Source organism: Saccostrea cucullata, unplaced genomic scaffold (genome assembly GCF_032062105.1).
Source record: "Saccostrea cucullata isolate Sc308-1 unplaced genomic scaffold, CSIRO_AGI_Scuc_v1 ctg3051, whole genome shotgun sequence".
Classification (NCBI taxonomy): Eukaryota; Metazoa; Mollusca; class Bivalvia; order Ostreida; family Ostreidae; genus Saccostrea; species Saccostrea cuccullata.
The window spans coordinates 57,516-201,694 of record NW_026922388.1 but is presented as its reverse complement, the minus strand read 5'-3'; the positions used below and the strand labels follow the sequence as shown (position 1 = coordinate 201,694).

The 144,179-nt window shown below is 33.8% G+C and overlaps 5 protein-coding genes, 1 long non-coding RNA gene and 2 pseudogenes across 6 annotated transcripts; 5 read left to right on the top strand and 3 right to left on the bottom strand.

Annotated features, from left to right (window-relative positions):
- Positions 1-33,180: 33,180 nt before the first annotated feature.
- On the bottom strand, positions 33,181-35,422 carry LOC134261717 (uncharacterized). Its single transcript, XM_062744118.1, has 3 exons — positions 34,736-35,422; positions 34,099-34,435; positions 33,181-33,968 (listed from the first exon to the last, which is right to left on the bottom strand). The coding sequence occupies exons 1-3, from the start codon at positions 35,372-35,374 to the stop codon at positions 33,181-33,183; spliced, it is 1,764 nt and encodes a 587-aa protein (XP_062600102.1). The 5' UTR covers positions 35,375-35,422.
- Positions 35,423-36,183: 761 nt separating this feature from the next.
- Positions 36,184-37,388, bottom strand: LOC134261710 (uncharacterized). The gene is made up of 3 exons (XM_062744111.1): positions 36,890-37,388; positions 36,482-36,662; positions 36,184-36,274 (listed from the first exon to the last, which is right to left on the bottom strand). The coding sequence occupies exons 1-3, from the start codon at positions 37,278-37,280 to the stop codon at positions 36,184-36,186; spliced, it is 663 nt and encodes a 220-aa protein (XP_062600095.1). The 5' UTR covers positions 37,281-37,388.
- A 703-nt stretch (positions 37,389-38,091) lies between these two features.
- LOC134261711 (G2/M phase-specific E3 ubiquitin-protein ligase-like) lies at positions 38,092-39,064 on the top strand. Its single transcript, XM_062744113.1, has 3 exons — positions 38,092-38,225; positions 38,405-38,619; positions 38,795-39,064. Exons 1-3 carry the CDS (start codon positions 38,092-38,094, stop codon positions 39,040-39,042), a joined length of 597 nt encoding a protein of 198 aa, XP_062600097.1. The 3' UTR covers positions 39,043-39,064.
- A 24,916-nt stretch (positions 39,065-63,980) lies between these two features.
- Positions 63,981-66,043, top strand: LOC134261709 (uncharacterized). The gene is made up of 3 exons (XR_009990872.1): positions 63,981-64,375; positions 65,745-65,770; positions 65,933-66,043. It is a non-coding gene; the product is annotated as an uncharacterized LOC134261709 (long non-coding RNA).
- Positions 66,044-66,298: 255 nt separating this feature from the next.
- On the top strand, positions 66,299-67,772 carry LOC134261716 (uncharacterized; annotated as a pseudogene).
- Positions 67,773-67,782: 10 nt separating this feature from the next.
- On the top strand, positions 67,783-68,571 carry LOC134261715 (uncharacterized). Its single transcript, XM_062744116.1, has 2 exons — positions 67,783-67,882; positions 68,167-68,571. Exons 1-2 carry the CDS (start codon positions 67,796-67,798, stop codon positions 68,569-68,571), a joined length of 492 nt encoding a protein of 163 aa, XP_062600100.1. The 5' UTR covers positions 67,783-67,795.
- A 1,572-nt stretch (positions 68,572-70,143) lies between these two features.
- On the bottom strand, positions 70,144-72,388 carry LOC134261714 (probable ATP-dependent DNA helicase RecS; annotated as a pseudogene).
- Positions 72,389-89,557: 17,169 nt separating this feature from the next.
- LOC134261713 (uncharacterized protein K02A2.6-like) lies at positions 89,558-92,701 on the top strand. Its single transcript, XM_062744115.1, has 2 exons — positions 89,558-91,688; positions 91,776-92,701. The coding sequence occupies exons 1-2, from the start codon at positions 89,558-89,560 to the stop codon at positions 92,699-92,701; spliced, it is 3,057 nt and encodes a 1,018-aa protein (XP_062600099.1).
- Positions 92,702-144,179: the final 51,478 nt, after the last annotated feature.

Genomic DNA, 144,179 nt, shown 5'->3' with positions numbered 1-144,179 from the left:
AAAATTAAGTAATAAGAATATGGAGAGGAAGGCTCAGACTAAAATCTTTTAGTGTTTTTTATAAAATTATGAACTTGGTCAAAGAATAACATATTTTCTCTAAGAGCTAGACAATCATAACCTGATAATACAATATTGACATCTCTTGGTATGTCATGGTCACTCATGTATGTAATTAAAATGTTCCTGGCAAAATCATAACATGGGCATTGAAAGAAAAAATGAACAGAGTCTTCAAAACAATATCCACATTTTAAGCATTTAGGTGAATCAACTAAATTATGATTAAACAAGTCTGCATTAAGATTACTAGAGAAGTTTCTCAACTGACAGTGGAGTATAATATTATTTAATTTTCTTTGTCCATAATTGTATAATTTGGATTTTGTTTTTTAAGCTATTTGGCAAATCATTCTTTAATTTAATTGTAGATGGTAAAAAACTATTGTAGTATGCAACTGTTCTAGTGATTGGTAAGTGATACGAATTATTGTGTAACGCGTAATTATGTGAAACAGGTAGGCATTGATTGACTATTTCCTGCAAATATTCAGGTGTATAATCATTAAGTATTTTGTACATAAGTGTAAGCGTATGTTTAGTTCTTCTTTCACTAAGCGTTTGCCATCCTAATTCATTATACAATTTTTGTTTCGAAGAATTGCGCCTTAACCCAGTAATGATACGCCCAGCCTCTACTTGCACACTCTCTAATAGATTACTCTGTTCCTGTGTGCAATTATCCCATACTACATTTCCATATTCTAAAATAGGCCTTATAAAAGCAATATAAATACTAATAAGGGAATCTTGGTTTAATTTGTATTTAAGGGTGCGAAGAACATTTAAACGTTGACATGCTTTATCATATATTTTGGATATATGTTCTGACCAACCACCATTGGATTGTAGTATAAGTCCAAGGTGGCAGTGACTTTGCTGTTGTTCTATGTAACTATTTACATAACCAAATGAGATTTGTGGATGAGCTTTATTTGACCGGGTGAAATTAACATTTACAGTTTTGCTAGGGTTAAAGTCTACCATCCATTGTCTGGACCACTGTTTAATTTTTTCCAAGTCATTAATTAAAGAGACACCAGGGGCTTGTGTATCAGAGTCTACAATTACAAACAAAGAAGTATCATCTGCAAATAACCTAATTTGATTTTCTAAATCTTCAGTTATGTCATTAATATATATCAAAAAGAGGAATGGTTAATACCGAACCTTGTGGGACGCCAGCATTTATACTTTCTCTAACTGAGGAGTACCCTTCTAATAAAACTTTTTGTTCACGATCAGTAAGATAGTTTTCAATCCAATCCAATATATTTCCGACAACACCATTCTGCTTAAGCTTAAATAATAACCCCTTATGCCAGACCTTATCAAATGCTTTTGACATATCACAGAAAACAAATCTTACATCTTTGCCTTGGTCTAAATTGCTTATAATAGTATGTATATTTCTAGAAGCTGATTTACGGTGGAGTCCCCAGGCTGGAATCCAGACTGATTCTTTAATAAAAGATTGTGATCCATCATATAGTTGTGGAGATGTTTGAAAATAATTTTTTCCATAATCTTACAGAGAATACTAGTTAAAGCAATAGGTCTGTAGTTTCCTGGTCCTTCGGGACTACATTTATTTTTATAAACTGGTGTAATATTTGATAGTTTCCATATATGGGGAAGCTGTTTGCTGGTTAATGATGCATTAAACAATTTTGCTAGGGGTGCAGTGATAGACGGAATTATATTTTTCAGTATATGTGGAGAAATATCATCTGGTCCTGGGGGTTTAGATGGGTTGATATTATGTAATTGATCCTCCACTTCTTGGGGTGTAATATGAATTGTGTTTATTGAATATGGTGGACCTGGCCCTTGAGGGGGTAGTTGGGATTCTGTGCTGACATCAATATGTGATATTTCTGCAAAGTGTTTATTAATTATATTAGCTTTTTCAATTGGGTGTATATAAATTCTTCCATTGGATTTTATTAGTGAGTGTTAAGTTTGGTTTTTTTTTTTTAGAAAATTTAGTAATAGACTTTACAATTCGCCACCATTTGCCAGGTGGTATTGTTCTATCTAATATTTGTGAGGTAATTTTTTCTTTATAGACTTGTTTTGATTTACGTACCATACTTATTACTTCATTCCTTAAATGACGGTATCTACTCCATTGATATTCATTATTATTTGCTTTTGCTTTATAATGTACTCTATTTCTTTGTCGCATCTTACATCTAATAGCACTTGTCATAAATGGTTTATCTGATGGTCTAATGGTCACTACTTTTTTAGGTATATTTTTGTCAACATAATGGTTATATATCTTCATAAAGTTATCATATATGTCATTGATATTGTGTGTATTAAATACCTCTCTATCCCAATCAACATTTGACAAATTTGTGCATAGTTGTGAGTAGTTAGCTTTTGTATAATTTCTTATGTATCTTTTATATGAGTGTTGCTTGAATGTTTTAAAATGTAGATCAACACCAACTGGACTATGAGTGCTACAAAAAGGTGTTAAAATATTTACAGTTTCTATTTTTTCAACAGCATTGGCAATAATAAGATCAATACATGTACCTTTTGATCTTGAAAAATTTGTTGGTTTTGTAACAACATTTGATAAAGAAAAATTTTGCAACATGTTTTTAAATGCATTGTTACCATCAGCTAACATATCAAAATTAAAATCGCCCAATAGAAATATTGGTAATTCAGCATTCAAAGCACTTTCTATAAATAGTGCAAGTTGGTTTACAAAGTCTGCTTTTGCACTAGGTGGTCTATATATTACACCAACTAAGAATTTGTGATTACCATTTTCAATCTCAATCCATATAATTTCAATATTTGAAGTAAGGATATCTTCACGTTTCTTGAAACTAAGGTTACTTTTAACATAGATCATAACACCACCTCCATAGCTGTTACGATCAAGTCTAACGGGTGCCTGAAATCCTTCAAGTTCAATATCATTGTCAGTTATAGATTGGTCTAAATGACTTTCAGTAATAGCAACAATATCATAATCACATAGTTCATTATATATAATGTCAATTTTAGGGAGAATGCTACACACATTATGTATAATTTTTATATTGGAGTTCAATGTAGGACCTGGATTGATTTCAATGCCTCCTATAATGAGTAAATAATAGATTACCAAGTAATAATATAAGGACATACCTTGAAAAATTCTATCCCTTACACATCGTTTTGCACATGGTTGTGGGAAATAATATATGTCATTCTTAGTCATTTGTATCAAAAATCAAGTTGGTATGATCAGAAAATGCCACAACCATTGTAAAATTGACAACTTTCACTTTGTAATAAAAGTAAACACTAAAAGTGCAGTCTACTGAGCCTTGAGAAGTGGTAAGAACCGAATTGAAAAAACTAAGTTGAAAAAGAAATGAACATAATAAGAAAAAGGTATACAACATAAATACATGTATATACAGTAAAAATGAGAACCATATCGATGTAATATATGGCAGATTAAATAACTAATCAGTTTGCTATATATATGGCCTGGTCATGTATCTCGTTGATTCGTCTGCCCCTCGTAAAGCGTACTGGTAATCGTGTCACAAGCGCTCGAGAAACCCTGAGTGTTTTTGCACGTGGAGAAGTGACAGATTTGCACCAAGTATGCGGCAAGGAAATAAAACGTTTACGGCCGTCGAATTAAATTCAGATCGGCAAGAGTCCATACGTAAAACGTCTAGTCCCTATAGGCAGCATTAGCAGGAGTTGAGGTAAGTGGTGCAAACTCTTGATGCAGTTCAGGAGATAGGGGATCACTTGGTGACTCAAGGAAAGTATGCAGTTTGTGGAGGCCCTCCTCGGTCTCTATGGTGATTTTTTCTTCCTAGTGTCTTAACAATTATCTTCACATCATACGTCCATGCATTTTCCAACTGATCATTGCTCTTTACAAGTTTTCTAACCTCGAATAGGAGATGGGCTCTCTTTTTTGTAAGTGCCTCATTGATGAAAATCCTTTATCTGTTGGATGGATACTGGTTAAAGCTCATCAGATTTCTTTTGTTCCCAAAAACTCGTGCTCTGTCACGGTAACTAGCAAACTGAACAATAATATCCTTTGAAACGCCATCATCCCTGGGTGGGCCAACTCTGTGTGATCTGCTGATTTGGTGAATTTCCAATGGTTTGTCTGAGGGAAGGATAAACTGATTTGAGACTTTTAAAATAATATTGTCTGTGTGTTCACCTTGTTCCTCAGGTATTCCTGAAAATTTTAGACATGTGCGTCTAGAATACTGTTCCATGCTGTCCACCCTGTTCTTCAGTTCCCTAATTTCATTGTGAATGTGTAATTTCTGACATAAAATGTTCACTGATGCATGACTTGATTGTCGGCTTTCCAAGAATGATGTTGATTACTTTCTTGGTGCTCTCCTCATCCTTGGTAAGGTGATCAAGAAGGGAATTTAGTTGGGATAGATCCTGGTTAGTGTCATCAATTGATGTGATGTTTCCCGAGGATGTCCCTGACTCACTCCCTTCCCTGAATCTCTTATTGCTAGGCTGTTTTGTTTGTCCACTGGAGGATACAGCAGACCACCCTTTCTAGTACCTGAACCCTGGCCCATGCTTTTGCTTGAGGAAAAGTTTTTGTTCTTAGGCTTTCCAGTGTTGAGAGACATTTTGATAATCCCAAATATTGTATTTTAAAAAGTTTTGAAGATTCAATAGAAGCAGATTCCTGTTTTAATTATGGAGGGGATGTCTAGAATGTTTTCAATTTTCAGTATGATTCAATGGTAAAGCCAAGCTGAGTAGATATCAATATGGAGGATCAATATGGAAGTTCATAGACTAGCTTGGAAAACACAAAGAAAACTTTTTAACTCACATTGTATGTCACTTTGTACTTGTGAAATAGCATCCAGAAATCACTTATCCAGTTACAGGATCACAAATCCCCTCCTCTTTATCATCCAATTAACCAAAAACCATAATAATTGCACTGGAGTTGGAAAGTGCCTACTCCATGTTTTGAACCATAAATAGATTTCTGCATAGATCTATCTTGAAACGATTTTATATGGAACATGATGAATGGTAACTAAAATAATAGCCATTTTTGAAAATATCATTGAAATAGGTTTGTAATGGGTTATGGTTATATTATAATTGCTGAAATACTTCCGACCTTTAAATGTTTCACCCCCCCACCCCCCCCCCCCCCCCAGTTTAGACTCATTGAGAGTCATTGTATTATATGTTGTATATCATATTGTCATTTTGTAAACTGATGGGCTGTAATACCCAAAGTTATATCCTGTATAAGCTTATTTTATGAAACTACCTTCTCGTGTGCTCCTTATACAAAGGAGGGAATTCCATAACTGAACGGAACTGTAGCACCTTTCTTTTTGACTTATTAATTTGCGCTGAGGTGATTGTGGACTAATTCAAGCATTAAGTATTAAACCAATATCTCAATAAAATGAATATAAATGAGACTACATTGATTTAAAAGTACGTGAATTAATCCTTTCAGCAGACTGCAAAAGTTCAGCCACTTCGGACTTCTTTCCTGTTCTTGCATCACAGTTGCATCAATGCATTTACCGAATGTGAATTTTTACTAAAAACAAAGCGTAACGGAGATGTAGATCGGAACAGTGTATTGGGTGTATTCGTCTCGACTATGTGGATTCACTCCGGACGTTTCGTTCCCGTCTAAATAAAGTTTTCTATAACGACTATATATTTTTACTTTAAATGAATGTTGAAATATTTTTAATCATGGTACCGTTTTCACTTGGAGAGCGTTATCAAATAAAAGTACTCAGCCAAGTGAATTTGCATGAAATAAAAGGCAAAAACTTGTAGTCTACTCAGGTTTCACAGATGAATTTTAGGGGTCAAATAAATATAGATTTTATATTAATGCAGGTATCTGACTTTAAAAACATAATTTCTGTTTTTGAAAAGTAACTATGACTGTATTTATAAGGCAGATAAAGCTCCCCCTTTTCAAATAATTTATTGAAATTTTAAAAACATAGAAAAAAGTCTCCCATTGCCATTGGTCATTTTCTTATTGTTTCAAAAAATATACACAAATTCATTTATTAGGTTTGATTAACTGTGTGAATGCTATAACAAAAAAATCTAACTGTATTCCAAACTGGCTAATAATAAACTTCAATGAAAAGTACAAAAAGTTATGGTAATCAATTACGTGAACACTCCAATTCCTATTGACAGAGTATACCATGATGTTGGATTCTCCCTATGAAAATTTTAGTCCTCTTAGAATTTATCATTTTACAATTAGAAAGTACATGCTATTGCAAGCAAAATAATACCAACTTGTCAAAATTTCATTGTGAAATAAAAAAGTTATGGTCATTCAAGAGAACATACCTGAGTAAAATTTTAGTCCTCTTAGAATTTATCATTTTACATTTAGAAAGTACATGCTATTGCAAGCAAAATAATACCAACTTGGCAAAATTTCATTGAGAAATAAAAAAGTTATGGTCATTCAAGAGAACACACCAAACTAGTATGATTAACAGAGTTATAAATATGACATGATGATGGATTCTCCCTATGAAAATTTTAGTCTTCATACAATTTCTCACTTGACATTTAGAAAGAACTTGCTATTGTAAGCAAAATAATACCAAATTGGCAAAATTTCATTGAGAAATAAAAAAAGTTATGGTCATTCAAGAGAACATACCTAAGTACGATTGACGGCGTATAACATAATGATGGATTCTCCCTATGAAAATTTTAGTCCTCTTAGAATTTATCATTTTACATTTAGAAAGTACATGCAAGCAAAATAATACCAACTTGGCAAAATTTCATTGAGAAATAAAAAAGTTATGTTCATTCAAGAGAACACACCTGAGTACGATTGACGGAGTATAATACAATGATGGATTCTCCCTATGAAAATTTTAGTCCTCTTAGAATTTATCATTTTACATTTAGAAAGTACATGCTATTGCAAGCAAAATAATACCAACTTGGCAAATTTTCATTGAGAAATAAAAAAAGTTGTGGTCATTCAAGAGAACACACCTGAGTATGATGGACAGAGTATAACATAATGATGGATTCTCCCTATGAAAATTTTAGTCTTCTTAGAATTTATCATTTTACATTTAGAAAGTACATGCTTTTGCAAGCAAAATAATACCAAATTGGAAAAATTTCATTGAGAAATAACAAAGTTATGGTCATTCAAGAGAACACACCAGTTTGATTAAGTGACTTACGATGAGGCCAAGATTAAAATATTATTTGTTTGCAGTTGCCGACCCTTTATAGACTGGGTAGGTAGGTAGGTAGGTAGGCATTCTTCTATTTTTTTTGAGAAAAATTGTTTTTAATTTTTCTTACTAGATAACAAATAAAAGAGTTTTTAATAGGCCTACTAAACATGAATAAGTTCCACTCTTGTTATAAACCACTGATTAATAGAAACATCAAAAATTGAAATTGAAACAGTTTCAACATCCTGAAAAATTGGGGGGAAAAAATTAATATTACAAAATTGCTAAAAAAAAATTGGGGTCGGTGCATTTTTAGTGGTTCGGCCGGCGAAATATGGCACAGTTAGATGTTCTTCATTTAATTTATACACTTACTATTATCATTTCATTTCCCAAACAATAAGTTATTAAATGAAAAACTCAATTTCTAGTTAATTGAGTCTTCATTCTAAATGATTGTAATCTGCACCATAAAAGACAGTACTGAATGCATTGTAATAGTAAAGGTCATTTTATTTTATGTGTAAATTGGTAAAATTAAAATGAAATGTTAGAAGAGTATATTTTATGAATATAAATTTTTAATCTGTTAAATAAGAAAAAAATAATAAGATGTTGAATAAATGATTGTTTTTGATTATCAAAATGAGCTGCAACAGATCTTTGAATGAGCAAACCATGAAGCCTCACATGTACATTCAAATACATGTACGAGTATTTTGAAATTTTCTTTGAAACAGATACCAATTACTGTTTTTATGTGATAATAGCACTAACGATGTAATTAGTCCAACTTAATTAGTTACCTACACTTAATGAACAGCTAGACGAGGTTTACTAATTGTTAGCCATCGTCATCTTCATGATCATTGTCTTGCAGTAAAAAAAAAAAAGAGAAAAAAACCTATCTACACAAATTTTTGTATGTCCATTAATCAACACTTTAAAATGTTGTTGTTTTTTTTTTTCTTGGAAAATGTTTTAAAATATTTTTTTAGAGAAGTTACTCCAAAACAAAGTATATACACAAATTGATAATAAACAGGAAATGGCTCGTGTCATCATCAGTCGGTGTGGAGATGAATTGTTGAATATATGTGTATATCATCGTTTACATTGAAGTTCTGAAAAAAGGTGTGAGAATATTCCTTCAGGCTAAATTTTACAATATATTTTCAAAGGTGTGAAATCGGAATCCATTCAATGATTTCAATCTGATCACTCTTTTACAACTTTCCAGAATCAATAAATTACTCTAGAACTCTTGAAAATTCTTCAGCAAATCAAATCAAAGATTCAGAAATACAATCAGGCTTTTGGAAGCATTTTTTTGAGATGGGGTAGGGTACATGTAAGGAGGTGGGTTCAACTGATGAAGAATTTTTAGAAGCATACAACTTTTATAATTTTGTTTCATAATACTCGTAGCGAAAAGAGAAAAGTGCATATTGGGGCAACATTGAATCTGCTTGATATTTAAGATTGTTTTAATTTTATTTTTTGTTTTACTGAATAAGGATAAAATGTGTGAATCTTTAAGCTTTCCGCTCTTACTCTGAATGGGTGTTGATGTGCAGTGCTAAGTTTGTACAATCTCATTAGATTTTAAATACAAGAAAACATGAAAACAAAGCTTAAAGAGACTTGAGACTAAATAGTGACCTGCAGTATGCCTGCAATTAGCCCTTTGTTTTATTTCACAAGTTTTGAATCTATCTGAAATGAACTGTTTGTACACTTTGAATACAAGATTACTAATTATTTTTCACACGGAATTTTCAATTGGTATATCATTAACTTTCCATAACATATCTTTATGTTTTTATTTCTCCTGTTTACAAATTTTTAATCAATATGCTCTTCCACGAAAGATATTATTAAGTGAAATGTGATCTACACGACAACATTAAAACAAGGTAATAGAACATATGCAATTTAAACAATACCGTATCTTCTTTATATACCAACAATTCTACGGGGACCTCTTTGATTATTTATTATAATTTAAATCAAGGATCAATAAATTGTCATTTTTCTTTAATAAACTTTCAAAAAATTCCTTTTCGTCCAATGTTCCTTAAAATAAAAGTTACATTGGATATTATTGTTAAGATGAAAAAAATAAATCAGGTAAACGTAAAGACCATAAGAATTTTAAATCTATCACTTACATTCTAGAAAGGGACATAACTCTTTAAACAGTATCGTATAATGCTATCGGGTCCTATATCGGGCATAGGTATTATTTAAGCTATAATTTTTAGCTCTACTGGTCAGAGACCAGAAGAGCTTATGCGATAGTAATGCGTCCGGCGTCCATCCGTCTGTCTGTCTGTCTGTCCGTCTGTCTGTAAACAATTTTTCAAAACGCTACTCCTCCTACAATTTTAGTCTGATTTCAATATAACTTGGCACACAAGTAGACTACACTAAGATACATAAAATAGTGCATAGGTTATTGATTTCGATGAACGGTGATGCCATGGTTACTAAAAATAGAATTTTCGGTGAAATTCCTTTAAAACGCTACTCCTTCTACAGTTTTGGTCTGATTTCAATATTACTTGGCACACAAGTAGACTACACTAAGATACATAAAATAGTGCATCGGTTTTTGATTTCGATGAACGGTGATGCCATGGTTACTAAAAATAGAATTTTCTGAGAAATTCCTTTAAAACGCTACTCCTTCTACAGTTGTGGTCTGATTTCAATATTAGTTGGCACACAAGTAGACTACACAAAGATACATAAAATAGTGCATCGGTTTTTGATTTCAATGAACGATGTTGCCATGGTTACTAAAAATAGAATTTTCTGTGAAATTCCTTTAAAACGCTACTCCTTCTACAGTTTTGGTCTGATTTCAATATTACTTGGCACACAAGTAGACTACACTAAGATACATAAAATAGTGCATCGGTTTTTGATTTCGATGAACGGTGATGCCATGGTTACTAAAAATAGAATTTTCTGAGAAATTCCTTTAAAACGCTACTCCTTCTACAGTTGTGGTCTGATTTCAATATTACTTGGCACACAAGTAGACTACACTAAGATACATAGAATAGTGCATCGGTTTTTGATTTCAATGAACGATGTTGCCATGGTTACTAAAAATAGAATTTTCTGTGAAATTCCTTTAAAACGCTACTCCTTCTACAGTTTTGGTCTGATTTCAATATTACTTGGCACACAAGTAGACTACACTAAGATACATAAAATAGTGCATCGGTTTTTGATTTCAATGAACGGTGATGCAATGGTTACTAAAAATAGAATTTTCTGAGAAATTCCTTTAAAACGCTACTCCTTCTACAGTTTTGGTCTGATTTCAATATTACTTGGCACACAAGTAGATTACACTAAGATACATAAAATAGTGCATCGCTTTTTGATTTCGATGTACAATGTTGACATGGTTACTAAAAATAGAATTTTCTGTGAAACTCCGTCAAAAACGCTACTCCACCTATAGTTTTGGTCTGATTTCAATATAACTTGGCACACAAGTAGACTACAATAAGATACATAAAATAGTGCATCGGTTTTTGATTTCGATGAATGATGTTGCCATGGTTACTAAAAATAGAATTTTCTCTGAAATTCCTTTAAAACACTACTCCTTCTACAGTTTTAGTCTCATTTCAATATCACATGGCACACAAGTAGACTACACTTAAGATACATAAAATAGTGCATCGGTTTTTAATTTCGATGAGCGATGTTGCCATGGTTACTAAAAATAGAATTTTCTTTGAAATTCCTGTAAAACGCTACTCCTTCTACAGTTTTGGTCTCATTTCAATATCACTTGGCACACAAGTAGACTACACTAAAATGCATAAAATAGTGCATCGGTTTTTGATTTCGATGAGCGGTGTTGCCATGGTTACTAAAAATAGAATTTTCTGAGAAATTCCTTTAAAACGGTACTCCTTCTACAGTTTTGGTCTGATTTCAATATTACTTGGCACACAAGTAGACTACACTAAGATACATAAAATAGTGCATTGGTTTTTGATTTCGATGAATGATGTTGCCATGGTTACTAAAAATAGAATTTTCTCTGAAATTCCTTTAAAACACTACTCCTTCTACAGTTTTAGTCTCATTTCAATATCACATGGCACACAAGTAGACTACACTAAGATACATAAAATAGTGCATCGGTTTTTGATTTCGATGAGCGATGTTGCCATGGCTACTAAAAATAGAATTTTCTTTGAAATTCCTGTAAAACGCTACTCCTTCTACAGTTTTAGTCTCATTTCAATATCACTTGGCACACAAGTAGACTACACTAAAATGCATAAAATAGTGCATCGGTTTTTGATTTCAATGAGCAATGTTGCAATGGTTACTAAAAATAGAATTTTCTGAGAAATTCCTTTAAAACGCTACTCCTCCTACAGTTTTAGTCTCATTTCAATATTACATGGCACACAAGTAGACTACACTAAGATACATAAAATAGTGCATCGGTTTTTGATTTCGATGAACGATGTTGCCATGGTTACTAAAAATAGAATTTTCTGTGAAATTCCTTTAAAACGCTACTCCTTCTACAGTTTTAGTCTCATTTCAATATCACTTGGCACACAAGTAGACTACACTAAGATACATAAAATAGTGCATCGGTTTTTGATTTCGATGAGCGGTGTTGCAATGGTTAATAAAAATAGAATTTTCTGAGAAATTCCTTTAAAACGCTACTCCTTCTACAGTTTTGGTCTGATTTCAATATAACTTATCACACAAGTAGACTACACTAAGATACATAATTTTGTGCATCGGTTTTTGATCAGTACAAACCAGTAGAGCGACAGTCTCGACAGAGACTTCTGGTTTTTAATGATTTAATTTTATTTTATCGATGAAAAACAATGATAGGAAATATTCATCAACGTGTCACAAGACTCCACTTCGAGATATTGACTCTGTTGACTTCTAAACGCTTTAGCTTTTGGACGGGACTATATTTTTGGACGGGGGTGTCGATCCTAAGTTAAGCTCAAGGTGATATATATATATTTGTCATCTGAGTTTGATTTCACAGAAAAAGTATCAACTTCTGTAGTATTTTACCTGTTTTTCTTACTCTTGCAGTAATGTTTGAATACTAATAAAGCAACTCAAGTCTGCTGTTAAACCCTAACACCCCTCCCCTTGCTAACTTCCGAGAGACCAATATCTTTACCCCAGATCTCGATGGGGTATGATACCTAGAGGCAGTTAAGAGTCTTTTGTTTCCCCAGGTAGCAAAACTGTCACAATTTGCTTGGAACTAACAAAACATACACAAGGGATATTAACACACAGCAAGTCGATTTAACAACTGAATCTACAAAAGAACTTGTACTGAATATATCCCGCTGACCATGCAAATAAAATTGACTTTTCAAGGGAAACATTAATTTTTATTTTAGAGATACAGAGAGACTACCCACCCCTTCCACTACCCCTCCTTTTTCTTATAATGTTCTCAATGATCATGATGATGTCCCATTTATATAGAATGTTAATAGTTTTGGTATTGGACACGTATTTGAATTACCATTATTACCCATGGCAGTATTTACAACAACAACAACAACAACAACAACAAAACAAAAATGAAAAATTGGCCTGATTTCATTTCTTTGCTTTCTCGTGAACTGTGCATTGTTTAAATTAAAAGAAATAAGATAAACCAATAAATAAAAAGAAGCCGCAATGGATTCACTTCTTAAAAATTCTGTGCAGAAGGATGCATTACTCCTAGAATTACCCAATACCATCCGAAGAAAAAAAACGAGGAATTTCCACATGATGTTTGTAAACAGAACCTGCTCTATTTTTCGTAAGTAGATCTAGAATTATGGAATTTGTTATTTATTTCATTAAAATCATGTTAATACATGGCTTATAGATTCTATTTTTTTTGTTAAAGTCTTAAGATAGATCATCCTGATTCCTCGTTCACTGATTAATACAATATGTCTTCAGATGTTATGAATTTTTGTCACTGTAAACATGATCAAGTGTTTGCAGAGCTAGCAGTCGATGGGGATATTCAGTAGTATCTTATACAAGTTAACAAAGTAAATAATCGTCAGAAAATTATGCACATCGTAATAATTATTCTTTCATTCGAATTTCCTCAATATGTACACTATAACTGATGATTGTACTTAAAAAAATATATTGTCATGTCTAAATTTGTCTGTACAGAAGTATCTTGATCACAGTCATCAGCATTACTGATTAGAAAATTAACTAGATACGATCTCGTTGCGAGCAACGAGAGGTCTTCCGTCAGATTCAGGAAAAAAAAAACTTGTAAAATCGAACTAAAAAGTGATTAAAAATTTTAATCACAAGGAGGAGTGAATCCAGGTCGCCAACGTGAATGCGCATTTTTTTCTCTTTTCTCCCCAACGCGCGAACCATTTAGCTATTGGGAATACTGCTTTAAATATACTTGTGTATACTTTTGCAACAGTACACCTGTCTAAGAATCATTAAAAGGCGGGACACTATTCATAATTTCGTGTCAAACGCCACGCATAAATATTCGCACCTTTTCTTTGTACTGATCTATTAAAGAGGTGCAATAGCTTCAATGAAATTAATTAAATAAAACATTCTTATCACCTTTATTTTATTTCGAGCGTTAGGAAAGTATATTTAACACACTGTACACATTACATGTCGTATCTAGCCCAGTAACACTAAAGAAGTGAGACGTAAATTAAGTTTTTTAAGATTGACACTGAATTGCAACATTCTACTACGTGAGAGTCCAAGTAGTTTTTTGCATTTCATGTATCCTTATGTCAGAATGGTTTAATCAAACGCTCAGCTGCCTCCATAAGCCCCTACTCGCGAAATGTCGGAGTTGACAGAGACAGCCGCCATCTTGGGCCCGCTTCAGATTTTCAAATATTAATATCTAGAGTTCAGATTAACCAATATTAAAACAACTTATATAGTAAGCATCAATAGAAGTGTCTCTATTAATATTTCAAAAATAAATGAAAAATATTGAAAAACAGAGAAAGTTGAAAATTTGGACTTTTTGAATTGTCTTCCGGTAGCGACAGGAAATACTGACGACGAACGAAAAGTTGCGTCCTGGAAAGTATTGATCATCATCTATAAACTCTGAAAGTTTCACATTGATATCTTTTACCGTTTTTGAGTTTAATCGTAGACAAAATGTCATTTTAAAATCAGGAAAATGGTCCAAAACTTGGCACCAGGTTAGAGGAATTTCCAAAAACTCTCTTGGAACTTTCAAGAGTATCTTACAACACATCTTTCCTGAAAATTTCATGTAATTCTATCCAGTAGTTGTCGAGATATCGTGTCAGAAAAATAATAATAATAATAATAATAAGAAACAGAGCAATAACTATAAGGTCTTCCGTGAAGACGGAAGACCTTAATTATTATCTTCTCTCAGACATGGTATCCTGCTACTGTAGTGTACTAGGGATTAACAAACATTGCATGTGTTGAAAGTATTTTTTTTTTGCTCTCAAGATAATTTTTGAGATATGGGGGTTAGTGCTTATAGAACATGTCATGATGGAACTAATAACCCCCAAAACTCTTACTTATATTGTTTCGAAGTATCCAAATATCAAATTACTAAATCTCTATTAGAAAATTGATTGATCCTCTGAAGTTTACATAGGACATGTACCCACATGATTATTGATGTATTCAATGTTGTTTTTTTTTAATTAATATTAAATATCTGAAAAACAGTCTTAAAACTTTGAGTGAAAAATCAATCTTTATACTGCTAAACTCATTTTTTATGCCATGAATACATCCCCGGTACTTAGTAATATCATTATTAAGTTATGTTCATGTTCTTTTGAGGGGAAAAAATATACATCATATATTAGAAGCTTATGTGTAAGTAAATCATAGAGACAAAAAAAAAAACAAGAAACTAGGACCTTTTCTTTTTTACATATTTATTTGTGAAAATATTCTTTCTATTATATATTGGAAATGAAATTTAAAAAAGTTCTAGCTTTATTACTAATAATGTGACTTTCTATTAGAATTGATAGGATATTGGATGTTTTTAAAAGAAATAAAGACTGAGTTTTCGTGAATGTTGCAGGATAACCTGCAATGTTAATGTAGACATAGATTTAAATTACACTTTAAGGACTCCCATGTCAATTTCAATAGTCCTCGCCCACTGACGTCAAACACAAAGGTAGCCGCACGAGATTTTCATGCATATTTGGCCTCCTTAGCGTCAGCCACAGAGACAGGTGCACACGAGATTTTCATGCATATTAGGCCTTCTTAGCTCCTGACCTTTTGACCTGCCTAATTTACATTCTGGTAGAATTATCAAGAAATCAACTCAGTTTACTTTCAAAGAGTTACCACAGATAAAAAAAAAACAGAAATGGAAATATGGCGTCATCTGACTTCATGAAAAACTCTCAAGGGCACAAAACTGCTATAATACAGATACCAGTAAATGTATGCAGAACATGCGCAAAGTTTCATTTATGGTATACTGATCATTGTTGATAGATGAAAATAAATTATACTTTTATACTTCGACCTCTGTAGGGGTAAATTACCCGGTATAGTGTCAGTCATTTTGGCTGGAATGAGAAATTTAAGTGATCGATATTCAATTCATTTTTAGCTCACCTCAACGAAGTTGGGGGAGCTTATGTAATAATGTGTCGGCGTCGGTGTCGGCGTCGGCGTCCCGGGTTAAGGTTAATTTTTTTGGAGCAGTTTTCTTTTTAAGTACTTCTATGTCCTATATTGATTAGACATGCATGGAAGATGTTTCTAGTGTGTTTCATTGTACCAGTCAAAGTTTCAGATGCTGCAATTTCAGCAAAGGAATAACCAGGTTGATGTTTTTGGAGCAGGTTAACATTTTTGGTGCAGTTTTGGGTGTAAGTCTCATTTCCGAGTAACTATGTTGACCAAACTTGCATGGATTGTACATCTTAGGATGCACACTACCAGGCTTGCTTCGGATGCTGAATCTGACCTACATTTTCCGCATGAGTGAACAGGTTTATGTTTTTGGTGGAGGACTCATTTCCAAGTAACTACATGTATGAGCACTATAGTGACCAAACTTGCATGGATGTTAAATCTAAGGATGCATACTACCAGACTTGCTTCGGATGCTGAATCTGACCTACATTTTCTGGTTGAGTGAACAGGTTAAAGTTTTGGGTGCAGGTTTCATTTCCAAGTTTACTATGAGCCCTATAATGACCAAACTTGCATGGATGGTACATCTTAGGATGCATAGTACCAGACTTGCTTCGGATGCTGAATCTGACCTACATTTTCCGCATGAGTGAACAGGTTTATATTTTTGGTGCAGGTCTCATTTCCAATAACTATGAGCACTATAGTGACCAAACTTGCATGGATGATACATCTAAGGATGCATACTACCAGACTTGCTTCGGATGCTGAATCTGACCTACATTTTCTGGTTGAGTGAACAGGCAAAAGTTTTGGGTGCAGGTCTCATTTCCAAGTTACTATGAGCCCTATAATGACCAAACTTGCATGGATGGTACATCTTAGGATGCATACTACAAGACTTGCTTCGGATGCTGAATCTGACCTACATCTTCCGGTTGAGTGAACAGGTTAAAGGTTTTGGTGCAGGTTTCATTTCCAAGTTACTATGAGCCCTATAATGACCAAACTTGCATGGATGGTACATCTTAGGATGCACACTAATGGACTTGCTTCAGATGCTGAATTCGACATACATTTTCCAGATAATGGACACCTCGTAAAAGTTATGGATGCAGGTCTATTACCAAGAAACTATAAGGCTTATATAAACCAAACTTGCACAAATGATGCATCAAGGGATGAAAATTCTCAAATTTGCTTCAGATGCTGGATTTTAATTACGTTTTCATGATGGAGAACTAGTTTGAAGTTTTTATATAGGTCTATTCCAAAAGTATCAAATCAAAATTGCATAAATTTTGCATTTTTAGATGTACACTTTTTGTTGGTTAATTGTGTGACTGCCTTACTTAAAGACAACATTCGTTGAGGTGAGCTCTGTAATCTCTGATTACCTATGTTCTAATTTAATGAAAATTTAATCCATCCATCTTTGTTATTATACATGTAATCATGGTAATTGGTATTGTTTGATTTATTATATTTTTTTTCTTTAATAGAACATGAAGGTATAGTAGCTGACATATAGTGTACATGTACCACTTGAAGATTTGTCCCCCTTGTAAAAACAAGAAATGCAAAGGTAATTCTTTGTGAAAATAGAGAGAATGAATAATAAGATTTTTCAAACCATACAACAAAAACTACTTTGAATAATTAGTATGCAACCAACCATTTACAATTGAATTTCGCAGGTTTATTTCTTTAACATTGAAAAAAAAATCAAATTTGATATTCTTTTTAGCTCTACTGTCAGAGACAAGAAGAGCTTATGCAGTAAGAAGGTGTCCCCGTCCATCCGTCTAGCTGTCTGTCTGTCTGTAATATTATAAAAACACTACTCCTCCTACAGTTTTATTCTGATTTCAATATAACTAGGCACACAAGTAGACTGCACTAAGGTACATAGTGCATCAGATTTTTTTTTAATTTCAATGAATGGTGCTGCCATTTTTACTAAACTAGAAATTTCTGTAAAATTCCTTTAAACCGCTACTCCACCTACAATTTCGGTATGATTTCAATGTGATGTGGAACACAAGTAGACTACACTTAGATACATAATTCTATTTATTGCTGCCTGTTGCAAACATGTGCAAAGTTTCAAATCCAAGTGCTACTTTTTCTTTGTTATACATATACAGACCAGTAGAGCTACCGTCTAATCAGAGACTTCAGGTTTATCCTTTTCATCACACAGCAACTTTCTTTTTTTCAGTATATGCAGATACATACACATAAAATGAGATATCATCTCATGATCTGTGGATCCAAAACTTTAAGGACAAAACTTTTGATCATTCATGTAAAGAATGTTGACTCGAATATTGAATATCTAATGAATGGAACCAAGAGAATTAATTTAATAAGTATTTTATTGTATATTACTCTTTTTATTTATCTGTCAAATTTCTTAATTAAAAATTAAATTTAAATGCTTAAATAAGGATTTTTTTCATTATTTTGATTAGAACAAGTCCTTTAATTTATTTTTCTCTTATATAAACAGGCATTTAAGGTCATACACAACGTAGTTTGCACTTTATTGGGTTCTTCCCTGGAGTTGAAGAGCTCCACTAAATGAAGGACCTGTGTGCAATATTTTTATTGTCCATACATGGATTTGTAAATCTCTTCTAAAACAATTTTGATGAAAAAAAATCTGGAATTTTATATGTTTTGTAATTTTTGTACATTTTTCTTTGAATAATGCAAAAAATTTCAAATCTGTTCAAAATCCATGGAAATGCATGCTGATTTTTTGTCTAAAAATATGTAATATGGTAGACCGTACATATATAATAAGTTTAAAGGATGATGTGACATAACTGCTATCTGGTGCCCCTTTTTTCACGACGAATTATATTTAATCTACAACGATGTTGGTAGTTTCCAAACATGAGTGAATAAATACAACGCCTTTTGAATAGTTTCAATGGTTCAGACTCATTTTAATTATAAGGAATACTGCATTATCTTTGATTTTTAGACCCTATCACAGCTAAATTCGGCCAGGTTTGTGCGAATATTTTCTTTTATGGCAAGAGAATGGGCGGGTCTTAGTACAATAGAGGGATATGCGTGATCGAGAAGACCTTATATGGCGATTGTTATTATTTCGCAAATAGTCATTGTCCAATCCGATGACAGAAGAACAAAACATGCTATTTTATTACGTTTACATTTTATCACGGACACATGGTTTAGGTCAATTTACCTGTTCTACATTTCAAACTTTTATAATGGTCAGCCAAGGCTGTTTATACATTATAATACGCATGGATTTTCAGCATTTACGGATTTTAGGACAAGAAATGCACATGAAACTTGTATTCACCGATACTCGGGAATACGTGTAGACCTAGCGAATTGCTCACCAAACACGCTTCAAAACTTTAAACTAATGTATATCATGTACATCCTATCAATTGTGTGCAACTGTATATAAATTTTACTGTGATCTCGGAAATTGTAGGTCCGTGTCTAATTACCGGCCACCAGGAGGCGGTCGGTTATATGATATGAAAGTTTTAAGTGGCCGTGCGTTTCTGCGGAGTTAGAACAATTTGAATAAAAAAATTTTAACATTCATGTAATAGAATATTAAGAAATATTTTTTAAATGTTAAACAAAAACGCACAATATTCATAAAATTAAAATTTTATAAAGTTTCATCCAATCCTGATTGACAAACTAAGCACACATGTTGGGCATAGTCTAAAGCAAGGGCCGCGTTATATACATGTATAAACAAATTTGCTTTCTCTACTTCAACAGGATTTGTTGTATATATAATTTAAAATGACGTGTAAATATAAATATACAATGTACTTTTAAGTTTTCAAAAATATGACTTAACCTTAGTTTATTATCAGACAGAATATTAGGAGATTTTTATCCAACAGACAAGGACAAAGCGCGTTTTACAATATGCCAAGCCTTTTCCCGCCACATCTCACACCAAAACAAGTTAGAGAAAAAATGTAGTGGCGGATCTAGAGGGAATTTGGGGGTTTCAACATCCTCTGAGCGAGCGAGGAGCCCCACATATAGTTGTTACGTTTTATTTAAAGTTAAACTATCTCTGTAGTTAGATAAGTTTAAACGTTAGTTTTGATGGTTAAGTGTTAAAACTACTTAAACATCAAACTTCCGCCAGATTGAGTTCGTTTGTACAAATGAAACTGAGTGCGGGGACGCAGAGTACTATGAGTAAGTTGCTTAAATACATTGTACATGTAGCAATGTACAGGTATTATGTACTGAAGAAAACCCTGGAATGTTGCATTCAAATGTTTAATGTCAAAGGGATATATATTAACAGATAAATATAAGAATTTAGTTTCTAATTATTATGAAAGAATTAATTAATTGGTTTGCGGCCGATTTTTGACGCTTGCGTCAATATGTTTCTTGTCTGTGACTCAAATGCATAAAAAATATCGGAAAGAAGTAAAATTCCAAGCATGTTTCCATAGTATTTTTGTGGCACTCAATCGTAACGAATTTCATTTAGCTGATTGGTCAGTTAGAAAGTGTCGCCTGTGCCTCGATTAGCATATGAATTAATTCTTACGTCAGAAAATCTAGTTCCGTCGATCTGTTTATAATGGGGAAGGCCAGCTAGATTTTACAATTTTTTAAAAAGTAACATGTGAGCGCAGTTAGGTACAATTTTCTACTTTCACATATAGGTTGATTTGAATAAAATACAATGACCAGCCAAAGGAGAAAATTGTACCTAACTGCGCTCGTATACTTTAAGGGCTTCAAAGAGTGGGGCGGGGTTAAAATGCAATGGGAATTGAATGTAAACATGATACCCCTACTCCAAAAAAAATCTTTATCTTTCAAATCACGTTTCTATTTTTATTAGAAATAGTATTCTATAAAGGTATACATATCAGTGATTAGTTACATACAAAAATTTGAGTAAAATTTAGACATTTAATTTTTTGTCAATTTACCGGGGGCCGCAAGTCACCTCATCCTTTAGAATATCTTGAAAAATTATCAGTAGGTAAGGTACCTTGCGTATGTCCTTAAATGTAAAATGAAGAGACGTGTACCTCTATTCAATGAACTAGGGAACTCATGAAGCTGAAACTTATGTGGAAGCATAACGGGGTAGTGAAGATTCTAAATTGTTCAAATCATGACCCCTGGGGGTAGGGCGGGGCCACAATGGGGAATCAAAGTTTTAGTTAGAAATATATGAGAAAAATCTTTGAAAATCTTCTACTCAAGAACCACTGGGCCAGAAAAGTTGAAACTTATGTAGAAGTATCCCGGGGTAGTGTAGATTCTAAATTATGCAAATCATGACCCCCGGGGTTGGGCAGGGCGACAATGGGGAATCAAAGTTTTACATAGAAATATATATGAAAAATCTTTGAAAATCTTCTTCTCAACAATCACTTGGCCAGAAAAGCTGAAATTTATGTGGAAGCATCCTGGGGTAGTGTAGATTCTAAATTGCTCTAATCATGACCCCTGGGGGTAGGGTGGGGCCACAATGGGGAATCAAAGTTTTACAATGGGGAATCAAAGCATCATATGGTAGTGTAGATTTCAAATTGTCTAAATTATGATCAGTGAGGTAAGATGGGGTCACAATATGTATTACAAGCGGGAAATCTGGTAAGGAACGGAATGGTCATAGCTTCTCAGGTGAGCAATGTGGCCCATTGTTTTGCAATTGAGGTAAGAATTTCGAAGAATTAATTCAGAACCGAGCGTTTTTTTTTTTGCGTGCAATAAATATACATTATTTTCACTGGGTGGTACTGTAGCTCTCTGGTCTGTCAACATATATTTTTTCGGAGAGCTACAGTTCTGCAGCTACTTAAGTGTAAAATATTTGAATTTAAGTTCATATATTATAGTACATTGATATTTATAACGGCGTCTGTGGCGTAATCCGTAGTGCATCGGACTGACAATCGGAGTTCGCTCCCCCGTGTGGGTACAGTCAGTTTTTCTTCTGAAAATGAAGTCTTGCACTATATTTCGGCATAGCATGCTTATGACATTTAAATAAGTAGAACACAATGCAAGAATAGTAGGGTATGGGTATATATGTAGATCTAGACAAACTGACAGGAAGCGTAATAATTGACAATATGCATTTATGACAAGAAAATTGAAAATCTTCCTGAAAGAAGTTGAATAAATTTAAGCCACTGAAGTACCAATCTAATTAAAATAAGATGTTAAATCCGCTCGCATAGTCACTACTGTCAGTTTAGCGAGTATAAGTGCGGGTCTAACATCTTATTCAAATTACACGTAGATTGCTGAGGTAAAAGTTTAATACTCATTTTTTATATGATATCATTGTGCTATATTTGCATCTGCTTGGGTATTAACAGTGAGCATCAACTAAATGTGGTTTGGTCCTCTTCTTTTATGTGTTATGGGGTGTCCAAAATCAAGGTGCATGCTGACGTTAAACAAAGAAGAAACTTGCAAAGGCCTAAGGTCTTGGCTATTATCAGTTGAATCCAAAGTCGATGGTGCTTAGTTATTATATATACCAAAAAATAATAAGTAAAAGATCAGCAGAGTACATTTACTAAAGAAGTAACAGAATTAAGGAAAACTTGTTTTCTACTGAATGATATGAAACAATGAGTAGAGTACCACCGCAAATATTCTGGATCCATGCCCTTTCATCATGTTTATTTTTGAACGGGTTCAATAAACTGTCGAAAATTCTTGATATGTTTCTAAGGTGTAGGTAGAAAGTTTTGAAATTAGTGAAAAGGCTGTTAAATATTTTTAATGCAAACTACCAATAATGTGCATAATGATTGAAGATGGTTGAATTTTTTTCCCAACATTATTTTCTGTACATTTCTCAGATGGGGTTCGTTATGTGTAAAATAATTTCCAGCTGTCATTGGAACAAAACAAGGCATGATCAGGATCAAGAAAATTAAAAGTAAAAAATTAGGTAAATTATTACAGTTTGTGCATCTGAATAAGTTTTAGAACTCTCTAAGAATCTCAGAGTGACTGGTAAGACCCAAATTCATGTGATTTTTTAAACTGGAAACCTATCAGTTTAGTGCAACAAACAGGCAAAGATCTAACAACGTGATCATGTTGTAAAGCTTGACAAATGGCACATATGCAATAAATTAACCTAAATGATTAGGAGAAAAATAAACAAAAAAGATTTGTTCTTTCTTATTTTTATTTTTCCCATTCAAAGAAATAAAATAAGGTAATCTACATACAAGGGAAATTGTCTTTTTACTTACCAAAAAAAAAAAAAAAAAAAAAAAACCTGAAAAATTATAGAGATAAAACCACTGTTGATTTTAGTGCTATTTCATGTAAAATCTTTAATCATTGAAAAAATTAAACATTACCTCAAAATTGATTAATTTTAAGAAATGAAAAAAAAAATGGTTTAGGAAACACATAACTTTAAAAAGATAAATGAAAGTAAATAATTAATAGTAGTTAAACTGTTCAATAGTTTCTCTGTTTGGTTTAAAACTATTGTTTCTTTATCCCATGGGAGAATTTTTATCTATTTTGAAATGAATATGGGATAAATCCCACATTTTTAAAGAGATGGGAGATTATTTTCTGTAAACAAGTATATGGGAGATTTTGTCCCATTATAAAGCATTTATGGGATTTTTAAACTTCTATGGGAGAAAAAATCCCACAGAATACCATTTTCTCCCACAGAATAATGGTGGGATATTGGTTAGGAGAGAAAATCCCACCATTATCCCATGGGATTTCTTGATTTCAGGTGTAATATCTTTTTACCTAGAAGATAATCAGGTGTAAATTTTGGTTCATGTCTTAAGTTTTAAAAAATCCCATCAGATGACATAAATGATTTCCACATATCTTTGGAAAAGTGGTTGGCGAAACTGCGGACAAATGTCGTGTCCGGAGTTAAATGTCGCACTGTTAATAGTAGAAGGGGTTGTGTTCTTTGGAGAGGGGGAACGAATAGCAAGGATTATTGAGTCATGAAGGTCACATGCCCGGAGGAAGGCAAGAAGGTAGAGATGATGTATAGGGCTGCTCTTATGGTAGAGATGCGTCTGACAAAGTCACTGTTTCCAGTTGTGGATTGGAGGTCAGCTATCTCTACTGTAAGAAGTTGCGTATCAACCCGATGCACCTTACACTGGAACTGCATGCAGTGAACCAGGAGAAGATGCATTGTGAAAACCAGGTTTTTTTGCACTGAAGGCCACCATGTATTTCGTGAAGTAGACTTATATTAGTAAATAAATTTGATAACTATTAAAATTATACTAATCCCTCGATTTAAATTAGTTCTGTTCACCTTGGGTAAGAGATTCTACAAGCAAATTTCTTTTTAAATTCTTATGATTTGAATGTTTTTACAGTTAATAACCGTATATTGCATCATACCTATTTATCAATAAATTTTAAAAAAGGAAGATGGGAGGGAGTTGCATTTTTCCAAGTACATTTATAATTGCTTTGAACATATTTTGTTGTCTATATACTTTACAATATTGGGCAAAAGTTCTAAAACCTTAATACACCCTTTCCATACATATAAATTATACCAAACATATTTACAAACATGGGTTTTAGCTTAAAATGAATCAACAGAGAAAAGCATTAAATTTTATATATATACCATATAATCAGAGCAACACACATTTAATGGAATACATTCCTTATGTAATACACATGCTGAATAAAATTTGCAAGAAGTAATTATTGTTTTAGCCAAATCGTCCTGACTTTTTAATAAAAGATTGTTCAATAGAAAATAGGTATTCATTTTCAACATCATTTAACGTTTCATCTCCCCAAAGTAAAGCGTGAGTATCGACAGTATGTAATTGACCCATTTGCAAAAATTTGACAAAAAATTCTTTTCTAACTTCTGTATATTTTTGCATGAGAAGAAATAATAATGAGTATCCTCCACTTTTCCACAAGAAGATAGAGGACTCAAAATTACATTACATCGAAAAAGATCGCTACTAAGCACATAGTTTTGTCGAAGCCAATAACAAGGGGAATGGAAGTTGACTTATAAGCTTGCAATCTGCATTTGGGTATGTTGTAGTTATGTAGTTTCTCGTACTGTAACATGATGAATTACAGCGTAAGTTTGGGATGATATCAGTCAGATATTCAGGAACTTGGTTGTTATCACTTTTATACATCGTAGTTTATTTAGTCTTTTTCCTTCTTTCATGTAATGGTTCTCATCCAGTTTAAAAGTAAAGTGCATCTTTAGAGGATAACAGAGTGAAGCCTGAGACAATTCCAGCAGCACATAATTGTAATTTTTCTAATTTTTCGCTGTCACCTACATTACGTCCACCCCACACCAAGGAAGCGTATTCTAACTGTGGCCTAATAAAGGTTGTGTACATGAGTGAAAGAGTTTTCCCTTTGACTACAAGATTAAGTTTTTTTTAACAAGCCAAATTTCTTATACGCATGAGCTAGAATAGTATAGATATGTGTAGACCAACTAAGATCTTGTGAGAAAAAATCCCTAATATTAATGCAAAGAAGCAAAATCTAGCTGACTCTGCTGGACGAAAAGTTAAGGATAAATAACACTTTTTCTCGGGCTAAAAAATATTGCTTTGGTTTTAGAAGGATTGAATTTAAGAAGGAATTTTTTCGACAAGGCTTCTACTTTGTTAAGATCAGAATCCAGTTTGTTTTCGATAGTATTGTCATTTTTAGATTACTGTTGTAGGGAGTTATCATCTGCAAATAATCTACAAAAACGTATTTCTTCAGCAACATCATTCAAATATGTAAGAAATAATAAAGGTCATAACACTGAGCCTTGAGGGACACCTGTGTATATAGGTTTTTCGTCAGATAACAAGTTTCCGTATAATACTCGTTGTCATCTACCTTCTATGTAACTCTTTGACCAATGAAACACATTTCCCTCTATACGGAAGCCCATTAGTGCCAACCTCTATATATAAAGGAAAAGCAATATATATAAGCAAACCTCTATATATAAAGAAAATGCGATATATATAAAGAAAACCTCGATATATATAAAGGAAATGCGATATATATAAACAGAACCTCGATACATATAAAGGAAATGCGATATATATAAACAGAACCTCGATATATATAAAGGAAATGCGATATATATAAACAAAACCTCGATATATATAAAGTGAAATGCGATATATATAAACAAAAACTCGCTATATATAAAGAGAAAATTTTCCATGGCGTGACCTTTACTGACCTTTATTACATCAGTGATGCCCCCAGCATCCCACTGAGAGGCTCCTTGTCTTAATACATGGCATCACAATTCATGTTTGAATGCAAACTTACAAGATGAATAATTGTCAATCTTGTGGTGCAGATGATCAAAGGGATATCTTTTGCTCAATTTGTGGCGAAAAATTGGCTTCGGGAAGACAAGATGGTAAGTGTGTATTCCAATACGTTAATTTTTTGTACATTTTATTAATATTAAATTACTAGTTTACAGTTGTTATTAGTTTTACACGTTTTTGTATATGTTTTGCATAATTCCCGGAGAACTTTAATAGCGGGCTTGTATGATGGGACGATTCCTGTTTCTAATACATTTGAGTGTGTTTATATATATATTTTAAAAGTATTAACATCATTAATTATCACAACGTATACATAAGTTCTGTACACTCTGTTCACATCCTCTCACATACATAAAATACTTCATTTTATGAAGCGTTTAGTTACATAACATCAAATTGTCAAACTCTCGCACGACTCCCAAACGATACAATATCGTGTTATTCTCTCTCTCTCTCTTTCTCTCTCAGTTTAGCATCAAGATAGTCATATTACGGAAATCAGTGCCACAAAGTTTAACCCCATTCTTTAATTCCGTAATCACCCTGGTGTCCTGCAGAGAGGCCAGTTTCCCACTTTATTATCAATAAACAAGTGCAGCAGAAGATTGGTGTAAAATAGTAAACAAGTGAGCGAATTTCTAAAAGGTTTTGGTTTACTTAACAGCTAGTTTGACGTGAGCACAGTAATTATTGTGTATTGAAACAAGAAAACTTACATCAAATTATTGTCAAAGACAGAAAATGAAAATCGGACTTGAATTTTGAATTTGTTTCATTTCTTTTTAGAAAAGATTAATAAACATGATGTCTAGAATTGATATATATATATCATGTATATATTTTGATCTATTTGGTTGTGAATGATGGAAATATCAAAATTTTGGGGAGGGGTGGTCCTGTACATGTACCTACTGGAAGATTCTTATTTTCTGAAGCAAAGATATAGCCGTGCTTTAAAAATGTTACAAGAGCTATAAATGGTTAAGTATTTTTCAATGTTATCAATGGTATAAAATAAATTTGTTACTTTTCTATATTTCTTTAAAAATAAGTATAATTAACACGTGTTTATCCTAGCTACATTGTACTTTAGTTTGCGGGACATGAATAATGCATTTGAGAATGGATGTTAATCATGAAATATGCAGTATATATCTGGTGATAATATTGATATTATGATTATTTTCGTTTTTCGCACAATGCTCTTGTCCTGATTGGGTGTGAAACCCGTTTCCATTAATTACACTTTTATTTAATAATGCCAACTCGGTCAACAAACCTTGTTCCTGTTTGATAGGCCAAGAATTCAGTATTACATATTAAACTGTTTGTCAGTGATACAAGAAAGAAGTGTTTATCGCAAAAACAATTACAGTTTGAAAATATTTAATTACATCTATTACATCTATTACATCTACAGAACTAATGAATTAATATTTATGAAAAGTTAATCCATTTATTTGAAAAATTACTAAAACATGCTCGCCGAATTAGTCATGGTGTATTTTCTATTCTATAATTGTACTATTTGTCTATCCTCGAGCTCTTACTCGCGCATGCTATAACTGGTTTTCATCATTGTTTACATATCTCTGTATACAATTGTCATTGTGAAGAGATTAATAAATTTAGCTCGGACACCAGGTTGAGCATGTTGAGCATTGTCTACTATTGGCTCATACACTCACCTCTGTCGTTGGCTCGCGTATATCACAGTGATAAACACGAGAAATAGTGCGTGTGTTTTAACATTATAAATCACTTTCTATGCTTATGCCCGAGTTTTGAGATAATTTTTTACTAAATCAATCCATAACTATTAATTCAATTTGAAACAATCCTGCAAATATCATGTTTTATACGTTATGTCAAAAATCTTGACGTGAGCCCATTGCAGAGGTGTCTGAGCGAGGAACGAACGACAACTCTGCATGGGTGCAGGATGAGAGAAAGAAGAGAGAAAGGGGGCGGACGAAGTGCCTATAGTGAGACAGACATGAAGTAAAAAATCAAATATCAATTATATCCAAATTTTATTTGATATTTCATCTAATTTTAAATATATATTATATTTAAAAATCTCTACAATTTACAAAGAAGACTGTAATTATTTGTGTACTAAAAATACACATACTATCACAAATAAGATTTAAATGCCCCTATTTCTTTTGAATGATTATATGAGCTGTGTAGCGAAGTGGTTAGCGCTTTAGTCTCAAAGCAATATGATACTATCTTAAATATTTCAATAAAAGAATAATTTTTTCCATGATTTTTTTTTTCGGAAAAGTTTTATTTCTCATAATTTCATAAATTTTAATAATGCGAACTTAATTTTAATATTTAATTCACAAACTGAAAATGAATATGATTTCTTAATATCTTAAGCTATAGGCATTCTGCGCGCCTTGTTCCCCCATCTTCTTCAATGAATTTCGACGGGATGTCCAAATGATTTGTGTGTAATACAAATCCTCTTATTAATAATTATCACTACTTAAACAGTTCAACCCTTTTTAGATGCAAGTTTCTCTACAAGAGCTTTGCCTTCCTTCAGAGATTTCAAGAAATTTCGGCAAGGAAAGGAAACAGAGAGGAGACAGACATTTACCTTTCGAAAGAGCAAGAAACCAACTCGAGTTAAAGTAAAATATTAACATTTCTATAATGTAATTGTTAAAACCTTGAAGATTTTTCTGAAATAATTATTTTTACAAACGCCCATGGTAAAAATTAATGATAAATTATGTTGTTTATTTGAATTATTAAATAACTTTGAATTATTATCCATTTTTTCATCAGCCAATATAATTTTGTAGTTTTCTTGAGAACACTTTCAATGTCTTTGTTAAGGGGGGGGTGATGTAGAGGAATCATCTTTAAAACCCAAATCAGATTAAATATTGCAATTTAAGCTCATCAAGCTCTGTATAAATGCTATGTTTCTCAAACAACAAGATTTTATTTTACTTTGAACCAATTTCTTTCCCTAGAAAATAATCCTGGATCCACCACTTCATTAAGCGTTCAAATGTACACGTATATGCAAAAATAATTTGAAAATTTAGGAATAAAAAATCCTTTTAGGAGCAAAATGCAAATCATTACAATACCAATGACTTTATACATGTACATCTACACATCACTTCAATCATAACTTTTTTTCTGACCGATGATCTAAAAAAGAACTATAATTAGGCATATACATGTACATGTAGCAAGGGGGTTATAATGGGGGATCCTTGCCTCTTTTCCGGAGCATCATTTTTTATGTTTATTGAAAGCCACCCCTCCCCCACTTTTCGTTGTGTGTAGTCAAATAAGGGTAAGTGGAATTCTATGGATAAAATTTGACTCTGAAAAGAAGTTGGAACCTAACCCAACCTCCACCCCCTTGGCGCACGAAATGAGATTTCTGAGTTTGGAAATTTTTCATTTTTTACTTTTGCTTGTCAACTATTTTAGGTATAAGATGATATTTTTTTTCTCTGGTTGCCACCCCCCCCCCCCCCCCCCCAAATTTCAAAACGACGAGCAGGAGCGGCGCTACGTCCATGATATTCTTTTTTTTTGTAAGCTCACTAATCAGTTGATTGGGTTTATTTATAATTTTATTGAAATCCATTGGGCACATTTTTAAAAAGTCGAATTCTTAAATTATATTTCATAGATAAATGTCGGAGTGATGAGACTCACCATTGGCACACTGAAATATCAACGGGGAACATTATTGCCAATAGAAGTCTTCCCTAGCAATACAGAAACGGATGTCCTAAAGGTGGCAACAGACAAGCATCATAAAAACAATAAGATGCTCCCAACAGAGGAATACATTCTGTTATAAGATGGATCCAGGGCTAGTAGTATACCGGGAACAACAAATGTTTTTACTGTCAGAGGGTATAAAGATTTTCTTGGAAAGCCATTCCAGAATATGCAATTGTACATATGCCCGAAAACAGAATTTGAATCAAGTAAGTTATTTCGAGTTAGTTCGGGGATGGTCTATATTTTCATCCAGAGTCACTTTTTTCCTGTTATATAATAATAAATATCATTAAATGCATTATCATATTCTCCAGATGTATCGAACAGCAGCGATTCTGATGACCTCCCAGATCCAAAACTGAATAACAAAAATGAGGTAAGAACTACAGTATATTACACTTATACAGAGGCTGACAAATAGATTTTTAAGGCACTTGCCCAAGGGCAAGTACATGGTCAAAATTAACTTGCCCTACCTGAATTTATGCCTGCCCTACCATTAGCTTATAAATACTGTATTTATAAATATTTCAAAAAAGAGAAAGACAAATACTGAGTAAAATATTGGCATACATATTGATTTTATTTTTGATAATTGATTAAGTCACTTACCCACGGGCAAATGGTTGCTAAAATTTTACTTGGCCAATCCTAAAATTCACTAGCCCCGGGCGTCGGGCAATGGGATTTGTCATCCCCTGATCTTATAGGTCTATTTTTATTTTGTTTATATTTTTATACATATGTACATGTATATGTATACTTTCGATTGAAGGTAGGTGATGATTCATGGGAGGAGCTCGGAACACCAGAAATACTAAAACGTAAAAGGCCAGCTACAAAATCAAGGAATCGTGCACCTGAAAGAGAGACCCAAAATATAGATTCTGTAAATCCAGCACCAAAACCAGAGAATCGAGTACTTGATGCAGAAACGAGAGTAATAAAACAAGAAAACGACAGAATGGAGCAACCCTCAACCTACAGGTCTTTATACACAACTAATACCTTACAGTAACATAAAATTAGTGGGGGGAGGGCATATGTAGGTGGGGCTTAGTGGGTCTCAGTATTCCAAATGAGTAGATTTTTAGCGAAGGATTTGGCTGTGCTGCAATAAAATTACATAGCAATTTCTAGGCATATTTAAAACTACAAAAGAAACTCAATCTATAAGAAAAAAAATGATTATGATACTAAGTCCTGTTTAAATGACAATTTAGTTAAAAGAACTTACAGTGAATAAATAATGTGATTTTTTTTTTTTACATTTTAGCGAGTATATCACAATTATATCAGATGGTTCAGATGAGGAAGAAGATCTTAATCCACCAAGTCCTTCTGAGGCAAAAAATACGCAAACAGCGGATATGGCTTGCAGGTGGAGTATTCTCATATTTCATTCAATAATTTGAAACTAAGAAACCGAGAAAGTACACTTTGATAAAGCTTGGAATATCATGAATTTAAAACTAAAGGGTCTTATTTTTTCAGTTCTCAACCCCCGCGATCAACTGTGGAAATTCTCCAGGAACTTTCTCTGCAAATTCAATCAAATGACATCTCTCGATTTAACATAAACAGGAGAAATGTGTGGGACGGGGCTTGTAGGGGCTTTAGAAGGTCCACATTTGCACCAAACAACATCTTGCTCGTTAAATTTACTGATGATACTGGATTGTCAGAGGAGGCGGTAGACCAAGGCGGACCACGAGGCGAGTTTCTCCGTCTTCTAATGGATGCACTACAGAACAGCACTTTGTTTGAAGGTCCCACGACGTCCAGGATTCTTACCTTGAATAGCCATGGTAAGAAAGATTATGATAATATTCACAGAGCAATTTAATGACATAAAAGTAATGTCCATGTACTAACATTAATATAATATCTTTTCACTAGCTATACAACGGGACGAATACTATCTGGCTGGTGTTATGGTTGCCGTTGATCTAGTACATGGAGGTCCACCTCCAATGTTTTTCGATATGTTAGTGTTTGGTCCGGAAAATGTACATCCTACGATTGACGATATCCCCGAATCTGAATTCAAACAATCACTCAACTCGGTATAGTATAAAATTTAGTTTCGTACAATTTAATGCATTTAAAATTTCATAGTAAAATAATACCTTTAATTTTTTATATATATAAAATGTTTAATACTATTTTAACAAGCTAAATTATTTACCCATTCATTTATCACGATTCTTCAGATACTGCAAGCAGATACGCTGAACAATTTAACGTAGGTCGCGGGGTTACTGACCTTTTAAAATCGCTCGAAAACATACCCTGAAAATTTGTTACATGAATCCCCTGATTTCATTTTATAGTTTCTGAAAATTTGATAAAAATTGTCTGCATCGTTTTCATGCAATTCACTCCCGAACATGCCATTGTTGACGCAAGCTTTTCAGCGTTATTCTATTGAATTATATAGAGAAAACGTATTTTTTAAACCCTTTTTCTGATAATACTTTTTATTAAAAAATATTAATATCTCTTAAATGGTGCAGACGAAATTATTGATTTTTTGCCCAAATCACATCGAGATTATTTGAATTAAATACATGTAAAAACATCATATGTATTCGGGCTCGTTTTTTCACAAATTAAATGTACATAGTAACTTTTGAATGGCGAAAAAAGACATTTTTAATGAATTACGCTACTAGCGCCCACGACGTCATGCTTGACGTCGCGTATATTTTCTGATTTACACTGCGTCAAAAGGAAACAAGAAATAAAATAAAGTGAATAAAGAAAGAATCTTATGTATTAATATATGTTAATAAGGTGTATATAGGTATAAAATATATTTGATAGGGATTAAGGTGGGGGGGGGGGGGTTAACATTTAGGCAGTTTACAAACTATTATCTGAATACGAAAGAAGTTTTGTTTGATAATGTCATAAAAATACATGTAACCATCATACAGCTTGAAATATCGTTTAAGCATTTTATCAAATTCCAAATCCAAAAATGAAAAACGTCATGCTAATCCCATTAATAGGATTCATATCCTCGTATCTACCAGTACATTACATTGATATTAACTCACTCTAAATTAGGATGTTGCTTGTGAAAAGTGTCGAGCTAGTTTTTCAGCAGCAATACTTATTTTTTTAATTTTCCCTTTCAGTACGTCCTTAAGCCCATCTACCCCTGCTCTATTAAATGTAAGTTGCACGTGTTTCACGGACAGTCCATGCGATGCTAAGCTTGAACACTGGGTCTTCGTCAAAACATTTTGGCTTATCAACTGGTCATAGCCGTCTAAATTTTTTTGTTTGTTTTGCGCCTTTTTGATCTGGAGTGAGACATGCTCGACAGAAAAAGCAGATTGTCGGAGAGAATCTGAGGCGCTGGGTATTTTCAGCAACATGTGGCGGAGTACCAGAACATCGTTAACAGCATTGTGGGCTTGGACCGGTGGCAGGTCTGTACCAAATTGTTGAACCAAATGCTGCAGCTTGTAAGATGATTGACTGGGGAATGCCTTTTTGAAAACTTTAATGGAGTCTGAAAAACCAACAATACTTTTAAGATGATCGGTGATTCCGTGCCTGTTGAATGCAGATATTAAGATCCGAGCATCAAAACATGCATTGTGAGCCACGATTAGAACGGAGTCATACTTTCTCATCCACTCCACAAACTTTAACAGTGCCTCCTTTTCTCCCATGGATCGGACCGGTACCATGTCGGAGAACATGGTCAAACCATGCAGTTCGATGCCTGTCAGTTTTGAAACCGTTTTAGGGATATAACCATTTTGAGGACGTATAAAACTGGAGAAGGTGTCCTCCGTACAATAGCTACTAGCAGCTATTTGGATGATGGAACTATCTGTCGCTGAAAGAAAAAAAACACTACTTTTTACCAAATTTATAGTAATTAAAGCTGGTAAAAAAGTTTACGTTAATCATGCAAACAAAATAGTTGCCTGCCCTGATAGTTTTAAATATTTATATATATTAATTACCTAAACCAGTGGTTTCCAGATCAGCTACAATGATACTAGATGTTTCAGGAGATAGAGGTGAAATTTTCGATGGTTTTCTTTCAGACATGGGAATTTCCGTGATAAGATCCTCTAACTCATCATTTGTCGCTGACAATTCTATATCTGTAGCGTATGTAGTGCCTTCGCAGAGTTCCATTGTTGTCTCCGATGTTTGCCTCTGTTCCCGAAGTTTAAGACGTTCTACCTTGGCTTTGTAGGTACCTTGGAATTGGTGCTTTGTGGACCTTTTTTTATCCAGAAGGTTTTGTCTTTTTTCAGTTTGTTTCCCAGGAGACAAGTTGCATGCTGAATTAACCTTTTGAAGAAAAAGAAATAATGCAAAATCTTCCCCCAGCTTAAGATATTCATTTATATTTTAGATTTCATGTCTGCTGTAATATGGATTATTTCTTTTTGATTTAAAAAAAATGATTGTTAAATTTTTACACTCAAAATATATTTTGTCATGAATAATTACATACGGGTATACATAGGTGTTTTTACTCTTTGATTAATTTGATCGTTACAAAAAGGTCAGCCACCCTCTTCATTCATGAAACGGGAAAATGATCCGCCCATTGCAATACATTTTATTAAAACATTAAAACAGCTTTACCTGCAAAATGTACTTGTGACCTTCGTTTTTTTGGGCAACAGCAGCGGCAACTCTGTAAGAAAGGCTCTCTGATCCTGAGTAGTGTTGAGCTTTAGGGGCCTTCTTTGCTATCATCTGATTTAAATTTTCGTTTGCGTTTGATGATCCAAGATCTATGTACTTTTCAGCTTTTTCAGCATGCTTCTGGAAAACATCCTGCAGGGCTTCTCTTAGTTTTTCTCCAACAAGATCTTTTCCCGAGGGCAGTGATTTATGTCTGTAAGTGCTTGGATCTTTAAGGAATCCACACCAACTGGAGTTACATTGACTGTGATCTCCGAATGCATGCGGAACTGTTGCATACAGGTTTTTTCGGATCCCCTCTACGTCATTTTTGTTTTGTTGAATTGTATACGCAAAACATTTCTTGAAGTATTTTATGGTTTTCACAGAAAGACCTCCATGGGTTTCTTTGACCTTATATAATGCGTTGGACAAATTCCGGACTACGTGGTTTTTATCGCTACTTTTTGTAATGTTTGGTACTGCCTTTTTAGTTCTCAAAAATGTAGTGCTGTCGTCATCCATGATAAGTTTTCGTACATCCAGGCCTTTTTCTTTCAAAGACTTGATGCACTTCACGGTTAGGAAAGGTTCCATGCCTTTAGCTGAACCGCTCCAGTTTTTTCTACAGCTGTGAGATTTACATAAACCTCTTCCTCTTTTTCGATACTGGCATTTTCTACAAGACTTGCACGCCACACCATAAGAAAGGCACTTTTTTGTACTCTTCCCAACAACCGTTACATGTCCTTCAAAAAAAGTTATATCAAGCATTTAAATATGTTCGTGTGAGTTTATTGAAAAGGTATATAAAAACAGTTTAAATGATGTGATTAAATGTTCCTTATATCTTTTCTTATATTTTAGGCAAATAAATAAAACATAAATATATTAATAAAATATAATGTTTCACTTTGAAATTGGTAAAAAATTAAGCATTAATATTTAAGATTTTTGTCGTTTTCAACACACAAAAAGCTTTGGTAGGAATTTGTTAAATAATAGTCCATATAAACTGTAAAAAGTAATCTTTGTGTCACAAGGGGGGGGGGGGGGTGTTAAAATATTTTCCGTTTTTCGTTTATTTCTATAGTCTGAAAAATACAAGTTTTACCATGTTTAGAGTTATCTCTCTTTGTATTAACAAGAGAAGTAGCAGACAAAAGATGGGTACCCTAAAGCATAACGGACAGACGAGGGACGGACACCCCCATCACTATAAACCGATGTTTATTATGTGTTAAAATTGACATATTGAAAGGTACTCTCTATGGTCTATGACAAGAAAATTCATACAAGTACATGTATTTAGAAAGCAAGTGGGAGGGGGGGGGTGGTTGTATTGCTAAACACCGCTTTTTGAATATCAAGTATTGACTTTAATTTCATATTTACCAGATAAACTATTATAATTGCGTCCTGTTCCTTTTTTTCTGCCAGCCACCGTCGCATGAAACCTCTGCACCCTCGCTGCAACTTAGATCTGGAGCGTCTCCGCTGATGAAGAATTTTTTTTTCGATTAACTTTTGAAAATACATGACATGATTACATGTATCATGGAGAATAAATTTTAGAAATTTAACCCCTTTTTACACATATATAATTAATATTATAAAAGAATTTCCCCAGTAGTGATTTTTGATTTTATGCATTTTTTTAAGGGGGGGGGGGTTAAGTATTTTGAATGTGTTAAGTAAATATACCTATTAGAACAAATGATTTCAGCCTGAATTGCAGCATTACAAGAATTCTCTGCGATATCCTCCATAACACATCCTATTTCTCTTTCCCGTTCTTTTAGAGTTTTGTGGTGAATAGAGGGAAGGTTAAGCTCTGCGAGGATATTGTTAACCTGCTGTTCACCAATACCAGCATGCAGCATTGCTATAATATCAAAATTAATCATCCCCCATTAACACCTGTCCAAAAAACTAATATTTTTCTTTTTTACCGGTATCTATATTAAATGGTTGACAATTTTTTTAAAACTGTTTTTTATTTATTTATTATTATTTTAGTCTTGTAAATACGTATTAAAAGTAAGTTTTAAATCTGTTGTAAACAGCATTATTAATACGCATTAAAGTCATATTGTTAGGGGGGAGGGTTACCTGCAGCAAGCTTTGTATTAACGTCAAAGCATCTAGGCGGTCCTTTCCCATCCACATTCGTTGTGTGTCTCTTACCGGTAGGCACTGAATTCAAGTTGTTGCATTTTACACATTTTACGTACAGAATAGACGCCAATCCATACTTTGTCTCGTCAACACAAGCATCTAATCTTAAGTTGTCTTTGCAGAAAACGCACTCCTTCAAACCTTGAGCCAATACGCTTAGCTCTACTATTCTTCTCCCCTCGGCCCAGGAATCATTTTTGTCTTTTTGTTCATCTGTGCCTTTTTGCTCTTTCTTTCCATCATTTACGGAAGCGTTTTCCTTTCGTTTTAAATTTTCCAAGCGATTTTGCTTTCGCACAGAAATAAATTTTCCCTTGTGCTTCATGGCACCGAGCCGTTTTTCATTTATGACGTTTACATATTTTAAAAATGACGTAGGCTTATAAAATTTGCGCCAAATCTTTTGATATATTTTGTTCGAAATTTCATTTTGTAAAAAACAAATACTCAGTAATGTTTACCTCTAATTTATTGTCATGATGAACATGTGTGAAGTTGTTAAATTTTATTTATGAATTCTATATTTGTGTTCAATCAAAAATTTTATTTCATCGAGACAATGAAAAAATAACGCCTCAATTCATCATGTGCACATTCTAACACAACCACTAATAGATCGACCGCTGTGACCGATAATAAGAATAACTGGAGAAAAAAATTATATATGTCGCTCGTATATAATATATATATTTGTAAATTTATAAATTGAAACGTCTCTCTCTCTCTTTCTCTCTCCCTGAAGGCAGAACAGTGAGGATCCAAGGGCTTACAGGCGAACATTAATATAGACTGATGCTTATAAACCAAAATAGGAATTTTTAATTGCAAAACACTAGCCCTTGTTGTTATGAGTTATCAACAATACTTTCGGTATAAATGTATATAAATATATTTTTTTCAATTAACTACGGTTGTATTGATTCGATAGCTGGAATTAAAAAAAAAAATTTTTCATTATAAAATAGATTTCTTAAATTTTAATTTATTTTGCATACTGAAAATCATTATTTAAAACTTTTGCTTCCTAAAATGTGACGTCATAATCAGATGTGCACAAGAAAGTCGCCCAAATCATATAAATTGCGTACCCAGTTTTAATGACGTCAGCAACCCCGCGACCTACGTTAAGAAGTTCAATGGAAGCCAACAGCAGCACTTTGACTTTAGCGGGATGTTTCCATCACGTACGATCGATCGAGGACAAAGTGCCACTAATCAGAGATATGATCAAATGGTACTGTCTTGAGAGGACACGTACGGCATTTGACAGGTATTCTTTTTTTTTTTTTACTTTTTTACTTTAACTTAAATCTATTATACTTATATATTAATTATAGTAACCCTGCAAAATAAAAAATCGAGGGATTAATCTACTAGTAATTATTTTTTTATGTTTCCGATTCATTTGCAGGTATCTAATAGTATAAAATTTATTTTTTTTCTGGTTAGATTTAAGTCTGGATTACAAACCCTGGGTGTGCTGGCCACCATTCAGTCATATCCAGAGAGTTTTAGAGATTGCCTAATGTTCACCAACATCAAACTGACGGCGATATCGATGGAGGATATTTTCCGTCCATGTGTCAGTCCCACCGGAAGTAACCGGAGAACAGTCGAGGACAGACTGGTTGGATATTGGCGGGACTTTTTACAAGATGCAGAGGGTACTGGGCATTGTTTAATTTTTCTATGAAAATAACTTTCTGTAGAGAGAAATTGTATACGTATTTAATGGTTATTTCCAATTATTCAATGAAAATTATATTGAAACTATTTTTTCCCAGTAAAAAAATATGAAAATGAAATTTTTTTAAATTTACATATAATTTGCTTTTACAGAGGGAGCCACTGTGGTGACTTTGGAGCACTTATTGATTTTTGCAACTGGAACAAACAGAGTGCCGCCACTCGGACTCAGTCCTTCTCCTGTTCTGTCGTTTCTACACGAAGAGGAGGGGGGAGGAAAGTTCCCCATTGCTAATACCTGTGGGAATGAATTGAAAATTCCAATTCATCCATCTTTTGAAATGTTCAAGGAAAATATGGAATTCGGAATTTTAAATGCCCCAAATTTTGGTCGGGCATAGTTTAATTGCATGGTCATTACATGAGAACAAACACGCCTAAATTTCAAATTAATTTTCCTGATAAAAAAAATTCTGAATCATTTTTTATGGGTATTTTTTTTTTTACATTAATCAAAATTACATTTTAAAACCATGTTTATTAGGTAAATCTACGCTTAATACAATTCTAATATCTGACTTAATCTGTCCTCATATTATGGTCTTTATTTGCTTGTGTACATCTATTATTAAGACCTACGTACATCTTTGCATAAATTTGATATGTAAATATATCATTTATAGTCTGTGTAAATTTTAGAAGCTCAATTAAACTGGGAAAAGTAGATTGCTCCATGAAATCTCTATATCAGTCAGCCACAAGAATGTAGAGGGAGAGGGTGCATTTCTACGTGTTTATGCCATTATCAAATACGTGTTACATGTATGACAAATAAAGCCATGTTAATTTGCATTCATTGATTTTATTTTCATTGTTTTATATGTCACTTCTTTAGACATTTATATTGCAAAAATGAAAACTTGAACAACATGTAGGTATTACTCGCCAGATATGTGCATTAACTCAAGGTAATTCTGTAATGCGCTTTCAACATCAGTCGCAGTTCTCCAATGAATTCTTGATTTTACTAGGTTAAGATATTCATAAACTTCAGAATCGTCACAGATAGACTTAGATTTCGTGTTTTGTCGGAGATGTTCGATTTCCTGTGCAGTGACGGGCCTTTTAAAGTCACATTTAGAATAAAGTTCTGGTAGGAAAAAAATTTCGTTTGGAATTCCAGCCGGACAAGACCCGGTATTTGGTCTTATTCTGTGACAATTCCATGCCATTGCAGTTTCATTCAACTGCCTTTGGATAAAGTCCATGAAACAGTATTGAAAACATGAACGTTGGAATTTATTATCTGGATTATAAATTCCAAAGTCATAGATGTCCGAAAAATAGTCCATCCACCACTGTGCTCTGTTCCTTTTAAAATAACTCCACCAAGCTTCTATTCTTTGATTTCTTACTGACGTCACGTAGGAATGACTAGAAGGATCATTGGTAAATATTGTCTGAATTGTAGCTAGAATACCATTTTCAGTGCCTGGGTCTGTTCGAAGATTTCTAGGACATCCTTGCAATTGTTCGACACAATCAAGAAAATATTCCCCAATTACGGCCGGGTCGCTGTTAGATGCAGCCACCTCTAACAAAAGAACTCGTCTTGAAAATCCGTCAATTGCACCGTGAATGGCAAACCCATATGGTTTTAACTTGTCAAAGCCATCAATATGCCATGTAAAATTGGGGCCATTACTTACATAGACACGTCTTTGAAGACGGCGTCTGATTCTTCTTACACTTCCCTCGGGATTCAATCTTTGTAATAGCCGCATTACCGTATTCTTAGAAACACACAACTGATACTTAAACTTCAACAATTTCCACATTTCTCTGTAACCCACATTTCCGCTGGGTCCACTCAACTCTAATCTAATTTTTTCTTCTACAGTTCCTATCGGACTTGGGTTTTTCCTCCGAAACAAGTTAAATGATTTAAGCCTTCTTTTAAGAGACCTTAAACTCCATTCAAAACCATGATACGTGGTCAGAAACGTCAGTATTATATCGTAAGAATATCCTTCTGACATATACGCACTGAGTAATTCCTCTTCAGTCTCATAATTTCTTAACTGTGGAGCCAAAGGTAAAACAGCAAAGTTTCTTTTTGTAAAGCATAGAACAAGGAAGGTCGTCAAAATAAAGCTCACCTAAAACATGAAAAATATATAAGCAGAAAAAACTTCATTAAATTATTCAATAGATTACATGTATGCGCTCTTTTGCAAAGTTATACAACTCATTGATACATTGTGTATGAACATGATGAAATATAGATAAAGAGTATTAAATAATACATACCATTATGCTGCTTCTGTAAAGTGAACGTAATTACAGGAGTGGTATTACTGGTTTCTCCCCTGCCTGGGGTTAATCTGTATATCATTCGATCGAGATCTGTGGGATACGGATCACGTGATGGAAAATTTTCCCTTTATATATATCGCATTTCTCTTTATATATATCGAGTTTTTGTTTATATATATCGCATTTCTCATTATATATATCGAGGTTCTGTTTATATATATCGCATTTTCTTTATATATATTGAGGTTCTGTTTATATATATTGCATTTTCTTTATATATATCGAGGTTCTGTTTATATATATCGCATTTTCTTTATATATATCGAGGTTTTGTTTATATATATCGCATTTTCTTTATATATAGAGGTTTGCTTATATATATTGCTTTTCCTTTATATATAGAGGTTGGCACTAATGGGCTTCCGTACCTCTATACCATAAGTTCTGAGTTTAAACAAGAGACCCTTATGCCACACACGATCAAATGCTTTAGAAAAATCACAGAATATTTTGCAACAATTTTCATCGTCGTCAATTAGCTTAACAATAGTATCATATGTTTCTATTAGTTGACATACAGTGGAATGACCTGGTAAAAAATCAAGATTGCAGTTTATAAAAAAGATTGTTATCACGGAAGTGATTATACAAGTGTTTGAATATGATTCGTTCCATTATTTTACCAATACAACTTTACAATGACACAGGTCTAGAATTAGACATAATGGAATGATCATCTTTCTTAAATAAAGAGAGAACATAGCAATTTTTCAATTACAGGAAAAATACGATCAACAAATCACCTGTTAAACATAATGGTTTTAGAATAGCATACATGGTGGATTTCAACATCTTGTGACTAATATTGTCTTGACCTATTGCTTTCTTAACAGAAAGAATTGAAACTAGTGCTAATTGTAACGGGAACCGTTACAGATGTTCCCCAAACGCTCCCCAACTCCCTTTTAGTTCCATATTCCCTGTAATATACTATTTGTGAAAGCATTCAGTCCAAAATTATTAAAAATCACTCATTCAAGTGTATTTCTAATTTCATTCGTTCCAAATGCACGCACGTGCGTGCACGTGCATGATGACCATACCTTCTTGTAGGAGTCCCTTATATTTATTTATGTTCTGAATCCCATCCTGTTTGGTTGAAAAACAAGGGAGTTATAGCCATTTCAAGTGTCAGCCAATCAGATTGCAGCACACGTGCATGCGCGTGATTTCATGATCATTTTTCTATATGGCATTGTAGGATATCCTAATGAATGATTATGTTTTAAATTTCAAAGCATTTCGTCAAAAAACAAAGGAGATATAGTCATTTAAAGTTTCAGCCAATCAGATCGCAGCACACGTGCATGCGCGTAATTTCTTGAAATTTTTTGTATATCATATTGCAGGGCATCCTAATGTATGACTATGTTTTAAATTTCAAAGCATTTCGTCAAAAAACAAAGGAGATATAGTCATTTAAAGTTTCAGCCAATCAGATCGCAGCACACGTGCATGCGCGTAATTTCTTGAAATTTTTTGTATATCATATTGCAGGGCATCCTAATGTATGACTATGTTTTAAATTTCAAAGCATTTCGACAAAAAACAAAGGCGATATAGTCAATTAAAGTGTCAGCCAATCAGATTGCAGCACACGTGCATGCGCGTGATTTCATGAAATTTTTTCTATATCATATTGTAGGATATCCTAATTCATGACTATATTTTGAATTTCAAAGCATTTCATCAAAAAACAGAGAAGATACTGAGATTTTTGTTTCAGCCAATCAGAGCGAAGCGCACGTGCATGCGCGTGAGTTCGTGCTAATTTGACAGTGTCACATTATCAATAGTATTAATATATCTTTATATAATGAGTTTCAAATCATTTCATCAAAAAATGTAAAAGTAATAGCTATTTAAAGTATATCAGTCAATTCACTCATTTCACGCGCACGCACGTGCGTGCGTATGCGCGCAAAATGACCTTCGTTCCGCACACCTACACTACACACCTATTAACCCTAAAAAGGTTTTAGCTCAGTTGGGTGAACAGTTTCTGAGAACACTCGCGGACAAAAAAAGTACAGGAGAAGAAATAAGAAAAAAAATAATAATAATAACTAGTGCTAATTGTAACGGGAACCGTTACAGATGTTCCCCAAACGCTCCCCAACTCCCTTCTCGTGCCATATTCCCTGTAATTTTCATTAAAGAAGGCAAAATCTATGCATTTAAGACGTAAATAACGTTTTCCCAAAAGTATACCAAGTATTTCAAATTTAAGCAATGCAGGCGTGCGCATGTGATTGCATGAGCGTAATGACGATATCATCTTGTCTACACTATTTTACTCATATGCACGTGCACGCATGTGCATGATGACCATACCTTCTTGTAGGAGTCCATTATGTCTGTCTATGTTCTGAATCCCATGCTGTTTGGTTGAAAAACAAGGGAGTTATAGCCATTTAAAGTTTAAGCCAATCAGATTGCAGCGCACGTGCATGCGCGTGTTTTCATGACAATTATTATATATCTTATTGTAGGACATCTTAAAGTATGCATATGTTTTAAATTTCAAAGCATTTTGTAAAAAAACAGAAAAGATATTGAGATTTTTGTTTCAGGCAATCAGAGCAAAGCGCACGTGCACGCACGTGCATGCATGTGAATGGTGACCAAACCATCTTGTAGGAGTCCTTTATGTCTATCTATGTTTTAAATCCCATGCTGTTTGGTTGAAAATCAAGGGAGTTATAGTCATTTAAAGTTTCAGCCAATCAGATTGCAGCGCACGTGCATGCGCGTGATTTCATGAAAAATTTTATATATCATATTGTAGTACATCCTAATACATGTCTATGTTATAAATTTCAAAGCATTTCATCATAAAACAAAAAAGATATTAAGATTTCTGTTTCAGCCAATCAGAGCAAAGCGCACGTGCATGCGCGTAAGTTCATGCAAATTTGACCATGTCATCTTATCTACACAACTTATATATGTTTATATAATGAGTTTCAAAACATTTTATCAAAAAATATAAAAGTTACAACCATATTAAATATATCAGTCAGTTTATTCATTGCACGCGCCCGCACGTGCATGCGAATGCGCGCAAAATGACCCTCGTTCGGCACATCTACACAACATGCCTACTAACCCTAAAATGGTTTTAACTTAGTTTGGTGAACAGTTTCTGAGAACACTTCCGGACAAAAAAGTACCGGAGAAGAAATAAGAAGAAAAAAGAATAATAATAATAATAATAATAACTAGAAAGTCTGCTATTGCAAGCAATAGCATATGTCGCCCCGTATTAGACAAGACTTTCATTTTTATCATCACTAAAACAAAAGTCCATAAGCTAAGTTTGAACAACCATTGAGTCCATTGGAAACGGAAGACCTTAATTCGGTACATCCCACTCATTATTTTTAGAATCGGTAGGAGAAGAAAGTAGTGCAGGAAAATTACAAGTTCCTCAATTTGCAGACTTGCATAAAAGAAATCTGGCAGATGTACTGAACTGAGCCTCATACTTGTTAATTGGCAGTATCTTTCCTATGATAAAAGCTTGGGAAATGTAATTTATGAAGAAGATCAGCCGAATTATTTTGTGAATTGTAACGCCAGTGAGAACTCTGAAATTTCCCTCTTTCACTTTCATTTTAGAGGTTCTACCGAAAAACGAATCTGACATGCCACCATCAATTCGAGCATTTCTGCATTGCAGAGAGCTGATGTGTGTTATGAGATAATAAATCATGTGTGAACTTTCTCAGTTTAGCGGAATCATGAACATTTTCGGCGAGATGAATGTTTTGTATACAGTGGTGATCAAGGCTTTGCGAACCATCAGGAGCGGATCAAAGAATTTATGAATGAATAAAAACTATGGAAATGACGTACCAATTTTTTAATTTATACTTGCACTATCTAATGAAATGAATAATATACAAGTGATAGATATACAAGAAAACGCGAAATGATAATAAATGCAGCTGACAATCGTTATTTTTTTTTTATATAGATAAAATAAAATATTTATAAATTCAAGAGACAAAACAGAAGGAGAATGAATGATGGCAAAATATCACATGACGGGAACTGAATTTTATGAATGAAGATTTTAAAAAGTTACTTGTAAGTTGTATATGTTATATCTGTGTATTCTACTTGGCTGTGTGCTTCATAAAAAGAGGGGGGGGGGGCGTCTTGAACATAGTAAATAGCCATAACGTTTGAACGGTAAGTACTAGGGCTTTCGTATTTCAAATATGTAATCCTTGTGAAAAGAACTTTTATTGGATACGACGAACTTTGACCCTTTGACCTAGACCTTGGAGAACACATGTGTACATCTGAATCTTTTTTCCTGTTTCGTTTCTATGGCAACCGTGAGCGACTCATTACAATTATTTTGAAAGTAGAAATCACTTTGACACATTGCAAGGAATAAACATTGAGAGTTTCAAAACGATTGCCTGAGTAGTTATTGAGAAAATCGAAATTAAAGAATTTTAACTTTCACCTGGTTTCCATGGCAATAATCGATTATATGAAAATTTTAAATACGAGTTGCAGAACTACAGATACTAATCATTAAAATAAGAAAAGTTTCATGACGAACGTTTAAGGGACCAGAGAGAACACTCTCGGACAAAATTTGTCGCTTTTTACAGGTTTCCATGGCAACGGTAGACATATTGGAACTGAACGACCTCACTGCACAACTACAACCAGTGATCGTCCTTGAAGGAAAGTTTCAGGAAGATTGTCCCAGCCATCTCCGAGAAACAGCCTGGATAAAAAAAACATGCGTACAATATCAATATGTCGTCCCCGACTTCGTTCGGGGCGACATAATAATAATAATAATAAGAAACAGAGTAAAAACAATATGTTCCCCAACTTCGTTTGGGGAACATAATAATAATAATAAGAAACAGAGTAAAAACAATATGTTCCCAAACTCCGTTTGGGGAAGATAATAATGTCTTTGATTTCTTGTTCTCAAACACAGACTGTATCAAATTTGCTATTGCACACAGAAAAGAAATTCGGTAACATAGGGTCGCTTTCGTCAATACAAGTAATAGAAGCAAAATACTCGTAATCAATTAAAACATCTATTTTCTCTTCATTTGAAAGCATAGGAGTTGGAAGCAAATTGAAAGGGGGGGATAAACCAACAAAAAAAGTAAACCCCAATTTTAAACGCCTATATTATGTCTTTGCAAAAAAGCGGGGAATTAAGTCCCCCTACCCCCCCCCCCCCCCCCAGTTCCGACGCCTATTGCAAATTGAACCAGAAGTCTCTGTCGAGACTGTAGCTCTACTGGTTTGTACTTATAACAAAGGAAAAGAAGCCATTGCTATCGGTCTAAATCTGTAGGAGGAGTAGCATTTTAAAGGAATTTCACAGAAATTTCTATTTTTAGTAAACATGGCAACACCGTTCATCAAAATCAAAAAACCGATGCTCTAAATATGTATCTTGGTGTGGTCTTTTTGTGTGCTAAGTTGTATTGAAATCAGACCAAAACTGTGAGAGGAATAGTGTTGTAAAGGTATTTCACAGAAATTTCTATTTTTAGTAATCGTTCATCCAAATCAAAAACCGATGCACTGAATTATGTATCTTAGTGTGGTCTACTTGTCTTACAAATGTTATTGAAATCATACCAAAACGGTAGGAGGAGTAGCGTTTTAAAGGAATTTTACAGAAATTTCTATTTTTAGTAACCATGGGAACGCCATTCATCTAAATCAAAAACCGATGCACTAAATTATGTATCTTAGTGTAGTCTACTTTTCTGACAAATTTTATTGAAATCAGACCAAATCTGTAGGGGGAGTAGCATTTTAAATGAATTTCACAGAAATTTCTATTTTTAGTAACCATGGCAACACCGTTTATCGAAATAAATAAACGATGCACTGAATTATGTATCTTAGTGTAGTCTACTTGTGTGCCAAGTTATATTGAAATCATACTAAAACTGTAACAGGAGTAGCATTTTGAAAAAATTACTAAAAATTTGAAAAACTAAAATAGAAATTTCTGTTAAATTCCTTTTAAACCCTATTCCTCCTACAGATTTGGTCTGATTCAATAGAGGACGCTAAATTGCGTAAGAAGTCGGATGGTAATGACTGAAGGACTGTATCGGATGATGAAGTGCAGATCTATGTGGCAATGCCGATTTCTGCACTTGGTTCAGATAGACTGTTTACCATGTTAACGGAAGTGAAGTTCTCGGTCTCGCGAGGCCTCGGTGATAATGTACAGCGTTGCGCCAGTGACTTGCTTTTGATCCGAAGATAATTCATTATTTTGTTTGTAAAAAGATATATTATATCTTATCACTTAGTAAACAATTAAACAAAACATCTTTTTTTTCTTCGGTGTATTTATACGCCACTCATATACATCTGACCTTTCAGGGGTGTTGCTAAAACGCGGAACGGAAAGCGGAACGGAACGGAAACGGAAAATATTATTTCGATTAAATCATTTAAAATACATAAATTTTCTGAGAAACGATGTATGTTATGCATATTTAATCACTCCTTAATAAATACAAGTTGATCTAGTAATGTCAAGTCTCTTAGGAAAACCGCTGACATAGTAGTGACGTAGCATCGCTTTTGAAAGGGGGGGGGGGGCAGAGAAAAAAGTCGAACTTGACAAGCGAAAAAAAGACAATTGAGGATAAATTCCAACTCCAATTTCGTTCAGTAGTACTTTTTACACCAACTTACTACATTAATTTAACAGACAGAAAGTGTTGGGAGTTTTAATGAACATTTCTATAGTAAAAAAGGTTATATTTGGTAAACAGTTGAGGGGGGGGGGGGGGGGCAATATTTGGTATGTAAATGAATAATGGTAATTGATAAGAAAAATAAAAAGTAAAAAAACTAGAGCCGAGCTCGTTGCAAAGCAACGAATAGGTCTTCCGTTGGAGCTACGGATAGGAAGACGTAACCTTGAGTCTAGGTCAAGCCACATTCTAAGTTATACAAGTAAGCAACCTAAAGACTTGTAAAGGAAGAAACTTACAATGTTAAATTTTCACCATGAAAAACACTGTAAAGGAATGTATGTGACCTTGAACTTTATAAATGACCTTGCGTCAAGCAATGTTTCGCCATGAAAAACACTGTAAAGGAATGTATATGACCTTGAACTTTCTAAATGACCTTGCGTCAAGCGATGACAAACTCTGTTATAAAAATCTAATACCGTATAATCCCTATTAACCGCCCCGGGTGCTTAGAAAATTTCGAAAAGGGGTCGGTTATTTTGGTATTCTCTTCATATTATTTAATGTCATTCTTATACTTCAAAAATGTTAAAGAACAACTAAAATAATGCCGAAGCGGAACTTTACTTTAAGTGAAGATTATCCACCCAATTTATGCGATATGATTCATTTTCCACTGAGAAATTGGATAATAGACAAGTTACATTTTCACTTTGTTAAAATTTTGGCAGACGTTTGATACGATTCTAGATGATTTTAATCATTGTAGAGGGGGCCCTTGTTTTCTAATAATTGAAAAAAGACCTAGGGGCGCTTATAGGGGCAGGGGTGGTTAATAGGGATCATACGGTATGTGTATTACCGACTGGAAAAGTACACACATGTTTTTTTATACATTCTTTTAGTCCATGAATCCAGCCAAAACATCTTATCTTTAGTGACCTTGAACTTGAGTCAAGGTCATGTCCCACCCTGCATTATACATGTATCAGCAATGTTTCACAGGTACAAATACTGTAGCGAATTTACAGTTTCTCTGTCAGTAACCTTGACTTGTCTGAATGAATGGATATGTTCAGCCTTATTTTTTCTGAGCATATACAGTATCGAATCGGAAGAATTTATTAGGTTCAACACTATGATTTAGCTAAGGATTTAACAAGAAATATGTCTATAGGACATGAATGCCCCGCCAAGTGTATATTAGTAAATAATGCAACATTAAAATCTGTATTAGTGTATGACGTTTGTTGAGAATATCTTGAATAGTTTCTTTAAAATTGAAATCTTAAAAAATGGATATAGATTATAAAATCCCCTTCAAATAATGCATAAGCTTACATAAAAATATCTTAAATGGTTTCTTTAATACTAAGCAAAATGCAAATTAAAGACAAGTGAGGTAAAGGTCACAGGAAAGTGCAAGGTTAAAGTGTATCAGCATACTAAAGTTTGATAAAAATGTCTTGGATTAATTCTTCAAATCTGAGCACCGCACGTGTGGCACAGGGGTTAGAGCATCTGTTCTAGACTAAGGTTTGGATATCTGTCTCAAAAGTGTGCATATATTTTGGCCACTTTTGTATGTAAAAAATGCTTACATGTATATAATTAAACTTACATGTACAAGCATATTCCCGTAAAATCGTGCAATTGAAAATTCTTTTCGGGTTTTTCCCGTGAGTTGGAAACGTCACTTACTGGTACACTTACAATGACGCCGTGGTATTTCCATTTATAACTATCGGAGTACACGATGTATTTTTAACACCGACATGCCCGCGGCTCTCTGCGGCCACGCACGTGTGAACGAGGACTCGGGTGCAAAACTTTTTGACACAAGGCAACAGAGGTGGATGTAAACTGTAATGACATAACTGAGGGCATTGTGGCATCGCACTTTGAAAAAAATGCATAAAACAAATTCTAGACTTATAGATTTTAATAATTTAAATTGAAAGTGGATACACCCCCAAGGTAAGCCCCAATTTTTAATGCCTATATAATGTATCTGCAAAACATTTGTGTGAACCCCACCCCCACCCCCCGTACAGATGCCTATGCTTCACAACAATATAACTGGTATGACGTTAAAATTTTTCAATAAATTTTAGTTTACATAAAATGCATGAAAACTGTAAAAAAAAAAATTAGTTCAGTAAAATATTTAAGAGAGAAAGAATTTTCAAAGTACATGTATGGAAAAATCAAAATCGCTCACTTTCATATCGTAAAGTGACCATACCGAAGAGTTATCAAACAGGTTCAATTATTCATATCATATCTAAGATTTGCAAGAATATTGACCAAGCCACACACATTTTTTAAAGTGCGTTAATATGGTCGACATCAACGCACTTTGAAAAGAAATTTTATTTTTTTAAAAGTGCGTTGATTTGGTCCCAAATTTAACGCACTTTGAAAATATTTTTCAAAGTGCGTAATTTTTCAAAGCGCGTGGTAACAGGGCATACATAATGAAATTCGATTATTCGTGGACGATACATCACTGTTTGCAATAGTGGACACTGATATTAATACTCCTACATGATCTCTTACAACCGATCTTGATAAAATAAAGAAATGGTCACAAATCTGACTTTTATTAGATTTTAGGTATAGGCGAATGTGTGTGGATATGTGGAAGGGATGGTGTTAATTAATTCATTCAAGATTTGCTAAATTGTTCGTTCGGGCGAAGGCTTAGAAAATGTGACACACTGCGCGTGCAGGTACACACCAGTAAATGTTATCATTAAAATAAAATTTGACGGACATTAATTTACACCACGAGCATTATATATATTTTCTGTTTTTCATACCCCAGATTTCCTTCTTTTGATTTACCGTTTACACAGGCCTGTGTTTTAACAGCTGTTCATTAATTCTGTCAATTAATATATGATACGAGAAAACGATACATCTCTCGGTAATTTATATTTTAGGGGGAAAATACAGGTGAAAATATATAGATTGATACCTTAGTATTTACCTGTGTAATTATGAGGTTACAAACCGTGACGATGACTGGACAGGATGGGCTACCCGTTATAAAAACAACTCATAATCAACTCTGCGGAACTCTGTGTGTCTCAATCTACATACTTTGGAGGCGCGTGTGAAAGTGGGATTTTGTATTGATGTATTCTGATAAAACGCTCGATATTTGTATATTCGGGACGTATACAGTTGTACATTGTAAGGACGACGACAAAAGAACGTATATTGACTTACATACATATGTACATTTAACTTAAGATACAAAAAATCTATCACTAGTCATGCTAGTAGAAATTAATCAAAGGAGCATATTTTCGATGGTATTTGAAGTGAAACAGATCATGACCTCGATATCAAGAAAAACATTTGCTATATAAAAAATAACTATATGCAACTTTCATTTAATTCAGCAAATAAATTATTGAATGAAATGCACTAGCGACATAATCAGTCAAAGATACTATGAAATAATCTGAAAGATTCAACATATTTATATCCACTCATCAATTAGTTAACAAAACTAGAGCAAAGCTCGTTGCAAAGCAACGAGTAGGTCTTCCGTCCTGTTTTGACCGGAAGTGACGTCAACAAAAGAAAACAATGAGCTAAGTCGTCTCCAGTCACTTTATAATTTCAATTTCAAAACCTTAAGAAATAAGCTATTTTTGGCTACTTCCCGTTTGACCGGAAGTAATGTCGACGGACGGAAAATTAAGTTTTATGCTTCCAGTGACATATGTTACCCAAAAACTTGTCAAAAACGGCAAAAATATGCATTTTCTGACGACTTCCGGTTTGACCGGAAGTGACGTCGCCGGACGCATTTTGACGACTTCAATAGATTTAGCTTGAAATTTTGAACAACTTTGCTTCTTGGACGTATTACAAATTCTTAATACTTTTTGATATATATCTGGAAAAAACGTTTGGCCCATTTAGACCCTTAATTGAGGGGTCAGCCCTTTTTCTGAGATATAATTTGAAAGATCTTGTAATTCTGCACAAATTTACGTTCTATATGTTTACACAAAATATTTTTAGTTTAGAAGATAAAAAGGAAAATATGTGTAAATTTTCGCTCTTTTAGGCGTTCTAATTTTTTACCCCTATGTAGCGCCATTTTGAATACAGAAATCGAAAAACAAAAACCGATGTGCACAACTTCAATCCTTCTATTATCTAAAATTAGTAAAATTTTTGCTCCAGCTTTTGCCATCTCCGAGCCTTTGTCTGGAAATGAAAGCCTATAAATTTTCGTTTAAAGGGAAATAACTCAAAACCGGAAGTGAATTTTTGGATTGCTAGACTAAATTCTGGTAGAGTTTAGTAACGTCTATAAACTCTGAAAATTTGAGCGAAATCCATTGAGAAATGAGTGAAAAATGAGCCCTCAAAGTTGGCGTCTAGGAAAAGGAAAAAAAAAGAATAATAAGAATAATCTTAATCATTAGAATCAGTAGAAGGTCTTCCGTTGGAAACGGAAGACCTTAATTAAATTTATCCATTCTGTGGTTTCTTTTGTGTATATGACTGGGGGTCGCTGGATCACACGCCGATTGATTCCCGGTGACCGACTTTGCCCCGCGTTATCGAGGGAGGCGCGTTATATAATTGTAAACAAACAAGGTGAATGTGAAAGGCGTGCACTTAATGGCTGTGAATAGTATATGCTTTACAGTTATGTTTTATTTTCTCACTATATTGTTTGTTTTTATATGATAAGAAGAAAAGATAATCTTTTCTTCCCTTTTTAGTATACTTGCATGGTTTATACGATTTTAAAAAAAGGAAATAAAAGGGAAAGTTGTCAGTGAATAATCATGATAATTTGGAAGAAAACACAAAACACTTCAAGAACCTTATTCTAAAAAATATTAGCATCCAATGTAGCCATGTTTATCATTAAGGTCTTCCGTTTCCAACGGAAGACCTTCTACTGATTCTGAAGATTAAGATTATTAGGGTCTTCCGTCTTCAGCGGAAGACCCTTCTATTATTCTTATGTTTCTTTTTCACTTTTCTTATTATAATTAGGGTCTTCCGTCTTCAGCGGAAGACCCTCCTATTATTCTTATGTTTCTTTTTCAATTTTCTTATTAAGGTCTTCCGTCTTCAGCGGAAGACCTTCTTGTTATTCTTAGGTTTCTTTTTCACTTTTATTATTATTATTAAGGTCTTCCGTTTCAACGGAAGACCTTCTTATTTTTCTGTTGTTTCTTTTCAACTTTTCTTATTATTATTATTCTTACCGATTTTGTGCACGCGATTTCTCGTGAATGCGTCGATGGATTTTCATGAAACTTTCAGCATTGATGACAAATGATATGAACTTAAGGCGTTTTTTTTTAATCTGATGACGTCACTTCCGGTTCGGAGTTTTTGGCGAGTTAGTGAGTTTTAATGGGTCATTTTGTCCGGCAGTTTTCTCAAAAAGCACTCAACGCAGAAGCATGAAATTTTCAGTGCTGATAGAGCAACCTATGGAAATATGTATTTGGTATATCTCAACCACCGGAAGTACGAAGGGCTGACGCTGGCTATGGTCCGAAAACAGTCCTATCAAGAATTTCAAAAATTTAAACACCTTTTCTACGATAACTTTTTACCTAGAAATATTTTGTAAAAGCATGAAGAACAAAAGAAGTGTAGAATTTAAAGATCTTTCAAATGATATCTCGAAAAAAGGGCTGGCCCCTAAAATTAAGGGCCAAAGGGGGCCGAAATTTTTTCGTTTATATCTCATGAAGTATTGAGAATTTGTAATACCTCAAAGAAGCAAAGTTGTTCAAAATGTCAAAATTAATCTATTGAAGTCGTAAAAATACGTCCGGCGTCGTCACTTCCGGTCAAACCGGAAGTAGTCGAAAAACGCGTATTTTTGCCATTCTTGACAAGTTTTGGGGTAACATATGTCACTGGAAGCCTTAAACTTAATTTTCCGTCCGTCGTTGTCACTTCCGCCGGCGCCGTCACTTCCTTCCAAACCGGAAGTAATCGAAAAACACGTATTTTTGCCATTCTTGACAAGTTTTGGGGTAACATATGTCACTGGAAGCCTAAAACTTAATTTTCCGTCCGTCGTTGTCACTTCCGGTTTAACCGGAAGTAGCAAAAAGTGCCTATTTCTGCATTAATCAATATAGCTTTAGATGATTCAAACCATTTTTAGGCGTTATTTCTTAGTTTTGGTTAAAAATGAAAGCTACTTCCGGTCAAACATGACGGAAGACCTACTCGTTGCTTTGCAACGAGCTTTGCTCTAGTTATTATTCTTTTTTTTTCTTACCGATTTTGTGCACGCGATTTCTCGGAAACGGCTCGATGAATTTCCATGAAACTTTCAGGACTTATGTAACATTACTTGAACCTTATGCATTTTTTTCCGATTTGATGACGTCACTTCCGGTTTGGAGCTATTGTCGATTTTATGATTTTTGCAGGGTCAGGTTGTCCTCGAACGTTCTATAAAATGGCTATAGATAGAAACGTGAAAATTTCAGGTATGATAGTCCAAAGTCTATAGATATGTAAAATTTATTTCATTTCTATCTGAAGTGCCGCACGTCGGCACTCGCTATGACCCAAAAATAGACGTATCGCGAATTTCAAATTTTTTAACACCTTTTCTACGATATCTTTTTACCTGGAAACATTTTGTTAAAAGATATAGAACAAAAGAAGTGTAGAATTCCAAGATCTTTCATATGATATCTCGAAAAAAGGGCTGGCCCCTAACATTAGGGGACTGGAGGGGCCGAAAGTTTTTACTTCATATTTCAAAAAGTATTGAGAATTTGTAATACGTCAAAGAAGCAAAGTTATTCAAAATGTCAAGCTTTATCTAATGATATCGTCAAAATACGTCCGGCGACGTCACTTCCGGTCAAACCGGAAGTAGTCAAAATTGCATATTTTTGCCGTTCTTGACAGGTTTTTTGGGTAACATATGTCACTGGAAGCTTAAATCTTAATTTTCCGTCCGTCGACGTCACTTCCGGTGAAACCGGAAGTAGCCAGAAATGACTTATAATTGCTATAATTAATATACATTTGGAGGATTAAACCATTCTTGGACTTCATTACTCATTTAAAAAAAAAAATGAAAGTTACACATGCACTTCCAGTCAAACAGGACGGAAGACCTACTCGTTGCTTTGCAACGAGCTCGGCTCTAGTTATTATTATTATTTTTGTTTTTCTTACCGATTTTTGTGCAAGCAAATTCTCGGAAACGGCTCAGCCGATTTTCACGAAACTTTCAGATCTTATAGATATTGGTCTGAACCTTATTGGAAATTTTTTATATGTACGTCGTCACTTCCGGTCGTGAGATATGGACGATTTTCTGATTTTAAGAGGGTAAGCTTGTCCGGGCAATCACTAAAAAACGAATGAAGATATTGACTTGAGATTTTCAGTGAAGGTAGAGGAAGGATTGCTGAATTGGTTTTTTGAGTTTATATCTTTCCAGAGCATAAAGCGTTGTAGCTTGTCTGAGCTCGTTTTTATTGTTATTTTTCTGACCATCTAATTTTGTGTACGCGATTTCTCAAAGACTACTGGATGGATTTTCATGAAATTTGCAGGAACAATGTGTTGTTATCTGAAGTTATTTTATCCGAGAGATTTTTTGGAAATTCCTTTCTGGTGCCAAGTTACGGACAATTTTCTGATTTTAAAATGACATTTTGTTCGCGGATAATCTCAAGAACGGTAAAAGATATCACTGTGAAACTTTCAGGGATTCTAGATCGTGATAAGTACTATCCAAGACGCGATCTTTTGTTCGTCTCTACTTCCTGTCGTAACGGCATGCAAAGAAAAAAGTCGAATTTTTAAAACTTTTTTGTTTTTCAATATTTTCAAATGATATTAGTATGATTAATAGAAACATTTATTATTAGGCTGAATAGATAATTTGTTTGTAAATTGCTGAATTCGATCTCAAGATATTAACATTCAAAAGTCTGAAGCGGGACCATAATGGCAGCGGTCTCTGTCAATTCCGACATTTCGCAATAGGGGTTGACAGATGCAGCCGAGCGTTTGCTTGAACGAAAGTTACATAAGGAGCAATGAAATGTGTAGGGATACTTGGATTGTCACGTCGTAGGTTCGTTGCAGTTCTATGTCAAACTACATTTATAATCCAAGGTCTACTTACAAGTCTTTTTGAATTGGTTTTGGTTGTTTCACAAAGTAGAAATAGAAAAGAATTAATGTTCAAATTAAGTACAATATCTACTAATTTTTGTTTTGCATCACGGAAACACATAGCTTAAATCATAGTTATAATAAATATTTTTTAAAACAATATTTATAGTAAGTACAAAACGTGACCAATGTTTTCCAGTGCACACTTGTGTCATATTTGAAGCTCGCCTGGGCTCGAAAAATAGACTCACAAGTATCTCGCAAAATTTGACACGTTTTCTTTGATATCTTTGTACCTGTAAATTTGGTTAACAGATATGTAATAAAAGTTGTTCAGAATAACAAGTTTTTTCATTTAATAAGAAGAAAATGGGTCTGACCCCTCAAATAAGGGGCCTAGAGGGACAATAACGTTTCAATTCATAACTCTTTAACTATCAAGATTCTGTTATATATTTCTAAAAGCAAAAATGTTTTTCTTAACAATCTACAACAAAACATTGAAAAAGTATGATCATACGTTACGTTAAAAAGGGCCATAAGGAGCCAAGATGCTGAAATCTTTGCTTCTTTTTATCTCCAAAGGGAGAAATATTTTGATAAGGAGTATTGAATAAGAGATCTTTAGAATCGTATTTTAAACAATATACAACAATTCAATTTTTGCAAAACGGCCCCATTAAGGACTTGAAGGGCTGGCCTCTATATATTTCTATCATGCATAGCTAAAAAACGAAAAGAAATTTCTGAATAGTTGTTGAACAAAAATCATTAAAGTTACAAGCCGTATCATTTGAAATGAAGAAAAAGGGGCTGACCCCTAAAATAAAGGGCCCAGAGGGGCCAAAAGAATTTCATCTATAACTCATTGATGATATAATCTAAATCAAAAGGATTTGATCAAAAGAGAGAAAGCATGATATCATTATGTTTTAACAAGGATCATATCAAAATCATATCTCATCTTATCGAAAATTCGGACGGAAGACCTACTCGTTGCTCGCAACGAGATCGTTTCTAGTTATTAAGGTCTTCCGTCTTCACGGAAGACCTTATAGTTATTCTACTGTTTCTTATTATTATTATTATTCTTTTTATTATTTTTTTTCCAAAATTTTGTGCACGCGATTTCTCAAAGACTACTGGATGGAATTACATGAAATTTTCAGAAAAGATGTGTCGTAACATGAACTTGATCTATCTGAGCGATTTTTTGAAAATTCATATCTGGTGCCGAGTTACGGGACATTTCCTGATTTTAAAATGACATTTTGTCCGCGATTAATTTCAGGAACGGTAAAAGATATCAATGTGAAACTTTCAGGGATTATAGATCGTGATAAGTACTATCCAATACGCGACCTTTCGTTCGTCGTCAATACTTCCTGTCGTTAGGAGATGCGAATTGAAAAAAGCGTATTTTCTAACTTTTTTGTTTTCCAATAGTTTTTATTTATTTTTGGAATATTAATAGAGACCTTTCTATTGATGCTTACTATATAAGTTGTTTGATTATTGGTTAATCTGAACTCTAGATATTAATATTTGAAAATCTGAAGCGGGCCCAAGATGGCGGCTGCCTCTGTCAACTCCGCCATTTCGCGAGTAGGGGTTTATGGAGGCAGCTGAGCGTTTGATTAAACGATTCTGACATAAGGATACATGAAATGTAAAAAACTACTTCGACTCTAACGTAGTAGTGAAATGGTTGGAGGAGTTACGTCCCGTTACTTGTTTATATTATAATAGCTTATCAATGTAAATATTAATTAATTGGTCAATTGACAAAAGAATTATACAAGTATTATTGATAAATGATGTTCTGTTAGAAAATAATAATAGTGTTGCCAAAAGAAAGGCAGTCTGTTGTATTTTATCAATATGATATCTGATAACTTATGATCATTGATTAAGTTGAGGTACAAAGGGGCAGTACAGCCAACTGGCTTGTGTCTCCACTGTGGTACAGAGACCAATTGGTGTATCGATCAAATCGGATTGTGCAAAGTTGCTGTAGTTTGTGACTTGTTAAAATATAGTTGTGTGACGTTAGCTATAGGTTTGTCATTAGGACAGAGAAGCTCTTACAAAGTTAAATAATACTGTGTAAGTATATTGTAGCTACTTGGCTAGAGTTAAAATGGCAACTTGGTAAGCAGTAAGACACCAGGCAGGTGTTAAAAGCTAAATCAAGAGGCACCAGACTCATATAGTCAGTTGTATAGTGAGGCAATTGTCATATGGCACCAGGCAGATGCCGGTATTAACTGAAGATATATAATTGTACAAAGCACTTAGGTCATTTGATTTAAAGACACCAGGCAGGTGTCATATTATTATCTGTATATATTGCATTCAATCGTATCCCCAGTAAAACTCGGTAATCCGAGCACGGACCTACTGACCGCTCAGGTCCGACACGTTACAGTAGAACGTTGCAATTGAGTGTCAATCTTAAAACTTAATTTCCGTTTCACTGCTTTAGTGTAACTGGGCTAGATATGATATGTAATGTGTATAATGTGTTACATATACTTTCTTAACGTCGAAATAAAATAAAGGCGCTAAGAATGTTTTTTTTTTAAATTTAATTGAAGCTATCATACCTATTTAATAGATCAGTCCAAAGAAAAGGCGCGAATATTTACTCGTGGCGTTTGGCACGAAATTATGAATGCTTTTTTTTTTAATTCTTAGACAGGTGAACTGTTGCAAAAGTATACACAAAGTATATTTAGAGCAGTACTCCCAATAGCTTAATGGTAAGCGCATTGGGGATAAAAAAGTATTTTTTAAAAAAGCGCATTCACTTTGGCGACATGGGTTTAATCCTCCTTGTGACCAAATTTTGAATCTCTTTTCAGCTCGATTTTTCCTGGGTTTCTTTTCCTAAAGCGGACGGAAGACCTCTCGTTGCTCGCAACGAGATCGTTTCTAGTTATTATTATTATTATTCTTTTCTCTGCACAAATTTTGTGCAGAAGATTTTCTCAGAGATGGCTCGTTGGATTTGCTTCAAATTTTCAGGGTTGTTGCAGGATAATCTGAAGTTTATATCATTTGAAGGATTTTTTTAAAATCACTTCCGGTCTAGAGTTATCGCCCTTTTATTAAAATTTAGCGGACCTTCTTGTCCGTCATTGATCTCACAAACGACTTGAGCTAGAGCGCTGAAATTTTCAGTGATGATAGAGGACATGTCCCCATGTTACTGGGAGTTTGGATAGTTTCCGGAAGTACCTAGTATGGAAGCTCGGTAGGGGTCAAAATTTAGGACACAAATTAAGAGTGATTTTTTGAGACATTTTTAATGATATCTTTTAAAATATAACTATTTTGTTAAAACATACTGAACAACATTTGTGCAGAATGACAAGATCTTGAATCTGATATCAAGAAAAAAGTGCTGACTCATCACATTAGGGGCCAAAAGGGGCTAAAAGACTTTTTACGATAACCCTTGTACAGTCAATATTTTATTATACATTAATGTTGAACAAAAGATGTTCAAAATGATGTTCTGAACAATATGCAACCTTTCATTTTTCGCTAAACGTCCCCATTAAGGAGTTGAAGGGTTGGCCCCTAAATATTTCTTTTGCGAATAACTCGAAAACGAAAAAGAAACTCTGAATAGCTGTTGAACAAAAAGTGCTCAAAATCCTAAGAGCTTTAAGATGAAATCCAGAAAAAGGGGCTGGACACACAAATTAGGGGCCAAGAGGGGCTAAAAGTCTTTTTTCGATAACTCTTTAACAGTCAATAATTTGTAATACATTACTGAAGCAAAAATGTTTATTTCAACAATCTACAACTGTATATTATGATTTTAAAGTCGTACATTACATAATTAGGGGCTACAAGGGGCCAGCAGGCTAAATCTTTGACGCTATGTATCTCGAAAGTGAGAAGAATTTTGATAAGTAATATTGAACAAAAGATGTTCAAAATCATGTTCTGAAGAATATGCAACCTTTCATTTTTCGCTAAACGTCCCCATTAGGGAGTTGAAGGGTTGGCCCCTAAATATTTCTTTTGCGAATAACTCGAAAACGAGACAGAATATCTGAATAGTTGTTGAACAAAAAGTGCTCAAAATCCTAAGAGCTTTAAGATGAAATCCTGAAAAAAAGGCTGGACACTCAAATTAGGGGCCAATAGGGGCAACGAGATCGTATCTAGTTCTTATTATTCTTTTTTTTGTTTTCTTCCTAGACGCCAACTTTGAGGCCTCATATCTCACTCAATTCTCAATGGATTTTGCTCAAATTTTAAGACATTATAGACGGTAATAAACTCTATCAGAATGCTGTAGATAATTTCAAAAAGTCACTTCCGGTTTTGAGTTATTTCCCTTTAAACGAAAAATTATAGGCTTTCATTTCCAGACAAAGGCTCAGAGACCACTAGAGCTGGAGCAGAAATTTTACTGGTTTTAGATAACAGAAGGATTGAAGTTGTGCATATCGGTTTTTGTTTTTCGATTTCTCCATTCAAAATGGCGTTATACAGGGGTCAAAAAATAGAACGCCTAAAAGAGCGAAAATTTACACATGTTTTCCTTTTTATCTTGAAAACTAAAAATATTTTGTTAAGACATGTTGAACAAAAGTTGTGAATAAATGCAAGGACTTTCATATCATACTATTCAAAAGGGGCTGGCCCCTATGATTAGGGATTTAGGGAGCTTGAAAGCTTTTGCTTTATCAACCAAAAACGGTAATATTTCGATCTGGATTATACGAACAAAATTGTTCTTTGACACCTTTTTTAATCTGATGAAATGTTTTGTGTTCGATTATACCGGGGGTATTGCATAATATGTAGTTGAAAGCAGGCCGGTAAACAGGTAGCGTTTTTCATTCGGAAAGGATATCAGATCTCTTCATGTGTATAATTTACATAAACTTCCTATCAGTAATAAACCCTATGGTATTTAATTTTAATTTTCTTCTAAATAGGGCTTTATACGTGCTTTACGGTTAACTATTAAATTATTTATAACGATTAGTCTTTCCTTTTTATTTATTATTAATTAGTTTTATAGTGAACACGTCTTCATAAACGGAATATATTAAATCTATCTTTCTACATTGATTATTATAACAATTATAAGTTATTTTAACTCTATGCATCGAATAATTCACGATCATTAGTTGTATACATTTGGCGATCTCTAAGATCGCCTAGATGTTTGTAACAGTTATGTAATCCAACACCCGAATCCCACGCTGTCGATCGAGGTCACTAGTGTACCAGCCACCTGTCGTAAACAATGCAAGTGTCTGTGATCGTGTTTAAAATCCATTGTGTACAAAGACCTATCAATTTATAGAAAGTCATGTTTTTAATTGATCGAATCAATAAAAATACTTCACCGATCTTTCATTTAATCGTAATTCGAAACACTGGTGCATAAATCATTTTGAATTGTGATCGCTTTCTTTGGCCTGTTCACGCAAAAATTATTTCTCTATTCCATGTTAATGTATTTTATTTAAATTGTAATTGAAAAGGGGCTTCGGCAAATAATTATAATTAGTGATGGAAGTCTTGTGATATGTAATGTACTATTATGTACCTTTTATTTTTTCCATCACTCTTTTTGTTTCTCCATTCTCGTATTAATAAACATTGAACGTTAAAAATATAAATTAAAATATACTATTATTCACGTATTTGTAATAAACAGTTTACATCCAGCTTTGTCGCTTTGTGTCTAAAATTTTGTAGCCCAGTCCTCATTTACAAGCACATGTCCGCAGATAGCAGCGGGTATGTCGATTTGAATATCAGTTGTGTACTCCGATAGTTACAAATGGAAAATTGGGTTTGAAATCATCATGATCATGTCGACTTCTTTCATATCATTCAATTTCACTCTATTTAAGCTTGTTTTAATCAATCGTAATTGCTTGTGCATTTATTCATTTCAAGTTTAATGCCATTTTGATAGCCGGAAAAAAAAAACACAAGCTAGGTTTACACCATTTTTTCCTGTATGCATGATAATTGTAAGTGGATTTAACGTTTCTAATTCACAGGGGGAAATCCAACATGAAATTAAGCACTTTTGAGTTTGCAGTTATTTGCTACTAAACTTAAAATGTTTGTACAGAATGAATTTTGGTCCAATAAACAGAATATTTTATATGCCTGTACATGTACAGTGTCAGTACGAATGATGCAAAGCATCAAATTGCTGCAAAGCAAAAAAAATTCTTTCACATGCAGGAAAGCACGTCAAGATATTCAAAGCTGAAATAGTTTTTCAATTCTATTTCAGGCTGTTTTCAAAGGAAAATAAAAAATAATTTTACCGCATTTGCTCTTAAATAGATTTATCGATGTTAAAAAAAATCATGTTCATTGATGTATAAGAAGAATTTATTGTCATCAAAATGAAGGTGTAGGCCTGACCGAGCCTCGATACCCTGGATCTTGATTACGTGATAATGCTAATGGTTTCTGCAGAGTAGGCTATGCTGCAAACCGCAGTGCAAAATTGAAAAAAAAAAAGTATCTTCATGATCTTTGTGTCATTTGTAGATGTAGAGCAAATTCAAAACATTTTTTACTAGAAGTTGAAAAACTCCTCATTTTTTTATTCACCATGCACTTTAACCACATCATCATTATCCGGAAAATCAAGAGATTTCTTTTCAAATCTTACACACTCTCAGGCTGGGGAGTATCTGATGTAAACTCTTTTTATATGACCATAAATTATCGATGATCATGAGATATTAATGACAATGAAATTGAAATATATTTCAACATTTAATATTAAGTTTAAGCAAGTTTTTAAAATATTTTACGCATGATTTTTACTTATTTTATTGAAGTAATAAAAAAAAACGTCTCATTTCCCCATGTGCACTCTCTAACACAATCACATAAAGATTGGCCGCTACCGCAGCCGATAATAATTACATGTTTTATATGTTAGAACTTTTACATAGAAGAGCGACCAAACATATACATTCAGAGCTTTCAGAATTCGATTTTACAAAATTAGAAAATTCGTTATTGCCTATTTATCATAAAACATAAATTAAATTCTTCCCTTAATTATTGAATTCCTATGTATTTAACTAGGTACTTAAATTATCGATTCGCTCTGATATTTGGTTGTATAATGATTACAATGTATATAAACGTCTATCTGGTCAGTCATTGTTCTTGACAACATCTTGTTTTCTCCTCTCACATTGGTAGCGCGTATGAACAGCGGTCCAAACCAAGAACTTGTAAACAAAATAAACGGCAATACACAAAAAAGGAAAACCAGAAGAAAAAAGTGTCTGTGTAGGTGAAAAACACAACTCATTAATTTGTTTTTGAACGACCCCATACGTTTTTTTCTTTCTCCCATGCATTTCGACTATACGGAAAAACGATCACTAGAACCTTTGGTTATATTAAAAAGAAAGGTGTTGGACCTTCAAACGACACTATATCCGAACAGCTATTATACACCCTATCAAATATATCACGGCGTCAATAAAAGAATTATTTAGATATTTCAAAAAATACTAATTTCATTCTAAGAAAGCCACGCAGCTGTATACAGACATTCCAAAATAATGTTTCATGGACCGACAGGTTGTTAAATTCCTTTGAGTCACTATCGTACCCCATCCCTTAAAATGAATACAATGTCTTCCAATCTAATTAAAATTAGATCTTCCATCCGCTCCCCGATTTTTTTATATGTCGCAAGGAAGATCTAACGACATTCCATAAAGGGTCGCGTCAGAGCGACCTTTGCATAAACCAATCAAATTGCGACTTACGCGGATCTGTAACCGATGATGTAATGTTACCGGAACAGATGTGGCATTGAAAATGCCCGAGAGGTATCAAATGTTTAACAAAAAATGGCGCGCCCATGACACCCCGGAGGGTGTACTTGCAAGGAATATTTGCGTTATTTGTTTTTTTGCTTTGAAACGAGAGAGACAGACTCGTTAGGCAAATGTCGAGATTAAAACGCGTTTTAATCTAAAATTGAAATTAACAGACGATCGACTGCAAAACATTGCAAAAAGTCTTAGGGTCTCTGGAGAACTTCGACGTTGGACAAAAAGGTATATGTATTAAGTGTAACAGATCTGTAGAAAGGACTTTACGACTTGGAGCGGAAGTTCGAGAATTAACAGAACAGATACAAAACCACTTTAGCAGAACCCAGGAAAGACTTACAGTGGCGTTACGATCACAGGGTATAATTACGAAACGTTTGGCAAGTAGTCCAGCGTTAGTCCAGCCGAAGAAAATGACTAAGTTTCCAAGTGTTCAAGTTGTTGTTCCCGTTGAAATCAGGCCTTTCAGGGATATAACTTCAACATTTACAACACGAAGTTCACAAAGACAAGAAACGGAGCAACAACCAAATCTTGCTAAACCAGTAAGAAGAAGTTTATCCAAGGACTTAAACGTCTCGGCACAAATTGATTCAACCGAAATATATAGAATAGTAGAGGTAAGTAACAACATTATTAATCACCGTTCAAACACTTCAAACAGGTAACAGCTGAAATTGTAACAGAATTTCCAATGGCAGAGCAGTGTACAGTAAAACTATATTGGATTTTCCAAAACAACCTGCCTTAATTCCTAATGTTTATAAAAACCCCCAAACATAGCATTGTATAAAAACATGTGATCTTTGTACCAATACATCACGTATTAATTTCTAATATATATAAAATACATGGTTACTGTCGCAAATATAAGCGATATTTGGGCGAGGGTAAGAAAACGTGATAGAGGGCGAGGCTTGCCGAGCCCTCTTATGTTTTCGACCCGAGCCCAAATATCGCTTATATTTCAAGACAGTTATCATGTATTTTGTTTATCCTGCAACAAAATTTTAAATTTGAACATCCAAAACAAGCTATTTCCGACAGATTTAGGCACATCTCTGGAGTTGGAACCATGGCGTAAACATTGCAGAGCACGTGACGTTCACGCTTTTAGAACGTCAGAATACATGCACGAGGCTTTATTAGGGCAGTGACCGGATAAAGCTTTGGTTTATTAAGGTTACCTTTATTAGGTCAATGCAAGGGGTAGTTGCAGGATAAACTTTAATGTACCAGTATTTAATGGGAAGTGTAAAAATAAGACAAATTCTTTTTTGAACACAATTTATCTAAAAAGTTTTAAATAACATCTTTAGTGGAAGACCACATTTTTCCGAGTAGATATCACCATTAAATGAATGAATATTACTATGTACATTTTAGGAGAGAATAACTGACAAAGCTGAAAATGATTATAAAAATGGAGAGGTTGAGGTATAAAGTGTTTTTTATAAGAAAATTAGTTAAGTTAATTAATTAAGGTTAACCTTTTACAAAGTTCACAAATAGTTGGTCAAATTTTCACATCACATAAAAATATTTTGGGGGAAAAGTTATAGTGATTTGATTATAATACCCCTTAACTGTTGATTGATATTTCTAACACATTCCAATAAATTTATGAATTTGTCACATATGCATGTTTCATTGGCACAGGATGATAATTGAATTGGTCTCTAGTATATATTGCTTTATTGTTGTCTTCAAATTTAAATCAAAATGTGAAAATTAAATCATAATTCATAAAAATAATGTTTGCAGCAAAAAAATTAAATATGAGCATTTTAAAAAAGATCTAAAAGATAGTTCATCTATTGAATCAGGATATTATAAAAATTTATATTTCAAGCACTAAAGCAAACCCATACATTTACATTTATTTTTTCAAAGATAATTGAACACCTGATTTATTATTATTTGTTTGTTTGTTTGTTTTGGCATGAAATTTTAGTTCTGTTCTTTATCTTTTTTTTGTTTTGTTGACAGATATCAACACTGTAGAATGAGCCTCAGTATGTATATTTATCTAAAATTGAAGGAATTCTGCTTAAATATTTATTAAGAAAAGGATTACTAGTATAGTCTATAATTGATGTAAGATACAATTAATAGCTAAAGAATAAGCAAAATTTGTAAAATTATTTTTAATTTCTTTCATTTATTTTTTTCTAAAGGTATATGTGCATTACCCGAGTGGAACAAAGACAGCCCTTATTACATCAGAAGTTCAAAAAACTATTTGCAAAGTAATAGTGAGAGGGAATAATGCTGAAAGGACCATTGTAAATAACCTCTGCTCATCTCCTCCGGAAGTGGTTACAGATGAAGTCGCAAAAATAGTTACGAAAGAGGCACATGCTCTTTGTAAGAGGGGTTCAGGGTCTATTCTTCAAAGTAAAGACTTTCAAGATATCTTTCAGTTTAAGTGGGAGAGATTGAAAGAAGAACTTAAAATAAGGTGTCCTACAATTCTTGCATTACTATCTGCTGTGGTTAGTGATAAGGAGCTCTCCAGTGACAGCAAAGGATTCATCCACATCATGGTATCTGTTGCCATTGCACTGCATGGAAGAAATCAGGAAATGTCTCTTTTCCAGTATATGATAGCACTTGTGTTAACTCATGGTGGATGCATCCAGAGGGTATGCTTACTTTTGATTACATGTTACACATTGCATATACCATGTATATATACAATCTAGATTCACTTACAAAAAAAAAGAAAAAAAGAAATGAAGCAAAAGTAAACCTTTCTGATTTAAAATTAGGTTTTCAAAAAACTTTATCTCAGGAACATTAATTGTATAGTTTATCAACTTAATATCAGTTCTTTTTAAATAATAGATTTAAGTTATTCAGTTTATCTCGTGGAGTCCCAGTGGGGCTATTATAAGAGTTAAAGGTTTTACTTTTTATGTTGCTATATATTTTTGATAATATTTACAAGAATAATAATTGTACAATGTGTCACATTCCAGTGTACATGTAGTGTAATTCACCAGGGTTAAAGGCATGATACTTGATTACATGTATGTATTGTTTTTGTAGGATATTGAACGATTGTCAAATATTGGATTATGTGTTCATCCCAAGTCCATCCATAGGAAGTTAAAAACTTGGAAGGACTTAGTAGATTTAAAAGTGAAAGAATTGCGAGACTCTTGGGTGGATAGCGGGAATGTGAAATACCAATTAGTGGGGGACAACTGGGATAAGAATGTATTACCATCGTACAGGACCTCAGACAGAGGAACTCTGTCCTACCATCTCTTCAATATCATTGTGGTACAAATAGAGTCCCATCTTTACCAGAACTTCAGAAAACAGAGGAAAGAGTCTTGACACAAGCTGGTGAATTTCTGCCCTCGGTTGATGACCAAAAACAATTGATGAAAGAATTGACATTCTTATTTTCAACGTCCATCATTGAGCATAATCCTCAGCTTCAAAGATTATTTAACTCTATTTATCCAACGCATTTGGATCATCAATACAGTCATTTTTCTGGAATTAAGACATTCCAAGTAAATATTTTAGTAACTATACATTCCTTATATAACTTTTATTCAGTTCTTAGCATATCATTAAAGAAAATGAGTAATAATCACATTAAATGACTTTGTTAATGTATGAATAGCCATAGGTTTGGGTTTTTTTTTCACTCATTGACTCTTTGTTTCAGTACCCACTTGGATTATTTGATTGTAATGAAAACAAGACCCAAGAACTCATTGCTCTTCTTAAGAAACTTTCTAATGACTACATACCATACAAGGATGGAAACATTGTTGAGCCAGTGTTTTTTGGGGTATTTCTTTTTTTTAATCATTTACTGTAATTTAAAAAAAAATCAATATAAAAAACATAATTAATGAACAATATTTATTATGATGAATGAAGACCTACATGTATTTTCACAAGTTATAAAAATGATTTCATGACAAAAGTTTAAACTTATATAACATGCAGTGAACATTGATTGTATGGAAATAAATCTTTTAGGAGACAGACTAACAGCCCAATCAGCCCAAAATGCCATGAAAAATGGTGGTACAACAAAAGAAAAGTTAGAAGGATTTATTTCCAAGATAGAAGACTTCCATAGATTGATGAATTTCCTGGAGGTAATTGTTTAAATTGATTTTCATTACAACTTAGTCTCATTATTTTTCATGTCAGTGACTTTGGATAAGTTAAGTAAGTAAACTACAGATTAGAAAAAGGTCAGTTTTATGATAATAAAAACTCTTTCAACATCTCTATGTACAGCTCTCAGTCAACACTACAAGCACAACATTTTCTGAAACACTGAACAAATTCACTATGTATTTTCATTATAACATGCTGCTATCAGATACTTTATTAACTTGACTAATATCAAATACTCAATGCAACATATATGTTATAGGCCATAGCTAAGCTGACTTTTAACACAAACAGTGGAAAAGATGCTGGAACCATCTATTACTACAGAAATCTGCTGAACCGTAGAGATGTGAAAGGTGAAGTTAAGAACTCGTATCGCCCTTATAAGATCCTTTTCTACACTGTATTTGATGCCATTTGTCAGCTGCTTTTGCTTCATCATTTTGACCTGACTGATGTTGATTCTAACATCCCATTTCCTGCGGAATTCCTGGAGTTTTCAGACAAAGAGAAAGTGGAATGGTTGAACCAGGTGTCATGTGAAATTTTACAGACATGGTTCTTTGAAAATCAGGATGACATTTGTAAGGAGTTGAGGGAAGTCTTGGATGATCCACAACACTCGGAAAACTATTGGTTGTCTGAAATGCTCAAAATGAACGCTTGAAATGTCACTTTTGTGAAGCAACATATGCATGTGTGGGTTCTCTCCAATGCCATGAACAGAAGAAGCACAATGTTCAAATCCCTACAAAAATGCCAAGATCTAAAGTGAAGAACAGTGATCAGCTCCAGGATTACATTGTCATGTTATTCAAACTTGTCATTCTTCACAAGAACTTGGACACGGCTGTAGACATGGGAGATGGCGAGCGTTCCGTCAGGTCAGCCAAATATGAATTGCCTCTTTACAACAAGACAAACAAAGTAAAATACCTGATAGGTTCTGTTCATCTTACGGCTTTAACATCAAATAATGGAATTCTCTCAGAAGAACAAAAACAAAGACTAGTTACCAACAGATTTGTTAATGTTCAAGGTGGAAAAAATAACAACATTGCCCTTGATGAGTACCTTGAAATGTTGAATCGTGATAGTAAAGTAATTTGCACAGGAAATCAGACAAAGGACAGCATCATTCTTCATTCCAGGAATATCCACATTTAGTAGAATTTGTGAAACATTTTGATGAAATTGCAAATGTTCGTGAGAAGAAGGGTTTCCATCATCTACCTTCCTACCAGAGTGATGTCAAAAAAGTCTTGCAAGATTTAATGCAAAATGATATTCTTGCCTATGACCCAAACAGGAAACTTCACTGTCAAAAATTTGTCATTGACAGAAATCCATTTGTGAACTCATTTAAGAAACTCCGTTAATGATTTATCGGCATAGACCAACTTCACCATTTTGTCGACTCAGGAATAAGTAAGCATTCATATTGTAAATTAATGCACATAATAAACATTTGCATGGGAAAGTTGTATAAAATTTTCAAGAAATTCAAGCAAGTGTATGTCTATTTTGCCTATTGTGCTATTGCTATTGTGCATTGTATATGGTCCGTGGTCTTTGGGAAGTTAGGATGTTATTGCACCACGCTCATAGTTTTTCAGCAACTATAATCTTGATTTGTTAGGTCTTATTTTGTGAATGAACTTTTCATAGAAGATTGTACCAGAACATGTTTAGCAAATAGGTCCTTGGTTTATTAGGTCTTCCAGTGTACTGTGTGTTTGAAATTGATGCTTAAGCCTCTGAATGACTTGATTTGGACCAATTCTATAAGTTCACAACTACTACTGAGATATTTAATTATACATGTTTATTTGAACTTCAATATATTGAATAAATCGTGTGTACTGGATAGTCACTTTAATGTATTAAAATGATGTAAATGTCAATAAAACAATTACCAGGTATGCTTTTTTCAGGATGACACGAGATGAAAAGTTCAATGTCTGACAAAAAAAGTCACAGTTTTAATCAAGGCCCCACACCCCTTAAAGTATATTAATAATATACATACTTAATATAATTCTACTGACAAAGTGTAGATGTAGAATTTAATCACTCTCACATATTTTGGATAACAATACTGCCCTCTTCTCCCCATTTGAATGTACTTTTTATTTATCAGACATTGATCTTCTAATCTTTTCTCTTACAAGCAAGTACTACAACAAAATTTCTAGATCACTGGAAACATATTTTTATTCGATACATCAGTTAACATAATTCAACACAAATTCAAGTCTAGTGTGTCATCAAAATAATCATCTAAACTTTCAGAGGAATCCACTGATTGACTATTGTCTGAATTGGAAATTAAACTCTGATCAAATAGTTTTTCCAAAGAGAGATATTCACAATTGCCACAACTACAAATTTTGTCACACACATCACAGCATGTATGTTTACCAGTTTCCTTTTTAAGTTCATTTAAATCGGTTTCACTCAAAAAGTGTTTCATAATGGTCATTCTTCTACAAGTATCTGAACACAGATCTTTCATGGTTTTGCTAAGCTTGCGTAGATGATAAGTATTAAATAAAATAAGGGCAACTCGATGGATCTCCACTTCTACCAATGCGCCCTATTTCTTGCACTAAATCTACCAAGTTTTCAGGTAATCCAAACAGAATTACATTGCTGCAGTTGGACACATCAATACCCATCCCTAAAGCACTAGTACAAATAATTACTCTTGTATTTGATGTGTCATTTCTATCACTTAAACAATTTACAATTTCAGTTTTTTTGGTAAGAGGTGTTTCAGAGTGAAACATTTCAATATGGGAGTGACTTGAACTGTCCAACTCTTTTATCAGATAAGTGTAAAGTTTTGATACATCATTAATACTAGTACAGTATAATAAAGTCTTGGGGAATTCAATTAACAATTGCTTGATTCCATCCACCATCCAGGACATGGCTATTTCAATGTCACTGGGTATTTTAAATGCAGAATATTTGATGTTGCTTTTATTTGGAGACATAACTATTTGCACTGTGTTTGGACCTAAAGACAACTCTTTTGCAACTCTTTTCTGAATTTTAACTGTGGAAGTAGCACTCAGTGCAACAACACTTGCTTTAGGAAACAATGATCTTAATTCTCCAATGTGGGAAAACCACTTCCTAAATGCTTGTTTCTTCAAACCAGTTTGGTCTTCACCCCTACAAATAAAATACTTATGTTATCTAACTGGTACATGAAGTTTAGTATATATATTTTTTTACTTTTGGGATAATATAAGTATTGTGGCACATTGGCGTTGGAAGCAAATTCAAAGCGAGGGGGGCTAGGTGTAAAAATTTTTTTTTATATACCTTTCAAAAACCTGACAAGCAAAAACAAAACAAAAAAAAGAACCGAAAATGAAAATGTCAATTTCACAAACACGAAAATCCTATTTTTTTTTTTTGGGGGGGGGGGGGGGGGGATACGAACTTCAGTACCAAATTTATTTTCTATAAACCTCCTTTTTCCCATTTTTACCTACTACCATGTGTATGTGGAAAGTGGGGGGGGGGGGGGCTAAACCCACGAAGCAATGTTCAATATCTATACTAAGTATATGTTTGGAAAAAAAGTGGTGGGGCTAAGTCTATACTAAGTATATATTTGGAAAAAAAGTGGGGGGGGGGGGCTGGCCCCTCCCCCTAGCCCCCGGTTCCAACGCCTATGTGGCACATTACTGCTGTTCAACATGTTCAATGGGTATACAAAAATTACCATGTTGCAATTGTATGAAATTCGTCGATTACTAAGGTGTGTACATTTAATTTCTTCATATCTTCCCTCCAGGCTGCATTACTTATCAGAGATTCTGGAGATGCATAAATGAGGTCTATTTCACCGTTTAATATCTGCCTGTCACTTTCTTCACTTGAACCTGAGAGAAAAAAGAAGATAAATCTGTAGAGTATCCAGTAAAATGACCGATGTTAAAAGAACTTTACAACATATCATTTTAAATGATTATTTTTCATCGTATGTCTCCAAATCATGTGTATTTTCAAGTCGAGACATACTTTGATCATTTTATCATTACACCAATAATCGCTCTCAAAACGTTACATTCGTCAAATCATAACAGAAGCCCCTTACCTTTATACGCTACTGAAAGATTTATATCGGGCACAGCTGATACTTTTTTTACTTGGTCTTGCATAAGAGCAACCAAAGGACAACAAACTATTATCACACCGCTGAATCCAGGGTTCGTCTCACGCATAAGAGGTATAAATATTTGGAAAGGTAGCGATTTACCAAAACCCGTTGGCAGAATCGCCATACAGTCTTTTCCTTCAATCATAGCATTTAATATGCTTTGTTGTTCTTTTAAAGTACAGACACCGAAATGATGTAAAATTTTGTACAAGGCTTGAACGTCCGCCATTTTTCAACTGATATCGAATACTTTATGTAAGAATAGCCACGATTGGTTGTTATGAACGCATTTGATTGGTCGACCCTACGTCACCAAAGTTCATTCTGACATGACCCTTGATGGGATGTCTTCAGATCTTTGTACAGCGACTATCAGAATTTCGGAGCGTAACAAAGATCTGATTTTAATCAGATTGAATGTCTTCCTTCTAAGCAGAGAATGTCAGTCGGTTGATTCGTTTTTGTACATGCATATATACATGTAGTTTAGGGGTTGAATTCGGAGACTGAAAGTTACGACCTATTTTTATGTAAACCAACAATCATACATGACATGTAATGCCCTGCCATGAATATGGCCAAGGCATCTGGTGTTTGTCGGACGTCTTCCATCCTTCCTACTTTCTGTCCTTCCTTCTCTCCTTCTGTCACACTTTGCCTTTAGCTCAGTTCAAAGCTCAGTTTTCAAACAAACTATCCAAGATATTTTATCAATCTTTATATACTAATAGTAACTAATTAGAGTTATGCAATTGCATTAACATTTTTTTAAACTTGACTTTATATACATGTATATGCCTCACTTTTCTTAAATTAGTGTTTAGCTCAGTTTTAAACATACCATTCAAAATGGTGTTATCAAACTTTACATGTTGATGCATACTGATGAGAGCTATTTAATGGCATCACCATTTTTGAACTTGGCCTTTCTTTTGACCTTGACCTAACTCTATTTATCTCAATTTTAGCTCTAACGAGAGTTAGTTATTGCTTAGCACAAGGTCATTTGGAAAGATCAAGGTCACACGCACTAGTATTCCTTTACAGTCTTTTTCCTAGCGAAACATTGTAAGTTGCTTCTCTTACAAGGTTTTTTACTTGTATATCTTTAGTATGTGGCTTTTGACCTCGACTCAAGGTTACGTCTTCTAGTTCGTAGCCCCAACGGAAGACCTATTCGTTGCTTTGCAACGAGCTCGGCTCTAGTTTATAGTAAGTTTGTTTTGGTTTCACGCATGAGGAGCTCGCGTTTACGTTGAGTGAAAAGAATTACCTGTACATATATGGGTCATGCATCTAGCTCATTTAAAACAATACTCGAACAAAACAATTTCATGAGATAATAAGATGTTAAAGCAAAACTTCATAATCGACAGTCATTCCGAAATATTTACCGTTTTCAATAAAGCAAAAACTTTCAAGGGCCCTAGATCCCTAATTTTAGGGGCCAGCCCCTTTAAATGATATTAAATGAAAGCTTTGCAATTACGCGCAACTTTTATTCAACATGTCTTAACAAAATATTTTTAGTTTTCAAGATAAAAAGGAAAATATCTGTTAATTTTCGCTCTTTTACGCGTTCTAATTTTTGACCCCTATAAAGCGCCATTTTGAATACAGAAATCACAAAAACCGATGTGCACAACTTCAATCCTTCTGTTATCTAAAACCAGTAAAATTTCTGCTCCAGCTTTTGTGGGTCTCTGAGCCTTTGTCTGGAAATGAAAGCCTATAATTTTTTCGTTTAAAGGGAAATAACTCATAAGCGGAAGTAAATTTTTAAAATGTATCGACAGTATTCTGATAGAGTTTATTACCGTCTATAATGTCTGAAAATTTGAGCAAAATCCATTGAGAAATGAGTGAGATATGAGGCCTCAAACTTGGCGTCTAGGAAGAAAAAAAAAAGAATAATAAGAATAATCTTAATCATCAGAATCAGTAGAAGGTCTTCCGTTGGAAACGAAAGACCTTAAAATCTTAAGATTACTATTAGAGCACCCCTTTCCGGCAAGCTCGGATAAACACTTCGATTGTAAAACTGGTTGTTAAATTTTATACAAAATGGAGTCGCGTTCTGTCAATTAAATCCTTGGAGAGATGGAGTTGTAAATCTTAACTGTAGTAAAATTAATGTATCATCTTCACATCCAATGAATTTAAAGTGTGATTTTTTTTTAAAGGGGGAGGGGGGGGTATGACCCCGACCGTAAAACATTTAGAGTATGTTTTACCGCTCAGGTCTTAAAAGTTGCAATTAAAGGGAAAAAATAAACCTCCTTAGGTATTAAATTCCTTTGCCAGAAATGTTTTCTTATATTTCAGCTGTAAATTCATATTTAAATTTCTCACTTTGCATATCATGCCACTCATGGATTTATAGGGGACCAGGACCCCTCTCCTTTTTGTGACCAAAATATAAATAAGATTCAATTAATAAATCAATTTCTTGTGTGACTGAGGGCACCTACTCTGACTTTGGCTGCCCTCCTTTTCAAGATTCCTGGATTCGCCAACGCATGCATAATCTGAATGTCAAAACTAGCTTCTTTTTCTTTACTGATACACGTATGTCTACTTACTAGTAGTCTTTTTCCCTTCAACCTATTTTAGAACAATATTTTTTGTTTATAAATAAGCATTCTTACAAAATTATTTGAACAAAACGTTTGACAAGATATTGATACTAGGACTTAGCTCAGTTAGTACATCTATCACAATATGTATTTCATTGACCATCGCATGTACATGTGCAAGTTCTGAGGGGAGTATGATTCATGAATATATAATATTTTACGATAATTTTTCATTATATATGACTTCTATATCATGAATAATGCTTTTTTGTCTGATTATATCGAATCAAGGTTATTTGCTTGACATTTATAATCCGTTTTCCGTTCCGTACCGCTTTCCGTTCTGTTTTTCGTTCCGCGTTTTAGCAACACCCGACCTTTCAGTAGTATTTCAATAGAGAAATTTACATAATTCCCTTACAAAAAAATACTATAGTTAACTATAGTTTACTATAGTTACTATAGTGATAACTTTGACACTTTGAAAACTTTGATTTACTATAGTGATAACTTTGACACTTTGAAAAACTTTGACGAAAACTTTGACACTTTGAAAAACTTTAACGAAAACTTTGACACTTTGAAAAACTTTGGCGAAAACTTTGACACTTTTGAAAAACTTTGGCGAAAACTTTGACACTTTGAAAAACTTTGACGAAAACTTTGACACTTCGAAAATTTTGACGAAAACTATGACACTTCCAAAAACTTTATCGTAAACTTTGATACCTTGAAAAAATTTATCGAAAACTTTGACACTTTGAAAAAATCAAAAACTTTAATACTTAGAAAAACTTTATTGAAAACTATGACACTTCAAAAAACTTTATCGAAAACTTTTATACCTTAAAAATCTTTATCGAAAACTTTTACACTTTGAAAAACTTCATCGAAAACTTTGACACTTTGAAACCAGAAGTCTCTGTCGAGACTGAAGCTCTACTGGTTTGTACTTATAATAAAGAAAGAGAAAAGTAGCAGTTCGGATATAAAACTTTACAAAAGCAATAAACAGAATAAAGACAAAAACCGATACACAAATTTATGTATCTTAGTGTAGTCTACTTGTGTGCCAAGTTATATTGAAATCAGACCAAAACTGTAGGAGGAGTAGCATTTTAAATTATATTTCAAAGAAATTTCTTTTTCAAGTTACAACAGGGACGTAGCATCCGGGGGGGCCAGGGGGGCCTGGCCCCCCCACTTTTTTCCCCCAGCATAACCTTTACTATAGTAAATGTTCATTGATGGGATGGTTGGCCCCCCCACTTTAGAACCATAGTATAGTGATAGCAAGGAATGTAAGGAAAAGATTTGAAGTGATAGTAAGTTGGCTTCGAAAAAGTTTGCCACTCCCCCCCTCCCCCCCCACGAAATAGGATTTTCGAGTTTGGGCAATTTTCGTTTTTTTTTTTTGCTTGTCAAGTTTTTCAGGTAAGTAAAAAAAAAATTTTTCTCAGGTTGGCCCCCCCACTTTCAAAAACGATGCTACGTGCCTGAACAACAGCAACACCATTCATTGAAACAAAAACCTATACACAGAATTATGTATCATAGGGTAGTCTACTTGTGTGCCAAGTTATATTGAAATCAGACCAAAACTGTAGGAGGAGTAGCATTTTGAATGTTTTTCACAGAAAATTCTATTTTTAGTAACAACGGCACCGTTCTTTGAAATCAAATACCAATACACAGAATTATGTATCTTAGTGTGGTCTACTTGTGTGCCAAGTAATAATAAAATCAGACCAAAACTGTAGGAGGAGTAGCATTTTGAAAGTATTTTTTTTTAATTTTATTTTTAGTAACAATGGCAACACCATTCAACGAAATCAAAAACCGTACACAGAATTATGTATCTTTGTGTAGTCTACTTGTGTGCCAAGTTATATCGAAATCAGATTTAAACTGAAGGAGGAGTAGTATTTTGAATGAATTTCAAATTTTTTCTATTTTTAGTAACAACAGCAACACCGTTCATCGAAATCAAAAACCGATACACAGAATTATGTATCTTAGTGTAGTCTACTTGTGTGCCAAGTTATATTGAAATCAGATTAAAACTGTCGGAGGAGTAGCATTTTGAATGATTTTCACAAAAAATTCTATTTTTAGTAACAACGGCAACACCATTCCTCGAAATCAAAAACCGATACACAGAATTATGTATCTTTGTGTAGTCTACTTGTGTGCCAAGTTATATTGAAATCAGATTAAAACTGTAGGAGTAGTAGCATTTTGAATGATTTTTCACAGAAATTTCTATTTTTGGTAAGCACAGCAACACCGTTCATGAAATCAATTATTATAAACCGATACACAGAGTTACGTATCTTAGTGTATTCTAATTGTGTGCCAAGTTATATTGAAATCAGACTTAAAATGTAGGAGGAGTAGCTTTTTGAATGCTTTTTACAGAATTTCTATTTTTAGTAATGTAACGTGCAAGGGAGGTCACTGCCTGTGAACCCCCGCAGGCTCGTACCCGTGATAAAAACGGATAGCCTTGAGATGCTGCAAATATATACAATGCGCAGTCTTAATCACTTGGTACTGCGTTATATAAGGTCTTTACTGATAGCGAACAAGTGACACTGGCATGGAAGCCCACACACCAGCGCACTTCCACAAGAGACAAGCAGGGATGACCGCACACTCGTCCTTGCGCAGTGACAAGCAGGGATGACCGCACACTTGACACTAATACGGTTCTAGACTAGAGACACTGGCAGGGATGTCCACACACCAATGCTCTACCACAAGATGCAGGCAGGGATGTCCTCACACCTGATCTTGCGCAGCAACAAGCAGGGATGTCCGCACACTTGCTGCTAAGAGATGCCAATTACAGAGCAGGGATGACCACACACTCTGTCAAGCAATAAGCAGGGATGACCACACACTTATCACTTATCACAGTACAATATAAGCAGGGAAGTCCGCACACTTGTATGCACTAACAAGATTTGTCGAGTTTGACCTCTAGAACCTCTTTTTTTTTGTATACACGCCAGTAAAAATCCCTATATCTCAAGTACCATCTATGATACACAGTGATTAAATATATACAAACTAATTAAAATTTCAATCAAGCTTCCAATTAACAAACCTTTAGTATCCCAACTAAAGAAACATACAAAGATTATTATTGATCACTTAAATTCAAATTCAACACTAATTAAGTATTTATTTTCGATGTATATAATAAGTAATTAACAATAACAAGGGCGATAACTTTCGCTATAATGAAATATAGAAAAACAGCTTTCTGCTTCATTACCCCCACCCCAGCTTTATGCGTCCTCGCATAAGAAAACACAAATGTATATCATCAACATCAACAAGAAAAATATACAGTTACCACACTTTTCAAAGAACTGTTATACAATTTCAACAGCTTTACATCCAAACATACATCTACTTAATGAATTTTATTTATTCACTCTCCGAGTCCCACTCCTCAACTTCCACCTCCTTTATCTTCTTGTTATTGTCTCTGTAGGTCACCGTCCTGGTGACTGAGTGGTGGACCCTCTTCTTAACAGGGGAAGTTTGCACCCCGCACTCACATCTTTCGGTATCTTTCTGTTCTCCGTCAGACATTGCTTGGCTACTGGAACTCCCAGCTGAGGCGCCGGTCACTGTCTCCTTTTCTACGTTTGCCGGTTTCTTTTTCGATTCCTCTGCCGGTTTACTCTTTGTTTTGTTCCTGTCTGAAGCCTCGCCCTGTGATACGCAACAAACTTTTCTGGGAGGAGTAAAAACGGGGGCATCATCAACGCTCTTGTTGATATCGGAAACTGGTAGAGGCGCTCTTGTGCCTTGTTGTTCTGGGCTCTTTTAAGTGGCAAAATTCCTATTTTTTGCGCTTGTCGCTTTCTCTACACTTGTATAGTATCTGTATAATATTTCATTATAGGGGTAACCTTGGCGCCCTGGTGCCTAGAAATGGTGTCAATTGGGTCCTTTTTGACAATGGTCACCATTGGAGGCGCTCTTGGGCCGTAGAGTTCCGGGCTTTCTTAAGTGGCACAATTCCTAGTTTGGGCGCTCGGCGCTTTTTCTAGACCTGAAAAGTATTTGTATAGCATGACATTATAAACTTGGCGCCTTGGCGCCTTGAAACGGGGTCACATGGGTTCTTTTTGACACTGGAAACTATTAGTGGCTTTCTTGCACCGAAGTGTTCCGGGCTTCCTTAAGTGGCACAACTCCTTATTTTGGCGCTTGGCGCTTTCTCTAGACCTGAAAAGTATCTGTATAGCATGACATTATAGGGATAAACTTGGTGCCCTGGCGCCTTGAAACGGTGTCAATTGGGTCCTTTTTGACACCTGAAACCGTTAGACGCGCTCTTGCGCCATGTTGTTCTGGGCGCATTTAAGTGGCGCAATTCCTAGTTTGAGCGCTAGGCGTTTTCTCTACACCTGTGTAGTATCACATTTTAGGGATAAACTTGGCGCTCTGGCGCCTAGAAACAGTGTAAATTGGGTCCTTTTTGACACTAAGAATCTAAAGAGACGCTCTTGCACCATAGTGTTCCGGGCTTCCCTAAGTGGCACAATTCCCAGTTTGGGCGCTAGGCGCTTTCTCTACACCTGTGTAGTATCACATTTTAGGGATAAACTTGGCGCCGTGGAGCCTAGAAACAGTGTCAATTGGACCCTTGTTGATACAGGAATCCGGTAGAGGCGCTGTTGCCCCATGTTTTTCCGGGATCCCTTAAGTGGCACAATTCCTAGTTTGGGCGCTCGGCGCTTTCTCTAGACCTGTATAGTATCTGTATAATATCAAATTATAGGGGTAAACTTGGCGCCCTGGCGCCTAGAAACAGTGTCAATCTGGTCCTTTTTGACACTGGAAACCATTAGTGGCGCTCTTGCTCCGTAGTGTTCCGTTCTTCCTTAAGTGGCACATTTCCTAGTTTGGGCGCTTGGCGCTTTTTCTAGACCTTAAAAATATCTGTATAGCATGACATTATAGGGATAAACTTGGCGCCCTGGCGCCTATAAACGGTGTCAATTGGGTCCTTTTTGACAATTAAAACTGTTAGACGCGGTCTTGTGCCATAGTGTTTCGGGATTCCTTAAGTGGCACAATGTCTAGTTTGGGCGCCAGACATTATTTAGTAAATGAGTGTTTTTACATCGGGTTCGATAAACACTTATATACGAGGGCTGTTCAATAAATAATGTCCTCGGTGTTCCGAAAGAAGCAAAAGGCACTTTTCAATGATTTAGTCTTCATGATTTTACTAATTAATCTCTTTTAAGTAAAATACATGTCCGTTACATTTTTTATCCAATTTCTGTTTGTTTGTAGAACTCATTTTTCTGTTTATCCCGAAAACCCTTTTGCTCTTCAGGGCATGCGGGTTTGGACGCTGTCTTGAAGAAATGCAATGTAGTGGATTTCTGATTCTGGGTCCTTTCTCTAATAAACCTTTTGATTTTTTTGCAAAAAATTGCTTTATAGACTCCTCCAAAAATTAAACTGTGTCTCTGAATACGAATTTGAACAACAATACCACTAATTTTTAAGAAAATTACATATAAATCTGTCTTTGTGCTCTTGAATACCTGTGCTCTTGTCAGACATTCGCCGTTTTTATCAAGTACATCTTATGGTAAATTTTGTTTTGAGGGTTTTAAGCAATAGATTCATGTTCCAATATCTGTGTGGAAATAAAACAAACGTGGATAACTAAAATTACTGATATTTTAAAATAATTGTGAAGAATTTCGTATACGCTTTCGTTTTCACTCATTTTTCAAAATATAGGGTGACCTTTGAGTACCAAGCTTTTTTAACCGTCAAACGTTTCTTAAAAACAGTGTAAACTACTCCCGATATGATGTCTATCGAATTTGCTATGTGTCTTAAAGTCAATCATACATCATCAAATATTATTTGTTGAAATTTGGCAACCAGTATAAATAAGTTGTTATAATTTTTGTTGGCAAGGAGGGTACCCATTTTTGATGCCCATTATATAATTTTTATCATTGAAATCCACCTGCTCTTTTGTCTTTAAAACAGGCATTGGTTGCTGTTAATGTTAATATATGAATATATTTCAGTGAATATTTCTTTTGGATTTTTAACAAGTTTTACGGCAGCTATAATGAAGCTTTTATTTTCACTCTAGTTTACTGATTCTTTACCATTCATTTATAATGCAGTGTCTCGAAAAGCCTTTGTTTCCCAGCTCCTCACGATGAAACTATGTGATGAAAAGTGGTCACATAAACTGTTATAAATTCATGAAAGATTCAATAATGAGAGAAAGTCAAGTTTAATGTCATATGATATCTGTAATGTATGTTTTATAGTTCAGGACATTATTTATTGAACAGCCCTTATATATATATATAGTCAATAAACCTTATAAATTATTTTTGTTATTGGCCGCTAGCTTTTTTGGCCGCTAGCTTGACTTTAGTATCTGAAACTTTGTAGGTGGAATACTAGGGGCCATTTACCACTTCTGCAAAAAAAATGGTTATGGTACCATCTGTAGTGTCCGAGATATGGCCCTGCAGTTTTAAGCCCTACTATATAATACTATACGAATTAACAACGGGTTGAGTTACATCAAAATTCCCTACCCAGGTATCTGAAATGTTGTTTACCACTTCTGTGAAAAAATGGTGATGGTACCATATTTAGTTTTCGAGATATTGCCCTGCAGTTTTTACCTCTGCCATATAATACTGTACGAATAAACATCGGGCTGGGGGAAATCACAAAGTCTCCTACCCAGCGATCTGACTTTATGTAAGTGGGGCACTAGTGGCCAGATACTACTTCTGTGAGAAAATGGTGATGTTACTATCCCTTATTTCCGAGATATGGCGAATTATTAATTCATATTGTAATAAAAATGATGTGAGCGTTGAATTTATTATATTTATGTCATGAAATGCAAACACTTAGCGGCATATCGTGTATGTGAGCACTTTGTGGCATGAAGGGCTTTTTAAAATAAAATTTATAACTTAGCATATGACTTTTAAAACACCAGTTTTTATTTTGTGAATATGCCATGTTGAAATAATGTTTCTGCAATAAACAATCGCATTATATTGTAATATTGAAGAAGTAATAAATAATTTTTCTACAAAATTTTACAACGGATAAAGGTTGGCAACTCACGTTACATAGCATATCACTAACCCTTTAAGCCTGAAAAGAAATAATGTGCATACGAAATCGAAACATTTATTAAATGTAAAAAATATCCAAGATTCTTGGTTTTGCTTCAAATAATATAATTGAAGAAAGCTTTTTATTGTTAATCTCTCACACGGAAAGCAAGCACTTAACAGCATATCGCCTGTGTGGGCACTTTGTGGCATAATGGTTCGTTTCAATAAAATTAATAACTTACCATTTATTTCAAAAAACAATTCAAATGATTGGAAAACCCATGTAAAAAAATATATCTTCGATAAAAATTCGAACTATTGTTATAATGCATAAATAATAAATAATTTTTCTACACAAAAAATAAAACGAATAGACGATTTTCATTAGATTATATATCATTAACCCTATAAGCCTGAAAAAAAATATTGTGGATACGAAAACGGTACATTAATTAAATTTTTTAAAAGTATCCACGATGATTGGCTTTGCTTCAAGTATTATGATTCAAATACCTTCTCTTTTGCAATATCTTTACAGAAAAAATATCCAAATGTTTTTAAAGTTTATGTTGTAGAAACAGTAGTCTTGAGAAATGGTTGATTTTTCAAATGGGTAAAAGTTACCCAACAATATCGAATAATGAATTCATATTCTACTCAGAAAATGCAAGAATCTGAGTTTATATAAAGTTATGAACAACAACAACAATTTGACGAGTTTCGTTAGATAATATATCATTAAACCTGTAAGCTTTGAAAGAACTAATGCGTTTTAAAAACGGTAAAGTTAAAAGACGATGATTTTTTCCCAATTTTTTTAATGGGTAAAAGTTAAAGGTAACACATCAATAGCGAATTATTGATTCATATTATAATAAAAAAAAAAGGTGTGTGCGTTCAATTTATTATTTTATTCTCATTATATTTACATTTTTCCCAGTTATTACCGCAAAAGCTAAAAAAATAAAATTTTAATTAACTTACTATCTGCAATGTATCCAAAAAGAGAATGTATCCAAAAATCGAATCGAAATTAAATATCAAAATCTAATTAGCAACAGAATACAGGAAGGAGACCGGTCGAAAGAAAGGGGGAAAATGGTTTTAACAAAATTGATAAATTTATTATGATATTATGATATATTTATCATGAACCATATACTTCAAGATAATTAATTCCCTTAGTAAATTTTACTAATTTTGTTTTTTAAAGGAAAAAAATTACTTGTTTAGCATTTGAATTAAATAATATCAGACCTTTCGGTTTAATAAAAAGCTAAAAAATATTCTTGATTAATTCTCTCAAGGAATTGAAAATAATTTCAATCTTTACCAATTTCAAATAAAATAAACAGGATTAGAATACATTTTTATATGTTTTCTTTATTTTAAAGCAGATCAGTACTTTCAGTTCTTTGATTATTATATATAATGCAGGTCATAAAGAGCGACAACTCGTTTGTTTACATATTCTCGATCAGATTTTCTGTGCGTCGAAAAAGCTTGATGGTAGCTAAAAGAAAGTGTGTGTGTTTATGCACATTTCCTTTAAAAATAATCAAGTGATATCCTGATCAAATTTCAAGAATTGCATTTGCGATCAATATTCAACAAACATGCTAAACACCTAAATACGTCTCTTTTTACATTGCCTGATTGGGTACAAGTTTAATATTTGAATATGTCCAAGGTTAATATAAATTCTTTTATTATCTTTATAATTAAAAGACTAAAATTCCGCAGAGAAAAAACCTTATCAGATAATAAAAGCTGATGAAATTTGAGGGTTTCAATATTTTATTGGACAAAAAATGAAGTAAATACACAACTTCACTGAATAAAAAAGACAAGAACGTAACAGTTTTCGCCCTTAACAACACTTAACTCTTGGTTTAACTTAAGTGCTGTTTGTATCACCGACTTGAGTGATGTTAAAAATATATATACTATGTATTTTTTAAATCTCATCAAATTACTCTTCATTTTCTCTATAAGTTCTTGTATCTCGCTCACCTTTATTCAAATCAAACAAAAATCGCACTTAAATTCTATTATTTTCTTAAATATTTGCAACAACACTCAAGTCGGTTTGAATACCTTGCCGGTAGAGAACTACAAATACCGTCCTTTTCTCGCCACTAAATGCCATGAGCAGGGAAGGATCTTTTTGTGCCTTGACCTTCTTCGACATGGGACGTCACTTCATACGGTCTCATCCGAAGGACCGATCTCCACGTCCCACAGTGGTATTCGAACCCGCGTCGAAAGGATCAACACTCCTTACATCGCGACTCTAGAGCAGACATTCTAACCGCTGCGCCACGCAGGCGACTGGGGTATAGCATTAAAAGGAATCTGATAACTGCAGGCTTGGGGCGAATTACATTGAAAGTAATGCATTACCATTACCATTACTTCAACAATTTGGGCATTGAATTACCATTACCATTACTCTATTTTCTTTAAGTAATGCATTACATTACCATTACCTTAGTACAGTAATGCATTACCATTACCATGACTTTTGGAGGTTTTTTTAAAATAGAATTTTATACAAAACTTTGCGATGTTTTTTTCATAAGCTTGCATGTATTCACCCCCTTCAAAACTAAACATGATAAATGATAATTCAAAGAAATACGCACGCTAACTCTCGATTCCCGCCTACATTTTGGAACCATTTAATTCAATATAAATAGCAATTTGGCCATAAAATCTTTGTTTGATACAAAGAACAGTTCAATGGTAATTGAATAATTGTCTTAATACCAGTGCTAAACAGTAAATTATCCATAATTCCAGCTCTTGAAAAAAGGGGGGTAGACGATATTTTCCTCTAAAATCGGAGTTTCAAGCATCACCATATTTTGAACTAGTCTTGGAAATGATTAAATGTTCCTTATATCTTTTCTAATGTTTTAGACAAATAAATAAAACATAAATATATCAATAAAATATCATGTTTCAGATGTAAATCGCTTTGAAATTGGTGGAAAATAAGCATTTTTATCGTTTTTTGTCAATAAACATATGTTCCCCCCCGTGTCACACAAAAAGCTTTGGTATGATTTCGTGAAATAACATTCCAAATTACCTGTAAAAAGGAATTTTTGTGACACTGGGGGGAAAGATGTTTTAAAAATATTTTCCGTTTTCCGTTGATTTCTATAGTGAAAAACACAAGTTTTACCAAAATTTTAGAGTTATCTCTCTTTGTTTTCCCAAATAAGTAATGTTTTATGAAAATCCATATAATTATCTATAAAAATATTAAAATTTAATCGAATATGTTAACTTTTGAGAATTGACTTGGAGGTAGGCGGGAGAACAATACTATCGTTCGCAGTTCTTTGATTTCAAGTTTTTGTATATATCACAATGTCATTAACTTACAATCAAAGAAAGTTCAAAGTTCTGAATTGTCAGTTTTATAACACATGTACAATATCCACTTTTTGGGCATGAAGTAATTTAACTTATGGGGCATTTTAACCCCTGCCTAAAATATCTAATAATAAAGGATATAGGCTATTTTGATTAGTACCATATGAAAAAAAAATCCATTGATCTGTTAAGCACAGTGAATCATAGAATGCCTGCATGGCTTCTTTTTCTTTGGTATGATGGATTTTTCATGGTCAGTACAAGCTAGACCAGCTTAATTAATGTTTTATAAACACAGCAGGAGAAAGGGACTGGTAATTTGAAGCACTTCTCTAAACAATGCATTGTTTTAATCGTTACATAAGCCAGAGGCCTAGTGTGTTTTGGTGATACTCTATCTATTCAAAAGGAACCAATTATCAGTTTACAGTATACCTTAATTAGTGTATCTCATATGCGATAAAAAAAAATAAATTTTAAAACTATTTCATATAATTCTTTGAAATCAATTCTTATCTGAAATAAGTTTGAAAACTTAAATGTAAGGTAGGTGTACTTTCAACAGAATAAAAAGTGTATTTGAATAGATACAGAAATGTTATCTAAATAGGTTAACATTTTATTTAATTGTATTATTTGCAAAGAAAAAATAGAAATAAATAAATAAATAACCTAAACAAAAATTTCTATCATCCATGTCCATTTAAATTTCTTAAAATATGTACATATCTTACGAAATAATGCTGTGTAATGCTATGTAATGCTAGCATTACACAGGATTTTATTTAGTAATGCATTACCATTACCATTACATGTAATGCAAATTTTTGGGCATTACACATTACTAGCATTATTTTGAGTCCATGTAATGCATTGCAATGCATTACCATTACAATTAGCATTACCCCTAGCCTAGCATTGAACTTCCACTAATTGGAAGGACCCTCCCCCTTTCTTATGTTCTGAAAATGTACATTTGTCGCCCCTCGTGGTGGAAAGCAAGTTCACAAATCAATCAACTTCTCTCCATCTCTATATATTTTACTTGTTAAAGGAATTTCAATATCCACCACCTTTTATCAATGTACAGGACTTGCATACGAAGTAAAATTTTTAACTGATAGCAAGTCTCCATGGTAATAAATGTCTATTGTAGGAAAAAAATTATTTGAAAATAATTGACAATGTGTTTTTCCTGCTTGATTGTAGACGACAATTTTGCTAAAATTAATACAATTAAAACCTTTCCTATATGCGTATTTGTTTCAGTTGTGGAGATACGAATGCATAGCCAGGAGTGAATTCGTAATTTGCAGTGTGGATATATATATATATATATATTTTTTTGGATGAAAAAATTAATTATCAGGATAAAGAATTCTGCACAGGATAACGTTTTAAAAAAGTAAAATTTCTGAGGGAGGGGTAATGCTGCTTTCTCTTTTAAGCACGCGTTTCGTGCGCCTTGTGTGACATTCATTTTTTCATTCATTTGTGACCAAAATCCTCTCACATTAATTCTGGACAGATGTGGATCTCAAGTGACTTGAAACAAATCATTTTGAGAGAGAAAGAGAAAGAAAGATCGAGGAGAGAGAGCATAATATGTACATGTACTAAGTATACCATACATGGCCAAATATGTTCTCCAAAAACACTGTAAATCATCTTGTCATACATGTAATGCACGTGGAGCGGAATCGAAAGCGCATAAGAATAGTCCAGTGAATATTGCACCTGTCTTAAATCTGTTGGAGTGGGGGTGCAGTGGGTTGTACAAACAGCCTTGAATATGGTGTTAATTCCACTGCATGTTTACTTCCTGCTGGCATATTCCACCCCCCCCCCTCCACGAAATACGATTTTCGAGTTTGGGCATTTTTTTTTGCTTGTCAACTTATTTCAGGTAAGTTATTATTTTTCTCTGGCTGCCTTCCTTTCAAATTACAAAGTCCTTTCAACAGTACAGTTGTGATTTGATTGGCTGATTAAATGACACATTAAAATAGCTTAAATAGATTTATTAGCCACATGCTAAATATTTCATCAGTTTCAAGTTTTATTTGAATCAATTTAATTAATTTTATTTCTATAACCTAATCAAAGTATAAGTTGCTTATACCCACCTAAACATTGTTAGTAGTACTAGGATACAACAAAAAATTAGAGATAATATGATTTCATTTGAAAAATTTTCATCTTTTCCTAAAACATGAAGGCTTTATTCGTCTTTTTAACTGATCGAAAGGATTAATAATGTTGCGTTATTATTCCAATAGATAAAAAAATTTATAAAAAATTGAATTTGTTTTTAACTCTTCTTTTTCATGTTTTTAGCAAATATTTTATAGAATGAATAATCAACAGTTTCTACTTTCCCCTCTAAATATCGATAAACATGCAAACAAGATATACACATTTACCGAAAAATCTTCGGAGGAAGTGGTGAATCCTGAACGCTTCCTATTGCCAGGTAACAATAAACAATTATAATGCAGGTTACTTCTCTTCATTAGGGGTATTTGTACATGTTGAAATGTTAACATACATGTCGATTATGTATGGTTTGGATGACATGAGCCGAAGTGTAAATACTGATGTGTATCGGTGGCTTTGTAGTATATATCAGTAGTTATCCTTGTGTTCTTTTTCTCCACTAACACATCAAGAAATGGTAATTTTTCATCATTCATCTCTAAAGTGAATTGAATATTGGAGTTTAACCCGTTTAGTATTTTATAAAATTGCGTTAATTTCTCCATGTCGCCGTGCCAAATAATGAAGCAATCGTCCAGGAATCTTTTCCAGTTTGTTTCTATCAAATCAGCAAATTCTTCTCCCCATACTTTAATAAGTTCACTTTTAAGTAACGTTTCAAGGTAGCCTAAAGTTAAGGTTGCATATGTTGGCGCTACCTTGGTACCCATTGCAGTGCCTTTGGTTTGGATGTAATGGTTTTCGGCAAATGCAAAAGTATTGTTATTAAGTACTAATTTCAATTCTTCCAAAATAAAATCATGTTGAAACCTTGTTGGCGTATATTTTAACCCTTTCAGCAATAATTTTTATGTCGGTTTCTGTATATATATATATATATATATATATATATATATATATATATATATATATATATATATATATATATATATATATATATATATATATATATATATATATATATATATATATATGATTGAATAATTTCCATCTCTCTGATTGGCTGAGATCCAACTATGTTAGAAAAATATTACGTTGTATTGACCTGCACGTGACGTTCCAGGTCAATACAAGGATTTATTTCCTCTACATTGATCTAAAAATAGATTGGTAAATTCCAAATGGATACAAATTGTTTTAGAAAGCTATTTAAACGACTGTGATTTTTATTTTCATGTGAACAAAACATAAGCGAATATATATTTTAGGTGAGGGTGGTCAACCCCCACCCCCCCTCCGACACTTTTACTGAACATTACTTTTTGGCAGTCAGTTTTCCCTGACGATACTCCTTCCTTTCAAAATCTATCCTATAAAAAGACTGACATTATACATTTCTTTCCTGGCTACTAAAATTGATTTTTAAAAAAAAATTTCAAATTGATACGACTGGTAAGGTTTATTAACATTTTAATTCTGCTACTCTCATGTATTTGGCAAGGACTTAATAAAATGCAAACAAGTCTTGAGCTGTATCATTTTATCAGTGAATCATATAATAAAACAATTATTGCTGTTTTTTTCGGTCAATACAATGATTTAGCCATCTTCGTAGTACAATATTCACCTCGCCCTTCGGGCTTGGTGAATATTGTACTCCTCAGATGGCTAAATCATTGTATTGACCTCAAAAACCAGCAATAATTGTATAATATATACTTATTTGTTTTCTCGAGATGGTGAACAGGTTTTAATTAGCGTTTTATATAATATTATAGTAAATTAATAGCGAGTACATAAAGGATTTATATTATACTTACATAATATATATTAAGTTATAAAAAAAAATGACAAGAACACAGTTTACAAAATTTATTGGTGTGGGGTTATCTAAACAAGATAGACTAGGGTGAATTCATCATGCATCGAACACCGTTATACTTCAACAAGTTCTAGCAATATCGATACCGACGGTGTAGTGTACGATTATTATAGTAAACTTATTATATTTCGTGATCTAAGAAAGATAACTCTCATTTATTTAATTGTGATTATCTCCCTTGTACTCAACCGGAAGTTGATGTTATAAATAAAAGTATGGCTGATTAGTTTGTGTTACATCAGTACATATGGTTAAATCCGATATTAACTTTGTATGGGACACTACATCTGGCGACGAGGATAAACCAAAGGATAAACCAGAGTCGAGCAATGGCAGATGCGAAACCTATCTTGACAGATGTGAGTAGGATTGATAAGTTTGACCCACATGGAGATGTGAATTCGGTAGGAATCCGTTGGACACGGTGGGCACGTGCATTTGAGCTCTTTGCAAGCGGAAAGGGAATAGAAGACCCAGCGCAAAAGAAAGCTTTAATGTTACATGAGGCAGGGATGGACGTACAGGATATTTTCTATACGCTTGAAGTCCCCGAACCGGGTGATGGAGAAAACGTGTATGGCGTGGCGTTGGCGACATTGAATAAACACTTTACTCCTCAGGTAAATCACACGTTTGAAAGATCACAATTTCGCGCTATGGCACAAACAGCGACAGAAACTGTTGAACAATTTATCACTAGACTGAGACAGAAAGCGGTGTATTGTAACTTTACGAATATTGATGAAAGTATACGTGATCAAGTGATAGAGAAGTGTTATTCTCAAAGACTGAGAAGGAAATTGTTAGAGAAAAATAATGTGACACTGAAACAACTGAGAGAAACAGCACAGAGTTTGGAAGCAGCTGACAAAAGAGCAGTGACTATGGAACACAAACCAGAACAAGAAACCATAAACAAAGTGAGTAGATACAAACATAAACATGACTTTAAGCAACAGGATAAACAAGACAAAAAGTGTTTCGCTTGTGGTAAATATGGTCACATTCGCACGGATCCGAAATGTCCAGCACGAGGACAGAAGTGTCGGAAATGTCACATGGAAGGACATTATGAAGCATGCTGCAAGACCAAGTCAAAGACAAAGTGGCACAAAACCAAGAGGGCAGCAGTCCGAAATATTGAAACTTCAGAAGTAGAACAAGGTCAGGAGTCTGAGAGAACTTATGTGTTTACTATTCGGAACCAGGATCGTTCAAAGAATGACTTTAGTGTTAGTATTGGCGGTATTGATACAAAAGTCATCATCGACTCAGGAGCTTCAGTGAATGTTATTGACAGACACTTATGGGAACAACTCAAGGAACAAAAAGTGAAATGTCACAGACAGTCGAAAGCATCGACAAAGAAACTGTATCCCTATGGTAGTAACAAACCACTGACTGTCGCAGGAAGTTTTGTTGCTGATGTGTGTACGCGAGACCGGGGTGTGTCAGCCGAGTTCTTTGTTGTAGAAGAAAGTGGACAAGCTCTCCTAAGCTATGATACTTCTACCCATCTTGGAGTACTACAGATTCAAGAGACAAGTACTGTTGCACCAGTGCACACTGTGAATAGCACAGATATTAAAACAGAGATACTAGGGAAATTTCCGAAAGTGTTCACAGGACTTGGAAAACTGAGAGACTTCCAACTTAAAATTCCAATTGATGAGTCCGTACATCCTGTAATTCAGTCCGTACGTAGAGTACCGTACCATTTACGCAGTAAGCTAGACCAGAAACTGGATGAACTTGAGAAGATGGATGTTATCGAGAGAGTCAAAGGGCCAAGTCAGTGGGTATCACCAATTGTGGTTGTACCAAAAAAGAATTCAGATATTCGCATATGTGTCGACATGCGAAGAGCTAACGAGGCAGTCGTTCGTGAGAGATATCAAATTCCTACTGTCGACGAAATCTTGCAGGACTTGAATCAGAGCAAAGTTTACAGTAAACTTGATATCAAGTGGGCCTATCATCAGTTAGAGCTTACCCCAGACTCTAGAGAAATAACTACCTTTATGACACCAAGAGGACTTTATCGATACAAACGTTTGTTGTTTGGAGTGAACTGTGCTCCTGAAATGTATAACAAAATCATTCAACAGACATTAGGAGACTTACCTGGTGTGAATGCAATATATGATGATGTTGTGGTCCATGGATCAACAGAACAAGAGCATCAACGTAACCTAGAATCAGTGTTGAAACGTTTAGAAGACTCCGGAATGACTTTGAACATTGAGAAGTGTCGATTCAATATGGAGAAGATCGATTTCATGGGATATGTACTCTCTGAACATGGCATCGGAATAGCAGACAGCAAAGTTCAGGCTATTAGGAGTGCCAGGACACCACAGTCAGTATCTGAGGTGCGAAGCTTCTTGGGACTAGTCAATTTCGCGGGCAGATTCATACCAAACCTGTCCACTGTAGCAGAACCCTTAAACAGACTTTTGCGTAAAGACCAGTCATTTGCATGGGGACGAGAACAAAACGAAGCATTTGACAAACTTAAAGACTGTTAAGCTAATGTGTCAACTTTAGCCTACTTTGATGTGAATGCCAAAACACAAGTTATTGCAGATGCAAGTCCAGTCGGCTTAGGCGCTGTATTAGTCCAGGAACAACACGGGAAACCTAAGATTATCTCCTATGCGAGTAGATCCTTAACAGACGTCGAACGCAGATACGCACAAACCGAGAAGGAAGCACTCAGCTTAGTGTGGGCATGTGAGCGGTTTCACATGTACCTGATGGGGAAGACTTTTGAGCTGTTAACGGATCATAAGCCACTTGAATTTATTTTCTCGCCCAAATCGAAACCATGTGCACGAGTAGAAAGATGGTTTTTAAGGATGCAGAACTACAGTTACACAGTTCGTCATATTCCGGGTAAATCAAACATAGCTGATTCATTGTCAAGGATGTTGTCAACAGATACACCAAATCCGAAGACGAGTGATACTGAGGAATACTTACGCTTTGTTATTGAGGAAGCTGTTCCAATGGCAATGACCGTATCTGAGCTTGAGAGAGCATCATTGGAGGATGAGGATCTCAAGAACTTGAGAGAATGTTTGATAACAGGGAAATGGTATCAGTTACAGAACAAAGACTTTTTGTCAGTAAAATCAGAATTGTGTACTGTTGGACATCTGATACTACGAGGGACAAGGATTGTCATACCTAAGTCATTACGCGACCAAGTACTGGCACTAGGTCATGAGGGACATCCTGGAATTGTTATCATGAAGCAGCGATTGCGATCCAAAGTTTGGTGGCCTAAAATGGACCAAGACATTGAACAGTGGAACAAAGCTTGTTATGGATGTCAGCTAGTATCACAACCTGAAAAAGTGGAACCTATGCACAGAACAGAACTACCATCACGACCATGGGAACATTTAGCAGCTGATTTCCTAGGACCGTTACCATCCGGTGACTACATTTTTACTATTGTTGATTACTAGTATTATTCCCGATGGATTGATCTGGCTGTGATGAGATCTACAACGGGCGGAGAAAATGGTCGAAGTGTTGACAAAGATTTTCAGTACACATGGATTACCTGTTTGTATTACAACAGACAACGGACCACAATTTGTCAGCAAATATTTCAAAACATACTGCGAAATAAATGGAATAGTCTAAAGGAAGACCACCCCATTGTGGCCACAGGCCAATGGAGAAATTGAACGTCAGAACAGATCAATATTAAAGAGACTGAAGATTGCACAAGCAAAAAAAGGAGGACTGGAAATCGGAACTTCAGACTTATTTGCTGATGTATCGCTCATTACCACATACCACAACAGAAGTGAGTCCCGCCGAGTTGTTGATCCGTCGAGTTAATCGTACAAAACTACCAGATATCCACACTTATCGTGAGACAGATTACCGAGTTAGAGATAGAGATGCGGAGAAGAAGGCAAAAGGGAAGATGTATTCTGATGCTAAGAGAGGAGCTACACTTAGCGACATAAAACCTGGTGATCTTACTTTGATGAAGAAGAACAAGGAAAACAAGTTATCTACAACATTTCATAGTGATCCATTCAAAGTTGTCGAGAAAAATGGAAATAGTGTTGAGTTAGAATCCATGGAGGGAGTTCATTACAAAAGAAATGTGTCTCATTTGAAAAAGTTTGTGAATTCCAAGGAATCTGTGAATGTGTCAAGTGAAAATGTGAATGAAAATGTGTTAAGTGAAAATTCCAATGGAAATGAAGATTTGTGTTCAGGAAATTCAGTTCCTAATCAAATTGCGAGCGATAAAAGTGCGATTTCAGATGATGTCCAGGAAGCGTCATCAGGAAACTCATCAGCAGAGGAATCCGACAGCAATGTTCAAGATCCGACGACAAGTTCACCGCAATTAGCCCGACCAGTTCGTCAACGCTCTTTGCCGGTGAAATTCAAGGACTATGTAATGAAATAACATGTTCTGTTTAAACCTTTGTTCACATATAAATTTTCAATGATTTATAAACACTGTAATGATTCATTGACTGTGTTAAAGTTAATTGCTAAATAGATTTGTCCATTTACAATTTAATTGAAATAATTGATATTTGTTTAAATGAAAAGGGGGAGGATTGTAGTGTATGATTATTATAGTAAACTTATTATATTTCGTGATCTAAGAAAGATAACTCTCATTTATTTAATTGTGATTATCTCCCTTGTACTCAACCGGAAGTTGATGTTATAAATAAAAGTATGGCTGATTAGTTTGTGTTACATCAGTACATATGGTTAAATCCGATATTAACTTTGTATGGGACACTACAGACGGAACATTATCAAAATGGAAATTAACACAAAGTCTGTGAATAAAATATAAATTTGGGACACAAATATTTGCTTTTTATTGAGAAAATATCATTAGAAGCCCACTTTTAAAAAAAATGACTCAGAATTCACCGTGGATCGGACATCATTTACCATGCATCGTACAAGTGTTATTTGAACCGGGAAAATGTGGTACTTTTATCACAATGCTTATAAATTATTGATATGAATATACTTGTATATTTTATTTTAAAATCAAACCTTTACTCACATGTAATTGACGATATCATTGTACAAATGTGAAAAGATGCAAGATGCATTACTTTTCCTTTAAGTTAGAAAGACTTTAAAATGCTTGTAATGTCAGGCACGTAGCATTGTTTTTGAAGGGGGGGGGGGGGGCACTCAGAGATTTTTTTTGCCTACCTGAAAAATTTGACATGCAAAAAAAAAAAAAATAAAAAGATAAAGCAAAATTAAAAGAAAAGTTGCCCAAAGTCGAAAATCCTATTTCGTGAGGGGGGGGGGGGGGGGCTTTTTTCTCAATGTCAACTACCTTCATTTCCAAAACATTAGTAATAGTGGGGGACCAGCCTTTCAGTTAACATTTCCTAGAGAATGAGTAAAGTTGGGGAAAAAAGTGGTGGGGGGAATCACCGCCCCCCTGTTGCTACGTGCCTGAATGTGGTAATTCGCGTTATTTCTTCATAGGTTAAAAGAAATGAATTTAGTCAAATTCTAGACGTTATTTATGTCACTGATATGTATTTTAATTGCAAATTTAGAGTTTTTATTTTCTATCTTCACAAAAAACAGCTGTATGAAAATGGTAGTCATTACCTATGCATCGGAAAGCATTCGGAGTTCCTCGGATGGCTCATACCTCGCACATAATAGCGTAGAGGAGTCAGCCAAGTATTGCCGATTGATCAGAAAGCGTCCGATGCATAGTTAATTTGTGTCCGATGTACTGTGAAACCTTGACATTGGGAAAATGTCAAGGTTTCATGCAACAAGTCTAAAACCAGTGAGGTAGCATCGTTTTTAGGGGGGGGGGGAGCAGAGATATAACTTTTTTTCTTACCTGTAAAAGTTCACAAGCAAAAAAAAACCCCATTGCCCAATTACGAAAATCCTATTTAGGGGGGAGGGGATCAGGGGTTATAGGCCAATATTTTTTAGTGTTAACTTCTTCCTGTTCCAATTTTTTTTGCATACAATACTACGTTTCCATTATATCACTTTACCGTAGTAAAAAGTGAGGGTGCCTACTAACCTTTCGATGAACATTTCTAATAGTGAAAATAAAGTTGGGAAAAAAGTGAGGCTACGTGCCCGAAAAAAAATCATTAACAAGATGTGTTTGTTACATGTAAACACTAGGCGGCCCGGCAACAGAATTCGATAAAGCTATTTTTAGCACATAGTAAGAGTCAAGGTCACAAGGTCATTTACCTTGGTGTAATTTGAAGTGATGCACTTTTAAATTTGAGCGTTTTGTCATCTAATAATCAATTACATTTACAAGTGTGTCATAAAATTTACAATGTCTCAGTTCTATGAGATCTTGTAAACTAATTGCCAGAGAGTAAAAAATCGTTCTGGAAAAAAATAACGCTGGAAATGGGTTGGTTGTGTTTTTTGTTAAAAAATCACATGCATGTAGAATTGGTGGCCGAAAAGAGAGAGACAAAATTAGTCCAGATTACGTTTTTAGGTCACCTGAGTAAACTCAGGTGACCTATTGCTATCTGTTTTCGTCCGTCGTCGTGTGTCGTGCGTTAACATTTGAACATTTTTAGCTTCTTCTATGAAACTACTGAACCAATTTCAACCAAATTTGGCATATAGCATCTATGGGTAAAGGGAATCAAAAATTGTGAATTTCATGGTTCCTGCCCCCCTGGGGCCTGGGGGGTGGGTGGGCCAAAACCACTAAAATTAGTGCAATCTTTAAAAATCTTCTTCTTTACTCCTGGACATCAAGCAGTCAAACTGTTGGTATGATTGTAATCAACATTGAGTCTTCTACCAAAATTGTGAAATTCATGGCGTCAGGATTAGGGGTTCTAGAGCTAGGTTGGGGCTAAACATGTTATTTAGTGAAAATGCATTATTTCTTTGAAATTCTTCTTTTCTGCTCCTGGGCATTAAATAAACTAACCCAGTGCATAGGTAAGTTGAAAATGACCGCCTTACGAAATTGTGTTAATTTCATGGCCCCAGGGTTCGGGGTTCTAGTGCTAGGGCGGGGCTATTTAGATTATATAGTGAAAATGCATAAATTCTTTGAAATTCTTCTTTTCTGTTTGTGGGCATTAAATAATTTAACCAAGTGCATTGTGATGTTGAATAAGACTGCCTCTTTTCAAATTGTGAATAAGAATTTAATGGCCCCAGGTTCAGGGGTTCTAGTGGTAGGGTGGGGCTATATAGATTATATAGTGAAAATGCAACAATTCGTTGAATTTCTTCTTCTCTGTTCATGGACATTAAATAATTTAACCAAGTGCATAGCTATGTTGAATAAGGCTGCCTCTTCCAAAATTGTGAATTTCATGGCCCCAGGGTCAGGGGATCTCGTGCTAGGGCGGGGCTATATAGATTATATAGTAAAAATGAAATATTTCTTTGAAAATTTTCTTCTTTGCTCCTGAGTATCAAATAAGCTAACCAAGTACAGAGTTTTGTTGAATAAGGCTACCTCTTCCAAAATTGTGAATTTCATGGCCCCTGGGTTGGAGGTTCTGGTGTTAGGGCGGGGCTTTTATTGATTATGTAGTGAAAATGCCTAAATTCTTTAAAACTCTTCTTTTCTGCACCTTGGTATTTAACCAATGAACTATAGGCTATGTACATACGAGTAGTTATGAGGAGGAAGGATGCCTCTTTGAGATTTTTGAATTTCAGGGTCCCTGGGTTAGGGCTTCTTAAGTTAGGGCGGGGCTCTTATGTTTATATAGTGAAAATGCATGATTTCTTTGAAAATCTTTTCTTTTGTTGTTGGGTATAATGCCAATGATCTTAGTAAATATTTATGACAAAAAAACTGCTTCTTTCAAAAATACTTAATTACCTGGCCCCTGGGACAGAGGTACTTGGGGGGGGGGTAACATAGTCTGAAATTTTTAATGCTTTAAAATCTGCACTTTTGTATTAATCAACAGCATGATGAAATAAATTTTTTTAAAAATCCAAAATTTTGATCCTGTGGGATGGGGATCTCAACTGTGGACCCGCCCTAACACAAGAAGGGGTCCTAAAATTCATTAAAAGTGGAAATGCATTTTCTGTTTGTTACTCTGATCTACCTCTGGGTATTAAGTAACCAAAATAAGCATGCTGAGTGTATAATTATCATAAGCAATGGTGCCTCTTTCAAAATTTTGAATTTTATGGCCTTTGGTTTAATTAAAACATGAATCAAATTCAATTGTTGGAAAGTTGTAGCATGATACTCAGGTGACCTATAAGGCCCATGGGCCTCTTGTTTAACGTTTAAGCGTAGTTCCATCTTCAATATTGTGTTTTGAAGTAAGCTGATCATGAATTTTTAAAGTCATAGATGCAAAATTAGTTTCAATCACTATTTAAAAACACGATGATATCTCGTCAAGAAAAGTACATTGAGGCAGAGGGGGGAAAGACGGAGAAACAATGACGTCATTAATGAAAGGATGACACGCAGAGTGAGGTCATCACACTAACGATGAAATAGAAAAATGTTTAAAGTATCAAGGTGATTCTTTTCAACACTTAATGTACTTTTTTGTTCTAAATTCTTTTAAATTAAAATATTTTTAGCGTATGAATCTCGTGGTATCAGTCCACGAACATATGAAAACCTTCCAATAAACATTTTTATTTAAAAATAGGACCAAAAAAAATTAATTTTAAACATACCAACTGATTCAAAGATTTGCTATCAATTATGAAAAATAAAGTAGTAATTATTGTATGCTGTCACATGTAGAACAATAAATTGCATTTTAAGTTTGTGAGAGAAATTTAATTAACCTACACAATGAAAAATGCATGTTAGCTGGATATTTTTTGAAATATTATATTCCATTCTTGTTCTTGACGTCGCATAAAGCAACGCCAAAATATTGCAACGTTAACGTAATCATTGCTACCTTTACAGCTATATAAAACATTAATAAAGCTCTGTACAGGTATATATTGATACTTTCATAAAAAATATATTCTCTTTAGAAGAACTTAGAGGAATATTATTAATTTTGACACAGGACCGAATTTTGCGACAAGTGAACCAGGTCCTTATGGAATGCCATATACGACAGCCAACTGCTGACTGCTTACTGCCAACTGTCAGCTGCTTACTGCCAACTGCCACACATATTTGAATAAATTTTATTTTCATATTGATATTTATGTAAATTAAAAAAAAAAGGCGCGGATCTATAGGACATTTTTTCAAAGGGGGTTACTCTGGTAAAAATTAAATCCAACCCAGAATTTTCTTGACAAGAAAAAAATACGTAAATACCTTTCCTAAATGTGAAAATTTATTTCGGCCGGGGAGAGGGTTCTTATGCGTCATACCTTCATGGGTATGACATTTTTCATACCAACTTAACACGAATCCACATTTTCGGTTGGGGAGGGGGGGGTCTAAGGTCCCTTTTAGTTGATTTATTTTATACATTAAATAACTTTTAGTTGGTTTAGTTTGTGCATTAAATAACTTTACAAATTTCAGAGGGGTGTTCCGGACCCCTCTCTCTAGATCTATGCATGTAAATCATATTTTATTTGTACAAACAAAGAGATATAAATGTTTGATTGGCGTTTTCTACGTGGAGGGTTCAAGGTCAGTTATACCGATAGTTCGTTTAGTTTATTTAACGAATTACTGAACAATTTTTAAATCCCCCCCCCCCGATCTATGCATGTGAAACATTACAGGGACGTAGCAACAAGGGGGGGGGGGCTTCTTACCATAGTATAATGATATCAAGGATATGTAGTATTGTGTGGAAAAAAAATGTAAGTGAAAGGTAGTTGGACTTAAAATAAAGTTAGCCACCTACACACACCCCCCCGAAGAAATAGGATTTTCGAGTTTGGGCTATTTCCTTTTTTTTTTTTTTTTGCTTGTCAACTTTTTCAGGTAAGTAAAAAGAGTTTTCTCTGGTTGCCCCCCCCCACACTTTCAAAAACGATGCTACGTGCCTGCATTATAACACACAGAGATATACATCTTTAATTTGAGGAAATTTTTAACTATAGAATATAATGGAAAACGGAAATTTATTTTCAAAACATCTTTCTCTGCGAAACGACAAATCTTTTTTATTATTATTCTCTCTTCAAAGGTTTTGTTGTCTCCGGGGGAAGGGGGGGGGGGCTTCTTTAAAGATTAAAAGCAGAAAATAGTCATTTTATTACCTATTTCAAATGGGAAAACAAATAAAAAAAAATTAACAATGTACTTTATCAACCGCATATTTTGAATATACATAAGATAAAACATATTGGTCATTTCATTCTATTCAATTTTACCAGGGTGACCCCCTTCGAAAAAATGTCCCGGACCCGTGCCTTTTTTTCCCCTTTTTGTGAAAATTCATATAAATATCAATACAAATATAAAATTTATTCAAATATGTGTGGCAGTTGGCAGTAAGCAGCTGACAGTTGGCAGTAAGCAGTCAGCAGTTGGCAGTAAGCAGTTGGCTGTCGTATATGGCATTCCATAGGTCCTTTAATTCCTGGACTAAATCGTTGTTTAACGTGAACGGGGTAGAAGGAATGATGGCGGGTAAAACAAAGTAGTGGCGCTGTGGGGCCGTAATAAAACGTAATGGGTAAAGGTGCCGTATTCCTTATGGTCTTCCAATATAAAGTCCAAGAATTGGAAAATCAGTTTTCCGAATTTATTAAAGACGATGGTAAATAATAAACATGAATTTTAACAATATCTTACGAAACTTAATCGAGTTGGATGTGGCCGGTAGAGCGTCGGGCCTCCAAACTGAAAAGATTAAAATGGACAAAGATATTTGTAAGATTGAGAGTAAACAATTATTGAATTATGACACTAGCTGAGTTAATTGATGGACAGGTGTGTTCCTTGGATAGAGTGGACATGAAAGAGCTCATAAAGTAATTGTACAAATATAAAGTAATTGATCAAGGATTAACAAATCCCAAGGCATTAGCATCTAACGAGCATAAGTTATTTTGACAGAGTCACAGAGTGTCAATTGGAATGTCCTAATCCTATTTCAAAGGGAATGACATATTAAGAACAGATAAAGATATTCTCAGATAAACGTCTGAATTTAGTAAGAAATATTAAAAAGTTATTTTAATTCAAAAATGTTAATTTTTAAATGATAAAAACATACGATGAGATTAAGGAGTCGTTTATCCAATTTCATTAGTATGAAGATCTGATGATATATTCAGTATGATTTCAATAGTAAAATCCACCCCTTATTAAAGGAGTTATACATAAGAGCAATTAACTTTTGTCAATGGTTTTCAGAATAAGAACTTAAAACTGACCTTAGATCCCCCCTCCCGAAAACGCGGATCTGTATTGAGTTAATTTGTATGAAGTCATAGATATGAAGATATGGAGCTTAACCCACCCACACCGCCAAAATAATTTTTCACGTTTACGAAATGAGTTTCTTGTCAAGAAATTTCTGAGTTCGATTTTTTTTTATTGGGGTGGTTCCCTTTTTGAAAAAATCCTGGATTTATGTTTTTCATTTATTTTTTTTGAATTTTTTTTTGACAATTCAGATTTAAATATCAACGAAAATATGAAAGTTTATTCAGAAATTAATTGTTTACATTTTATTCTTGTCAAGAAATTTCTGGGTTGTTTTTTTTTCTACCCGGGTGTCCCTCTTGGGAAAAAATCCGGATCCGCGTCTGTTTTTTGAAAATACATATGGATATCAAAATAAATATGAAAATTTATTCAAATCTGTGTGGCAGTTGGCAGTAAGCATCTGACAGTTGGCAGTAAGCTGTTAGCAGTTGACAGTAAGCAGTTGACTGTCGTATATGGCATTCCATACAAATCTACGATTAGGTTTTTCTTTCTTTCTTCTTTTTTTTTTTACAAATAAGTTATCTTTTACATGCACAGATCTACGAGTAGGATTTTTTCACATATAAGTGATGTTTTACATGCACAGTACGAGTAGGTTTTTGTTAAAAAATAAGTTATTTTTTACATGCACAGATCGACGAGTATTGAGGGGAAGAAGCGGGGGGGGGACCATCCCATTTGAATCTGTATTTCATGTATAAACTTAACCAACTAAAAGCGACCTTTGACCCCTCAAAAAATTACGCGGATCTGTGTTAATTTCGTATGAAAAGCTATTGATATGAAGATATATGAAGCATAAGAGCTCAACCTCCACCTTCCAACTTCGCCGAAGTAATCTTTTTTTACATTTAGGAAAGAAATCTATACTTTTTGTTTTGTTTTGTTTTTCTTGTCAAGAAATTTCTGTGATGGATTCCCTCCTGGAACCCTCCTGGAAAAAATTCTTGACCCGAGCCTGGTTTTTCGAAAATTCACATAAATGTCAAAATTAATATAAAAAATATTCAAATATCTATGACATTTGCCAGGAAGCAGTGAGCAGCAGTTGACAGTAAGCAGTTGGCTGTCGTATTGGAAATTACATAAAATATCGAGAAGATTTATCAAAGATCTATTGTTTCATATATATTTGGCAGTTGACATTAAGCAGTTAGAAGTAAGTTGTAAGTAAGCAGTTGGTCGTCATTTTAGAATTCCAAACCAGTTTCTTTACATATTCTATTTACATATTCCATTAGACATTCATATTTTGTATAAATTTACAGCAAATGTTCAATGGCAAAGCACCTTGTTTGGAAATAAAACATTTTTTTTTTACATTTTCTCTGACAAAAATACAAAAAAATAATAGAAATAATTAAGAGCAGATATTGGTCTTCAAATACTGAAACCATAGTTTAAAAGGGATGATTTAAATGTCTATGAAATAGAAGTTGGGTGTGATATTCCTTAAGTAAATCTATGAAGTCTAGACAGCGTAAAAAGGATCATCACAACTTAAAGAATTGTTATGCAACATAAACTGAATCCTTGCGTCATAGAAATATTACGTTACCATTTCCCCGCAAACACTTTATAGCAGGGTACAATTTTCGATAAAATTAAACGTAAATAATATTATGACGCAATATTTTAATTAAAAAATAACTTTTCTTATTTTATGAGATTTAAGAAAGTACAAAAACAGTTGGAATTTGGCAATAAATTGAATATTAAATAAACTTTTTAAAGTGCATGAAAACGCATGGTTGCGGGGAAACGGTAAATGCGTGATTTTGCGTTAAAAATGGGAAATGGTGTATGCGTTAAAATGCGTAACTGCCGGGAAGTGGGTTAACTGATTTACAAAAAAATAATTTATAAAACCTATGTATTTTTAAAAAAATAAATATAAATCAATAAATTAATTCAAAGTACAAGCACTGCTTTACATCTTTTAAAATTATTAGCTGTAGGCAGACTCTGTTATAGTCTGATTTTGTTTTTGGATGAGATCTCACGTAACCCTTACAGGGTATTTTTCTAGAAAGGGTTCAATCCAGATATTGACTTCAGACAACGACAGCGTGTGTTTAATGCCAATATGTACTAGTAATCAGTAAGAAACCGATATTAAAATCGCGCGTTTAAAGCAGCCTATGAACTACGTACATGTAAGCTGCATTGAACAAAAATAGGCTCATGATACATGTATGCAGGTGTCATACTATCTAAATTTTACAAAACCTAGTGCATAGTTTTTAAATGCACAGTATACCTTTATCTTGTCCTCTGGTTTATTTACTAAGTTCAAAGGGAAATGATCGAGATAATTTATAATTCATCTATCTTAAGCACTGGAGTTGCGTTGTTATTCACTTGACATTATAGACGCGATTCATTTACGAGTCCTAGCAAAAAGGTCTCAGGTAATGAAATTTCATTTGTTGCTTTCACCAGTTATAAAAGAGTATATGATAAGATGTATATTTTATTGTTTTTTTTCCTTTAAATCTTTTTTTTAATAAAACATAGTTAACTTTCATTATTAAAAGGTGAAGTCTTCATTTAAGTGAAAAAAAACTCGAGAGTGACGATCAATAAGAGAAAATTAAACGAGGGCTTTTCAAACAAAACAACTTAGGTGTGTAGTAAATATGGACTCTTAAGACATCAAAAGTGGATTACGTGCGTTTGTGATATAAACATATCTTGAGTACCGGTCACATTTGTTTTGTGCTCCTTTTCGATCCTTTGCTAAATTCTCAGCTACCTGAATGCTCATACTTATTTTCTTATTCTGATGCTAGGTATTGTTACAGTAACAAAATCATTTCCTGTAATGGAAGAGTACACTGTACATGTATATTCCTCTCATGGATGAGTTTGTTAACGATTACAAATGAAGTAATTGTGGTTATCTTTAGGTTTTGTTGTTTAATAATTATCAATGTCTTTTTCCAGTGAAGTAGTCAACTAAGAAATTTGAGATAAAAAAATAACAAATAGTCTAAAACATCTGTTTAATATTTGGATATTTAATTTAAAAATGGTAATCTAACAACCAAATTTTATGATAAAAAGATGACTTTAACACTTCAATCGTCAACTCCCCTTACTTATGCAGCAATATACCTTTATGGACTGGATATGAGGGCAACATTGTGATTTGTTGGAACTGATGGTGAAAATGTTGACCGAAGCCGCAGGCCAAGGGCAACATTTTCACTTTAAGGCCAATAAATCATACATGTATGATGTATGTTTCCGAAATCCAAGTCTATAGCTGTCTTGTTATACCCTTTACTTAAGATTTCATCTTTTTATATTCTATGATTAATTACTTCATGAAGAAAATATTGACTTGATCAATAAAAAAAACTTCCAGAAAAGTTAAAAAAAACCCAACATTTATCATTAAACATACTTTCCCTGTGTATATGTCTTTCAATTAGCAACAACTCTTGCAGCTCTTACTTTGCTATTCCTGTGTCGCTGATAATTATTTATTTGTGAGGTGACTTTGCGGTCTAACAATTTTTATGTTGGACTGGCAGGCCGGTCAATAATAAAATTGCTGAAAAACAAACCAGAAACACCCTAACGTATCGAGGGAATAGTTCGCATAAAGTGTTGATAAGTCGAACACTTCAACGTTATTGATTATTCGAGGAAATAACTGTGAATTGATAACCGTTAGTAAAATCTCTTAAACTTGAAAATCAATCTTCAGTACGGTCACTTTTTGTGATTTTTCATTAGGTAGATTTCACTTAATATTAGTTGCAGGTTCGTCCACGATATCAATTTTGCGACACGGCATGATTTTAAAGTATGCTTGATTACGAGGGCCGTTCAAAAATTACGCGGAATTGTTGCACAAAAAAAAAAAAAAAATTGACGACATAATCGAGCAAAATGTCACGCATAATAGAATCTTTACTTATATGGTCTTCAAAATTTCATATTAAAATGTTGTAAATTGGTATCAATTTTGAGTAATTTTTCAGGACAAATCATTAAGTTACAGAGCAGCAAAATCTTCGACGTCACAGACATTATTAAAATATGTGATTGAGCTTTCATTTTCTCAACATTTTCCCAAAGGTAGCTGTACAGTTTGAGTTACCTTATCTACTCAACATCCAAACACCATTTCTTATCAAACTTAAAATCTATCTCACGTTCTTTACAGTCCGGATAAAATTTTCGTCGATAATCTTCTTCCCGTCCTTCCATATAGCCTTTTTACAGAGGTCGAACGGTCTAAAATTAAATAAGCTTTTTGTAGACGACTGTCACTTATTCCCTAGTTTACTACATATTTAATTATGCATATTTTGAAACTATTTTGGTGATATCTCGAGCATTACACATAATTTAACGAAAGTGTGGTGCGCGGTCAATTCAGGAGATGTCATTTTCACAGTCGTTTTCAGGAGAATCTCATCAGAGAAAAATCACATTTCTGTTCATACTTCAAATATCATGTCAGAATTCTAAATACATAGTAAATTAATAGAACAGTTTAAAGATACATTTGAGAAGATTTCGAAAAATATCGCGAATTATAGAAAATTAATGAGTTAAATTTTGGATTCCGCATGCTTTTGCTTCATTTTTTTGTCTTGCTCCGTACCTCTCCATCAGCGATATCAACATAGCGATAATTCTAGTAGAATTTTTCTTAATTACAGAAATTTTTCCAAAAATTTATTGAAATCTTTAGGATACACTTTTCTGTGAAATTTCATATCAATATGACGTCTAAAAGAGTCATATCAATATGACGTCTAAAAGAGTAAATAATAGCACAGTCCGCATAATTTTTGAACCATAACCATATTTCCGTTGAAGATGCAAAAATTAATTAACACAAAATGTTACAATGAAAAAAATTTTATGAACTCGCCGCCAAATGTAATAACGCAAAATGTAATAATCCAAAAATCTATCTTTTACATTTTGCGGCAAGATCAATGCAAAATGTAATAAAGCAAAATGTAATAATCTCAATTTATTACGTTTCGCGGTGTTATTACATTTTGCGTTGTAACACTGCATTTAAATATCAGACATATTGTAATGTCAATTGAACAATAGAAGCGTGGGAATATTTAAGTTCAACATCGGTGAAAATTTTAATTTGAACGTAAAGAAACAAATGTCATATAAATCTTCACTTTATCTCGTATTTTATTTTTATCTCATAAACGCCTTACATATCCTTAATTATAAGAAATTCTTGACGCTACGTTTCTGACATTATACATTACAATTAAGTGTGCTCCGTGGTTACGAAACATGTTGATTTTAAAATGAAGTGAATTTATTTCTATTAAATCGAATAGAATTAAATTTCACGATCAGCAAAGCAGCATATGTTCGTTCGTGGGAAGTATGTATTCTGTAATATAAAATAATCAGGCTCATTGTAACATAATCGTCAAATTTTGAAGAAGAGCAAATAAGGATCATTCAAAAGACGAGGAATGTAAAAACAGGTACCTCGGATTGGAAAGCGGCTCCTGTCGACATGTCACATCTTTCACTGCCCCTGTAATGATCGGATTAAAGAAAAAGTCGTAGATATATATGACAGGAAGTTATTTATCTACGTCGTAAAATGACCACATATTCCTATTTACGCCGACACATTGGTAAACGGAAATTGAAATCTGTTACATACAGAAACAAATTATTTAATTTCATTCTAGTACACTCAGCACAAGGACCCAATGGTTAATTACAAGTATAATTCACATGAGATGTAATCATAAACTTTTTTTCAGATTGTAGGAGAACAGAAACAAAAAGCAATGTACAGGGTTGTCCTGACTGTGTTCCTTGGCATCCTTTGCTTTATCTACTGCGTAGCGTATGATGAGTCAGGTAATAAAGCACAATTTTATTACTACAATTAAGCACACATTTGAAAGGTTACTTTAATTACAGTGCAGATTTATAATGAATATGTCTATCAATTACTAAGAAAAAAATCCAGGGTTTTGTGCAGGCTTTTACATAAACTATAAAAAAGATATTTATTCTCAATTTAGATTTTTTTTCTATATTTAAATCAGCTAAGTGCATACTTAAGAGTACTAATAACAATAGTTTAAATATCCAAAAACTATATAACTTCATGTTTACATGTTTTACTTCTCATAATATACGCAAGCAAGTGATAGAAATGAATGTCAAATATATTTATGTTGCGTTTGCCGCAAAGTTCTGTAAAGTCTCTTAATAATAAGTAAGATTGATTTATTGCTTGTTTGTCGTTTAACGTCCCTCTCAAAAATTTTTGACTGGTATGGAGATACCACCATTGCCGATGAAGAGTTGCAATAATTGTCCTATACTCGGCACTCATGGCCATTAAGCAGTGAGGGGTCTTTTTCGTACCAGCACCTACTGCGACATGGGACCTCGGTTTATAGGTCTCATCCAAAGGACCGGTCCCCACGCCCACAGTGGGATTCGAACCTGCGACGTAAGGATTTTTCTGACTAACCGATTGCCACTTTTCTAACTAATTACCATCGAGTAACAAAGGAGCCAGCCATTAAAAGCGCTATCCAGTTTAGTAGAAAAGTGTCTGTTGTTGATACCCCTGGATTTGATGCTTCAAACAGAATCTTTAACAGAACATCGCACTGCTCATGGGGCTACAGAGCAATTATCTCAGTTTTAAGAATACAAGAGTTTCAGTCTAATGAAAATATTGTTACCTTCCTCAACGATGTTCTACTTAAAGATGCTATGAGCACCTTATCATTATATTCTCAAATATTGCTGCTTTAGAAAAAAAAATGACAAAACCATCGAAGGAATTTTGGAAAGCTATCCTGAGAGTTCATCACTAAATCTACTTCTTTCGCAAATAAATCACCGATATGTGGGACCTAAATATTATTCTGAAGTTAACGGAGAAAACACTGAAAAAATCGTAAGCAAAATTCTTAAATAGAATGACACTCTTCCAAAACTAACAATATGTTTATGTTTTTCAAAAGTGTGCAATAGAGCAGCTTGTAATAAAAACAAAGTACTGAAAGGCCTCATGGGAGTTGAACGTTATAATCTGAAAGATCTCACAGGAAGAAGAGGAAAATTTTCATGCTTTTAGATTTAAGTTAGCTAGAACTGATACATTTGAGATACAGTACGAAACATTGAAAATAATTTCAATTGAAATTGAATAGCGAAGGTCATGGGGCTGCTTTTAAATTAGCTGCAGAACTAGTAGCTCTCCGAAAAAATATTTTGACAGACCGGAGAGCAACGGTGCCACCCATTGAAAAAACTGTATATTTATTGCGCACAAAAAAGTGCGCTGTTTCGTAGGTCCGTGTTTGCTCTGCACTTATTTTGTTTTGTTTATGGACTTTGAGATTGAACACTGTTCGTTATCTACATATACATGATTTATTTTTCCATTTTTTTGAACTGTCATATCAAAATATTACTAACCGTATGTTTTAACAATTCCTTTCACTGTTTCCACACCAAATCATTCCTTATAACTGTTGTTTATAGCCCTTCTGGCCTTGAAATTAAGATTATCTAAAATGTCGTCTCTATATGTATGCTGCAACTTTGGTTTGCAAGATAAGTTGGTCCAATGCACTTCGTGCAAATGTCAGATATAAGCGAACGTCATAGAGAAGGAATGAATTTATAAATCTATCTTTTTCACGTTTGAGGTAAGAATCAGAACTTAGTTCAACTTTTTGTGCGCAATAAATCTACAGTTTTTACAATGGGTTGCACGATAGCTTTCAGGTCTGGCAAAATATTTTTTCATAGAGCTACAGTTGTGCAGCTACAATTAGATACAGGTCAATTAGTGCAGGTTTGATAGAGATGCAATACCAAGCAAGCATAAGAAATAAGTTCAATTTACTAAGCACCGGTTTTGAAAGTGTGTATATATGTAAGGGGGAGAAGGGCGGGGGGGGGGGGGGGGGGGGTCAGAGAATAACAATTCAACTTACCTAATGAAAACTTGACAACAATTTGACCAAACAAAACAAACAGCCCCTACCACCAACAAAAAAATAATTTTTCCAAACTCGAATATACTATTTGTGGGCAGGTTTCAATTTCCTTTTAGTACCATTTATTACTCAAACTCATACACTTACCTTATACTTATGAAGCATTTGAATCAAAACGCTCCTTACCTTTTTTGAATGTGTACAAGATATTTGTTCCCAACAAACAAACACTCTTTATATTCGATGTAACCATAACCAAACACTAGATTGTCATTTTTCTTCCTCTGATTAAAACAAGCATTTGTTATTCTCTTTTAGGTATCAATGGTTCTTTTCGCACACAATAATTAATTTTTATAGAATTCTGTGCTTATCTTTTCTAGCAAATGTATCTATCTTCATAACTTAATCATCAATTTTTTTATTCCATAATTTCATTTCAAGTCATTTCTATATAGAAGTAAGTATGTCTGAATACTTTGTATTTAATTTGTTTTACGTTCGATAATTTTTCACTCATATTGAAACCTTCCACTTGCCGATGGAGCTAGCTACATGTAGGTATATAAAGGATCATTCTCTACAAGGCCGTTTTGCGGACTACAATGACTTAAAATTTTCAGATAGGATTTTTTCCCTAAAAAATCAGTAGGCTTATGCTCCAATTCCATGATAAATATTGGTTGGTTAATGTTACCATAGCTTTTATTAAGTAATACAAATGTATGGTCACAAAGTAAGGTACTGTCGGTCCGTACTAACATTAAAGTAATGGGAAAAACTTACGAGGGTGGCTGTGTTAGATAACTCCTACGCATGTCATAACCACCTTTAACCAACACCAAAATTTGCATGTTAATTTCTTATAAACATAAAAAGTGACTGCCAAATTATGAATTTGGTTAAAGTTGGTAATGACATGTAAATAAAAACTTTTGCTTCATTTTTACGATATTTGCTGAAAAAGCTAACTACTCACAATGAAGGATATAAGCTTATATAGATTTTTTTCTTTTTATAAACATTTGATTTGAGTACAATTTTCTGTTGATTAACTAAGAATTCATATAAGCCATGCATATTTACTATTTAAAAAATGTCATCTTCTTACTTAATAAATAATCTAAAATCCAAGGACTTAGAAGAATGGATGTCATGAAATTACAAGTGGAAACATTCCTTTGAAATGCCTGATAAAAATTAAGAAATAAAAAAAAATATAGCCTATGAGGCGTGAATATGAGTTATATCTTTTAATTATGAATATTTAAAATGATAGTTTAGTTCATCTATATATGCCACTACTTTGAATTCCCTTTTGAGTACTGAATATATTCTTTGCATTTCCTTATAAGTACTGTATATGTTCTAGAAATGATAAAAGCCATTTTTGTTGCAGCGGTAAAATGCATTTTCTATTTGTGTTATATAATAAACTTTTTTCTATGGGTACACATTTTATTTTATAGGGACACTTCCATACATGTATATTTTGTTAACTGGATCTTAATTGTAAGGACTCAATCTATTCATCACTCTTCTTTGATAGCATCGATATAAGTTAAAATAACAGCAGTCCTGTCTTAGAAAATAAACTGATAAGGAGGAGAGGGTTTCCTAAATGCCATATGAGATTGATAATTGAATGTAACTTTACCCCATTTAGGGATTTTTCACCCAGATAAAGAGATCATCCACTTAGGTCAAGTGTCACAATTTTGATTTATGCATAGTTATATTATTGACCAACGCCTAACGCGGGATGGGGCCTTTTTTTAAAAGATAGTATCGAAAAGACCCATGATATTTTCTTTTAAATTGCTAAAGACTTAGATTAGGAAATGACACTACCCGTGTTAAACAAGTTGCGGATAAGAGATGGGTATACCTAGAGCGTAACAAACAGATGCACGGACATCCCGATTAATAAATACCCTTCCCGCTTTTCAAGCAGGGGTATTAAAAAAAGGACTAATATAAGCAGGCAAGCATTATGGTCCATGCATTTTTTTTTTTTGCTATTCAATGTCTCTATAAGTCTTTCTCAAGATTGTTGCAATACAAAAAATCTGAAACAATTGTCTGTATTTGAAATAATAATATTGTTTACTCACTTAACCTCTCGATCAAAGATTTTATTTTACACCATGTTCAACTCCCATGAGTACTTTCAGTTCTTTGATTATGTTATGCCGTTAGAAACGGAGGGGGGTCTCAACTTTTATAATGTAAATACATAAAGTTAAGATGGCATTTTTAGTTAAATATATCGTTCAACATGAGTAATTAAATAAAAACAAAGCCATTTTTACGATGTTATTTCATTTTACTTAGAGATGTATATTTTAATGCAAACGCTCTGATTTTTATGTATTGACTTTTTACATGTATATGGATAGTCTACATGTACATGTACTTGCATTGATATTTTTATGATGTTACAAATCATTTATTCTTTATTTTGCAATCGTTGAATCTATTTCATTAACTACTATTTAAGTTTTATTTAATCACAATCAAAATCCCTTCAGTACTTTTAACTTTTTACCTCATTTCTTACATGGGAATTTTATGCGTGAAATAGGTACCAAGTCTATAGAAATGATATTCAATTACATTATTATTATATATGAAATAATACTTTTAATTAAAAGCTACCAAACTTGTTTAGCACCATACGGTTTGAATTTGTAAAGATATATGTAGAATGTGGATGCATCAGAATTCTTGTCATTAAATATATCGTGAGCCTTAAATTAATACAATCTTTGATTTTTTTTACTTAGGCCTGGCATAAATTAACAATCTTTGATCATTTACATTAAAAACGTGCATAGAATCTTGGTATGAATAGACCTACCCTTAATTTTTCTTTAACTGGCTGCCATTTTTTTATCTCTAAATTAGGTGATTTAGGTGATCAATGTTGAAAAAAAACATTAAAATAGTGAAATAGAATGATTACAGTTATGTAAAATCACATTTTAAAGTGATTTTATCGTAGGCCTCAAAATGGCCTTATAGAGAATCAACCTTTTATCTATACACGGCACTCAGAACCATTGAGCAGTGAGGGGTCAGCACCTACTGCGAAATGAAATTTAGGATTTTATGGTCTTATCAAAAGAGTTTGTCTACAAATGCATCCCACAGGATTCCAACTTGCGACGTTGGGATCAACACCTTACTTTAAATCTCTAGAGCAAACGATTTTAACAACTTCGCCAAGCATATGACACTTAATGTTTGTGATTTTGATTTGACTCAGATTGAGCTACTACATGTACAAGAACGAAAACAGTTGTAATCTTGAGGAACGATCTTTCTCACAGATAGATCATTGGGATTATTATACCATTGTGTCAACATACGCTTGTATTCACTCATTTTAATTGTTTTAATTATACGAGGGCCGTTCAAAAATTACGCGGACTTGTTGCACAGAAAAAAATATTTGACGACATAATCGGGCAAAATGTCACACATAATAATAAAAAATCTTTACTTATATTGTATTCAAAATTTCATATCAAAATGTTGTAAATTGGTATCAATTTTGAGTGATTTTTCAGGACATATCATTAAGTCACGGAGCAGCAAAATCTTCGACGTCATAGGTATTATAAAAAATGTTATTGAGCTTTCATTTTCTCAACATTTTCCCAAGAGTGCCTGTACAGTTTGAGTTACCTTATCTACCCAACATCCAAACACCATGTTTTGTAAAGCTTAAAATCTATTAAACAAGTAAAAAATATTCTTTTTTTTAAACCAAAAACTGCAGGTATTTATGAGATATAGTGTGATATTGGTGACTCTCAATCACGTTCTTTGCATTCCGGATAAAGTTTTCGTCGATAATCTTCTTCCAGTGCTCCCGTATAGCCTTTTGACAAAAGTCTAACAGTCTAAAATTATTAAATTTGGTTTTTGTGGATGAATGCCACGAATACCCTAGTTTACTACATGTTTTATTATGCATATTTTTGATCTATGTTGTCGATATCTCGAGCATTACACATAATTTAAAAAAGTGCGGTGCGCTGTCAATTCAGGAGACATCATTTGAACAGTCGTTTTCACGGGAATCGCATTAGAGAAAAATCACCATATTTCTGTTGATACTTCAAATATCACGTTAGAAATCTAATTGCATAATAATAGAACAATTTAAAGATACATTTGAGAAAATTTTCGAAAAATATTGCGAATTATAGAAAATTAGTGAGTTAAATTTTGAATTCCATATGCTTTTGTTTCAATTTTTTTGTCGTGCTCCGTACCTCCCCATCAGCAATATCAACATACCGATAATTTTAGTAGAATTTTTTTAAATTACAGAAATTTTGCCCAAAATTTATTGAAATCTTTAAGACACATCTTTCTGTGAAATTTCATACCTCTATGACGTCTGTAAGAGTAAATAATACCACAGTCAGCGTAATTTTTGAACGGTCCTCGTATAATAGAATCAAATGACACAATTAATAAGGTACCACTTCAATATTCTTTTAATTTATATGCAGCCATGTTAAAATGCATTAAGTAATGCCACACACATTTTCAAGTTCATTTTTATTGTTGTACACATGACCAACTTAATGCTGATCAATTCATGAAATTAAGTAAGCAAAATAAATGGGTTTTTTTTTCAAATAGTGAGATCGAATATCCAAAAACTTTAATTGCATTTAAATGCTATTATTTTTTCCCTTTACCAACGTAAAAGAACGTGTTGCTTGTATCTGGTCTGATAAAACTTTTTCCAGTCTAACAGATTATTTTACTTGTCAGAACAAATAAATGTCTGACAGTGATTTTTTCCGTAGTATTTTCTAAACGAAACGCTGTTCTTTCTCTTTATTGCTGAAAAAATTGAAAGAAGTTGTGTAAATCTTTAGCGTTCCTTTTGACATTACATGTACTTCACAGATTCCTTCTCTGACAGCAGACAAAAGCTTAATTTTGAATAATTCCTACCCTTTCCAAAGATTTTTCTAAATCGTCTAATTTCTTTAAATGACATGGCTATCGAACCATTTGGGATATACTGATTGTTTGTATATTGTTTAACGTCCCTTTCGAGAATTTTTCACTCATATGGAGACGTCACCGTATGCCGATGAAGGGCTTCACATTTGACCTTTACTCGGCACTCAGGGCCATTGAGCAGTGAGGGATCTTTATCTTGCCAACGCCTGCAACTTTATATGCAGATTGAAATAAGGTGTAAAGTTTATGACACTCTCCCCATTATTACAGCTCAAGTATGCAGTGACTTGGCGTAATTTTCAATTATGACGTCATACATTTGAAGTTCAGAGAAGTGCATGCAGAGAGTACACTACAATATTCTTACAATATTCTCTGGGAAGCCTTATCGTACCTGCGTACATTTTTTGTAACGGCGAAAGCGCTTAGTGTAAAAAATTAAACGTAAACTTGTTTGTTTATCTTGGATTTAATTTTGAATTATGACTTAACCTATACCATGGACTTCTACAACGTTTTCCCTATATATATATATATATATATATATATATATATATATATATATATATATATATATATATATATATATATATATATATATATATATATATATATATAAGTGAGACCAGTCAGAAAAATGTGTCTAGGTCAATCAGAGAGCATCAAAATACCTGATAATTTTATAATTTAATTTATAATTTAATAATTAATTTAATGATAATTTAATAAAGAGACGCTGTCACATTGCAATCAATTTGTACATCCTGATACATATTAAGACGACCTTTATTCGACACTCAGGTTGATAGAGCAGTCTTGAGTCCTTTTTCAGCTAGCTGAATGTGTTCATTATATGATTCGATTACAGGTGAACTTGTTTTCCCTTCATTACTTAAATTATTGATAAACATAATGATCACTTTTTTAATTTTAAATATATTAAAAATTTCAGTGTCTCTTTAATAAATCATTAATTTATAATTTCTCAATGCAGATAAAAACGAGCTGCGACTAATATTACTTGGGAAAACCGGAGTTGGAAAAAGTGCTACTGGAAATTCGATACTTGAGGAGGCAGTATTTCCCGTCAAAACTGGACCACGATCTACAGCTACAGTCACTTCATTTAGAAGTAAATTCCGCTTTGACAGATATTTAGTTGTAGTTGATACGCCGGGTTTACATGGATACAGTTATACTAGCAGTGCTGAAGAAAGAAAAAAACATATAACTGCTGAAATAACTAAATCTTTATTAATCACTTCTCCTGGTCCACATGCATTCATACTAGTTATGGAGCCCGGAAGACTCAGCCCAGAAGACCAAGAAATTATATCATTCTACAGATCAATATTTGGTGAAGAATTTGAAAAATATGCTGTTGTACTTTTTACCAACAAAGACAAACTCGAGATAGAAGACATTTCGATTGACGATTGGGTAAGGGAACTTGAACCTGGTAGCAGTTTAAAACAATTTATTGAAAAGGCCAATAATCGTTATTTAATTATGAATCACAACAAAAAACGTCTATGGGAACAGCGTGATGACGTTAATAAGCTCATTAAAATTATCAAAAGTATGGATAACAAAATACCTTTCTACAAAACAAAATATAGCGAGAAAACGGTGATAGTATTTAATAATATACTGAAAGAATTTCAGAAGCAAAAGTACTTTCAAAATGGGTGTAATGTGAATCCAAGAGACGAAGCAAGAAAAGTGATACTGAAAACATACTCTACAGAAAAAATTCAGGCTTTTCACGACGAAGATTCATCTCTGTCATCCTACATTCTTGGAATGATTGCAGCAGTAGGCGCATATTCCTTTTATCTAGTAGCTTTAGTATAGTTACATGTAGTTAGCTATATGCAGAAATGTTAAGTAAAGATTGTTGTTATGTAGTCAGGTAAAATATTTATATTCTCGTATTGTTTTGAAATTGTTCTGTTTAATTCTAACTAGAAAAAAATTAATCGGATATATGAGTCTATAGACTACTATAAATTATGGATATATGTTTTGGAGAAAATTTTAGAATCCTGCAACAGTGTACATGTATGTTTCTACCTTTAATGTATCTATCTTTAAAAGAATATGACCATTTCATAATTTTCATATGAATAATCGAGTGCATATGTTTAAAATTCCTCTTAAAAAATTCAAGTTTGTTTCTCGTTTTGCCTTGATCATGAAAGAACGTGCTTTTTGATATTTTATCAGTTATGAATATATATATATATATATATATATATATATATATATATATATATATATATATATATATATATATATATATATATATATATATATAAAATTCCATTTAAAATGGTTATAGATGTCCCCGTTACGCAGTGTTTAAAGCGTATTCTTTAGAGTCACACAAAAACACGTTGATCGTTATATCGTGGGATCGAATACAACAAAGATTCATATTATATAAACGTGTATATCGGATATTCAGATAAGCTGTTACAAAACCATGGTCCTGTGTCACAAAAAGTGCTGGAATGAAAAAGATCCCTTATTACTCAACCTGACTAAGTCTGAAATCTGTCGTTTCTGCTGTCTTAAAGCTAATCAGATACCTAGAAAACGCAACATTTTCATCTACGACGTGTTGAATATAAACTACATCCTTATTCCACCTTATTTTATTTAACTTCCTATAGCTAAACGTATCTATATGTATGTGCAAATTATGAAATCTATATCTCATATACCGTTAACATGTTAGTTTATCATAACATTTAAGAACATACCATCATTGTTTAAGAACATAACATATACACTGTAAATGTATTACAGTCATTGTGATATTAATGAATAATAATTATTTGAAAATCAAATACATATAGAAAAATAAAGTAACTTTTGCTTAAGTATAATTTTACAGCTCAACAATGTATGCAGAATAAACTTTAAATGATAAGCAGTAAACTCGTGAACACACTTTGAAATTTTCTATCAAAATAATGAAACAATTAACCAGCGTCATTGCTGTACACGTCTATAGCTAGTTGATGCATGTCGAAAAAGCGCACCGAACGCTGTAATTTTATATTTACCTGGAAATAGGATAACTGAATTGGTTCGACGTGGTATACATGTCAAGCGATTTAACCTCTGATTTCCATATAATGAAAAAAGAATCACAAAAAGGTAATCAACTTCATATACATCGATAGTGTACGTACTGTCACTACTTCAAACAGTCTAGCACGCCAGGGGCTGATCCAAGATATTTCCCAGCACACAAAAAATCCAATCTAGCAATTCCTTGACATATTGAAAAATAAACTGTAGGGGCGATATTCATTTGCTCCCAAACCTTCATATCCTTGACATAACACGGGTTGTCGCAATTCCAGCTCCAGATCCCTCCTCCCCGCCCCTCCGACCTCCCACCTCCTCTACATCAGCACATGCACGTCGATACATTTAATTAGTAAGTGGGCTGATCAGTTTTTGGTCAGGGAATTATCACAAGAAAAAAGAGCATTACTTAGTATTTGCACTAGGATATGGGGATTAATTGATTAATTGTATATTGGAGAGCTGCACATTTTGTCCTATACCAAGCACTTAAGGCCATTGAGTAGTGAGCGATCTTTTCCGAGCCAGAAAATTCTGCAAAAGAGAAAGCAATACGTAGTATAATACATGCCTTTGAAGATTTCGATTATTTTACTTGTTGCATTGAAACCTGCATTTCAGTTAGATGGAATAAAAATGGTCTATACATCTATCTTTCCTATGTGACATAGTTTTCAATTCTTTTGAGCAGAAATATCTAGGACATTACTTCGAAGTTTTGAAGCGGCACTTCTATTTGTGCGCTATTTAAGTTACTTTATGGCACTGTGCCGTATATGAAACTAAAAGACATTTCTAATTCTATTTCCTTGTTAAAAAATCGTTTCTAGCAACAAAGGCTAAAATGTTTTTTCAAGGAAAATCGATCCTCAGCCAGAAAGATCAGCTCTTAATCTGTACTCTGTTTTTAAGAGTGTATGAAAAAGAAATAAGTATTCATTTGTATATTTTTACCGTGACGTCATAATTGATTTCCTAAAGCTCTGCATAGGCTGATGTTCAGGTCTTCGGGAGTCCTTAACCTAACTGCAAAGATCGTAACGAGGCTTAAATTTTAAGCAAGGCAAGGGATCTGGGACAACCAAGTTGGCTAGGATGGTGCTCTAAGGGAGGGGGTGGGGCTCCTGAAACTTTTTTTTTTCATTGACAGACTTTTTTATATAGAGATTCTCGCCTAGACTTATATCCATTAAAATTGAAATTCAAGTATGGATTCAAAAGATGTACAAAGAAGATAAAGATTACGCGAAAGATTCCCAATCACATGAACAGAATGTTATAAAACCAAAGATGAAAATGTCGAAATCAAATGACATACTCGTCTCCAAAACATTAATTTTGTTACTATATCAGTATAAATACATATATTTATAACCAGTGCAAAGTTATTCAAGGTCAAATTCTTCATGCTTGGAATATTCAGCGAGGATTCTTCTTAGTGACCCGGAAAAATCGGGGGCGGGGGTCAGACACTTGAACACATTGAATAAAAAAGGATTTTTTAAAAATATATAACATCACTGCCAATTTATCTTTAAAAAGCGATTGTTTTTCTCAAATCTTTATATACTCATCCATTTATCAAATATATATTTTGCCCTTAAATATTAATTCTTTAACTAAAATAAACGCAACATCTTGAGCATCTTCTATCAAAGGCTCAGCAAAAATGTATCGACATCATTTTGACGTTTCTTTTCGACCGTTATTAAAATTTTGATGATGCATAAAATTTAGTACAAAATATGTAGAAACATTAGAATAAAATAAAAATGCAAATTATCTCAAAAGTATAACTCAGAACAAGACGAGACGGTTTATACAAAAAAATGCAGTAATAATATTTATGCTTCAAACTTGCGAATGAAATACAAATAACGGCATAACCACATTAGTAACATTTTTAACATTCGGGGATAAAGCGTACAATTGAGTTTCCCTTTTGGTAGTGTAGTCTAATATAAAGATAGGTTCTATAAAATATTTTACACAAATGTTAATTTGCTTTAAATTCCTTGACTTTTCAAAATACATCTTACAACAAGAGACCAATGGGCCTTATAAGTCACCTGAGTATCATGTACACGTAACAACTTTCCAGCAATTGATCTATATAATCTGTAAACCCCCCCCCCCCCCTCCAAGCACCTAAGAACCCCTGACTCTGGGATCATGAAATTCATAATTTTGATTTAAAGAGAGGCAGCCTTATTTACGAAAGCCCAGAAGGCTCATTCGAGATTCAAGTTTCGAAATACGAGATTCAAAATTCGAGATTCGAAATTCGAGATTCGAGATTCAAGATCCAGATTAACCAATCAAAAGGCTCATTCGAGATTCGAGGTTCGAAATACGAGATTCGAAATTCGAGTTTCGAGATTCAAAATCCAGATTAACCAATCAAATGCGGGTTGAACATTTGATTACTCCCCTTTATTATGTTTTATCTATCAATTAATCGTTTAATATATTTATAACAAATGAGTCATTTGATTAAATTACAATGCAAGAAAGAGTGTTATATATATTAGAAGGAAAGTTAAATAATCATTGGATTTTTTATCAACAAGATATACTTCAATTTATATTATGTCTTCTTAAATATTAAATGGAATACATATATCAGGAATATATATATTTTTCCATTGTCTACTTTATATAAAGGGTTGTTGATATAATAATAAATTTATAAATAGTGACTAAAGATTAACAAAATCTTCACCCCTACCCGCCACACCTGCCAATTTTTCCCGACACTGAAAATGTTACTTTAAAAACTTGAAAGGCAAAATAGCCTTGATAAATAAAAACCGTGTTCGTTTTCCTAATAGAGGGAATACTCAGTACATAAAAATAAAGTTTTCAATTACTTATCTTCATCTAAGGCTTTGATTTCTTGAATTAATTAACAATTATATATATACAATGCAGATTGCAAATATGAATAGGAATAAATGCAGCATTCATTTTATCTGATATCAAACAGTAGATTAGTCTAAATTAGCTGCAGAACTAGAGCGTTATGATTTTATATTTAAGTCTCTGCATGACCATTTATGATCAAAGATTAAAATATACTCAGTTTTTATTATTGTTGTGTGATGCTGTGTGTAGAATTCTAACCTTCTCGCTGTTTCTTTACACTTGCCATTGTTATTTTTTTTTTCTAATGTAATGTTTATCACCGGTATTTCTTTTTTACCTATAAATTCCCAAAATAAAATCATTTCGCTTACATTTTTTCACAGCAATTTGGGCAGTTATGTTATACCAAACCAATAACTGATACATCTATTTTAGTTTCAAAAATAAAACGAGTTAGATTAATTGGTAATACAACTGTAATGACATATGATGTATATTGCTTATATACTATGAATGACACGAATAAAATGATTTGACATACACGTGAATGATCTACTTGAATCTGCAGAAGAAGCTAAATCTTTTTTAAAAAGTTTTTAACATTCCTTAAAATAATTAGATATAATTAAACCAATAGAGATTTCTTTTTATTTTACGATATTCTGTTTCTTTGGCAATTCGATTTTTCATTGAAGTTTCATTTCTATATCCATAAACTGGATCAAATATAAGATCTCTCTCTCTCTCTCTCTCTCTCTCTCTCTCCAAATTACAACATGAATGTAAGAATAATCTATCTTTAGTTTAGAACAATTTTATTTCCAAATGTAGTTTTTGTTTGTTAACACTGTTATATTAATCGGAAAAAACAACAACAAAATTAAGGTTAAAAATTTTTCAACTTTTTTCATCTAATTCATATATGAGCATCATTCTTGAAAAAAAATAATTAAACTAAATTCAAATAATTTTATAAAATAAGTAGATACGCATGAATGAAACATATTTTGTAAATTTAAAAGTTTGATTCAAGGTTGCTTCTATTTTTTGTTCTGTAATGTTTTAAAATATTCTAGTTTCGCTAGCTATTTAAACATACTTTTATTAATTTTTTTTTTCAAATACATGGTAAAACGTTTGAACTGCTAGAAATTACATGTTTATAAAACATTTTTATACTACAGGAGCAAATTTCTATGAAGATTGTTAGTTGAAATATAAAAAAATTAAATCATTCACCCTTTCTGGTACCCCTTTTGTATTCCGATCGATTGTCAGAGTTACCGCTCCTGTTTTTATTTACAAAATTTCGCCTCTGTCATTTGTCCATTATTTTGCTAGATTCGGGAATCTTATAAGGATACCTTTCTTCTCTGTTGGAGGAAATGTGTTTAGGTTTCAAATTCTTTCAGCATTAAAGCATTTTACAAACAAAATATGGAAGATGATGCACCGATGATTCAATGTTTACACGAAGGATGTAAATGCTGAGAATGCTGGAGCGGATCTCATACAGGAAAACGATTTCCTTTCCGATATTTTGATAAAATACCCATGCCATACCCATTATTTCAGTTTTGTCTATACCAGTAAATCAAAATTTGTTTTTGTTCACCCATATTCAATTATTTAGAAAATTACTTTGTCTGTAAATAATTGCCGATACACTACATGCATACGCGAAACATTACCTAGGATCAGATACATTTATATATATACCTATATAACGATATCTAACTAGATGAGCGAAACGGGTCTCAAATTCTATATAGGTCTACATTTAAATGAATACCAGTGCACTAGAGGATCCTACATAAAAATTCAGAATTAAGTATTTTAGAAAAAAAAAATATTATTAATAAATCAGTATTATATACAGTGGTCAAGTCGAGGCACAAAAAGATAGACGTGTCAAAGCGTAAAACACGTGAATAAAAAATCTGCGACGACGCTCACCGTCTGCAACGTCATATCTTTATGACGTTATTTCTCTGTTCTAGAAAAAATGCCATAAGGACCTTTTGTCGTGGTGGCAATCATATATATAACATTTTTGAAGAAGTTTCCCCATTATATCACAAATATAATATTTTTATCCGTATGCCCTGAAAAACTGCCTAATCACACCGGATACAGTTATGTTCCACCGGAAACAGTTATGTTGCCCTCCCGAACACAGTTATGTTCCCTCGCGTGCAATCATTCTGCATATTAATTACGTCGGGTTCGAAATTCACACAGAGGCAGTTGCTAAGCAAACGTAAACAGTTCCGCGAAAGTTAAAATGTCGAGAGAACGTCTGCGATTTGTTTATTTGAATTCAGAGGTATATTAATTAGATAACATTTAATCGATAAGAAAAATTCTTAAAATACAACAAGGGTTATCAACGCAAGTGTAACCAGCATACTGATAACATTCTGCCATGAAACCGGAGGAGATATTTCGGAATTATACTCAACGTACATATATATGTATGTACATAGCGTTCAATAAATATGTACGATGATCAATTTGGGTTCAATGTTAAAAATGTTATATAACATATATTACATGACTTAATTCTCGGGCAGCAATACCAGAATATTTGCCCCTCGGTAACAGGAAAGCCCTGGAGTGTTATGTCGCCCTCTGCCTTCGGCATCGGGCGACATAACACTCAAGGACTTTCCTGTCACCTTGGGGCAAATATTCTGGTATGCTGCCCTCGAAGCCATGTAATATATGTATAATATAACATTTTTGAAGAAGTTTCCCCATTATATCACAAATATAATATTTTTATCCGTATGCCCTGAAAAACTGCCTAATCACACCGGATACAGTTATGTTCCACCGGAAACAGTTATGTTGCCCTCCCGAACACAGTTATGTTCCCTCGCGTGCAATCATTCTGCATATTAATTACGTCGGGTTCGAAATTCACACAGAGGCAGTTGCTAAGCAAACGTAAACAGTTCCGCGAAAGTTAAAATGTCGAGAGAACGTCTGCGATTTGTTTATTTGAATTCAGAGGTATATTAATTAGATAACATTTAATCGATAAGAAAAATTCTTAAAATACAACAAGGGTTATCAACGCAAGTGTAACCAGCATACTGATAACATTCTGCCATGAAACCGGATGAGATATTTCGGAATTATACTCAACGTACATATATATGTATGTACATAGCGTTCAATAAATATGTACGATGATCAATTTGGGTTCAATGTTAAAAATGTTATATACCATGTATTACATGGCTTTATTCTCGGGCAGCAATACCAGAATATTTGCCCCTTGGTAACAGGAAAGCCCTGGAGTGTTATATCGACCTCTGCCTTCGGCATTGGGCGACATAACGCTCCAGGGCTTTCCTGTCACCTTGGGGCAAATATTCTGGTATGCTGCCCTCGAAGCCATGTAATATATGTATAATATAACATTTTTGAAGAAGTTTCCCCATTATATCACAAATATAATATTTTTATCCGTATGCCCTGAAAAACTGCCTAATCACACCGGATACAGTTATGTTCCACCGGAAACAGTTATGTTGCCCTCCCGAACACAGTTATGTTCCCTCGCGTGCAATCATTCTGCATATTAATTACGTCGGGTTCGAAATTCACACAGAGGCAGTTGCTAAGCAAACGTAAACAGTTCCGCGAAAGTTAAAATGTCGAGAGAACGTCTGCGATTTGTTTATTTGAATTCAGAGGTATATTAATTAGATAACATTTAATCGATAAGAAAAATTCTTAAAATACAACAAGGGTTATCAACGCAAGTGTAACCAGCATACTGATAACATTCTGCCATGAAACCGGATGAGATATTTCGGAATTATACTCAACGTACATATATATGTATGTACATAGCGTTCAATAAATATGTACGATGATCAATTTGGGTTCAATGTTAAAAATGTTATATAACATATATTACATGACTTAATTCTCGGGCAGCAATACCAGAATATTTGCCCCTCGGTAACAGGAAAGCCCTGGAGTGTTATGTCGCCCTCTGCCTGCGGCATCGGGCGACATAACACTCCAGGGCTTTCCTGTCACCTTGGGGCAAATATTCTGGTATGCTGCCCTCGAAGCCATGTAATATATGTATAATATAACATTTTTGAAGAAGTTTCCCCATTATATCACAAATATAATATTTTTATCCGTATGCCCTGAAAAACTGCCTAATCACACCGGATACAGTTATGTTCCACCGGAAACAGTTATGTTGCCCTCCCGAACACAGTTATGTTCCCTCGCGTGCAATCATTCTGCATATTAATTACGTCGGGTTCGAAATTCACACAGAGGCAGTTGCTAAGCAAACGTAAACAGTTCCGCGAAAGTTAAAATGTCGAGAGAACGTCTGCGATTTGTTTATTTGAATTCAGAGGTATATTAATTAGATAACATTTAATCGATAAGAAAAATTCTTAAAATACAACAAGGGTTATCAACGCAAGTGTAACCAGCATACTGATAACATTCTGCCATGAAACCGGATGAGATATTTCGGAATTATACTCAACGTACATATATATGTATGTACATAGCGTTCAATAAATATGTACGATGATCAATTTGGGTTCAATGTTAAAAATGTTATATAACATATATTACATGACTTAATTCTCGGGCAGCAATACCAGAATATTTGCCCCTCGGTAACAGGAAAGCCCTGGAGTGTTATGTCGCCCTCTGCCTGCGGCATCGGGCGACATAACACTCCAGGGCTTTCCTGTCACCTTGGGGCAAATATTCTGGTATGCTGCCCTCGAAGCCATGTAATATATGTATAATATAACATTTTTGAAGAAGTTTCCCCATTATATCACAAATATAATATTTTTATCCGTATGCCCTGAAAAACTGCCTAATCACACCGGATACAGTTATGTTCCACCGGAAACAGTTATGTTGCCCTCCCGAACACAGTTATGTTCCCTCGCGTGCAATCATTCTGCATATTAATTACGTCGGGTTCGAAATTCACACAGAGGCAGTTGCTAAGCAAACGTAAACAGTTCCGCGAAAGTTAAAATGTCGAGAGAACGTCTGCGATTTGTTTATTTGAATTCAGAGGTATATTAATTAGATAACATTTAATCGATAAGAAAAATTCTTAAAATACAACAAGGGTTATCAACGCAAGTGTAACCAGCATACTGATAACATTCTGCCATGAAACCGGATGAGATATTTCGGAATTATACTCAACGTACATATATATGTATGTACATAGCGTTCAATAAATATGTACGATGATCAATTTGGGTTCAATGTTAAAAATGTTATATAACATATATTACATGACTTAATTCTCGGGCAGCAATACCAGAATATTTGCCCCTCGGTAACAGGAAAGCCCTGGAGTGTTATGTCGCCCTCTGCCTGCGGCATCGGGCGACATAACACTCCAGGGCTTTCCTGTCACCTTGGGGCAAATATTCTGGTATGCTGTCCTCGAAGCCATGTAATATATATATAATATAACATTTTTGAAGAAGTTTCCCCATTATATCACAAATATAATATTTTTATCCGTATGCCCTGAAAAACTGCCTAATCACACCGGATACAGTTATGTTCCACCGGAAACAGTTATGTTGCCCTCCCGAACACAGTTATGTTCCCTCGCGTGCAATCATTCTGCATATTAATTACGTCGGGTTCGAAATTCACACAGAGGCAGTTGCTAAGCAAACGTAAACAGTTCCGCGAAAGTTAAAATGTCGAGAGAACGTCTGCGATTTGTTTATTTGAATTCAGAGGTATATTAATTAGATAACATTTAATCGATAAGAAAAATTCTTAAAATACAACAAGGGTTATCAACGCAAGTGTAACCAGCATACTGATAACATTCTGCCATGAAACCGGATGAGATATTTCGGAATTATACTCAACGTACATATATATGTATGTACATAGCGTTCAATAAATATGTACGATGATCAATTTGGGTTCAATGTTAAAAATGTTATATAACATATATTACATGACTTAATTCTCGGGCAGCAATACCAGAATATTTGCCCCTCGGTAACAGGAAAGCCCTGGAGTGTTATGTCGCCCTCTGCCTGCGGCATCGGGCGACATAACACTCCAGGGCTTTCCTGTCACCTTGGGGCAAATATTCTGGTATGCTGCCCTCGAAGCCATGTAATATATGTATAATATAACATTTTTGAAGAAGTTTCCCCATTATATCACAAATATAATATTTTTATCCGTATGCCCTGAAAAACTGCCTAATCACACCGGATACAGTTATGTTCCACCGGAAACAGTTATGTTGCCCTCCCGAACACAGTTATGTTCCCTCGCGTGCAATCATTCTGCATATTAATTACGTCGGGTTCGAAATTCACACAGAGGCAGTTGCTAAGCAAACGTAAACAGTTCCGCGAAAGTTAAAATGTCGAGAGAACGTCTGCGATTTGTTTATTTGAATTCAGAGGTATATTAATTAGATAACATTTAATCGATAAGAAAAATTCTTAAAATACAACAAGGGTTATCAACGCAAGTGTAACCAGCATACTGATAACATTCTGCCATGAAACCGGATGAGATATTTCGGAATTATACTCAACGTACATATATATGTATGTACATAGCGTTCAATAAATATGTACGATGATCAATTTGGGTTCAATGGTTAAAAATGTTATATAACATATATTACATGACTTAATTCTCGGGCAGCAATACCAGAATATTTGCCCCTCGGTAACAGGAAAGCCCTGGAGTGTTATGTCGCCCTCTGCCTGCGGCATCGGGCGACATAACACTCCAGGGCTTTCCTGTCACCTTGGGGCAAATATTCTGGTATGCTGCCCTCGAAGCCATGTAATATATGTATAATATAACATTTTTGAAGAAGTTTCCCCATTATATCACAAATATAATATTTTTATCCGTATGCCCTGAAAAACTGCCTAATCACACCGGATACAGTTATGTTCCACCGGAAACAGTTATGTTGCCCTCCCGAACACAGTTATGTTCCCTCGCGTGCAATCATTCTGCATATTAATTACGTCGGGTTCGAAATTCACACAGAGGCAGTTGCTAAGCAAACGTAAACAGTTCCGCGAAAGTTAAAATGTCGAGAGAACGTCTGCGATTTGTTTATTTGAATTCAGAGGTATATTAATTAGATAACATTTAATCGATAAGAAAAATTCTTAAAATACAACAAGGGTTATCAACGCAAGTGTAACCAGCATACTGATAACATTCTGCCATGAAACCGGATGAGATATTTCGGAATTATACTCAACGTACATATATATGTATGTACATAGCGTTCAATAAATATGTACGATGATCAATTTGGGTTCAATGTTAAAAATGTTATATAACATATATTACATGACTTAATTCTCGGGCAGCAATACCAGAATATTTGCCCCTCGGTAACAGGAAAGCCCTGGAGTGTTATGTCGCCCTCTGCCTGCGGCATCGGGCGACATAACACTCCAGGGCTTTCCTGTCACCTTGGGGCAAATATTCTGGTATGCTGCCCTCGAAGCCATGTAATATATGTATAATATAACATTTTTGAAGAAGTTTCCCCATTATATCACAAATATAATATTTTTATCCGTATGCCCTGAAAAACTGCCTAATCACACCGGATACAGTTATGTTCCACCGGAAACAGTTATGTTGCCCTCCCGAACACAGTTATGTTCCCTCGCGTGCAATCATTCTGCATATTAATTACGTCGGGTTCGAAATTCACACAGAGGCAGTTGCTAAGCAAACGTAAACAGTTCCGCGAAAGTTAAAATGTCGAGAGAACGTCTGCGATTTGTTTATTTGAATTCAGAGGTATATTAATTAGATAACATTTAATCGATAAGAAAAATTCTTAAAATACAACAAGGGTTATCAACGCAAGTGTAACCAGCATACTGATAACATTCTGCCATGAAACCGGATGAGATATTTCGGAATTATACTCAACGTACATATATATGTATGTACATAGCGTTCAATAAATATGTACGATGATCAATTTGGGTTCAATGTTAAAAATGTTATATAACATATATTACATGACTTAATTCTCGGGCAGCAATACCAGAATATTTGCCCCTCGGTAACAGGAAAGCCCTGGAGTGTTATGTCGCCCTCTGCCTGCGGCATTGGGCGACATAACACTCCAGGGCTTTCCTGTCACCTTGGGGCAAATATTCTGGTATGCTTTTTGAAGAAGTTTCCCCATTATATCACAAATATAATATTTTTATCCGTATGCCCTGAAAAACTGCCTAATCACACCGGATACAGTTATGTTCCACCGGAAACAGTTATGTTGCCCTCCCGAACACAGTTATGTTCCCTCGCGTGCAATCATTCTGCATATTAATTACGTCGGGTTCATCACACAGAGGCAGTTGCTAAGCAAACGTAAACAGTTCCGCGAAAGTTAAAATGTCGAGAGAACGTCTGCGATTTGTTTATTTGAATTCAGAGGTATATTAATTAGATAACATTTAATCGATAAGAAAAATTCTTAAAATACAACAAGGGTTATCAACGCAAGTGTAACCAGCATACTGATAACATTCTGCCATGAAACCGGATGAGATATTTCGGAATTATACTCAACGTACATATATATGTATGTACATAGCGTTCAATAAATATGTACGATGATCAATTTGGGTTCAAAAAATGTTATATAACATATATTACATGTAATATATGTATAATATAACATTTTTGTCAGAAGTTTCCCCATGTATATATGTATAATATAACATTTTTGAAGAAGTTTCAATATCACAAATATAATATTTTTATCCGTATGCCCTGAAAAACTGCTTAATCACACCGGATACAGTTATGTTCCACCGGAAACAGTTATGTTGCCCTCCCGAACACAGTTATGTTCCCTCGCGTGCAATCATTCTGCATATTAATTACGTCGGGTTCGAAATTCACACAGAGGCAGTTGCTAAGCAAACGTAAACAGTTCCGCGAAAGTTAAAATGTCGAGAGAACGTCTGCGATTTGTTTATTTGAATTCAGAGGTATATTAATTAGATAACATTTAATCGATAAGAAAAATTCTTAAAATACAAGAAGGGTTATCAACGCAAGTGTAACCAGCATACTGATAACATTCTGCCATGAAACCGGATGAGATATTTCGGAATTATACTCAACGTACATATATATGTATGTACATAGCGTTCAATAAATATGTACGATGATCAATTTGGGTTCAATGTTAAAAATGTTATATAACATATATTACATGACTTAATTCTCGGGCAGCAATACCAGAATATTTGCCCCTCGGTAACAGGAAAGCCCTGGAGTGTTATGTCGCCCTCTGCCTGCGGCATCGGGCGACATAACACTCCAGGGCTTTCCTGTCACCTTGGGGCAAATATTCTGGTATGCTGCCCTCGAAGCCATGTAATATATGTATAATATAACACTCTTTCTTGCATTGTAATTTAATCAAATGACTCATTTGTTATAAATATATTAAACGATTTATTGATAGATAAAACATAATAAAGGGGAGTAATCAAATGTTCAACCCGCATTTGATTGGTTAATATGGATTTTGAATCTCGAAACTCGAATTTGGAATCTCGTATTTCGAACCTCGAATCTCGAATGAGCCTTTTGATTGGTTAATCTGGATCTTGAATCTCGAAACTCGAATTTCGAATCTCGAATTTTGAATCTCGTATTTCGAAACTTGAATCTCGAATAAGCCTTCTGGGCTTTCGTACTTATTAAACATAACTATGTGCATTGTTAGTTTATATAAGGCCCAGGAGCAAAGAAGAGGATTTTTAAAGAAAAATCATGCATTTTCACTACAATAATATAATCTATATAGCCCCGTACTAGCAATAGAATTCCTGACCCCCGGGCAATAAAAGATTACTTCATTATAAATAGGGATCTGACCTATAGGACCGGGCTTGGTTTTTTTCTCTACAAAAAGCTTGTCGATTTCCGTTCCAGTTAATGACATTAGGCTAAATACATATAATAATTTGTTTTCCCTAAAATTTTATTTCAGTTAGTAGAGGTAGGAGGAACCCTTTCATTGATTTTCTGAGTTTGTTATCTCAATATGTACTAATTGATATTTGTCTTTACTTCTCATGGTTCATAAAGGTAGTGTCTACTGTCTCTGAAATTCTGTTCTTCATGTCTAGGCCATTTATCCCTGGATATAATAAAACATGTCATTAAAGTGTGCAAATTATATAGGCCTAAATGAAATCCAATGGAGTGCATTTACTAAAATATGCAGCCAAAATCAATGTGATTTAATTATAAGGAATATATACGATTGAAATCCATTGCATCTCTGTTCTGCCAAGAACACCTGTATTGAGTAACACATAATGAGTTATTCTTGTCCTCGAAGAAAGTGTGCTTATACTGAGGTTCGTTCCGCCTGACTGACAACTCTACAATGGATTTTTACGATTTGATATCTCTTTAGTGTTTCATATATATCAAGAATGGGCATGTATAAAGGATAGATAATTGAAGGGAAAATACACAAATCTATATAAAAAAATATAAATAGTCTTTAAAAAGGTGAAATTTAAAAGTTTAAAAGTGTTGTTCCAGGTGGATTCCAAGCCCCGACTTTAAAAAGAGAGTATCCAAGGTGTTAAATTCAGCGCTCATATCAGCTGAGCTAGTCTGCCTATAAGAATGAGTGGCATAAATTTAAAGCAGGTGATGAAAATCAGGTTTCCTTATTTTTTGTAAGTTTTTTGTGAATTTCGACCCCAGGGCAGGGGTGCCCCTAAAAAAATCTTATCTTAATTTTTTCCTTACATCCTAACCTATCAAAATATCGTTTAGGGGCAGGCCTGCCCTGAAGGACTTCAAGTCCAAAATTCATACAAAAATCAATGCTTTTATGGACAAAATGGTGCTTCCGTCAACTTTGGAGGTTTATTGTTAAGTTGTAAATAATAAATTTGAGGTATCAAATACAAATTTGAAAAATTAAGACATATATACGGTAGAAAACAACAAATAGAGATTTTTTTTTAAATGTCGTTTTGTCCGGGAAATTGTTCTCTCCTATAGGTCAATTCTTTTGTTAAAGCGAATACATCCTTTCACAATTTTGGTAGAGAACTCAATGCTGATTACAATCACGCCAACAGTTTGACTGCTTGATGTCCAGGATTATATAGAGGATATTCAATGTTTTGTAGTTGAATATGGAATTTATTTCACTAGTGGGACAGGGTTTTTTGATATTTTCACGAATGCGAAGCACGAGTGAAAATACCAAAAAATCCTGTCTCAGTAGTGAAATAAATTCCAGGGTTCTCTATTGATTGAAAGCTTACTGTGTTTCAGAGTTTAAGCGAAGCACTAAAATTTCGCAGTGTTTTCGCGTTCAAATTCGCAACTGAATCACTATTCCTTATCCTTATTACCAAAGATTACATGCAGACACTTTTTTAAAATCACCAATTCGTTACATAAATGGTATGGTCGTAAATATTGATAAAAGTAAAAGTACATGTTCTGAAAAGCAGAGGAAATTCTGGTCGATGCAGTCGAACTACTTTCCATTTTTGAAAGTAAATTTACTGTGATTTTTTGTCAGTTTTCTTGATCGAATTACAAAAAAAGGTAACTTCAGAATTGTAAAATGCTCTTAATGTCCCTTGAAAATCTAAAAGAATTTATTTACACGAATTAAATGATTTCGGTGCAATGTTATGTTTGATTAACAGTGCCGTGGCTCTATAAACATTTTTATTTAAATAAATACAATTATTTTTTATTGCGACTACGTATATCAATTAACCGTTACATGGATGTGTGAAAACAAATTATTTGTCTTTTTTCTTCATGCGTAAAGTCCGGCAAGGGTCTAAGAGATAATTAATGGTCACCTAATTGATAATGCAATGGAAGCTCTAATTAAGGGCTCTTTAGGAATTGAAAGACGGTAGAATATTGTTTGATGAACTATTTTTGAGATAGAGAGAATATATATTTTGATTTTCTGATTATCTCAAATTTTACTGTGTCTGCAAAATTGTTACTGTGAAGCACGCATAAATTTGAAGAAGGTATGGTTTTAGCTTTATTGCGCCCTAAAAATGTAATGACATCAAAAAAGTTTTGAAACTGGCTTAAATATTAGTTAAATAAATGACTCTGATAAATCAGGAGAGAATATGGCATGAAGGTTTACCATTCTGCAAATATGACGTCATTAATGTGAAGCATTTCTCTATTTTCAACGGAAAAAGCCTAAAAATGGCACATTCCAAGGGTGATTTTCCTTTAGAAAACAGTGTCCACAGCCGTCGCCCACGTTAATTTTTTGATATTGTGTGCAAAATTTAATAACAAATCACATATCTGAAGATCTTTATGGGCGATGCCTGTGGACAATGTTATCTGAAAGAAAATTCCATTCAAAATTTGTGTCTTCTGCAACTTTTGAAGAAAATATGGAAAAATGCACATGTTTAAGACGTCATAATAAGCATTTAAAAACACATGTGAGAAAAATGACTTTTATGATTTTTCTGCATTGAATTTCAATGAATTAAAGAGCATGAGTTTTCAAATTTTACGCCAGTTTCATTTTTTAGAAAATCACTGGGCAAAATGTGTATGGAAACCATACCTTCTTCTTTAAATTGTTACTGTGTCGGAGAAAATTTTACAGTGTCGGAAGCAACACGGTAAAAAAGGCTCATGGAGAAACCTGATTTCCATATTCAACCACAAAACATTGAATTATCTGTTTATTTCATTTTTTTGGCTTTTATAATTGTTTACCAAGATTCTTTTTGTAATACAGTAATAGTCTTCGTGACGTCGTAGTTGAGCGGTTGAGACGTCATAGCTAGGTGAAAACATTGTAAACATGGAATTTAGCAACATATTTTGGGTAACTTTGTCAGCAGTTTTTTCTCTGTAAGAAAGGTTTATTTACTTCTGTCTATCTCATATCAGGTCAAGGAAGATTTTTTACAGCACTCTCCGTTATGGGAAGAAAAATCGAGAGTTTTACCGCCTTTCTGATATTTGTCTAACTTTGAAAGAATATAATTTTAATATCCTTTCACACTGTGACAGGATGTCATTTTTATTTAATGAATAAATTACAGTATTTCAATGGTAAAAATGTAATAAAGAAGAAATTTTTTTAAAGATTACAATATTTTTAGAGGTTTTGGTTTGTGGGGGTTTAATTTCGTGGGAAGAGAATGTCTAGAAAATAATGAATCTGAAATTTTACATTTCGTGGTGGTCGTCAATTCGTGGGTCTCCCAATACCTCGAAAACAACGAAAATGAAAATCCCATAAAATTAGTGATTTCACAGTAGTTTACTAATCACAAGAAAATCAACAAAAACCATCATTCCTGTCATAATTCTAGAATTATTGAAATATACCTACTGTGTATATTAAATCTCGAACCGCTGTATGCCGCCGTACATCCTTGCAGACAATTACCTGTGATTGAATCACAAGCCACGTTCTCAGAACAGTGTCCTGGGCACATGAAATGGCAGTTCTGACCATAAAAGCCTGGGGTACACCCTGAAACAACACTTTTTATATGTACATAATATAGGCATGAAATTGCCTTCTGTTCAATCCATATTCGTATTGTATACTTTTTTGTATATTATCAATAAGATACTTCTTAAACTTATTCTATATGTTGCAAATTGGAACAGTTTGTTAAAGATAACATGTCAGAATTATCTTTTTCGATAGATTATGATACTTAAATTCTTTTGATTTTTTTGGGATTGATGTGCTTTTCATGATTATTTTGTGGAATATCACGCCAGATTCTAATTGTAATTTCTCTGTACTAAGCATTTTTATCGAAATCAGATATTAATAGGAAATAGTTATATTGTATAAATGTGTCATATTTTCATTTTGATTATCTATTGTTATTGTTGAACATATGTTGACAATGGTTATTGCCGGTGACTGCCAGTGGTACCGGATATCTGCCGGTCGTCCCCAGGGAAGTGCGTGGGTTTCCGGGGGGACTCTCCAGAGATATAAAAACAGGGGATAGGCATTGCCGGGAGACTCGGTGGTTAGGTATTGAGGTTAGAGGGTGTTTATTTTGATTCTTAGAATTTTTCAGTAGGAATTAAGTAATTTTTTAATTAATTCATCAATTTTTCTTATAGTGATTACGGGTTAATCTCGTATCACTGCTTATTGCTAGTATTTATAGTTAATCTCGATATTAAACGATTAAATAATTTTGTTACGGGTTGGCTGAAAGTGAGTCCTGAAGTCTTTCCGTGTAAATAATTGATTATCTTTGATAGATCTTAGAAATTCAATCAATTTAAAGTGATAATTCAGTTGCATCAGAAATATTCAAGCAGGGATGTTAAGACTAAGATTTGATGGGGATTATAGAGCTAAATTTATTGCTTTTAAAAATAATTTGGTAGATCGTTTAGATTTGTTAAGTGAGAAATACTTTGGTTATTCTTAGGTATTTCTAGAATTTGATACTCACTATTCGGGTCATTCTGGTTTAGTGCGCCCAACCCCCTTTATCATATTAACGTAATACGAAGGTTGTGTTAGTATAGTATTTCACTGTGAATTTGGGTGATTCCCGACTTTCAGTGAATTCATTGTAATTGAATATTAATTATTACATATTATGACTTTTTATTTATTGAATAAATCTGTAAACTTTAATTAAGGCTTATCATTTAACTTCCCGTAATTTTATTTACGAGTACAAACACAGTTTACTCTTGTGTTATTGTAGGAGATTTATATTTACAGGTTATTCTCGCAAATCATCAAAGTACTACATGGGTTATTCCCGTGTAGGTATTTAATACCCATAAATATCAAAATTACGCGGTCACGCGATGTCTTGGATTCAGCTAATTTTTTTCTCACTGAAACTTCAATGAATGAAAAGATTGACTATATGAAAGAAAGCATGGTAGGTTATCTGGTTGCCATGGAAACGGGGCTTGAATATGTAAATTGTAGTGGATATTGCTATTTATTAATAATATCAAGAAAAAATTACTAGGCAAAGCTGTTTTTTATGCATATATTTTTATATGCGCCATGACAATCAAAATGTAAAAAATAGTATATGTCACAAAGTTTTTACAATTTCTAATTTTCTGATGCCAAAAAAGTGAATAATTAGTCCTCGTTACCCCCCTTGTCAGATTTAGTACTCAAAGACTTTGACAAGTGATGTGAAAATCCTAGTTGGGAGATTTAGATTCAAGAAATGTTATTTCGTAAATATCAATTAAAACATTTATGGGTAAATGAAAAATAAACATTTTATTACACCATAAAGTTGGCCTAAATGTGTTTTTTCTCTATCCGAGTTATTTCCCTTGTTGGAGCTCTTCGGAATTGAAGAATACAAAATGTGTAAAATGTAAACAAGGTGGCAGACAATAAAATCTGCATTTTTTTCTTCTTGTTTTAAAACATCTTGTTCAGGAAAATTCTACCTTAAGAGACTCAGAATTTGATGAAAAGTTAACAAAGTAGGGATTTTTGCCAGCATCTTACACCAGAAAGTTTATTATCTGTAAAAACCATCGGAATGAAATCTTCAAGAAAAGCTAGAGGTAGGATCTGGACATGATGAGTATTACACGTAGCTACTCGTAGAAAGGAAAATATTAGGAAATCAGGGTGGTATGCGGCGAAGACCGAGAGGATTTTTCCTTCCAAGAAGTCTTTGAAATAGAGATTGAGAGATACATGTAGTTGTGTGGTAGTCCCCGACCGATCTCCATTGCAACGTTTAAGTATTTTTTTATTTATAATTCTATTCAGGTGTCACATGTACCGGGTAACTGACTGTATATTGAAATATAAGACAGTTAAAACAAACAAAACCATCACAACTTTGATGCACAGTAAGTCAGTTGCACATATTACATGTACAAGAAATTAAATCATATACTACTGTGAATAAAACAAGACTGTTGTTATTCTTGTTTCATTAACTTGTTTGTCAATAATATAGCTCGTTTTGAAAATTGTTCATACGCAGAACATGCTCCTGCGTATCGAATCAACTGAGAGTTGTAAACCCTGTATTCAGGTGATGAAGGTTTATTGCTGCATAAGTAAGGGAAGTTGACGATTGAAAAGCTGAAGTCATAACGTTTATCATAAAAATTAAACAAACCCATAATAGCATCTTATCGGCCAGCTGTTGTGTGCAGCAATGTATAAGCCTACTTCCAGAGTTAGACTTTTTTGGTAATCATTTGAAATGGTTTATATTCCTACCAAAAAACTGAGATATATACAACTTCAATTATAATATTTCAAAATGGCGCATTCTGTGTTGACCTACAGCCTATGCTTCCTTCGCTGGTTTGCTTTCTTGAGAACTTCCTGCAAACCTTCGGAATGCTTCCAACGAACTTATTGCTGCTTACAACAGATCGGCTTCTATGTTTCTTGAAATTTTCCTGCAAACATTTTGAGTTCCCTCAAAATTGCTGCAAGCTTATAACAATAGTTGTAATGCTGGCCGCAACATCGCAGATAGCGGCAATAATCTGCAAGAACACTTTCTTCCTGTGTACAATTTTCTTTGCTGAAGTCTGCGGATGTATAACAACTACTATACATACGACCAATATTAACAGCCAAAAAAATGTTAACCGACATTTGATGCTTAATAAGATACAGCAAATTTATATTTTATCAAACTGCGTATTCATTGTTTGCCATATTTTGTTTTAAATCTGCTAGCAACATCGTGATTCATTAGAAAATTAGATGTTGTTCTTGTTTTAGTGCTTAAAAATCAATCAACTGAATCAAGAACACAACAATTGATGACGTCGTCCGTACAAGTCCGTCGCAAACGTGTAACTAAACCTCTATTGTTTTCCTCGTTTGTCGTACACGACAACCAAAATAATTTGACCCACCAAAATCAAGCGTGTGCGGTACTTTTATTAAACAACAAAGACTACCCACATTTTTCAGTGCCGTAGAGAGCCTAAATTTATTATTTACAACAAGAAATGTGACAATGGAGAATCTGTTTTGATTATATTAGCTCAGTTTGACCATTTTTTCTTGAAAAAACGATTGAAAGTTAACTTTATTATATTCTTACTTTGTTTCAATAAGAAATCATAGTTTATATTCAACAGAAAAATCGTTTAGATAAAGTTCAAAAACGGGAATCCATTAAACAAAAGTAAAAGGATGTTATAAGTAGTTAAAAATGTTAAATCAATTCAATGTCTGTCATACCGAAATACGACTTTGCCGTCTGTTGTCCCAGTTGCATCGGCAGTCCCAGTTACCGGTAATAAGGTGTGTAAATGTTACTTGGTTCTCCCCGATGTGGAAAGACAATTATTTACTAGTAGGTATACAAGTATCTCCAGTTTGAACTCATTGCTGGGATGGATAATGAAGATGAATGATGTACATTGTATTCATCAATATTGCAATTAGATTTGTTATACCAATTATTTACTATCCAATATGATTTCGTTTGAGCACTATAGCTAAATAACTAGCCATCCAATATCCCGGTTTAAGACGACCATTTAAATTCTCTGCTCCGGAAGTTTAAGTCGCTTCCCATCCTTGACTCCACTTTGAAATCTTTGACATAAACTCTTTGTAATTTTGACTTTGCCAAAGATTTCAATCTTTAGTGTATTTTGGATGTCTTGTAAAACAAAATAAATTTAATGAAAGTTTTGATAAGATTATTGTTTCAAATGTTATCATTTACTTTGCTTCTATGTGTATGTAAATTAAAATAATTTATAATTTTGCAACAATTGTTATAATAACATTAAATGAAAAATGAATTATTCATATCATCTACTTCATATTGTTATATTCTAAAAGAGTTAACGGGAGATTATTCTCTAAATGCAAACAAAGATAAATAACGAATAATTACAAATAATTTTACCATGAATATATAAAGGGAAGTGAACAAAACACCGCTCAAATTAAATGCATGTCTGATGATTTGATATGTATCAAATGCATTGCAATTTTTCTTTAATGCACATGTTAGATAATCAACTTATGTTTTATGCAAAAACACCTTGGGTTTTAGAAAAAAATTCTTTCCGGAATATCCGATCTTCAGACGGGAAGGACAACTTCTAGAATTATTATTTAATTAAAAAGTCTCAAAATTATAAAAAGCTTGATATGGAAATCTTTTCGTGCAACATTTTTTATTTCATCTACCCCAGTGTTGGCATCTGTCTTATAAAAAATAACATTTGTAATTGTTCCCATGAAGTACAAAAGTGTATGCATTTTAATAGAAATCGTATTTTCTTAAATCTAGCCTTTGATACATGTACTAGTGTTTATTACATGTAACATGGTATGACATTAGATGTGATTTGTGATGCCATACAACGAAAGTATTTTGTAACAATGTATGTAGGAGGGTTGTCCGGTAAAATCGTGGACAAGGCGTTTTTCTCCAATAATTATGGGCGCACTAAGCTGAAATTTTTAGTAAATGTTTATCATATTTCAGCGCATCATAATTTTTGTGATAAAAAATAGACAAAAATAAAGATTTTATAATGCCTGAATGAGCACAGGATAGGGTCCTACGGCGCACGGTCAAAAAATCACGGTTTTATTAGAGAATACATAAGTATTAAATCGAAATGAAAGTTTAAAATAGATAAGATTGGGGTTAAAATTATCCTTATTCGATTCCACAATATATTTGTGGTAGTTGCAAAAATATCAAGACATTGGGTTAATTTTTGGCAGTTTCTCGAGCATTCGAAATTCCAATGGTAAACAAAACACACGAAAGTTAGCGACGTTTGAAGACGTTATGGCGCACCGGAGAGCAGCTCAGTTTGATTTAGATGTTGTAATGACACCTTGAGAGCCTTCAAGTGAATACAGAAGAAAAAAAATATGTAAAAATATTACCAGATCTTTAGTCCTCGAATGAGATGGGAGTTTTCGTAGCGAAGTCTTTTTTAATCGAGTCCCCGGGTGTTACAAAACATACGGACAAACCGGTATGTATAATAGCAAAAGACGCTGTCACTGTCGAGCGTCGATATAAGATTGTCTATTAGTTGAATGATGGTGAGTCCGTAACTCACTATTAAATTTTCAGTATAGCGCATGTGTGTGCCAGATTGGTTTCTAAACTGTTTATGGAGACTCAATTATGTGCATCATTGAAAATCCCAAATTTAAGTGCGACTTATTCAACTTTATTTTTAGCCAAAGATAAAAAATGACTATGTTTTTAGACACTTCGAAGTTATCATCAGTGCGCCGTAAGGCATTACATAAAATCTCATTATTTTTTTATGCATAGATCTATTTGAAATTTGCTATATATATTCATAAAATATGTACTAAAGAGTAGTGAAAATTTCACAACGCAATGATGTTTATTTTTTACATTAGACAACTCGTCCACGATTTTATCGGACAACCCTCGTATTTTTAGCTCATCTGAGCTGAAAATTCAAATGAGCTTTTCTGATCACAATATTAATTTTCTGAAGTCCGTCTGTAAACTTTTCACATTTTCGTCTTCTTCAGAACCAGTGGGCCAATATTTACCAAACTTGCCACAAAGCAGTCTTTAATTAGTGAAGGGAATTCAATTTTGTTCAAGTGAAGGACCACGCCCTAATTCAAGGGGAGATAATTAAGTACTGGTCTGTGTAAGAATCAGACAAAAGGTGAATCATGAGGGTTCTCAGAATTCGATGATTTTACACACATAGGTTTCTCTTTCCCTATGAACCACGTATGTAAAATGAAAATTACTTTGGGTCCTGGTTAATATGGAAACATGGCCAAAGAAATATTCCCTAGAAACCGGTCAATTTTCCATGTTTATGGACAAATATATCACTAAACTTAGAGGCTTGAAATTGAATGTGAATATTACCAGAGGGGTTCTTAAATAATGTTATCATAAAGATAACCATTTCAAGTGATAAAACCATGTAATACATACAATTTTTATTTTAAGATATTTCTTTTACGGGCAATGGAAGATATGCATGTTTTGCATTTTTTGCTGATTCAACATTTTTGTTAATTTGGGCAATTTTCAAGGACATATATCTCAAACTTCTGGCACAATACAAGAGTATGGTATATTTTACATAAAGGCAGAGGAATATCCTTTTTGGAATTTAAATTCAAAAACGTGTGTTTTTTAATATTTACAATCGGTTGCCTAGCAACAAAAATGGATGTTTTGATTAAGAGAAAGAGACAAATTGTCAAATATGCGAGTTATTTATGGAATTAAATCTTATCGGTGGATACCAAAATCAATTTTTAAAGTAAAAACATATTTCTGAGACTTCTTCATGAATCCAGGAATATTTTGCAAATACTAATCACCATAGCAACAGAAAATTCCCCATAGCAACAAAGAAAATGAATCCACTTTTGACATGCACTAATTCACAGATTTGATTATTTTCGTCTAGAAATGATGATTTGGTAAATATTAAAAAAAATGGTATTGAACTTTAACAATTATAGTATTTTTTGATCTTAATTAATGCATAGCAATATTAGTGAGCTTATAACGTTAATAAAATTATACATGACAAGAAGCTAAAGTTATTCTCTAAAGTCTCTGTACATAAGCATTTTAAGACCAATTCTCCGTAATTATCAAAATTGGTTGGCAACACATACTTACAGATTTGAATTTTGTCTGTCATAATTTTAAACAAATGTGTGATTGATTGTGAAATGTAAAAGTATATTTGAATTATAACCTCGGTTTACCGTTGCCATGGAAACGGGATACAGACTTTCTCATTTCTGTAAATCATGAAAATCTGCTCTTTTCATGACGATGTCCAGAAATGAGAGGAGTTAATTAAATTTGTGTATAATTTTTTAAACCAATGCTAGAGATTCAAACAACAATGTTTACGGTTCAATTTTAATTTCACACTTGTTAGTGGTCATGCTAGGTACTCGAAAATATCAAAATATGGTAAATTGTGCTGTTTTTATATGCTTAAGACAAAAAATACAATCATTTACAAATTAAGCATAGAAAAAGGAAAGTCAACATTTTATTATGTTAAACATTCTAAATAAAAATTCGGTGGGCAAATGATATGCATAAAAGAATTTTAAAGGTGAATATTGATTTTTTTCTGCATTTTGAAGCATTTTTGCTTCCCAATTACTTCCCTTGGATTACTCTCTAAATGATTTTTTAATAAATAATTATTACACGCCGGGAGCAAGCCCCTGTGCTTTTTTCTTCCCATTTTTTGGCTGTCATGCACTTAACCGAGATTCCTCTGCTTTGAAAATTGTGACACCTGAAGGGGCCTCTGCCCTGACTCTCCCCCGATCCCGGTACATTTCGCAATAAAAATATTACATTACATGTAAAAACACGTTGATGAGAGACAATGTAGACATATGTCAGGTCAGACGGTGACAGACACAATCTCTATGTAACACTGTATACTTAGAATAGCTTGCTTAGACGGTTAGATGTTCAAACTAGTATGATTTACAATGTTTACAACACTAAGTTTTCCTCATGAGCAATCTTTTTATGAAGTTAAAAAATGAATCTTGGTGCACAGGGGCTTGCTCCCGGTGTTTAAAAAATATTTATTGAAATATCATTGTTTGTATAATTGGTATATGATATTTTTATTTAATTTTTTTTACAATAAAAGCACACCTTCAGCTAGCACCAAATCTTATTTTAATGCAAAAATACATTTCCATGATTTCCCTTAACTGTAACTGTAAAGTTGAGGGGTGCCTTTTAATAAACATTTCCTACAGTGATAAGTTACGTTCGAAAAAACTGGGGGGAGGGGGGGGGGGGCAGCCCCCACCCCTTGGGCCCCCTGTTGCTACCTCCCTTGTTTGAAACAATTGTTCAAATTGGGTATAATAAAACTACGATGCATCAATAGGGAATCAATGCCCTAAGCAGGACAAATACAGAAAAAGTGCCTGCAATTGTCCAAAGTCAATACTTGCCATATAAATGTGGGACAAAAAAAATTATAGCCTAATATTTTGTACTGTAAATTTCTATTCCTAGCGTTCATAGTATTATTGATAACTTTGCTTGAGATGATATATTTTTACTAAGCAATGGATTTCGAAAATCAACATACATCTTTCGAAGTCTACAGTCGCCCGCGTGGCGCAGTTGTTAAAGCGTCTGCTCGAGAGTCGCAAAGGAGTCAATCCTTACGTCCAGGGCTCGAATCCCACTGCGGGACGTGGAGAAAGGTCCTTCGAATGAGACCGTATAAACCAAGGCCCCGTGTCGCAGTAAGTGCTGGCACGAAAAAAGATCCCTCCCTGCTCAATGGCCCTCAGTGCCAAGTATATGACAAAATTTGCAGCTCTCCATCGGCAAGTGGTGGCGTCTCCATGTGAGTGAAAAATTCTCGAGAGAGAGAGACGTTTAACAATATACACAATCAATCAATCGAAGTGTACAAATTCTCTTTAATTTTGTGTGGTATTTTTTTTTTAACTTGAAAAACATCAAAAGATTAATCAAACTGTTACTTAAAAGGAGGGATGTTTTGATGTATTCAATAGGTATACCCGTATACATCAATACACTAAAGATTGTACAACAAAACATATTTATATCTGCACCCCGCACTATGTACCCTTTCCATAATACATATAACATTATGGTAATATGTTGTGAATTAGGTGAATTTCCTCTTGAACTGGTCAGGGAAAAGAAAATCCTTAAATATTTTTTTTTCTTTTTAAGTAGTGATAATTGTATTCTTCAAGCATGTCTCCAAAAAAGGGTAGAAAATAATGATGACTGCATTGTAAATATTAAAAATGAATTTCATTGACTAGGCTTTGCAAAATTGTACATGTTCGATAGAAACTGTAACACAGTGTACATATGTACTATACTCCCGAAGACCAAGTGCCCTCAAATTAGTACAGTTACTTAGTCATGTTATTACACAGAATAAAAAAGAATGATGTAATCTAGGAAAATTTGTGCAACTAGCGAGTGCATCAAGAATAGTGCCTTTCACTTGTTTATACATTATAGAAAATGTAATACACTGTATGTACTGTACATGTTGCATGTTAAGCTCATCATTATATTTGTTATCAAAAATGTATGATTGTGAGATATATGTCTCTTAACTTCAATATACTGAACTAAACTGAGATAAAATAAATAGAATTCCTAATGCCATCAATGTACCTTAATTTCAAAGAATACATTAATTTCCAAATGTTTGAATTTAATAAAAAAATGTTTTTTTTTTCATATTTGCAAAATCTGATATCAACTTCGTGCACTATTTAGAATACCAGTACCCACTAGATTTTCTGACTTCAGCATAAATTTGCATGTTTCATTAGCTATCTGTTTACTTTACTGAAATTGGGATAGTCTCCTATCTTGAGAGAAAAAAACAGGAAAATTCAAGAAAGTCGATCAAGCAATTTTGTTATGGGGTGGGGTTGGGTTGGGGGTGGGGGGCAGTTGGAGGCAGGGGGTCCAAGGCTGCACTGGAGTCCCCATTGGGTTTAGGGCATGGGACTAGTGGGGATCCACAAATGAAAGATGGTTTTTCCTTGATTTTAGGATAGTGGACATATAAATTTTAACTGCTTTCAAAAATATTGACTTATCAAAATATAGTACTTGTTCATTTAAAAAGAAGTCATCATGTATTATGAGACAATATTTTATAAACCAATGGTATAGAGAAAATAGGCAGCAAAATGATGGTAAACTAAGAGCTTATTCCACCTTCAAAACCAATTTTGGAAGAGAACACTATCTTCACATTGTCAATAACTATGATCAGAGGAAAAATATAACTAAACTTCGCATTTCTGCACATCAATTAAATATTGAAAGGGGAAGATATGCAGGACTTCCCCCTGAATCTAGAAAGTGTTCTCAATGTAATATACAGGGAGTTGAAGATGAACAACATTTTTTGCTCATTTGTCCAAAATACAGCATTGAAAGGTTGCAATTAATGGAAACAATATCAAAATCAACCCAAACTTCTCTTCTTTGAGACATGCTGAAAAACTTATATTATGGATATTAAATAATGAAAATAAAGAAATTTTATGCTTACTTGGAAAATTTATTTCTGAAAATGGTAAAAGAACCAACGCATAATTACCTAGATTCTATCATCATGTTTATGCATGCTAAGCCATTTAAATTCATACATGTATAGCATCACATTTTTGTATTGTTTTGTGATCATTGACATTCTTCTGGACACTTGTATTATGTATGATCATTGACACTGAGAACAATAATATTATGTAACTTGGTCATTTATATAACTGTTAAAAAGATTATATTGTTAAAAAAAGAAAAGAATGTTTAAATTGTACATTTGTATATGTTGAAATGCCCCTCGGGGCCCTTGAATTGTAAATAAAAAAATATCTTATACATTAGTGTACATGTACAAAATCTTCAGACGGGAGGGGGGATGACCGGCACACCGGCTCTGGATCCGCATTTGTGACATGTATACATCCCTAGGATCTTGCAACACCACAACACCAACAACATA

Bases quoted from the DNA above. Each gene is read 5' to 3' on its own strand.
- LOC134261717 (XM_062744118.1), bottom strand. From the start codon at position 35,374: ATGGAACCTTTCCTAACCGTGAAGTGCATCAAGTCTTTGAAAGAAAAA. The intron at 34,436-34,735 runs GTAAAGCTGTTT...TTTCTTCAAAAG, and splicing joins GTCACAAGTACATTTTGCAG to GTTAATTCAGCATGCAACTT. The intron at 33,969-34,098 runs GTAATTAATATA...TTTTTCTTTCAG, and splicing joins TCTGGAAACCACTGGTTTAG to CGACAGATAGTTCCATCATC.
- LOC134261710 (XM_062744111.1), bottom strand. From the start codon at position 37,280: ATGAAGCACAAGGGAAAATTTATTTCTGTGCGAAAGCAAAATCGCTTG. The intron at 36,663-36,889 runs GTAACCCTCCCC...TTGATATTATAG, and splicing joins TAATACAAAGCTTGCTGCAG to CAATGCTGCATGCTGGTATT. The intron at 36,275-36,481 runs GTATATTTACTT...ATTCTTCATCAG, and splicing joins GAAATCATTTGTTCTAATAG to CGGAGACGCTCCAGATCTAA.
- LOC134261711 (XM_062744113.1), top strand. From the start codon at position 38,092: ATGGAAGCCAACAGCAGCACTTTGACTTTAGCGGGATGTTTCCATCAC. The intron at 38,226-38,404 runs GTATTCTTTTTT...TTTTCTGGTTAG, and splicing joins ACACGTACGGCATTTGACAG to ATTTAAGTCTGGATTACAAA. The intron at 38,620-38,794 runs GTACTGGGCATT...TTGCTTTTACAG, and splicing joins CTTTTTACAAGATGCAGAGG to AGGGAGCCACTGTGGTGACT.
- LOC134261715 (XM_062744116.1), top strand. From the start codon at position 67,796: ATGAAAAATGGTGGTACAACAAAAGAAAAGTTAGAAGGATTTATTTCC. The intron at 67,883-68,166 runs GTAATTGTTTAA...TATATGTTATAG, and splicing joins GATTGATGAATTTCCTGGAG to GCCATAGCTAAGCTGACTTT.
- LOC134261713 (XM_062744115.1), top strand. From the start codon at position 89,558: ATGGCAGATGCGAAACCTATCTTGACAGATGTGAGTAGGATTGATAAG. The intron at 91,689-91,775 runs GTAAAGACCAGT...TGTCAACTTTAG, and splicing joins ACCCTTAAACAGACTTTTGC to CCTACTTTGATGTGAATGCC.